Below are 124,096 nucleotides of genomic sequence, written 5' to 3'. Positions count from 1 at the left end.
CAGAGCAAACAGGCAGATATGCCGCGCTGTGCTTATTTTGGCCAGCAGAGGGGGCTGCTGCTGCTCTCTACTGAACACTTCTACCGCTCGCTCACCTAGTTTTAGAGAGCACCAGAGAACTTGTAGAGAGGAGAATTCCCACTCTGTAATGTCTTCTGGGTTTCTCAAACACTAGAGGGCGCTCCCGGATGAGTCCAAAATTAATGAGTTAATATGGAGCATTTGAGCAAAATGAATGTAGCACCATGAGATCAACAAACAGTGCATGATAAACTGCGTCACCTTTTCAGCCTCCATATGTGACGTATGGCTTATGCTGATAGCAGCATCTCTGTCTGTCCAGAGCTGGAGCTGCCCAGGGGTGAGTTAAGGGTCTGGATATTGGGCTATAGCCACGGGTCTCTTTTTACTGCCAAAATATTTAATATGAATATGAATTATGGGCTCATACAGCCACTGAATCTTTTATGGTAAACATATCTCTGCCTCATCTCTCCCTGACTTAGGCCGTGTTCAGACTGCTGGCCCAAATCTGATTTTTTCATATTCCAGATCGTATCCAGATTGATTTCTGATAGTCTGGACAGCAAAAAACACATGAAATCTGATTTTTGCAAATATGATCCAAACCACATTTGGAGGTAGTTTGAAATGCGACTCCACTCAAATTTTTACAGATGTGTCTCAGTCTGGACGCTCAACAACGATGTCAAATCCAGAGTGATGAAGGGCTGGGACTCAAGAAGAGCTCCAAAGATTCATGATTATGAAGAGAATTCTGAAGAGTTTCGAGGGCGAGATGATGCTCCTCCATCTCTCCTGCATCCGCGTTTGAAATCCGCGTCACCAGCGTAGCTTCGTAGTTACTGACGCCTACGTCGTTACCATGGTAACCCATGCACATAGACCGGTGATGTCTGGACACACAAATCTGATCTGATTATCAAAAGAACTGATTCGAGAAACAAACACAATCAGCCTGCAGTCTGAAGACAGCCTTAATGACTTTCGAGACTCTTTTTATTGAGCAACTTTATTTCTAAAAAGCAACGAGGGACAAATCTCACAAAAATATGAACCTTTAATAGGACTGTTGTAATTTATTCTTATACATGCTGATCATTTTCTGTATTGAGTGTTCCACAGTTTACCAGCTTCACTCTTCATGGAAGCTACTGTTAGTTAGTTAGTAGTTAATATCCAATTTTATCATTTGGCCAAAATACAGAAAAAAGGAAATCTCTTTTTCATTATTATAGATACAAATATTAGATATGTTAGCTAATGATATATTGACCACCGAACTGAATTTTCAATTAAGACATTTGGTCACTTTAGTCTAAAATAATGAAATTTACTGCCCTGCTGAAAATTCCCTTAGGAACCATTAAGTGTGTTTGTTGGTTCGTGGTGGTTTCGTAAAGTTTTTTGTCTTTTTTAATGGGTTGATATCACAGTGTAAACAGTGCACAGTTTTTTTTCACCTTTTTAATGATTGCTTAGAAGTTTTCTGGAATGAACGTCAGAGTTCAGAGTTCAGAGTTTTCCTCTCAGTAATGGACGAATCAGAATAGATTTTTTTCTGGTTGAACGACGTTTTTAAACGAGTCAAGTGAATCGATTCATAAGCACGAGAGAACCAAAGCTCAGCTCAGGGCTGCTTCTGCTCCACTTTCTCTTCCAGTTGTATAACTGCTGATGGGTCAGAGAGGAAAAGCTCAGGCCTGCACTGACCGGGACTAAAATCTTTATTCCCTCATATAGAAACTGACCAGGCCGGTCTCTGCTGCTGGCCGGGTCCCAAAAATAACAGTCAGATATACTGTACGAGTTAATGTAAAATAACCTATTCTGAAATATATACATTTTAAAATAACTGATATTTGATTGTAGTGATTATCTTCAGTCATTTCAAAGCAACCAATCAATTATAGCTCCAAAAAAAAAAAACATTCATTCACAAAAACTACAGACAATGATGTGATACAGTGGTACTGTAATATTAGAAGTATACTCTTAAAAAGATGCTTCTTGAAGTGTTCTTTAGTAAAGAGAATGGTTCGGTTTAGAACCATGAGTTCAATACAGAACCATTTTCATGCTTAAATGGTTCTCTACATGGTGAAATGGTTCTTCAGATTGGTGGAGAATGTGTTGTATATGGTTCTATATAGCATCATAAAGGGTTCTGCTTTTATTATGATGTCAAGCTTGTTATAAGAGAAGCACCTTTACCAATATCTAGAGCCTTTTTGATGCTACACTGAATCATGTATAATAAATTCTTCATCAATCTAAAGAACCATTTCACCATGCAGAGAACCACTGAAGCATGCAAATGGTACTAAATATAGCCATTCCCTTTACTAAAGAACGCTTCAAGAACCATCTTTTTTAAGAGTGTAGAAGCTCATCAATAATATAAAGTGCAGAGTGGGGTGACTGTGTAATAATAGTAATAATAATAATAATAATAATAGAACATGTTTCCTGTGAGCATGCACAAATGAAAAAGTAAAAAAAGTACACCCTGCTAGAAAACAGCATAGACCAGCATATGTCTTGTGTTTTGATGCTGGTATGCTGGTCAACCATCATGACCATGCTGGGGTGACTGGATAAATCAGCACCAGACCAACATAAACCAGCTTAGACCAACAAGTTGGTTTGCTAGTTTGTGCTTTTTCAGCAGAGTATATAGATACAAAGATAGATATACAAAGATATAAGACGATCAGACTTAACGGGTGCTTGCACACCTTCACTAAATCCAGAAATAAGTCAAATAAATACATAAAAACGAGGCCACAAGCCACAAATGTGAACACTGGAACAGGCTGTGTTTGGCGAATCGAACGAATCGACACGCGGTCAGGTTCACTGTTCCAGAAAGTTCAAAAGAACCGAGTCAGAGAATCACTCGCAGATTCGTTCTTTAACGCGTTTGTGTTAACTGCGGTTCAGACTGAAGCTTCAACGCACTTTAACGGTCATACATGGCATCGGGGACACCGTGAGTGTCTTAAAGTTTCGAACTTTACTTATTTTGCTTTTGTTTCCGACAGTTAGGGCGAGTTATAAGGCAAAGCTTGCGGGATAGGCTGATTATTTGCAGCATTAGCAGACGAGGCTATTCGAATTGTCCGTTCCACCTTAAATGGTGCAGCAGTTAATGTAGCTGCTGCACCATTTAAGGTGGAACGGCTATATTTGAATACACAGTTATCCAGCATTGTTCGTTCGGTTTTTCAGCTTTTTAAAAATACAACAGACAATATAGGTTAAAAATAAATCTATTAAGGTTTATTCATCGCTTTTAAAGCTGATGCACGGATATATTAATAATATAGGTTAGGTATCATTTGAACTGTTAGCTATAGTTGAAGTTAGCGCGCAGGCGCTAACCGTTAGCTAGCTCTGTTAGCTGTAGCATTTTAGCATTTTGGATTTCATTTTGTGTATTTAAATGTTGCATTTTTGCTAGTATTGTTATAATATAAACCCCAGGCCGATGGAGGGTGTGAAAGCGGCCTCTCCGAGCACCGAGCCCCGCCGATACTGCCCTCCTACAGTAAAGCGTTGCGGAGGCTGAACAGGCCGCCGCCTCCCAGCCCGAGCCGCGGCCTACTGCCCTGCACACAAACACGGCTTGCGCTCTACACCAGTCCGTGGCTTTTCGGCCTACACTGCGGCTCCAAAAGACATACGTTTATTGAATGTGTTTGCTCAGTATTATTACGATAATAATACGTTTATTTATTTATTTATTTTAAATAAGAGTTATGAGCGTTTGAGATGAGTTGTAGAATAACAATGTAATCTTTACATAATTATTAATCTATATTTCAAGTTGTATCAGTGAAGTAACTTACACTTATGAAAACAAGGATTTGGGCTTTGTCTGATGGAATAGAATAATTGCTGTCATTCTTACAGACACAACATAGAAACTTTTAAATGCGATTTAATTATGTACTTATTAACTACAAAGACTTTATAGAAATTTCTGTTTTTATCTGCTCTTGATGGAAGCCTTCAGGTTCCTCTTTTCTATGAACAGCTTAAGTCATCTCACTTTAGGAGTCAGATATTAGACCATTTTCTAGAAATTCCCCCATAATTCAGTGTGTGAGATGTAAGCAGAGTTATTCAGAGTGGTTTGGTGTGAAATGGTTCAGATTTCTTTGCAGTGGCGCTGATAGGAACCAGAGGTCGCCATGATTACAGCACAAATATAGACATTTTATTTACTATCCAAAACCACTGGTGAACCTGCACGTGTCTTCTGGGTTTTATATGGAATGTTGATGATGGGGGGAAAATAGTGGAAAATCTGAAATTATAAGTTTTCTTTGGAGACTCTTTTGCCTCACAGCGCCCTGCATGTATCCCTCCACCATGAATGGAAATTTGGATGTTCTCAAAACTATCATAAAACATTGGGTGTGTCTCAAAACCTAGTAAGCTCTCTACATAGACAGCATTTTACGTCACAATATGCGCGCTCCCGACAAGAAGGCTGTCCCAATTCTTAGATATCTCAAATATGCTGCCTACTGAGGTCTCTCATTTTGGCCAAATATCAAGAGAGCATCGGATGTTTCCTCAGCCGCTGAGGCAATCCCGCAATGCAGCGCGGCGCAACTTTTGTTTGAAGATGGCGGGCAGAAGCGCTTCGCCGAGCAGCAACGTCATCTTCAAATTTAAGTTATTCTGATTTTCTGGGGTATTTATCTGTTTTCTAGTCATATACGTGCTCAAATAGCCTATACTTTCCGCGTTTGACCACAACTATTGTCTATTTTGCTGTTTCATTCAGAGCAAATACAATTAAAATCGCTATATCAACTGCCAGAGCAGGATCCATGTTGGCTAAATGTGATTCTGACGGCTGAGGTAAGTAAACGCCGGTCTCGTGCAGTGGGCGGGAACAAGCGGCGACGTCACTGCTGTCTAACTAGAGCGTCTCATTTATCTATCTTATAAGGATAGATGACGGTTGAAACGCTGCCTACTTAGACAGCTGCCTATGTAGACAGCGGCTACTTAGAGAGCTCACTAGGTTTTGAGACACACCCATTGTCTCAGTCATCAGGCAATGTATTCATAACCATTTCATGTAATAACTGTCTGTGAGGGAGCTTTTAGAGGTGGACTTCTGGTTCCTGTCACCACCGTGAACAATTCTGACTCGGTAGGTTTTTCAAGAGCGGAGCTTTTCGCACCAAACCACTCTGAACGACTCTGTCTACATCTAAATCAGCTAATTAAACAATTTCTGAAAAATCAGTGGAGTTCCCTTTTAAAGGAGTATTGTAGCATTCTTCAGCTTAAGCTCCATCTGTTGCATCTGTAGCGTTTGTTTAATAACCACTGACCGTTATTGTGATGCAATTTTTTTTTTTGTTTGTGGGTTCAAACAGAAAATCCAGTAATGCTAAACTGATGCTCATTTTGAACGAAAGTCAATGGGCAGATGTTTTTTTTTTTTTTTAGGTGCCTGAACAGTCGATGGGACCAGCCCAAGACAAAAACAGACATGCTGCAGGGCATTCTAGGAAATGTGTCCCATGCACTGTCATCCCATGTGGCTTCGGCTCCTGTAGACACGGTGTCTGCAGGTCCTGCGGCAGGACCTCCAGGCTCAGCGGTGCCCGGGCACAACCCGCCGCATGGAGGGGTGGAGATGGCAGCAGCGATGGCGGCCAAAATCAACGCCATGCTGATGGCCAAAGGAAAACTCAAACCTCTGCAGCCCTTACCCAGTAAGGTACAGATCACACTTCTACTGAGGGCTAATTCAGTCATCTGAACATTATAAAGCGCTTTTTAAATATTGCCATATTGCCCACTACACTTTCAATAGTATTACAGCTTGTCAGAGTGACTGTGTGCATCATATAAATGTTGACTTTGTGGGCTAATCGTTGCAGCTCTAATGTGTGTTTGTTCTTGTTTGCGGTGTGTACGTATGTCCAGGCACCCCCCTGTGTTCCACAGCCTGTCAGCACTGAGGAGGTAGTGGTGACTGAAGTAGACATTAATGATGTTCCTGTTAACTGCAGGAATCTGCTCACTAAAGGCAAAACCCAGGAGGAGGTCAGTCTCTCTGAGTCTGTCTCTCATAAAGTTGATTATGTGGTTTCTGACTTTTTTAAATAGTCGTGGACTGAAATGAGTGTCAGTTGAGTTACCCTTTTAGCATTGCTGATGTACTTTAGTCCATGTTTATGGATAAGTGAAGAAGTTTTTGGTTGTTTTTTGTGTGTGTGCAGTTACTTAAATGTGTCGTCTGATCTGCTGTAGATTCGGCAGTACAGTGGTGCAGTGGTGTCCACGAAAGGCGTCTACATGAGTGATGCTGAAAAATCTGCTAACACAGGAATGTATGTATCTGGTTATTATGGGCTGTTATACAGTTTTTAAGTTATTTATGTCTCTAACTGTCTTTGTCTGACTCTATTTAGAGAGCGACCCCTGTATCTGCATGTGCAGGGACACACACAGGAGGAGGTCAACAGTATGTACACTTCTTAGTATTCAGATTTTTTATTAGTCATTATTTTTAATAGAAATAATAGTATTACAAAATTTGCTCATTAGCACACTCAGCAGTCAGTACTGATAGCCATTTGTAAAATGGTGGTTTGAAACATGTCAAAGCTTTTGCCGAGTCTCCATTTCGAAGTGGCCGTGTCACATGATTTACACAAACAAAGCTCAGTTGAACTCTTGTCACATCTGTGCCAACTACTGATCTCTGATCAGCTGTCATAAACATATTAACATCACACACAGGCTGTAGACAAATTCAGTATGCTAATGAAAATGATAATATTGTGTATATATGCTAATGAATTGGGGTTTTGTGACTGTACACCAGTTTGACCACCAGGTAGTGCCAGCGTGCAGAGTTTGAAGTACTTTGTAACTGAATCATTTTTCGAAACGAGGGGTTCCCATGGTTCAAGTGATTGGCTGAAGTTTGTGACCTGATTGGCTGTCGTGTTAGCTGGTTGTTGATTGGCCGTTGTTTTCTCCTCAGAGGCCGTGATGCGGATTAAAGAGATCATCTCGGAGGACGTGTTGCGGGCATCTGGTGGGCAGCAGCCTGCAGTGATGCCCCCCATACCGGTTTACCCGCAGCCCACCCGACCTGCTGCACCCGCGCAACCGCTGCGGCCTCATCTGCACCCTAATGCCAACACACGTCTACCAAACGCCCCTGTAATGCCCGCCCACAGACCCCCGCCTCCACACTCGGGGGTAGGTACCACACACTTAACCTTACCCCACTCTCTCTCTCTATCTTTCTCTCTCTGTGGAGGTTAATGAAGGTGGGGCCAGTTAAGATCATGTGGCTCTCGCTGATACTCACCTCCAACAGCAGATCAGCAGCAGAGAGAAACTGGCCGGAGATCAGAACATCCTGTCTTCACTCTTTCTGCTCACACAGTTACACATTGCTCACTCTTACTGTTTCAGGATTTGTTCGGAATCATAGTCGACTGGAATAAAGAAAATAAACGAGTGTCAGAGTCATCTGTATAAATTAATTTATTATTATTGTGCCTTTAGCAGCTAGGTGTAGAGATATTAAGTTGTAATTTACAATAGGTATATAGACCATTCTCACATGTCCACTTTCATTAATGAGGAGGCTTAAATAGTAGCGTTACGCACTGTAAACACTGACTGATACTCTCTGGAATCATTACTGTGTTCCTAAATCCATCAGTAATTCAACTAAACAGCCTCACCTGAGGTTCCACTCAATCATGTTCAGTCATGTTCAAAAAATCATGTTCAACCTCAGCTGAAAAGCTCCGCATGTCATGCGTCACATGTGTTAATGAAATAACCGATTAAAAAAAGGGTAGAACTTGACTGGAAAGCCAACGCAGGGCTGAGCAGTAGGACAGATTTACTCACGTTAGTGATTAAAAATTATTGAAGATAAATATGAATTCACTGGCATGTTTACAGTCCAAGAGATGGTCACCAGAGGTTTGATTTAAAACTTCACTGTAGCTCGGTGATTAGTTAACTGTAATGTAGAAATATGATGTCAGTTTACTAGTTATGCTGTTAAGGGCTCTTGCTTACGGTGCAAATGTTTACATTACTGAATGGGAAGAATTAAAGACTTTTTTAGACTTTTTCTCCCAAGAATGAAGAAAGTTTGTATTTTATTTATATATATATAAAATACATATGGTCTATATATATATATATATATATATATAGATATATATATATATATATATATACATACACACACATATATATGTGTGTGTGTGTATGTATATATGTGTGTATATATATATACGTGTATATATATATATATATATATATATATATATATATATATATATATATATATATAATATGTATGTATGTATGTGTGTATGTATGTGTGTGTGTATATATATATATATATATATGTGTGTGTGTGTGTGTGTGTGTGTGTGAGATATATACAGTGGTGTGAAAAAGTGTTTGCCCCCTTCCTGTTTTCTTGTTCTTTTGCATGTTTGTCACACTTGAATGTTTCAGATCACCAAGCAAAATTAAATATTAGGCACAACACAAGTAAACACAAAATGCAGTTTATAAATGAAGACCTTTATTATTAAGGGAAAAAGAAATCCAAACCTACAGGGCCCTGTGTGAAAAAGTGGTTGCCCCCTAAACTTTTCCATTCAGAGGTGGACTTGCTGGTGTGTTTTGGATCATTGTCCTGCTGCAGAACCCAAGTGCGCATCAGCTTGAGGTCACGAACAGATGGCCGGACATTCTCCTTCAGGATTTTTTGGTAGACAGCAGAATTCATGGTTCCATTTACCACAGCAATCATTTTTTCACACAGGGCCCTGTAGGTGGATTTCTTTTTCCCTTAATAATAAAGACCTTCATTTATAAACTGCATGTTGTGTTTACTTGTGTTATCTTTGTCTAATATTTAAATTTGTTTGGTGATCTGAAACGTTTAAGTGTGACAAACATGCAAAAGAATAAGAAATCAGGAAGGGGGCAAACACTTTTTCACACCACTGTATACACACACACACACACACACACACACACACGCGCTGTAGGCGGAAATTCTATAGCGCTACTATTTATAGCCGGATGTGACGGCGCAGTGACAGTGAGAAAGGTCTATTAAACAGGCTTCTGTTTAACAACAAGAAGCTTAGTGAGTTGATTTTTAGTATGTCACTGTTGGTGAATAGCAGCAGAAGCAAGTCCTCATCTGTGATGTTTAAAGGAAAAATCTAACATTCTTTACTTACTTTGTTAGTGTTTAGCAGCAGTTGCTAGCCTTTACTTACTACACTTGAGTAAAACGAGTTCTGTACATTGATAATGGTTTCATTAGTAATTTGCTGTTAATTTATAGCAGCAGATGCTAATTATTATTTTTCCTTTATCGCAATTGATAGTCAGTTAATAGGACCTATTAGTAGCTTGCAGCAGATGCTAGTCGTCATTTGTGACTAAATGAAAAATAAACTAGCGTTCTCCCTTAACCCCTTGAGGAACCACCTTTAAGTGTGCAGGTAGTAGTTCTCTCTCTCTCTCTCTCTCTCTATATATATATATATATATATATATATATATATATATATATATATATATATATATATATATATATATATATAAATATATATTTTTTTTTGTATTTAGTTAATATAAGTTGTCATTTATTGTAATAAAATTTTAACAGCTGCTTTTACTGCTGCTGTGTTTTATTAAAATCAGAGGCTAGTTTGTAGCGTCTCACACTGTCACTGCTCGCTTTCCCTCGTTATCGCCCCACCCCTCAGATTATTCTGAGTGTTCAGTAACTGTTCAGCTGGCGAGACTGTGCGCTGGTTCTGACCGTTATAGCCATCTGAGCCATCTCTCTGCGCTCAGCTCAGTGTGGAGGTTTGGTGGGGGGTGTGGTTTAGTGCTACTGTAGAGTGTAATTGATGTGCCTCTGGTGCTGGTTGCAGAGTTTTGTGCACACTAAGATATTTGTAGGCTTGGACCAGTCGCTGCCGTCCTTCAACGTGAATGAGAAGGTGGAGGGGCCGAACGGTTCGTACCTGCAGCACATCCAGACGGAGACGGGGGCACGCGTGTTCCTCCGGGGGAAGGGATCCGGATACATCGAGCAGGCCTCGCGCAGAGAGTCCTTCGAACCGCTGTATCTCTACATCAGGTACTGACCGCTGCAAAGGCTGAACGATACGCTAAACATTTAACAGCACGATACTTGATGCTACTCTGGCTACATGTTCTGTATCACGATTTTTTTTTTTTTTTGAGATTTGTGAACAGACAAAATGCATCAATAAAACGGCAGGACGTCGTTTAAACAGTTCAGATAAACTATGCAGTAACAAGTAGCTTATTGGTTGGCTGGATATGCTGTTAAATCAGTTTGTTGATTATTGGTTGCTTTTTATTTATTTCTTTATTTTCCTTCCTAAATAGTTTTAAGTTGAAGTGATTCATTACATGTTTTTTTTATAGTTCTTTTTAGAAATTTTGCCTGTTGAATTTCAGTTTCAACTTGTTTACGAACTCCTGAAATATTACTAATCATATGCAAATATCGTCAGATATTGATATTTTTTGGTGTAGCCCGTTAACATCACACACATTTACTCTAAGACTAAAACACTGCATACTGGCAGTGAGTTGTTCTTTGGGTTTTTCCAGTCCTCCACTACTGCAGCCACATTTTTTTTCTTCTGTATAAACAATGAAAAGAGTTTAATTGTTCTGCTTATAGTTAATGATTAACTTGTTCTTTTATTTACAGTCATCCAAACTCTGCTGGACTGGAAGCAGCTAAGAAGCTCTGTGAGAGTCTTTTGGAGACAGTGAGTGTTTATTCGTTAATATTTAATATTAACCATCAAAACCGTCACGTTCCTGCTCATATTCAGCACCACTGAAGCATGGAGAAGCATGGTTAGTGTGTTTGATGGGGTTTGAGTGGTAATGAAATTGTGTTGCAGGTGAGGGCAGAGCATGCGCGTATGCTGTCTGTGTACACGGCGACGGGTTCCACACAAGGTGAGTCTTTCACACCTGCACGCTGCTCCGGATCAATCATCCCTACCTCGATAACCTGTCTGATTTAAACTGTTTTCATTTCAAAATGTAGTCAAGGCAGCCAAGAGAGTGCTGGAGCTACGAGGCCTTTCATCTGAGACATGTGAAGCTCCACCACATCTTTTCAGACTTTTGCTAACATAGTCATCGAAGTTCTGCATGTTTGAAGGAGAGCGCTAACTGCTAATTCTGTTACATCAGCTAGAATAATGTAGCTCATTTTAAAGCTACGTTCACATCAGCAGTGACTTTGTCACCCAAATCGCTGCTCGTTCGTCGCCTGTGGGCATTTTTGGTTATCTAGGAATTAAATAAAGGAGTGTGAAGATAAAGAGCGTACCACCCTGCTCAATGCTCTGTTCCTATTAGTAATCATCACATTGCTTCGGTTGAACTTCGCTCATCTTTGTCATGTCACCGACTCCACCCAGTTCATGTCACCAGCATTTGTGCTACTTCCTGTCGTTGTACCAGCGCTCATTAAAAATGAACAACCTCCGGCCTCTTTGTTGCGACGTATCGCTGCCGGTGTGAACACTGGGTTATGTTGTTTCACTGGGCTGATGTTTTGTGTGTGTGTGTGTGTGTGTGTGTGTGTGTGTGTGTGTGTGTGTGTTGTAGTGTACCCTACCCATGGTTACTCCTCCAGCAGCAGCTACAGTGGTCAGTCCTGGTACGGCTACCCGTCTAACGGCTACGCCAGTGCTTACCCATCATACCCAGCGGCAGGAGGATACTGGAACAGACCCAGCGGACCCTCGGGCCAGACCACCACCAACACGCCCCCACCCGCACCCACACAGGGCATGGTCCAGTACCCCGTCTGCCCTCGCCAGTCATCTTCCTTCATCCTGCAGGTCCATCTCTAATTCTTAGTAATGAATGCTGTCGGTATTGATCAGTGATCACACAGTAATAAGGTACTGAATTGTTGAACGTAATTGGAGATGCTGACCGTAGTAATAATTGTTTAATAATCATTTTCACAGTGTAGAATGAACTTGATATGGCAGAAAAGCAAATATCATAAATTAACAAGCTAATATTCTATAATGTGGATTCTATTGTCTTTATGTTAATACAGCATTTGTTTATTGTGGAATTTGTTAATCGATAATATTTTTTTTACCTGCATTGTAAACAGTGATTCCAAACTCAGCTGTCTTAAAACATCAGGTTCTGTTTGGGAGTTGATGTAGATTTATGAAGCTGCAGATTTCTGAAGTAACTCACTGCAGTTCACAGACCAAATGTTTTGGGTGTCTAGCACCGTTCACATGTTTAGCAGGCTGAAACTTCTCCACAAGAGGGCGCAGTTGGCAATCGCACAACTTTTGATGCTCCGTAAGAGCTTCACGTCAGTGATGCTGTGACTTATTCTTTTGTGTGTGTGTGTGTGTGTGTGTGTGTGTGTGTGTGTGTGTGTGTGTGTCAGAATGAGAGTGGTGTGTCAGACTTGGTGATAAATTCCTCGTCGAGTCCTCCAGACTGCAGGAGCCCAAAGAGACACTTTATAGAAGAGAGTAAAGATGAGAAGGAGGAGACAGAGGTACAGTCTGGGGTGGGGGGTGTTGGACTGTGTTGCTGGCTTCCTCCAGTTTAATTTAATACTTTAGGCTGCGTTTACACAGCAGGTAAAAGTGGCCCAAATCCGATCTTTTTCTTCATATGTGACACAGATGTGTTATCTGTGTGGCAGTGTGAACAGCAAAAAACGCACTGAATCTGACATTTTCAATTCCGATATGAGACGCTTTCATATGTGGTACTGAAATCCTATACGTATCCAATCTGCGGCATTGCGACTCTGTCTGAACAGCCAGAATTCATGCGACTTTTACGTCATAATTTCGCGCTGCTGAGACTCATAAACATTTAGGCTGATGTTTCTGTACCAAAAAATTAGAAGAGACTCATCGCAACCGCTCTGTGTTCGAAGAGGTTTCGAACGAAACAGCTGCAGCATCAGAGAAGAGTTTAAAGAATCCGAGGACATGAACCAAAGAAGTGGCCGTGGCCAAATAACGAGCCCTTTTTACAGCGAACTCGAACACATTGTGGGTGATGAACCCAGCTGTCAACCATTGGAACTTTATACTCGCTCATGTGATGCTGGCGAAGACGAAACTGAAAGCTGCGGAAGCGACTGGTGTTCGCCGGCTGTCATGACTGTTTACCTCTGGACGAGCCGCCACGTGAAGCACTGTTCTTTTGCGCATGCGGGCCGGTGTAGAAGCGTGATTTGTTCAGACTAATGTCGCATACAGGTCACATTTAAAAGATAATGTGAACAGCCAAACCAAAAAATCAGATTTGGTGATAAAATCAGATTTGGGCCACTTTTACCTGCTGTGTAAACATAGCCTTAGTTATGTTTGTGTGTGATTTAAGATCAAACTTGAAAAAACTGAATTTAAACATGGCCAACATTCGTTTGAGGCCTAATTCTCTCTGAGACAAAGTCTGAGATGTAGATCATTCAGAACGACATGCATTTATTCCAGGATTGTAAGTCAGTCTTTGGAGGACAGTTTTACAACAGCACAATAATAATAATAAGTAATGGAGCCGCCATGATGGGAGACACATCTGACAGTAAAGAGTGTATTGTAATCTCAGTAAGACAGCAGGATGTTCAGAGTTATAAACTCTGTTTGTGTTCACACAGCTGAGTAATCCTGATCCAGTGGAGGCCGAATGCAGTCCCGAAGACTGCAGTAAAACAGACAAGTAAGAGCGCCCCCTGCAGCACAGCAGGGTTACAGTCATAGTGAATCAAACCTGTTTTCCTTCTGTTACTGTGAACGTGGAATCAAACCTGTTCTGTTACTGTGAAAGTTTAATTAGTTTCCCTGATTTCAACCCAAACTGAAGCCTGTCTAAAGCAATATGTTTGTGTTTTTTTCTTTCCCCTTTAGTCAGTCAGATTCCTTGCAGTTCAGATTTTTTATGTAGTATGCTCTGCCATCTGAAGGTAGATTAATAGAAGCTACAGTAAATTGACTGATTTATTAGGCTAATCCTTTGGTTTGTGTTGTGTGTAGGGTGTTGATGCCCCCCCCTCCTGCTCCGGTGCTCCCAACAGCACGAAAGAGGCCGAGAGAGACTGAACAACCTGTACTCACACACTTGGGTATTTTTTATTTTTTTCCCTTTTTCTTTTTCCACCATACACACACACGTGCTCGTGTGTGTGTGTGTGTGTATATGTATATGTGTGTATATGTGTGTGTGTGTGTGTGTGTGTGTGTATGTATGTGTGTGTGTGTGTGTATGTATGTATGTATGTGTGTGTATATATATATATATATATATATATATATATATATATATATATATATATATATATATATATATATAGATATATATAGATAGCAAAATACTCTACCAAGGTAACTTTACAGCAAAAATTACTTACTTAATGTAAATAGTTTTTTTTATTCAGCAGTTTTGAAGTTTTGTTGTAAGAGTAGTATTGACCTACTTAGAAGGAAAACGGTGAGCTAGATTATCTGGAGTTTTAAGGAGCCTGGTGCTGAATTGTCAGTCATTTCTACATTCAGCCTAGATGTGAAGCAGCTGCTACTGCAGCACTCAGTCTGGCTTGAACTCTGCTGAAACATGTTGGACAGCAGCAGTTATTGTCTAAATGAATCTCTCCTCTCTCTCTCCTCTCTCTCTCTCTCTCTCTCAGTGGAGGAGGATGAAGATGAGGTAAAGAAGCTGAAGGTTTTAGATTCCTCAGGTCTTGTCCCGTACGGTGGAGACTCCTCAGATGAGGAAGAGGAGAGGACTCGCAGTGTGAGGAAGAACAACGCATAGAAAACACACATATATATATACACACACACACACATACACGCACTCAGACACACAGTTCAGGATGAAGCGGCTTTGATTTACGACTGAATTTTCCCTCAGAGCTGCTCAAGCGGAACTTTTCAAGTTTTGGAAAACGGTGAAGCTGTTCCTATGGAATACAGAAATAATAAAATAATAAACTACAACACTGCTGTGCTCTGAATTTTTTTATTAGGTTCACACTTTTAGTTTAGTTCACTGATACATTAACATATTAGCTTAGACTTTGAAATAATTTTATTTAATATTTAATCATGTCAGAATCTTAATGTTGTTATTAGTGGTGTGTGAAGTATGCTGGAGTGAAAGTGGAGAGACTGTTGGTGAATGTCACTCCAGTGAAAGTTTTTCATATTTTTGCTGAAGTACAAAAGTAAAATTGAGTAACAATCTACCGTTTCTGTGCTTGTGTCTTCAGTAAATGTGTAAACTTTCAATCCCTAACCAAACTGCTGTTTTTCTTCATTATTGAAGGTGTATCAGGTTCCTTCCTAGCTTAAATGGCTTTAAATGATTAGAGGTGAAAAATCATGTTGATGTACTGATTTAATACAATAAATTTATGTTGAACATATTTCCAACCTGATGTACAAACTCAAAATTAGTTGTGTGTGTTTTATAAATGAAACTCCTGCTTTTTAGTTTAGTGTCTTGTAGAATATAGTGGAGTGACTAGGACAGACTGGGGAGCTGAGGGTTGTAACTGTCACTGAAATTCTTGGAGATTTATGCAAAACAATGAATTCAGTACAACTTGTTTGAACTAGGTGGGCTTTCCAACCTGAATGCACAAAAAATATCTGTTAGAATAATTGACCAGTGATGAGGCTGGAACACTTGAATAATTTATTTCAGCAAAGTAGAACCACAAATATCAGAACAATAAAACTGAAAGATATTTTATTTACATATCTAATATATTTCTGATAAATCTGTAAATAAAAACTGCCAATGAAATCCAGTGTAGAATGTATATGGGTGGTGATGGAGTTCATTCACGGTTTGTTATGAATGAGTTTATGTATGTGTGATGCATGTATGTGTTTGTGAGTGTAATGTGTTGTCTGATGTGTGTATGTATGGAAGTTTGTGATGTGTAATTTTATGTATGTACTGTGTGATGTGTTTTTTGTGTGTACGTGTGTGATGTATGTGTGTATATATATATATGTGTATGTGTGTCATTTATGTGGGTGTGTGTGTGTTTTACGTGTGTGTGATGTATTTGGGAGCGGTCAGTCCAGTGTGCAGAGTTAGGGCTCCCGGTTTGTCAAGGGCGAAGCAGGGCAGGACGTAGTGGTGGAAGCAGCAGCTGAAGGTGTGCAGGTGCTGTCGGAGGAGCGCGTTGTAGAAGGACAGTGTTCCTCGTTCATAATCCAGAAACACTCCGATCCGGAACGGCTGCACGGTGATCCGCACGTCCGCACTCCAGCCGTTATGGAGGAACTCATACTTGTGCCTGAGGAAAAACTTTCTGAGTAAAGAGTTCGAATCCCACACTAATCCCTGAAATTCAACTCATCATCTGTGAGGATTTATGGACCAAAAACAGCCATAATTCATTTGTTCATGATGGTTTTCCGGGCCTCTTTATCCCTCACAGTTAAACAGACTACCGCACCTGACATATGTAAATGAGCAGTCTGGGCTGAAGAACACCTTAAAGGGGACCTATTATGTTTTTCCAGTTTTTCTCTTACCTTTAGTGTGATATGCAGCTTTTTGTGCATGTAAATGTTCCGCAAAGTCCAAAAGCTCAGCGTTCCCGCCAGAGAGAGAAACTCACTCACGTAATCCACTTTTCTCAGCTGTCTGAAATGCCTCGTCGGAGTTCCAGCCCTTTTCCTTTGTTACAAAAAGACATCATCTCGTAGCACAGTCCTTACCGGCCGCCTACTGGCGAGCTCGGTCCCTTCACACACTGCACAGCAGCTACTGGAAGAGGAAGAGTGTGTTCAGTGTTTTCAGGATCGACTCTGGATCAAACTAACACAGCAGAACCGATGCCGCCGGAGAAATAGCCACAGCCAAGGTGTGAAACACAGGAGGTCCAGGACCCCTAATTAACCTCTTAGACCCCCTGAATGCCTCAAAATCAAAATTCTGGGTGTCCCTGAAAATAAACTTATCTTGACGTTATGCTGTCCAGTAGGCTAAAATGGATGCTCTAATACGGGTTCAGGGTGCCTGTGCTGCAATGTGAATGTGCACCTTCCGAATTTTTTAACTGGTGCTCGCCGTGCTCGTCTGCGGCACTGCATTCAAAATTAATGAATTTGAAGGGAAATTTGCTGAGCAGGCTAGCCTCTACAGGCACCTGTATATGAGCTTCATCATATAGCGAATACTACAACAATGGCTAAAGACCAGGTTCAATTTTATTTTTACACTCTGCTCATATACACTAAATAAAATAAAACATTTGACATCACTTATCACACGGTATCAGTTTAGTACCTTTTCACAGATTGATATTGTTTTTGAGCTGATAGATACAAGCTAAAAAAGGCTAGGCTAGTATCGTTGGCTGAGGTACCTTGTTTATGTAAAAGACTGCCTGCCTTTCTCTTTCATTTAAGCTACATGACACGCTGAGAAAATGAACAGTGCTTGGAATGATGGAGTGCTGGCCTGTGCTGGTGTGTGTACCTCCATTGAAAAAAATGGTTTCAAATTTTTGGACACTGCACGTCATGATGCAGCATGTCCAGTGTGTGGTTACGTTTAGAGCAGCCAGCCAACATGGGACCCCCAACTACCAGGGGATGCACGCTGGCTGCTCAGGAGAGAAGCGCCTGTCTGCAGACTGCAGGACAGGGGCGGAATGGGGAGGAGTGGAATCGCTCTGGAGATGGACCTATCAGAGCACACTGGGCTTAGGCGGGGCTTAAAGACACAGGAGCTCTAACAGAGGGTGAATAGAGATGAACAGTATGAGGAAAATAATGTGTATTTGGAACATTTGAGCTGCAAATCTATTATAGTAAAAAATAAAATATGAACACTGAAAATTAGCATAATAGGTCCCCTTGAACTTCAGTGTGATGGGTGCGGCCAAACTGCTGCAGGCTGTGTTGGTGTCTGTGACAACACAAAAACAGCAAATTCAAAACTCAAAAATCTAAAATTTAGTAGTAAAGTTTACATACTACATCAAATTCATATTTAAACCGATCAGTTTTCTGTGATTAAGCTCTTTAAGAGTGTTCCTGTTCCTGCTGCGCTGATCTCTGCTGTGCGGCGTGTCCTTGGCCGAGTGCTGTAATCAGACACCCACACTGACTAATCCTGCGGTGCAGTGCTAAAGAGTTCCCATGGCAACCGCTAAACAGCAGTGAAAGGTCTTTAGTGAAAGTGACTATGTGAGAGAGAGGCTAACAAACTGTTCCCCCAAACCACTCAGGAGCTGCACGAGTGGATCAGACACAGCAGTGCTGCTGGAGTTTTAAACACTGTGTCCACCCACTGTCCACCCTATTAGACACTCCTACCTTGTTGGTCCACCTTGTAGATGAGACGATAGCTCATCTGCTGCTGCACAGTTTGTGTTGGTCATCCTTTAGTCCTTCATCAGTGGTCATAGGATGCTGCCCACAGGCCACTGCTAGCTGGATGTTTTTGGTTCTCCGTCCAGCAGGGATACTGAGCACTGTTGTGTCTGGTCCACTCGCACCAGCGCAACACACACTAACACACCACCACCACATCAGTGTCACTGCAGTGCTGAGAATGACCTGCCAACCAAATAATACCTGCTCTGTGGGGGACCTGAACATTAGAGAACAGGGTAACAAAGTATGCAGAGAAACAGATGGACTACAGTCTGTAACTGTAGAACTACAAACTGAAACTATATGGTCAGTGGAGCTAATAAAGTGGACACTGAGTGTAGAAACAAGGAGGTGAACAATATCAGTGAATATTGTATTGTTCTATGTTACGTTGTTGTTTATTGTTGTAGAGGGATGTAGAGTTGGGATAGAGTCGGTGTAGAGTTGGTGTAAAGTTGGTGTAAAGTAGGTGTAGTCATTGTAAAGTCTGTGTAAAGTTGGTGTAGAGTCTAAAGTCAGTTTAGAGTCGTAAAGTTGGTGTAAAGTCTCACCTGGACGGTGTGAGGACGTGTCTCATACACCAAGAGGTGGCGTTAGCTCCCAGGTAGGAGGTGCGCTGTGTGTCCTCATAGGCCACGCCCACCCGATACTCTGCCCATTCATCTACCTCCACCTCCCAGTAGTGCTGACCTCTGACTGGAATCAGATCCCCCAGCACGGCCACACAGCTACACACCCAGCACAGATACATGATAAATACATTACAGTCATAGATATACACATTACAGATCTAGACTTCCAGAGGGTGCTCTTCTGAAGCTAGATACATGACCGAATTTAAGGTACTTAAATTTTGGGATAAATGTAAACTGAGAGTGAAATTGCTAAATCAATCAAGCGCCTTGTGAAGGCAGAGCTCACAGTATGGCTGAAAAGATGCCCAAAAATTCCAGTTAAGCCTGTAGATGTGATTCGCGTAAGTGGAAAACACATTACATACAGTAAAAATAAACATTAATAAACAGAAAAAGTTTAATTAAACTAGACTGTTCTTTAGCTTCATGACGATCTCCCTGACCTAGTGAGGCCTCTGCAGCTTACAGTTCACACTCTGACAAAACTAACCTGAGTGACACTGAAACATTAATTTAGTAAAATGAACATAAGCCAATAATAGCATTTCACCAGCTAGCTTGTTTAGATTGTTATCGATTGTACTTATGGAGCACAGATGAGGGAAAATTTGTGGGCAGGGTTTAGAGGGGGCATATCTTTGTTAGTGGTGGAGCAATGTTTAATGAGAATCATTTTAATTTGCTTTTATTGCCTTTGTTAATATAGTGATGATGATTTCCACTAGAGCCCCTATGGGATTTGTAATTATTTTATCGAGCAAGTGACGCTAAGGCAGCCCAACACCAATCAGTACTGAACACACACAGACCTGGAGAAGGCGGTGTCGCTGAACACCATCTCGCTGATCAGAAGGTCCTCATCCAGGTAGAACATGGTGAACCCATCAGGTGACACAGAGAGAGAGGGGTGAGCCGTCTCCTTTAGCAGGTGGAAGAACGTGCCTGCACACACAAACACAACCTGAAATGGGGAGCTATATCACTAAATCAACCGAAAACACACAACTATTTGCTAATTGCTAATTCATTCTGAAATGCAAAGTTAAATCTAAAACTTGAAGCTTAATTGCAAAATCAGTGTGTAATGTAAAGCTACATTACTATATCAACATAAAACACAAAACTTAATCAATAAATCAATCTAAAACACTGAATACTAAACATTCTGTGTTTTGATATTTAATTTGTAAGAATATAAAGTATTTTCTCGCTGAGATATTGTAGTACTGTTCATTTATAGATATGAATAACTGATCAATAAAGGCAAAGTGTCGTGCTGTGTTGCTGTGCTTTGTTGTTATGCTCTGTTGTTATGTGGTGTTGCTGGGCTGTGCTGCTGGACTCTGTTGTTATACGGTGTTGCAGGGCTGTGTTGGCGTGTTGTGTTGCTATGCTGTGCTGTGTTGCTATGCTGTGGTACTGTGCTGTGTTGCTGTGCTTTGTTGCTATGCTGTGTTGGCGTGTTATGTTGCTATGCTGTGTTATGCTGTATTGGCGTGTTGTGTTGCTATGCTGTTTTGCTATGCTGTGTTGCTATGCTGTGTTGGCGTGCTGTGTTGCTATGCTGTGTTGGCATGTTGTGTTGCTATGCTGTGTTGGTGTGCTGTGTTGGCACGCTGTGTTGCTATGCTATGTAGCTATGCTATGTAGCTTTGCTGTGTTGGCATGGTCTGTTGCTATGCTTCGTTGGGGTGCTGTGTTGCTATGCTGTGTTGCTACACTGTGTACCCGTGGTGGAGATGGTGATTGGCTGGCTCCTTTCACTAGCGCCCCCTATATTAACTGCCCGGATGTTGATGATGTAGCGTTTCCATGGCTGCAGCTGAACCAAACACTCACAGGTGGGAATTGCCACAATGGACCTTTAAAACACACACAAACAGCAGGTGTGAGACCTGCGCCTAATGGTCATGCCAATTTGACATTCTTCATGTGAAATAATTACAGTTTTATTTGTAATGTTTAAAATTAAACTTTAATGACTCTATTCAGACGTGTAAAACTGCCTGCATCACTAACAAATTAGTGATGTATTAATGTTATATTATGCTGTGGAAATGGAATGACTCCGTTATGTGGGCGGAGCTTAAACAGAATGGTTGGGATACAGTTGTGTGCAAAAGTTTGTGCACCCCTGTCAAATTCCATGTTGTCCTTCATTTTCTGAGTGTAAATAAGTTGCACATCAACTACAGAGATTCACTACTGCTCATGTTAATGCACAGTTACTGTTTATTTACTGAATTTAATATATTGGGGGAAAAAAACTAAATTTGGCATGTGCAAAAGTTATGGCACTCAATGGCACAAAAATGTGAACTTACATACAAAAGTATATTGTTGCATGAATGTGTGTATGTAGTACGTATGTGTTGTATGTGTGTACAGTGTTGGGGGGTTGGGTTGGGGTGAGGGTGTCTCACTCAGTCACACTGCTGTGGTTATCAGCCTTGCTGAGCTCCAGTGTGTACGACTCCACCGGGTTGGTGTTTCCCGAGTCCCACCGGATCAGCGCTGCCTCTAAACAGCTCACACACTCCTGAAGTTTAATCACAGGGGGGGAGGGGACTGCACATACACATACACACACAGCAGGAGTTACAGGTGTCCACTATGTGGTTTGTGACATGATATGACATACTGCTGTGTACTGTAGTCTGTGTTTATAGATTAAAGTGTCATACAGTGTCACAAACCACACACTCACATCACACTTTTTTCCGCACCAGTCAGTATTTTAGTCAAATGAATCAGAGATTTCAGTAAATGATTTAAAATGTCAGATACTCTTTCTTCATTTGAGAAAGAAAAATTTTAATAAGGCCTTTGTTTTTTTATGACATTTTATGTTTCTGTACCACAGAAGATTCATTATCAAAATAAAATTATATTGATATATTTAAAATTAAATTTAACATAGAAAACAACCATTTTTACAATTTACATAAAGAAAAAAACATCAAAACTGTTTCACATAATAGTAATGATATTTAAGTGTTGGTGAAGTCAGACTGCTGTTTTTCACTACGTGACTAAAAAGCACAAAAATAAAAATGCAAAAAGACGAATTATGCCAGTTTTTGGTGGTTGATTTACGATTAATACGACAAATTCACAGAACCTTCTGCACTTAATTCTTGTTTTGATCTTGTTTCCCAGATTAAGACCTGCAGGACGCTGCAGTGGCAGTCTGACCCGTGCATTTAATGCATGGTTTTTTGTGTACCGGTCATGTAGACGGCCCTCTCACTGGCTGGGCTAATGCCGGTGGTGTTGGTGGCCGTGACCCAGAACTCGTACTGAGCGTTCGGGAGCAGATCCGTCACCACACAGTGGGTCTCCTTCACTCTGCGCACTGACACTATAGGAACACACACAGGTACACTGAATCTGACTGAAACACCCATAAAGTCATGATTAAAAAGTGATCTGTGAGTAATTGTTTGTTTTTATATTTTATTGTTACACTCAAGAACCTACACATCCCTAAACCGCAACACTCATTAAACATGCAAATAGCTATGAATATGCAGTTATGTAAATTGTAAACGCCCCCTTGCTGATCCGTTTCTAACCGCCCCCTCATCACTGCGCACCGTGTCTGTCCGTCTCAGTCTGAGTCAGTAATTGTTATCGGTCTAAGGTTTGAGTGAGTAACCGCGGTTACCGTCCTGCTCCGTTTCCGTGGTGATGTCCTCGGAGATCTGGCGGCAGTAGAGCTGGTAAAAGTCCACCGTGTCGTCAGAGAATAAACTCCAACACACGCGCAGAGAGGTCGTCGTGGCGGAGTTCACAACCTGAGGATTCATCACGGGAGCCGAAGGAGCTACGCAAAAACAGGGCATTGTTACTGTCGTTTTACCAGCAACACAACACAACAGAAATCAACACAACACAACGCAACACAACAAAAATCAACACAACAAACACAACGCAGCATAACAGAAATCAACACAACAAACACAACGCAACATAACAGAAGTCAACAAAACACAACAGAAATCAACACAACAGAACAGAAATCAGCACAAAACAGAATACAACAAACACAACGCAACACAACAGAAACACAACAGAAATCAACAAAACACAACACATCTCAACTCAACAAAACAACATAACACAACTCAAAGCAATGCAACTCAATACAACACAAATCAACAAAACACAACATAACACAAAGCAACACATCTCAACTCTAAACAACACAACGCAGCACAACACTGGTCAGACTTAATTTGCATTTGCTAAAGGAAATATTAGACTTTCGAACTTTTGCAGAATGAAAAAAATAAGAAAGAAATGAAGAAAAGAAAAAGAAATGAAGAATGAAAGACAAAAGAAAAAAAAAATAAAGAAAGAAAAGACAGAAAGGAAAAATAAAAGTAAAGACGGAGGAAAGAAAAAGAAACACTGTTGTAGTTCTGTCCGCTCTCTGCAGCCTCACCTGGAACCACATTGATGGATTCCATCATCTGTTTAACAGCTGACAGGTCAGCAGTGGGCGTGGTAAAGTCCATAGACACGCCCACCTTCAGCTCCACCTCCTCCTTTGCAAAATCCTCAATCCTGATTGGACAGAACAGTTTGCTCAGTGAACTCAGTGGATTTGGAATTCACATCAAACACCAGCATGCTGCACATGCACGTGTTTGGGGTGGGTGGGGGCCTAGCGGCCTAGCGGAAAGATTCATAATTAAAGTCTTCACTTTTTACATAATAATAATAATACATAGTTTAGATTTTTTTTTTGTCTATAACCCTCACATGTCCATTTTCATCATGTTTTATTTTTTATATATATCACTTAAACATGTTTACCTGCTGCTTCCTTACTGTGTCAGCGCAAACAGCAGAGAAAACAGCAGTAGCAGCTCCATGTTTGTTTATTTGCGTCTCCCAGTAACGTGAGAACGCGAGAGTTTGCATGAGTTCAGTGAGTTCAGTTCGGTTCAGCAGCAGCTTAAAAGTCAAGTAGTGTCTGATACCTAATCGTTGTGTGCATCCCCAATATTTCAGTCCCCCCAAAAATCAGAAACCAGTGTGATAGAGTGAGACGTCCAGTCTGTTTATAATCTGTTAAGACTTTAAAAGTTGTGTAGTGAACCCAAGCCTTTACTCCAAAGGAGTTTTTGCGAGAACGCCTGCTGTTAAAAAAGCACTGTATAAATAAATTTGACTCTGACTTTGATTCTTGCACACTTAAGTGTAAAATTTTAACTTGAAGGTGAAGGTAAAACTGATCTGCTACATCTGATAAACGAGTTTGAGACTTCAGTAAGCTGTGAATGATGGATCTGTTTTGTGTCAGCTGGTTATTCAGTTCAGGTCTCCACAGCCAAGATGCAGATGTTGGAATGAGAGTTACAGCCCATGCTGTTAATTTCCCAGCATGCACCACTGCATAAGATTACCTTTTAATTACTGGCATAACGGCCTGTCAATCAGAAATTATGGAAAGAGAGTTAGGAAAAATGACACAGTTGGGTACTGTATAGTAACCTAAAGCCATAATTCAACAAAAAAACTAATGAAAACATTCTTCTGTAGTTTCTGACACTTAACAATGCAGGTAGCACTATGCTGATTGGTGGGGCATTAACTTCCATTACTTGTTAGCTACATTAGCCCCATAGCGCCAATTCTAAAACAAAAGAACTGAAAGTTCAGACCCATGTCTCAGCTGATCGACTAATTAGTATTTTTCCTGAACTGTCACTTTAATATCATATCCATCTTCACACTGAGAGTGAATCTTTTCTCTGACCTGCAGGAAAGCGCGTTTGTTCTGGCAGCGGTGGAGCTCCTGAGCGCTCTCGATCAGCTCCTTGCTGGTGTCCAGCAGGTGCCCACAGGCCAGCAGCTGACCGTACAGAGCCTCCAGCTTCTGCTTCTTCTGGTCCTGCAGGGTGGTGCTGTTTTCACTGTTCCTCTGAGACAGAGTCTGAAGGACGTCGCTGTAGTGCTGCTCCAGGTTTTGCTCCTGCCGGCCAAAATTCTCCTGAAACACAGACGCTGCTCAGTAATGTGAATAATGAAGCGTTCAGTCTGCTTCAAACAATAAAAACACAACAACAAAATTACAGAAAAATTAGCGAAAACAAGATCTGGTACTTCAAAATGGCTTCTTTTGAGTGCCTGTGAGTTTAGGCATTAAAGAGACATCAATAATATGTCATTGGCTAACATTAGCTAACCCGCTACAGCACCAGTTTTGTTCTTCAAGCTAATGATTGTAGCTAGCAAGCTATATTTCTACCATGCTATCAGTATCCTAGTTAATGTTAGTAGTATCCTACCAGTAGCGGTAGCCTAGCTAGAGTTAGCACTTGCCTATACCTAATGTTTGCACTAACCTAATGTTAGCAGTAGCCTATAGCTAATACTGGCATGAGCCCAGCTAATGTTTGCACTATTCTAGCTAGTGGTAGCACTAGTCTAGCTAATATAGAGATAGCTTCACTAATTGTAGGGCTAGCCTAGGTACTGTTTGCGTTATGCTAGCTAATGTTAGTGCTAGTCCGGGTAATGTTTGTGCTATCCTAGATAATGTAGTGCTAGCCTCACCATTGTTAGCACTAGCCTAGCTAATGTGTGTGCTATCCTAGCTAATGTTGGGTCTAGCCATAGATATACATACCTAGATGCCGCGTTGCCTGTTATTCTCTATGTGAGGCGATATGTTGGAGCAGTCAAGATCCGCTTGTGAACAAATTTACTTGTATTGAGAGATGATGAGTCTCAGGATTAAATCGGCCACAACTTCCTCATTACTTCCTTATTAAATTTGTTTTGTCCTTATCATCAGACATAGATGATCGGGGCAGTCGTGGGATGGAGCCGTGTGACTGGAAGGTCGGCGGTTTGATCCCCTGAGCTGACAGTACAAGACTGAAGTGCCCTTGAGCAAGGCACCTAACCCCCAACTGCTTCCCGGGTGCTGCGGATAGGGCTGCCCACTGCTCCAGGCAAGTGTGCTTACTGCCCCCTAGTTTGTGTGTGCTCACTTATGTGTATGTGGTGTTTCAATGCACGGATGGGTTAAATGCGGAGGTGGAATTTCCTTATTATGGGACTAATAAGGGTCACTTAACTCTAGGTTGCACAGACTGCTCTTGGTAGCTTTTATTTCTTTAATCACTGATCGTGCTAATTGGGTCCGGACCAGCAGGAAAGTATTCAGGCTCCGGTAGAAGTTGGCTTCCTATTCACCAGCTTCTTGTTCGAGTTTTCCCATTCCACCTTAATTGGTGCAGCAGTCACTTTTTGATGCCTGAAGCTGCACCATTTAAGGTCGAACAGGAAAATTCAAACAAGAAGCTGGTTGATGCAGTATTTAAGGTGAAACAGGAAAATTCGAACAAGATGCTGGCTGATGCACCATTTAAGGTGGAACGGGAAAATTCGAACAAAAAGCTGGCAAATAAGAAGTTAACTTCAGGTTCGCTTAAGGAGTTGCTAATGTTAATCTATTATGAATATCTACGCGGATTAAGGAATGCTATAACTACAAGCATTAACCACCATTAACTACTACATAAAGTTAAGATCCTCCGAATAGACTATTAAATGAAATAAGCTTAATAGAAAACCAGAGGAAAAACACAGCAACAGGTTCTCTGTCACCAACCACATGGCCATATCTAAACATCACACAAACAATACACATCACACAAACATGAATGTGGATCGCGGCGTTCCCTCCATTATATATATCTTTCTATTCTTTCTGAGTGCAATATTCTTGAAATCGTGTAATTTTGGACAGCATCTTTCTTAAACTGCTGCTCTGTAATGGTACTGAATGCAGTCCTGCAGCGATGTTGACCTCCCTAAAATGGCGGTGCCGTTGACGTGCCTGGTTGGACCCAGCATCTAGGTATGTATATCTATGGGTCTAGCCTAGCTAATGTTAGTGCTACCGGGAGAACAAGTACAGAACTGCGCCACCTGCTGGCTGTGTTGAAAACTCCAATTATTTGTTTTTTTGTTGTTTTTCCACAGAAAAAAAATAATAGCAGATTAAAATCATTAAAAGCTGAAGTTTTAGTCATACAGACCTACAGCTACAATTACAGCATAATAGCAGAAGATTTTTACTCATAGCATAACAGTGAAGATTAAAATCTAACTCAACTACGGTGCTGTTTTATTGCGTCACCGCCTAAAACTAAATGGTGCTTCACAGTTACATCCAGCTCCTCTGACAGAAACAAATGAAAATTTTATACTTTTCTGATAAACAAAATAAGAGACTGTGATGAGTCTGATTGATCAGGTGAGTTAAAGCTGTCACTGCAGTGTGAGTGTATGAAATGCGCAGTGCTGCCTCACTGCCAGCCAGTTGCCACTTTGTGGGATGTGTGACATCATCTGTGGAGTCTGTTTTGGGGAAACACTCATAAAAACTGTATTTCTGTCTTTTGCTGTCAGTTATTGTCCAATATAACTGAATATGGGGCAACACGGCACACTGTACTGCTCCAGTTCCAACACACTACTGATCTCAGATCCTCTGCAAATGCCTTCTGTAAAATATAGAAAACGTGAAGAGACTCTTTCTGTTTTTCTGCTTCTAAACTGTGGAGCTCAGTTCACCTTTTGTTAGACAGTCAAGCTCAGAGCTCACTTTTAATAAATATCTGAAAACACAGCTCTTTAACTCAGCACTTCAGTAAAACCCTACAGCTCTTTGGTGTTTATCTCTTTAATCTGATCATATGATTTTAAATGAATACTCATAGTTTCTTCTATTACTGTTAAGCTTTATCAGCTGTCTGTAAAGCACTCTGAGCTGCCAGTGCTGTGAAGTGATTAATAAATAAAGATGACATTATTATTATTATTATTATTATTATTATTATCATTATTATTATTATTATTATTATTATTATTATTATTATTATTATACTGTACAACCTGTAACGTTCATCACTTCCAATTCATTATAAACCTATGATCAGAACACAAGCAGCAGGGGGCGCTCTGAACACTATCAATTCTGATGGTAACATTTCTTAATATGTTTTTCTACTATTATAATTATTTACATGCATGTTCTTATTTATTAGCATGTCACATTTTTATACAGTATTAATCTTTTAATTTGTTGTCAGAAGTTCTGTAATCTAATCTAATATAATCTAATCTAATTTAATCTAATCTAATCTAATCTAATCTATGTCTGAATTCTAACATTTTTACTCCAGAGTCTGATCTTCTTCATTTCTCCAAGTTACCGAACTTTATGAAGTTTGTTCTTGAGAGTTTTACCTCCACAGTGATGAAGATCTCCTCCAGATTGCTGGCGAAGTTCTCCATCTGACTGATCTTCTCTGTCAATCTGCTGCAGCTCTGACTGAGCTCAGTCTGCACACACACACACACACACACACACACACACACACACACACACACACACACGCACACACAGAGTTATCAGACATTAATGAACTGCAGTGCAGTCGGTCAGTACAGAGTCTCAGTGTGACGACCTCCTGACCTTCATGTCCTGCGCGGCTTCCTGCAGGGAGAGCACTCTGTGGTTGGGAGGGTGTCCTGACTGAGCGGGGGTGATACAGTCCCTGCAGAAAGGGGCGGCTGGACCAGAGGAGTCGGAGGTCGCTTGCCGCTTACTGACCATCACAAACGATTCTTCGTCTCCCTCACCCTCCTCATCCTCACTCACCGCCATCTCCTCCGCGATGACCTGCAGCCGACCCCTCATCTCGTACATGTCCATTCTGCAGATACAGCAGCTCAGTTCAGTTCAATTCAGTATAATTCAGTTCAGTATAAGTCAGTCAGTTGAATTCAGTTCAGGTTAATTCAGAACAATTTAGTTCAGTTCAATTCAGTTCAGCTCAGTTCAGTTCAACACAGCCCGGGAATAATTCAGTTCAGTTAAGTATAATTGTTGGTTCATTCAGTTCAGTTCAGAATAATTCAGTTTAATTAAATTCAGTTCAGTATATTTGAATTCACTTCAATACAGTTCAGTATAATTTCTTGAACTATTTATAATAGTTTATTTCACATCAGTTCAGTTCAGGTCAGACCAGGTCAGGTCGATATAGTCCAGTTCAGTGCCATTCAGTCAAATTCAGATTCAATTCAGTTTGATTTAGTTCAGTTATACTCCATGCGAATAAATTCAATTCAGTCCAATTCAGTTCAATTTCGTTCCATTTAGTTCTGTCCCATTCAGTTAAAATCTGGTCAGCTGAATCAGTTTAATTCAGTTGTTCATAATTCGTAATAAATACTGAATAATTAATAATAGATCAGTTACAGAGATATGGAATTGTGTATTGATGTATGCATGTGCTGATGCAAACACTTAAGCATTTAAAAAATATAGCAGTTGAAACAAAATCTACCCGGATTATCATTACAGAGAAATATAACTTATTTCTGTAGAGCAGCAAATCCAGTAAACATAAATACATAAAAACCAACCTTTCAGTGTAGTTGCCTAAACATTCTGAAAGAAAATGCACGATTAAACATGAGTATAACAAAATCAATTAAATCTAACCATGTAATGCTAAAACGATTGAACAATTATCAGCTGATTCTGATATAAGATTCCGATGATGTGAATGCATGCTGAATTTAATGATAAATATTAAGCGACAAAACGCTTGAGCCGCACCATTTGATGAATTCGAAAAATGCCTTCAGATTTCTCCTCAGAGAAAATGTAACGTTTCACACATGGACATTAATGGGTTAAGAGTTTTAAAATGTAAATGAACTCTTCCTCACCCTCCTGGAGCTTCAGTCTCCCAAACTCAGAGTGGAAAGTCCCTGCTGATCGCTCGCACGGACACAAACGGCCATTACAGGCTGTCAGGAGCTTCTACTAAATATAGAATGAACTGCATGTCTGAGTGGGCACTGCATTCTCATTGTCTATATTTGGTGAAGCTCCTGCTGTTCCTGTCCAGAGCAGAGATGGCAATCACCTCTACAGCCTGTTTACTCGCACAGAATTACATAGATTCTCCAACTAAACCACCTACAGCCCACTTACACGCTTTACCACTGATCTTGATATGATTTTAGTGTAAAACAAACTGTTTGAACTGTAGTTAAGTATTCCTCTCTGTGACGAGGTTGTGCTCTATTTCACTACTTTGACAGTCGCTCACTTCTCCTCAGCACTTGGAAAAGCAGTTAGCAAGAATTACTTACCAGTTAAAACAATTTCCTTGCTGATTTTTAAACGCTCAGTTTGCTAATAAACTAATTAGAAACATTAGCTTAGCAAACATTTTGCTAGTTAGCTAGCAGAGTAGTGATGTCAGCTGTTAGCCCTTAGTAGTTTCACAATATCTTGATATTGCGAAATATTTGGCCTTAAAAATATGTGGTTAAAGTGTTATAGTGTAATAGTGTAATATTCACATATTGTAGATTACTTAGTAAATGAATTACCTGTATAACAGAGTTGCTCTAGATTTAGCTATGCTATTTCCCATTTTGAAGGTGACAGCTAAGCTAGCAGCTAAAGCTAGAAGCCATATGACTAGTAGCAATCTGGATGTTTTGTGCTATTATTTAAAAACAAATATTCAAAATTTAACAGTGGTATAAAAATACAGCATACCAGTTCTATATTCAGTAAATCATCATTGACAATCTATTATTTCTATGTTTTTTTAAATTTTATCCCTTGCTAAATGGAGGTTTAAAGAGTACAGCCTCTACTAACCCATTTCTATACACTTATATTTATTAGTATTGTTGAAATCTGAGCACAGAAAATGCAGCCAGATGATAAACTGACAGTAACATTATATTTTCCTTATAACTGGATTCTGCCTTTACTATCAGGCTGGGCAGGTCAGCAGAAAACTAGCTAACAGGCTAACAGGCTAACAGGCTAACGCTACAATGACAAAAAAAGAGACTTTAAATTTAAGCCCTTAAATTAAGCAATACTTAAAAACGGAGACTTACAAAGTGAGGAATGTTGCTTACATGCCTGATGTCTATATTTAAACAAGAGCTGAGATTAAAATCCCAAATAGTGCTGAGTCCCACTAGCTTGATGCTAACATAGCTAGCTATCATGATGAACATACAAGGAGCATTACTGAAGCGTTGGTTTAAAAACAGATTTCTATGCAGCCTCACATGCTTTAACTCAATTAGTCTTATTTTTATATTTTTGTTTATATCATCTATTTTAGTTGTTGTTAGTTGATTTTTTTTGTCATTTGAAATAATGATAAAAATAATAAAATAAATTGTCATTTATTGTTCTTATTTCATTATTTTGACATTACTATTGTTTTATTATTGTGTTCTTCTTCATCCTTCTGTTCTTACCCGGTAGTTTTGTTTGTTTACTTTTATTACTACTTTTTATTACTAACATGTTTAATAGTTTTAATTGGTTGTCTTATTTGTCTTAACATTTCCTAAATGTTACTTTTATGTACTACTCATATTTTATTTTCTTTGCTTTATTCTTACTATCACAAATATATTTTTACTCTTTTTTTCTTTTCACTGTAAACAAGGGTCAATTCCAACACACACACACACACACACACACACACACACACACACACACACACACACTGGTGTCATTATTAGAGTCATGTATAATAGCTCTGTTAAATAAAGTACTTTAACTGACTCCAAGTTACTTATATTATAATTATCATTATTATTTTTATTGCTATTATATACAGTGATGTGCTGCTGAAGTCAAGCTAGCTAACACTACATTGGCTAATTCTAAAAATAGAATATTATGTTGATAAAACTAGTTTAAGGAACGCACACTGGGAGCAGGAATCAAATGGTTTGTTCACTGTGTATTAAACTTTACTCATTATGAACTGTATTAATAGATAACTGGATGTCTATTGTGTGAGAGTCACTTATAATCATATATTATTTGTAACAGGTGGGTTTAGATAATTCAGTAATTTGCAAAATTGGTGTTTAATGTGCAATATTAATACTAATAATGCAATTATCAGCGAGTAAAGCTGAATGCACCGTGAGTAAAGTATGTAGAAGAGCCTAAAGGGGAACCTTAATAAACCTCCAGTGTGTGTATCATGAAGTGGTTCTCCCTCAGGGTGAGGGAGTGAGAGCTGTTTGAGATCATTAATGAGACCAACCCTGCAGGAAAACCCCGGCACGTGACTCGCATGGCGAAGGAATGAGGTTTCTTTTTTCGAATTCTCCGTTCCACCTTAAATGGTGCAGCCACTATTTGGTGGAACGGAGGATTCGAAAATGAAACTAACTTTAGTCTCGTTTCCTTATTATTATTATTATTATTATTATTATTATACAATTTTTTCTTCTTTACTTTAAAGTTCTTCCGCTGAATTCCTCTCTAGTGATGACGTCACTCCAGCATGGCGGCGGTCACAGTGCAAAGTGACAACAACAACAAAAACAGGTAAAAGAGAAGCTCGTGCTTTCAGGACTTTTAAACACAAATCCGGAGCTCGCGTGGCTCGTTAAGGCTGGTCTCGCGCTCCGCGCTGTGATGAAGCGCGCGTGAGCAGTGAGGATGATGAGCAGCGCGGACTCGGAGCGGATGGACAGTCTGGAGGGCTGGGTGGCGGTCAGGAGCGACCTGTTCTCCGGTACGGAGTCTCTCCGGCTGGACTTCCTGGTACAGTGGAGCGATGTAGAGGGTCAGTTCGCGGTGACCTGCCGAAGCCGGAGCCCCAGAGGAGCCGCAGTGGCCGGTCAGCGGGGCTGGGCTGCCCTCCTGTCCGCCACAGACATCACACAGGCCCACAACACCCTGACCAGCACCGCACAGGAGCTCCAGCACTGCCTGCCCGACCTCAGCGCCTTCAGCCCGGCCAGGAACCTGCTGTGGGACCTGCTGTTCTCCAGCACCAGCAGCAGCAGCAGCAGGCCGGAGAACCAGCAGCAGGTAGAACTGTTCTCCTGTATCACAGTAATCTCCGCTCATCTGCTCTGCAACTGTATTATATCAGCTTACAGGAGCTTATATGATAATAATAACAATAATAATGATAAATAGAGGAACCTGTGGGAACTGTTGTTCAGCAGCAGGTAGAACTTACCACTGAAATAAACCCCATATCACAGTAATCTCCACTCATCTGTCCAATAACAGTATTATTTTAGCATATACCACACAATATAATACTACTACTACTACTACTACTAATAATAATGATTATAATAATAGTCGTTATAGAACCAGCTGCAGGTGGAACTGTTCTTCTGTATCACTGTACTCTCCACTCATTTGTTCAGTTACTGTATTATATCAGCCTCTATAATAATAATATGAATGCTACTAATAATAATAGGGTGAGGAACCTGTGGAACCTGCTGTTCACAAGGCTGGAGAACATACAACAGGTAGAACATACAGCAGGTAGTTATTTCAGTAGAATTATTATTATTATAATTATTATTATTATTAGGAGAGGAACCTGTGGAGTCAGCTTTTTACAAGGCTGGAGAACCAGCAGTAGTAGACCATACTGGACCATACATCATATCACAATACTTTACACTGTAAAATATTAATAATCATGATAATGTAATATCAGCACAACAGAATTCTGTACAATAACACATACTTTAATAGATAATCAGATATGCACTGATATGGAAATTATGGACTGATGGGACTGAATATAGCTATATTATCATCACAGAGTAATACAAGCTTTATTACTGCAGTAAAATACAATACTAAATAATGAAATTCAGATATTTCAGTGCAGTAAATCAGCCAGATATAAGCATCTATACAATAATGATATGATTTTTGTCATAATGATGTTTTTGTCATACATACTATACAATACAGTATTGTTAAACTATTAGCATTTATTGTAGTATCACTACAGGTGAGTATTATTATTGTTTTTATTATTGTTGCATCAAATTAACCATTCAGTGTTCATAAATGGTGCAAGTCTTCATGACCTTGTAAATCTTATTAATCTTATCCAAATGAAACACAGTTTTCAGCTGATAAGTTTCTTTCTTTATTGTAAAAAGGTTCGCTGTTGTTCAGCTTTTGGGATTATTATGGTCTGTACAGTGCAATAAGCTCAATATTGATCTGTAGTCTTGTGCATCTCTGACCGTTGCCAGCTGGATGTGGACAGGGTCTGCAGGCAGCTGGAGAAGTATTTCAGTGCAGCAGTGGAGCTCTGCGGCAGCAGGATCGTCCTGGACACTCTGTTCAGCCTGCAGGAGGAGGAAGAGGAGCAGTTCTATGAAGATCTGCAGGAGTTTAAGAGGAAGGCCATGGAGGAGCAGGTGCAGAGAGCCAACGGGAGAGTGAGGAGGGTGAGTGGTGGGTTAAAGGGGGTTGAGGGGTAAAGGGTGTGACCAGCAGGTTTGGGTTAAAAGTGAGAAACACAGTCAGGTTTAGTTAAAGAGCAAAAACAGGACCAATCAGGGTCAGCTTTCTGACCAATCAGAGACAGACTTCTTACCAATGAGGGTCAGCCTTCTGAGCAATCAGGGACAGCCTTCTGACCAGTTTGACCAAACTGCGCTGGATTAAATCTGCTAGACTAAACGCAATCTGTGTTGGACTAAAGCTGGTTTAGGCTGGAACTCAGGACTGTGTGCGCACGTGTGTGTTTGTGTGTTAGATTGTGCAGGGTCATCGCTCTGCCTCTGGACTCCAGCAGCTGATGAAGATCTATGAGGAAGAAGATGAAGCATATGATGATTTAGTTGCTGTGGCGACGCAGTTCTACCAGCACCTGCTGCAGCCGTTCAGACAGATGAGAGAGATCAGCACGCTGTACAGGATGGAGATCCAGGTGATCAGACACACTGATCAGATCATTTTACTGAGATCAAAGATTAGAACAAATACAGATGAATTGATAAACAGTTCGTTATGATTTAATGTGTGTTCATTTCTGTATCTCTCCTGGAAAGTAGTCCAGTGTTTATAGTTATCACCAATACCTCAATATCTATCTATCTATCTATCTATCTCCATATATATGTATGTATATATATATATGTATATATATACATATACACATACACACACACACACATACGTATATATATATATATATATATATATATATATATACACGTATGTATGTATGTATGTGTGTGTGTGTGTCTGTCTATATATATATGGTCGGCATGGTGGCGCAGTGGGTAGCGCTGTCGCCTCACAGCAAGAATGGCCTGGGTTCAATTCCCGGCTGGGCGACCAGGGTCGTTTCTGTGTGGAGTTTGCATGTTCTCCCCCGTGTCTGTGTGGGTTTCCTCCGGGTACTCTGGTTTCCTCCCACAGTCCAAAAACATGCAGTCAGGCTGATTGGACACGCTAAAATTGCCCCTAGGTGTGAGTGTGTGTGTGACTGTGTATGTCTGTCTGTCTGCCCTGGGATGGACTGGCAACCTGTCTAGGGTGTATCCTTCCGCCCAATGACAGCTGGGATAGGCTCCAGCACCCCACCGCGACCCAGAAGGATAAGTGGTTTGGATGATGTATGTATGTATGTATATATATATATATTCTGAACGTCTCCAGCCATCAAACAAATGTATTAAATTCCGTCAGCAGCACCTGATTTAATTTAATGATATTTTGACTATATAAAGAGCAGAAAATGGTTGAATGAGCATATTGAAAATAATAAATAAAATCAAATATAATAAATAATATCAAATTTTATGTTTGATAAAATATATAAATATAATGTGTGTGTGTGTGTGTAGAAGTGTGTACAGACGGAGGAGCTGGGTCCGAAGCGTGTGGCTGAGCTGGAGAAGGAGGCTGAAGAGTGGAGTAAACGCGGTCAGGAGGCTGAGCGCTCCATCCAGGACATCACAGTCTGCTACTTCAACGATACAGCGTCCAGTCTAGCAGGTTACAATAATATATAAAAATGATTAAAATTAGAACACAAATTACATATGATATATATCAATATATAGTGTATAGAATATAGTCATATGAGTATTGTTAATGGGAGTGACCCTGGTGTGTGTGTGTGTGTGTAGTGATGCTGAAGCAGATGGAGAGTGACCGTAAGCGGTTTGGGTCGGCTGCGTGGGCCGTTGTGACTCCCAGACTGGAGAAACTCAAACTGCTGTCGGCTAAAGAGTCTCTGCAGCACATGAGAGCCAGAGAGCTGTGTGTGACCCGCAGCAAACAGGACATCAGAGACAAGGTTGGGGGGGTAGGGGGTTGACCACTTGTATCTGAGATATACAGGCTTTACAGAGTGCCCACTTAAAAACAGAAACTCCACTTAATTGAGTGTGTGGGATGTAAACAGAGTGGTTTGGTATGAAATGGTTCAGATTTTTTTACAGTGGTGGTGACAAGAACCATGACTACAACACAGATAAAGACATTTTATTTACTATCCAAAACCACCAGTGAACCTACACGTGTCTTCTGAGTTTTATATGGAATGTTGGTGATGGGAAAATAGTGGAAATTCTGAAATAATAGGTTTTCTTTGGGGACTATTTTGCCTCACAGGCTGTGATGGCTGTTTTACTTTTATGTTGAAGAGCCTGAATGTGGGGTGAGTGGGTTTTCTGGAGTAGAGGGCTGTGTTTTTAGCTGTTAGCGCTGGAAAGGATGCGTCTTCTCGGCGTGTTTCATGCTGTTTTCAGCAGATTAAAGATAAAGCTGTGTTATGGAGCGAAACCTCGAGTTGTCTATGGCCTCTTTTCCAATGCAGGGCCTCACGGCTCTGAGCACGGAGAGGAACCGTTCCAGTGGCATTTCCACACGGACACAGTTTGACACGGAATGCTAAAAAACTGGGCTCAGTCCCTTTTTCCCGGCACGGTTAGCTAACCATACTCGGGGTCACGGAACCATTCAGTGAGATGTTGTAATGCAGTAGATATTTGCTGATTGGTTCTCCGTTTATGTCGCTATTGTGCCACCACATCCTGCTGTGTTATTTCACATCCTGAAAACAATTCAGTTTGTCCACATGAACGCCAAATAAATGAAAGCAGTGCACGATTTTAAATTCACCACTCAGTAAATGTCAATGTAACACCAATTTCTAAATGTTAAATGGCACTGCTAACCAGAAGAGAGTAACTGGTTAGCATTAGCGTAACTGACATGCTGCCAGCTCTGCTCACCACAGAACAGATTAAATTCTGACTATCAGAAGCTTTACTGACACAAATTTAGACCATAATGACCCACATCTGAGGAAACAAAGTCGAGCAGCTAATGTTAGAGGGACAGAAAGCCAAAATTAAACCTGTTCTCTGGTGTCTGGAGCTGCAGCCTCCTAGATAACTTAGCTTAGCTGAAGATTCACACCCCAGTGCAGGTTCGATTTGACTAGCTGCTCTGCTATCATATATATAGATAATAAAACTTATAACAGTGAGAGCAAAGTCACCTGTTTGGTGTTGGAGTGACAGAAAGCCGAATCTGGCCTGTTCTGCTTTAAGGTGCAGCCTGCTAGGCTAAGCTAACATGAGTGCACAGTGCCTCCCACTGCAGTACAGGCACGGTTCTAGCAACTGATGATTAAAACACCTGTTTAAAGACTAAAGATTCATATCTGAGAGCATAGATTTGAATGCCTGATACTGAAGTGATAGAAAGAAAAAAAAATAGAGTTGTTCTGTGATGCTTTGAGCTGGACCCTGCTTGGCAATTCTAAATGCTAGTGTAATTATCCAGCTACAGGTGAAGCCCACCACAATACAGGCTGTTTCAGTGACTGATGCTCAAATAACACCCGTTTAGAAGATAAAAAAAACTTGAGAGCAGCCGAGAGATACACTGGAGCTGGAGTGACAAACGGAATCAAACGTGTGCATGGCTATTAGCTTGTTAGTTTAGTTTTCTACAGTATTTCCTGGTTCTGATTTAGCGGTACAGCAGATTGAAAAAGAAACCGTTCGGCTTGACAGTGGAATAGAGGCCTAAGTTTCTTTTAAATCCCTGAACAGTACAGTATTCTGCAGTGTGCCTCTATTAATAGTAAAAACTATAAAAAAAACAGAATACCTGCCCAACGAACGAATGTATGAGTAGTAAAATATTCAGGTCCAGCCCTATATGAGTGTTTGGTTATTTCTGATTGGTCTGACTCATCTACAGGCAGTTCACAAGATTTGCGTTATTGGGTGAAATTTCCTCACTTTTAACAACTACAAGTGGTGTTATTGATAATATAGCCTGTAACTGAAATTATGGCTTAATTTGTAATTTGAAAGTCCTTCAAATGACAAGAGTTCCCTCAAATGGCAATGTCTGTATAAAATAATACATTTTTAGCCCTATTAATTTGTGTGTGTGTGTGTGTGCGCAGCTGGAAGGTGTGTGTGGGGGTGTGAGTGAGGTGCAGGTGTTGGAGCTGCAGTATTATGACGCTCAGCTGGAACTTTACGACTGCAAGTTAGAAATCCTGAAGAATGAAGAGCTGCTGCTGCTCGCACAGATACACACCATCCAGAGACAGATCAAAGGTTTATACACACACACACACACACACACACACACTAATACTGTACTACACACACACACACACACACACACACACACACACTAATACTGTACTACACACACTGATACTGTACTACACATACACACACAGACACACACACACTGATACTGTAGTACACGCAGACTGATATCATACTATGCACACACACTCACACTGTACTGACACACACACACACACACTTCTGGTTTAAATCACTAATTTAAAGTGTTTTCACTCCTCCATGTGGAGTGGAAGTGTAGAACTGCACCCTCTGCTGGTTGGACTCAAAACGTTGCTCTCCATTTAATTTTTTTTGTGAATGACATTTTATTGGATTTTACGTAGATTAGATTAGATTAGATGAAACTTTGTCACTGTGCAGAGTTCAGGTACAGAGCCAATGACGTGCAGTTTACAGATACAGTATTATACACATACAGATTTATTTACATATAAAGTGTTGTAATAAAGAGTCTGTCAGTCAGGAAGTCTAGAATCCAGTTGCAGAGAGATGTGCTGATACCAAGCTGGCTAAGCTTTAAGATCAGCTTGGAGGGGATCACTGTGTTAAATGCTGAACTGGTCAGTGAACAGCGTTCTGACAGTCCAGGTAGGTCAGTACATTGTGGAGCGCCGTAGAAATGGCGTCCTCCAACTGAACTGTTGCGGTGGTAGGCAAACTGGTGTGGGTCCAGTGTAACAGGCAGACAGGACTTCAAATGAGAAAGAACTAGTCTATCAAAGCACTTAGAGATGATGGAGGTGAGTGCTGAAGCAGTTGGATGCTTTGGCACTGGTACAATGGTGGCAGTCTTGAAGCTGGTTGGGACGACTGCCTGGGCCAGCGACAGATTACAAATGTCCATGAAGACCCTGGCTAGCTGCTTAGCACAGGCTCTAATCACATGGCCAGGTACTCCCATCAGGGATAGCTGCCTTTGTGCATTCACCTTGCTCAGAGTGTGAGAGACATCCGCGGTGGAGACTGAAAGTGGCTGCTCAGCAGGTGGTAAATCTGTTTTGGAGAAGACCACCTTATTTCCCCTGTAGAAGCAAGCATAGAAGTGGTCAAGCTCGTCAGGGAGTGAGGCACAGTTGGTAGGGGGCACAGTGCTGGGTGGTTTGAGATCAGTAATTGACTGTATGCCACATACGCCAGGGGTCAGAGGAGTTGAAGTGCTCTTCAATCCTCTGTGTGTAATATTGTGCTGATATTCAGGGTTAAAGGGTGAATTAGCAGTTCTACATTAACTCCAGCATTTAAGACCATTTATTGTTAAAACTTTGTTGTAATGATCAGCAGAGCTTCATTTTACTGCAAAGGAGGATTCATTTATTTTTACCTAAAAACTAATTCTGCTGTGAAGCCGCAACAGGGCAGTAAAAGAGCCACATGTTGCCGACCCCTGCTCCAGATGAACTGACGTCCAATATCTGACTCTGTCTATTCACAAACACATTATTCTCTGTTGAAATACCACGGCAGTTGTGGTAATCAGGCTCACTGTGAAGTAACTTCACCAAACGCCATTTATTCCCAGTGAACATAAAGCAGGAAGTAAACCACAGAGTGGTTATTTGTGGTGTTTTGCTGGGCAGCTGTGGCCGTTGGACTGAAGGCTCCACCATTCTGTAGTATATGATTTAGTGCTTGTTCTACTTTATTTAGGCTGTTCATTAATTTGTGGGATTTCTCTTCATGTATGCTTTGTCCTGCTCCCACCTGCAGGGGTTTGGTTATCCACCCTCTCAGCACACAGTACTGAAAATTAGTCCTGCACTGCAAGATATCTTGGGGGGGGGCGTCCAGTGGGAGGTCAGAGCTCTACTGTGCTGTATAGCCTGTGCAGCTGCTGCAGTTCACTGTTAACTTACATTTGAGCACAAACAGCAGGGGGCGCTCTGATCACTATATTATTGGAAAATAGTTCTTTGGTGCAAATACACAAATGTGTTCATATCTATATGTGTGTGTGTGTGGTAGAACTCAGTGAGGAGGTGGTGTATTACGATGCATGCGAGGATCCTGCAGAGCTGCAGTGCATTCAGACAGGCTCCGCCCACTCTGGCAGTAACCCCGCCCACTCTCACCTGCACCAGCAGCTCCAGCAGCTAGAGAGAAAAAGAGCTGCAATGTCAACACACAGAGCAAAAATAAGGAACAGAAAGGTACATACACACACACTACACACACACACACATCACACACACTACACGCACACACTACACACACACACAAACACATCGCACACACTACACACTCACACACACTACACACACAGTTGACTTAGCATGTGCTTGACACAGAGTGAACATAAACTACAATTCTTTTTTTGTAATTTGTGTCGACACCTGCCCTGAGAACTTCCTGATACATTTTTTTTGGTAAAAAAAATTTTAACCTTATGATTGTGATTGTGTTTCTGATTGTGATTGTGATTGTGTTTCTGATTGTGATTGTGATTGTGTAGGAGAGCTGTGTGAAGGCGTGGGAGCTCCAGCAGGGGGCGCTGCAGCAGAAAACCACTCAGCATCAACACCACCATGCAGTACACCTGGTGAGTCACCACAGCAACCTCAACCTGCCCGGCGCCCGCCGGCAACCAGCAGCTCTAACCGTGCGTGCGTGTGTGTGTGTATGCATGTGTAGAAGCGGGAGAAGAGGAGGGAGGAGGAGGAGAAAAAGAAGGAGTGGGTGGAGTTTGAGAGGGAGAAAACACTCAGCAGACTGCGCTCCTTCAGAGAGGTAATTACCCACAATCCACTCTGCTCTCACCTCCCCCCCTACACTTCAGCACCCACCGCGAATGTGTTATTTTTATCAAAGTCGCTCTCAGACTTACCGAAACCAGTTTCAGCCCTCAGCCTCACAGTGTACTTTATTCCTGTGTGTTTATATGCAGCTGTGTGTAAATAAATTCTTCACAGATTGTTTCTGTTTCTGCGATTTTCTTCTTTTATGCACAGCATGTTGTTAAATTGTCAGGTTTTCAGGAAACTCTGAGGATCATTGTCAGAATGCTGATGTGTGTTTTGGATTGTTGTGCTGTTGTTAGAACATCTTTTCAGCTGCAGCTTCTTGACCGACTGTCACATCTGCTTCCAGAATTTGTTGATATTTAGTGGAATCCATTTTGATTGGCTGCCACACAATCTCAAAGCATAACAGATCTGCCCCCCTGCTTGACAGTTAGCACGGTGTTCCTTTCATCAGATGCTGCTCTTTTTCTCCAATCATTCCTTTGTTGATTGTGGAGTTTCATTTTTATTTCATTAATTTCCAAAATGCTGGATCTAGATCTGGCTGATCTAGATAATGTTTTGCATTCTTCAGACATTGAGTTTGTTATGGAGTCGCAGATCAGTTCTCCAGCTAAACCTTCCTGCAGGTTTTTTTCCGTCATGTGGAGGTTTTGCTTAGCCTTTCTGTCGTAATGAGCAGTTCTGTCTGTGAGTTCCAGATCTTTCCTTGACTTCCACGGTTCCGTTTAACTGCCATTTCAGACAGTGTGAATTACAAGCTGGAAGCGCTTTGGTATCTTTATATCCTTTTCTTGCTCTGTAGGCATCCTCAAAAGCTGCTCTTTGGAGCTCATGGTTGAATGTTAAAAGGTTTGAAGAGTCAGAGAATTTATTACACTCTGGAATTCTCATCAGCTAATGACAGATCTTGACCTGCCTATCCAGTCCTAACGAGTCAGTTTAGGCCTTAATTTTGAGACTTTACAGCTGGACAGGTGTAACTTTTTAACAAACTTGTGAATGTTTTATTATTTTTTTATTTCAATGTATCATAAAGCAGCTGTGCATTAATATTTGTAGAACTTTATTTTTGCAGTAGTTTGCTGCAGAGGTTGTGTTTATTTCTTTTCACTTAAAAAAATCAACAACATATGTAATTTGGCCGGGGGTGCACAAACTTTTCCACAAACACTGTGGAAGAATCTTCAGCCCCTGAGCAAATATCTGGGAAGTCAGCGTGTTTTTGCCAGTAAAATACTATATAGTGCCCCAACCATTCAGCCTGCAGCACTTTAGCCCTGCTCATTCAGCCTACGGCAGTTGGGCCCCACCCATTCAACCTACAGCAGTTAGGCCCCGCCCATTCAGCCTACAGCAGTTTAGCCCCATCCATTCACTCTGAAGTCATGAGTGTTTCAGCCCAGACTCCTTTATGAATGAGGCACGATACAGGGCAGCCACTCAGAACAGAGCTCATTTACATATGTCAGTCTTAAAGGCACAATGGGGATAAAAGTAATAAATATTCATGTAGAATAATCATGTAGAAATTATGACTGTTTTTGGCACATAAAACCAGACAGATGTTAGAGGTTGACCTCAAGGAACAAAATAGAGAAAAATGTGAGATATGAGCCCTTTGAATATAAATATTGAATTATACACACGTGTATGTGTCTGTGTGTGTGTGTGTGTGTGTGTGTGTGTGTGTAGAAGAAGCTTGGGCAGTACGTGATGAAGACCCCTCGCTGCAAACCGAAGCCTCCTGACTCCGCTACAGATGATTCATTACAGCCAATGTCAATCATCTCTCTGGACCCTCCCACTGGTGATGTCTCTCAGAGCCCCGCCTCCAGGCCTAGAGGAAGGGGGCGGGGTCGGAAGCAGAGAGAAATCCCTGTACAAATTCTGTTACCCCCAGGACCAGGACCAGCTATGCCGGAACAGACACTTACCCCCCCGCTTCTGCCCCCACCCCCACCTCCTCCTCCTCCCCCTCCACCTCCTCCTCCCCTTCCCCTGCAGGCTCTGCCCCTGCTGCTGAGTGACAGAGAGGCTGCTTCATCTCCCAAAAACAAAAACACACTGCAGGAAAGCACAGGTGAGGCTCAACCCCCCCTCAACCGTTCAAGACAGAACGGTGGTAAAAATCAGTTTACATCACAGTAGTAAAAATCAGTTTATATCACAGTACAAACCAGTTATTCATTCAACTAAGTAACAACTGTAGAACAGACTCAGTTTTTATCACAATACCTACATTTAGAGTCAGTTATTCATTCAACCTAATGAGAAACTGTAGAACAGACTCAGTTTATATCACAATACCTACATTTAGAGTCAGTTATTCATTCGACCTAATGAGAAACTGTAGAACAGACTCAGTTTATATCACAATACCTACATTTAGAGCCAGTTATTCATTCGACCTAATGAGAAACTTTAGAACAGACTCACAATCACAATATTTATAGTTTATATCACAGTATGTACAGTGAGATCTTCTACACACACAATAAATGTAATCAGAAGTGAATAACTGACTGTAAATGTAGGGATTGTGATATAAACTGAGTTTAATGAGATTTTTATCAGCGTTTATTTAGGCAAAAACTCACACTGATTATTCATGACTGATTATTCTACACTCAGCGTTATATAAACAGCTTTTTTACACTTTCAGCTTTTCAAAGCAGCTTTGCATCATTTAAAACACTAATCAGTGTAACATTAAAAAACTACATTATAAGGAGGCAGGATACTGTATATACAAAAATAATAATAGAGTACGAAAGATTGAAATTAAGATGTAATAAAAGGGAATAACAGATTAATTGAACAAAATAAGTAAAGAAAAAACTAACGTACAAGTTCGTGAAACTAATTAAAAGCCAGACTAAAAATATAAAGATTGTTCTATAATTTGCTTATTGATTATTGATAACTAATTACAGGCTCGATGGACGCTGTCCTGGCCTCTCTGCAGAGGGGGCAGCTACGCCTGCGTAAGGTGACCCCCAACGCCCCCACCGTTTCCACAGAGACCAACTTCAGAGACAACCTGCTGTCAGCCATCCGTCAGGGTGTGACCTTAAAGAAAGCCCCGCCCCCTGTAGGCCCCACCCCCTGCAGAGACTCTGAACTGGAGCAGAGCATCAAAGCAGCAATGATGAGGATGAAGAGGGTCTCCAAGGAGACAGATGATGAAGATGATGATGATGAACATCGGGACGCTCAGTCGGGAGACTGGGACAGTTAAGAGAGTGTGTATAAACTCAGATACAGTTTTAATGCTGAATGTTAAAAACAATACTGGAGATCTGAATGTTGAAGATGCCTTAAACTGTGATTTGCATATTATAAAATATACTGTACTGTAATAACAATACAGACACGTTCACATACACTTGATTATCCGCAGTCTTGAACTGTATGTGAGCGGGATTAGTTAATCTAGAGGAGGTAGGGTAATATGATTTGATTGGCTGATTTACACTAGAAAAATGTGTCTGTGTAATTTACTCAGATTTACTGAAGATCAAAACATCAGCCTTCCGGTTAAAGGTGCAGTATACGATTATGGAGAAAGATTGTTTATATTTGAACTCAACAGCAAAACAAACACACCCCTCCCTTCAGCACTCCTTCAGAAGCTCCGCCTCCCTGAATTTGCTGCCAAGATAAACGAATCTGGGCTAGAAAACTTGTTTAGGTCTTCATGGCCATAAAGTTCTTTACTGTACAGACAGATACCGTGACATAACATTAGAGCAGACAGACAGACAGACAGATAGATCGATCAATTGATCGATTACTTTAGTCATCTATTACAGCAGCACAAATTCAGTAAAGAGCAAAACAAGTGCCATACACTATTGTACAGATACGTAAATAGAAGAAGTAAAGATAGATAATAAAATATACTAAAACAACCATAAAATATAATATGCAGTACAAAAATGAGTAAAATTGTATAAATATTATGCAGTGGTGCAGGTCACATCTGATGAATGAACCGAGTGACTAAACACTGTAATCAGTATCATATCATTGCTGTTGGGACATACCTTGTATCTCCATTATTGTTGTTTTTCAATTTTTTACATAATTTGAAAATACCAGTTGCCTTCTATGATGTATCAAAGTTTCATAATGAACAGACCAACAGAAACGTCCATAATTACTTGGGAAAAATTATTTATTCATTTACTTTTAAAATTAAGAGCATTAAAATTAAGAGCATTTTTCCTTTGTTTGTAAACCTCTTTGGAGAGATGAAGTTTTGTTCTGACAGCAGTGATGTGTTAGTCAATATGCATGGTATATAAACAAATGGCAGTGCATTATGCAATATGTAAAGATGTCTAAACAAAATGGCCATGCATAGTAATGAGTAGAGAGATATATTTTCCAGTGTTCAGTGCAGCTAACGTTATTTAGGTGGGTTAGCAAACTGTCGCTACAATTGCTCCTGCAAACAGGACAAAACAATACTGACCTGTTGCTTCAGTGAAACAGCAAAAATAAGTTAATGTTGCCCAGAATCAGAGCAGCCTCCTCATCCATTTTCATGTCTTTCAGTTCTCAATGAATCTAAAGTCACTTTCTTATTCTCCAGCTTCTTGTTCAAATTTTCCTGTTCCACCTTAAATGATACAGCAGTTACATTCCCTCGTCTGATCTAAGAACTTCTTTCTCAGTCTTGGTTCTTCAGATCTTCTCCTCTTTGGCTGTTTCTCTCCTTCTTGATGATGCATGGAGCTCAGCACGTATCCTCTCCCCTTCCCCCTGTCCTGAGTAGGAGCGCCCCCTGCTTCTGATTGGCTGGAATAGTGTTGGTCCAAGACACTTTGTGTTTCCTATTTACAGATCCAGGGCTGTGGACCAACACCGCATTCATTCCAGCAAATGCAGATTGGAGAGCTAGCAGACTGTGAGGAGACGTTCACTAATTTTGATAAAGTATACTGGACTGAAACCGTTTACTGCACCTTTAACGTCAGATAGAGCAGCATGAGGCTAGTAAAGTGAGCTCAGCTCAACAAACAGCCCGGCAGGACAGGATTGATGTTTTAAACGTTTTTTTTTTTTTTTCCTTCTAATTAATCCATCAGTGGAAACGTTGTAGATTACAGCAGTGCTGTTTGAACTGGAGGATAAATGAACTGTGCCAAACGTCACCGTAGCCGTTAGCCACATCTCCCCCTCACCGAAAGACCACTGCAGGCTTTAAAAGTTTGTGGATAAAACACAAAAGTACAAAGTCCACTCTAAAACGAGCAAGGTCTTTACTGCGTTCAGATTAGCTTAAAGCTAAGATCTTTTATTATTTTTAGCAGTTGCGGTGACCAACTGTCAACACCCCCCAACTTCCTGCTTCCTGATTAAAACTAAACATTCATAATGGATTAATTGACAGGTCTCTTCAGTGAGCAGTGAGATCACAGCACCTCTGCAGATCAGACTAACAGTCAGAGCTGTATGGAATAAACACAGTCAGTTTTTGGGTAAATCTATCTCTGAATCTAAATCTGCTCTAACACTGATATTATTTTCTGTTTTGGGTTTAATATATTGCAGATGGCTGTTTACTGTTATTGTTTTCCTCAGTAGCGCTTAATAAAGTGCCTGCACTTTGTATTTGTGTGTGTGTGTGTGTCTTTTACATCTCTATAACACACACACACACACATCAAGCCTGTTGCTGTATTTTATTAAAAGAATTCAGGAAGTCTTCCGTTCAGAGAGCTCAGCGGCAGCTCAGTGAGACTAAATCATCAGCGTTCGTCACTCAGCTCAGAGTTTCAGGACTTAAAACAACACAGTTACAGTGTTGTGAGTGAAGAGTGTTTTAAAATTGTAACAGGACTGATATGCTTTAGCTCAGAGTAACTCAGTAAACACAGCGCTGTCACTGTCATCCTGCTTGTCTCTGATTTTCACTCTTTCTGTTACTTTATTCTGTTTATTGGAGAATCAGAATCATTAAAGATGCTGAACATGTGAGTGTGTTTGATACATGTTCTTGCACACAAACGCACACACACACACAAATAGTTTGGTTACAAACATCAGAAATTTTAAAGAATATTATTCATAGACGACTACAAAGTAAAGACGTAGCTGAACTAATCTGATCCGTCTGAAGTTTATTAATCACAGCAAGTTTTAATTCAGAATTTCAGTTCAAATTTAACACACTAAACACAAACCCTCTAATAAAACAAACACACTAATACACACACACCCCTGTATCAGCACACTGTAGTGTGTGTGTGTGTTCTGCAGAAAGTCTCTGTGCTTCACAGGATTCTGACAAGTGTGTTACTATGGAAACAGGCTGGTAGCCCACAGTGAAATCTCCACAATCCACCTAACCACACTACACACACACACACTGAAGAGTGTGTGTAAAAGCCTGATACCAGTTCAAACTCTTTTAATGTTAAAAACATTAATATAATTTCATATTTATTCAGAGTTCCTTACAGTCTTTATAGTCTTTACAGTCTTTATAGTGTTTATAGTGTTACTATTTCTCTTTTATGTCATTTTATCCTGTGTTTTATAATCTGTTAAGCTGTAACCCTGATTTAAAAAGTGCTGTACAAACAGTTATTATTGTCATTGTTATTATTATTATTATTATTATTATTATTATAGCAGGGCTGACAAGTTTGGGACTTTCTCTCTCTCTCTCTCTCACACACACACACATACACACACCAACTGCTCAATCAATACTGTGTGTGTGGTTGTGTGTGTGTGTGTGTGTGTGGGATGAAGTTGCCAAGGCAACATGTCCTCTTACCATCCACAGCAGCAGCAGCGCAGCAGCCATCAGCACAGGGGGGGGTTTTAACACCCACACACACACACACACACACACAGCTCACACTTCACCTTACACACACACTTTGTATGAGGATGAAGTCACTATAGCACAAAACTCCACATTATAACCTCATTAACAACTAATAACAAAATAATAAGAACCACTTACCATTATTATAATTTTATTAGAATTACTATCTCAGAACTTGTGCATTAGTTTTATAGCAGATGTTAAATAATTCATATCAGATGTTGAGTAATGATTTTAGGGTCAGTAACTGGAGCTCCGGTTCAGGCTGTGTGTTACTGTGTGTTAGTGTGTGTGAGGAGTCTCTGATCACGCTGTGGGAATAAAACCTGCTCACCGTATTCAAACACACTCACGCTGCTGTGGGCGGCGGCTTTGTGAGAAATCTCACTGCAGTCTAAAAACCATGCAAAATCACACTTCATGGTGAAGGAGCTGAGGAGCTTCAACGTTCAGGAGCTCAGAGCTACAGCCTAATTTATCTCCCTCTGAGCTGCAATGACAACATCTGAGAGGTTTATTCACCACAACAGTCAGAACTCACCTCTACATCATCATTTACAGCCTCTTTATCTCTTACAGTTAAACATAGTTTCTGTTACTGTGACTTTATAACTGGTATATGTAAATGAGCTTCTGTTCTGATAGGCTGTCCTGAATTGCGTCTTGTTAAAAAAGCAGCCCAGCCTAAAACGTGGAACAAACTTAATTTGGGACTGAAATCTTCAGGGCTGTTAATGGCAGGGCCATACTGCTGCAGGCCGAACGGGCGGGGCTAAACTGCTGCAGGCTGAATGGGCGGGGCTAAACTGCTGTAGAATAAAAAGGTGGTCATGTGGGTGTTGTTGGTTAGACATCACAACCATGCTAAATTTTAAATGGTTTGTTTTTCTAGGTTGGGTTTCATGAAATGAGTAAATGGTATGTTTTGTAAAAGTTAACACAAAAAACTGGGTCCATTAAAGGAAACGTATAAGGTAAATACTGCCACTGGCTCTGATTGGACACGTGTGTTCTTGCACTTCTAGAAGTAATGGGAACATCTGGGGAGGAAGTCTGAACTAAATGTGGGAGGAATGTAAACTTATTTGCATGGAAACAAATGGAGTGAAATTTCAAAAACGATCCAAAACAGTTCTCACAGCAGGGGGCGCTAGGCGGCAAGCCTGTTAGCAGATGGATGTAGTATAAGTTAGCACAGCATTAAAGTCCCCCAAAAAACTCTTAAATGCTCCTCTTGGCTGAAAAGAAAAGCAACAGACACATGAAAGGTTTCGTACTTAAACTATATTTATGACAATCAATAATCATACAGCATTGATCAGAAAAAACAGACGTGGAAATCCGTCACTTCGGGAAGAGAAAGTTCTAAACCCTGGAGCTCTGCATGACGGAAAGCAGGTGCAGTGTAGATCATTTGGAGAGGCGGAGCCTCTACACTGCACCTGCTGTCCATCATGCAGACTTCTCCCTCACCAGCTAGCAGCAATAACCAACACACCCACCCACCCAAAGCCCAGCCGTACAAAAACATGAGGGGAAAAAAAACATCACCCACAACAGCCACAACGTTAAAAATAACATTGACAAATGTTTATCAAACATGCACAATTCTTTGATCACAGCAATCATAAATATATTATCTAGCATAGATTCGGGTCATTTCGTACATTGTTATGGCCGAGAAGATGCGCTTTATCCGCACAAAACACACGGAAAAACTGTAAATCGAAGACCATCCGCCCCCTGCAGGCCAGGACCGATATTGCACTTTAATCTGACTGTGAGAGTGTTGGTGTGTGTATGTGTAGGTGTGCCTCCTGCCCACCAGGGGGAGCAGCTTCATGCGGACGCGGAGGTTAGTGAGGGACTCTAGTAGAGAGCGCCACCTCAGGCACTTAGTGACACTGCAGTTCGTGTGTGTGCATAACGAACCCAAACACACCCTGAGATTCCAGCCATCAGTCACACCCCGTTATTACACACAGAGAGTGTGTGTGTGTGTGTGATGCTAACCCTGTCGCTATACATCACCCCCACCCTGTTACCTGTCAGTGTCACTGAACTAAACACAGAGCCACACCCAGCTCAAAGGTCATGGGACACTCCCACCATCATCATCATCATCATCATATGTTTATTATCTGATGTGTTAATGTTTTATGGAAATTCTTTTTCAGCATATTCAAAATCATTTCAGCTCTATTATAACTAACCAAAACTCTTGGCCTGACTGCACAACAGCAAACTAATAAATCTTTCACTTCAGCCCACAAAACAAACATCATCTCACAAAAATCTCTTTATATGTAAAACGTATGGCATTCACTTCCCAGCAGGTAGGAAATAAAGTTTTTTTCATCCCTCTCTGGCGGCAGTAAGAAACACCAATGTTAAAACTGAAAGGAAAACAAAAGTGATTTTTTTCGTCCTCTATCTGGCAGGAATGTGCTTCCATACGTCTATGAGGAAAACTGCAGATACACTAAAATTTCCAAAATTGTGTGAAGAATGTAGTGTCGTATTGGAACAAGACTGAAAGCGTCCAAAAGAGAAAATCTAACAAACCTGAATGACCCTCAGCCCTCCAAACGACAAGACTTTAATCTGTCATCCAAAAGACGAGATAAACAAAACACTGACCCTCATAAATGAAAGACACCGTTTTACATTTTCAGTTAATTAGCAGCTTGTTTAGCAGCTCGTTATTGCTGATTGTTTTAACTTCTCTGATAAACGATAATGATTACTATCTTGGAAACAAAAAAAAACAAAAAACCAAACAAAAAAACCCAAAAAAACAAAAAACAAATATTGAGAGAGCGTCCCACGACTGCTTTAGAGCATTGCACACATGCGCGCACACACACACACACACGTTTGTCTTCTTGTACTTGTGAGGACTTCCATAGGCTTCTATTGATTTTGTATTACTGTAGCCGCTACACTTACACCTAAACCTAACCTTGAAATCCAAATGAATTTTTTGCTCTTTTAGCTTTCCAAATAAATGTAGTTTGTGGTGAAACATCATGTGCTGAAGTGATGACCAGCAAAATGTGGCGAAGTGTCATGTAGTCCTTACAGGTATAGCAAGACAAGAACACAAGAACACACACACACACACACACACACACACACACTCAAAATCACATTCTAACACTCTCTGACGCTCTGCTGTGTGCGCACACGCGTGTGTTTGTTAGAGGTCTGCTACCCGACCTGACGCAGTCCGACAGTTTCAGGCTTTGGGGCAGTGTTCTGGACGGTTCTTCAGCTGTAGTCACCAACTCTTCTCTTGGAGATCCACCTTCCTGCAGACTTCAGCCCCAACCCTAATCAGCCCCTTCTGATGAGTCTGGCTGCTGCCTTCAGACATCCCTGATTAGCTCAAGGAGGTGTTTGGTTTGGGAGGGTGACACCTGCAGATCTCCAGGAGGAGGGCTGGAGACCACTGCCATAGAAGAGCCACATATTTCTTCTCGCTCGTGAGGTTCTCCTGAAGTAATCAGGATCAGAACAAGTGAGAGGAGCTTTAGCGCTAACAGCAGAGCTGTATCCAGCTGCACCAGCAGAGCTGTATCCAGCTGCACCAGCTGTGCGTAAGTTTAGGCGTAGACTAGCTGTTACGTGTTTACTAAGTTCAGGTATATCATCACTAAATCAGAATGAGCTGCACCACAAACTAGTTTTAAGGCTGAGCTCACCAGTTACACTCCCTCAGCAGGTGTGAGTTTTGGGGAAACCATCAGAACCACACAGAGAGCACAAAAAGACCAAAAATATGACTTGGTTACTAAGCTAAAAACATGAAATGATTTTCCTCACAGCTCTAATTGTCGCCCTGGTTTAAACTCTGAGCATGAAGCTGAACACCCACAGCTCCAGCTCGGTGAGACTCAGCAGCTGCACAAACGGCTAAACTGAGGCTGCTGTTGTGTTGGTCAGCCAGAAATCAGCATTTAAAAAGCTGAGTATTTGATTTCTCAGTGAAATACTAAAGAATACAGAGTACATATTGCTCTCTTCTAGGCTGGATATTCAGTCAGAGCAGCTCCATCGTGTTTCCATGGCAGCAGGTTTACTGATCGGTTCTGATCGTGTTATTGTCATGTTAAAGTGACGTGCGCATTAGTTAGTTGTTACTAGTTAAGACACAATTTGTGGTGCAACTAAATTGAGTAAAAGCCAGTTTGAAATGAATTAGTGTAACTGAAGACTTTACACACAAACCAAATATAAACTTACTATTAAATAATCATATTTTGATTGTGTAAATATATCTAGCCTGCTATTGACAAGCTTAAAGAGGAACAGTATAAAGGGTTTAGACCTGACAGCAGTGAAACTGAAGCAGAGTGAAAACTGAGCATTACATACACTTCACACCCCCCCTTTATTTTTGTAACTCCATGTTTTTGGTCTGTCTTTTTGTTAAGTGGTAAAACTGTCTTTATAATTATATTAACTCCCTATATGATCATCTTTGAAAAGCTAATAAAGACCTTACTTAAAAAAAAAAAATTAGATAAACTTACGCAGAGCTGCTGTAACCAGGCTCAGAGGAGGGGGGCACTGTTCAGTCCTGTTCAATCAGCAGTTCTACAACAATTACACTGATAATCAATACTATCAGTGTATCACAGCATCACATTCCATCACTCCAGCTCTCAGTTATACAGTAAAGCTCTGTAAACCCTCAGTGATGATATGGCTCGTGATGCGAGCCAGTTCAGGTTTCAAATTTAGATGTACCACTGGGGTCGGATCAGGTTTCAGACCTCGCTATGAGTACCGATTCACTCTGTGGCCAACCAGTCAACTCTGTACATCCGCGCCACTGAACTAAACACCACATAGCCCTTGTTCACTCACTCACTCACACACTCACACACACAGTAACACACACACACACAGTAACACACTCAGCCCAGTGTTAGTGTGTGCAGCACAAACAGTTATGGCTGTCACTTCCTAATATTGGAGCTGTTCAGCTCTGTGGTTTTGGGGGTGGGAGGGTCTGGAGGGGGGTCTGGAGGGGAGTCTGTCAGGGGGGCGGTTGGGCAGGGGCAGGTTGGGGGTCTGCCGTGGGGGGTTATATCACTTGGTTGGCTCCGGTGCAGTCCGTTGGGAGCCCAGCGTGGTTGTGCGGTGTGTATTCAGTTGTCAATGCCAAGTTTGGAGAGCCCCTGACGCACTTCGTGCAGCTCGTCGATTTTTCCCTCCAGAACGTCCATGAACTTCTTCAGCTCTGTCTTCATGTGTGTGTGTTTCTGCTGACTGTCCTCCACCTCGCTCTGCAGCGCCGTCACCTTCCCACGGGCCTCCGTACTAGACTGCTCCGCCGCCTACCACACACACACACACACACACACACACACACACACACACACACACACACATATATTTTACATATATTATATACCCACACACACACACACACACACACACACACACACACACACACATTATATACACACGCACACACACACAGTATGCCACACTGAATTTGTATACAGTTAAAAAGTGTGAGTGAGTGAGTGAGTGAGTGTGTGTGTATAAGAGTGTTTATGTGAGTTTTGCTGTTTGGGTAGTTTTTGTCTACTTTGTGCAGTTTGTGTAGTTCATCTGTAGTGTGTGTTTGGGTGGTTTACATGTGCTTTGGGTAGCTGTGTCTGTAGTCTACTCGTGTTTGTGTAGTTTGGTTAGTTTGTATAGCTGAGCTGTTTGTGTATGTACTTTACCTGTAGTTTTTGTTGTGTGTGTAGTTGACCTGTTATTAGTGTCGCGTGTGTGGTTCACCTGTAGTCAGTGTCGCGTGTGTGGTTGACCTGCAGTCAGTGTCGCGTGTGTGGTTGACCTGTAGTCAGTGTTGTGTGTGTGGTTGACCTGTAGTTAGTGTCATGTGTGTAGTTGACCTGTCGTTAATGTTTGTAGTTGAGCTGTAGTTTGTCGTGTGTGTAGTTTACCTGTAGTTTGGCGGTGATGCTCTCACACTCAGCCATGAGCTGGGGGATGATCTCAGCTTGTTTCCTCAGATTCTCCAGCTCCTGAACACACAGTCACATACATGATCACATGCTCAGAGCTGAAAGAGCTGCTCTGATTGGCTGGTTCTGAGGCATCACTGCGGGGGTGGGATGACTCACATCTGTGTGTGTGTGTTTGTGTGTGGGATGAGAATCAGAGTCTCTCCTCTGATTCCACACTGAGTGTTTCAGCATTTTTTAAACACACAGATTCCACCATCATACGCACCACAGATGCCATATTCACCACACACTCCATTATACACACATGGACACTCCACACACCCCATATACATATACACCACACATACACTGCACTCATGTCCACACACCCCATGTACACACACCACACACCCCATATACACCACACACATACACACTACACACACACACAGACACCACATCCCATTTACCCAACATACCACATGACACATCCACACACAACCCATACATACCAAACCCCACACATGCGCACACACACACACACACACACACACACACACACACTCACACACACACACACTCACACACACTCACACACACACCCCCCCACAGAACCAAACACAACAGATTTTCCATCAGAGAGAAAAATGATTCAACCATGGAAAATACCTCATACAAATTCATGCATTCAAAGCGTTCTTTGAGTGTCACAGAACTCCTGAAGAACCATCTTTTAGGGTGTAGTTTGGAAGCAGAGGAACCTAAACATCAGTTTCAGAAGGAGCACTGTGGGCTGTGATGGTGTTACCTGTTCTTTATCCTGCAGCTCTGTCTCCAGCTGCTGCACTCTCAGAGTGAGCTGAGCGTTTCTCTCCTTCTCCTGATTCACCTCCTTACACTGCAGCTCCAGCTCCACAATCTGACACACACACACACACACACACACACACACACACGTTACACACTAAGGCCTGTACGTGCCTCCTTACACAGTCCTAATAAATCTAAAGCATGACACCCTGCTGAAAAAAAGACCATTAAAAACCACTAGGATTAAAACTTAAAGGTTTTACTTTCGAATGGGAATTAACTCTAAATGTAGGTATTGTGATATAAACTGAGTCTGTTCTACAGTTTCTCATTAGGTTGAATGAATAACTGGCTCTAAATGTAGGTATTGTGATATAAACTGAGTCTGTTCTACAGTTTCTCATTAGGTTTAACTGGATTTTTGCCAGTGTTCTGTAAAGCTTGTACAACCTCACAACAGCAGCTACGAAAGAACACTGAGCCTGGAGAGAGGAGATAATCACTAGTGATATCAACAGTTATCACAAAGCTGTGTGTGTGTGTGAGACCTTGTTCTTCAGTGCATTGTTCTCCTCCTGACAGGCCGCTGCCTTTGTTTTCCAGTTCTCCACACTGCTGTTAGCCTCCTGCAGAGCGTCCAGCAGCCGAGCGTTACTCTCCCTCAGAGCCTGCAGCTCCGTCTCACACTTCTTAGCATTTGAGTTACTGAAACACACACACACACACACACGCACACACACACGCACACACACACGCACACACAAATTTTTAATTTTAGTTGATCTGAAAGGAGTCAGTGTTGTTCCTGCTCCAGTGTTTTGCGTTCAGTCTCCAGCTGATCACTAGTTAGTTTTGCAATTCCAGACGTAATCTCGTACAGAACATCTGGGGACAACCATGAGTACTTCAGGGTAAATGCGGGGAACATAGACTTATTAGGGTGGGAACAAATTGAGAGCGAAATTTCTAAAACAATCCAACAACACATGACGGTGGAGCTCACAGTAGGGGGCGCTGGTGTGCTCGTCAATATCGTCCAACTGGCAACAAGCCTATCAGCACATGGATGTAGCTTGAGTCGCATGTGTGAAGAACACATTACATGCAGTACAAATAAACAAAATCTCTCACAGTTCTGTCAGCTAATGATGGCATTTCACTAGCTAGCTTATTGTTCGTGTTAATAATTACACAGGGGATGTTAAAAGGACTAGAGGAATTTAGGGTCAGGTTTAGAAGGGGTGTGCGCCATTGTTAGCGGTAGTTCAGGACCAAAAGTTTATCAATCTGTCCTCAGACGTACATTATCGTTACGAAAACACGTCTGAGCCCACAAGGCCAGGAAACAGTTCCCTAGCTAGCAGGGAACGTTCCCACAACTTTGGCTAAACTTTTGGCTTTTTTAAGGTGTGTGTGTCATTTCAAATGATATAAGGTCAAATGTTAACTAAGACGTAACATTTTAACTGCAACATTCAGAGGATGTTTTGAGGACGTTGTTTAGGACACAGAGCATGTTACATGATGGGCCTTTTGAACTTTATCCTACCTTTAAGAAAAACATTTTGGGATTAAAAAAAACTTAAAAAAAAACATTAATAGAACATGTTTGTAATGTTTTGAGAACATTTTTAAAAGTTTCTAGCTGGAGTGAAATGAACAGTAACAACACAGCCACCACAAATAAATGTGGGTGAGCGGAAGAGTCACCACCTCAGTCCGTTAAAAATCCTGGACACCCAATCTGTGACTCTGAAATCTTGAAGATGTGGTTATGGGGAATATTCGGTGTATACTGTGAATGTACCTCTGCTCTATAGCGGTTTTGAGTCGGTCGTTCTCGCTCTTCAACGCCATGGTGTCGGGCGTGTGCGAGATTTTCTCATCGTCCGTCCCGTTCATGCTGGACACCTGATTGGACGATGGAGTCTCCCTCCCCGACTCCTGTTAGACACAAAAACACAGTGCAGTTAAACAATCACAGCACACGAACACCTATTTTGAAAGATAACACTGCTAGACTACCTCTGTTTGATCCCTATTAAATTGAAAAACAGTAATGTGAAATATATGTTTATTCCAAATTTGATACCTGTAACCCCTTCCAAAAATGTTTGGGGACTGAAGACACCAATAGGACCAGTTTTTCTATTGTACAAATATTCAGTTGGACTATGTTAAGTCATTTCATACTGCAACACGTTTTTAGTGTGAGACAGTGCAGACATGCAGAATGTTTCTTGGTGTTGTCACGGTGAAATAATTATGGATGTCCTGAAAAAGACAGGGTCTAAAAGGCAGCATATGTTGTTCCAGAATGTGTTCAGTGTTCATGCTGCCTTCACAGATGTGCAGGTTACCCACTAATAACACCCCACACCATGACAGATGCTGGATTTAGAACTTTATGTAGATAACAATATGGATGGTCCTTTTCTTCTTTGGCCCGGAGAACGCAACATCCATTATTTCCATAAAATCTAAAAGGTTGACTCGTCAGATCACAAAACACGTTTCCACTGAGCATCAGTCCGTTTCTGATGAGCTCGAGCCCAGAGACGTCAGCGGCGTTTCTGGACGTTGTTGATATGTGACTTGCGCTGTTCACAGTTCAGTCTTAACCTGCATTTGTGGATGCACCAATGGACGGTGTTTATTGACAAAGGTTTGTCAAACCAAAACATGCTGGTTTTAAATGCAGTGTCATCTGAGGGGCCAAATGTCACGGTCACTTAGTTGTTTTCAGCCTTTTCCTTTATGCACATGATATTATGCACTGTAGAGGGACCATTCTGAGGAACATTATTTTTTTCAGATGTTTTGCTGTTGTGTTTAGTGGTGAAATGGCGAGCATTGACCCATCTTCACTCATAAAGGAATGTTTTTTGTTTTCATAATGATCCTAGTCCTAAATTTCTCCTGTCTCAACTTTTTTGGAAGGTGTTGCAGGCATCAATTTCAGAATAAGCATGTATTTACAAAAAACACAAACTAATAAGAAAAAGCATTAAATATTTTCTCTCTGCACCATTTTAATTTAAATAAAGGTCAACGTGGATTTATAAACCACTGCTTTCTGTTTTTATTTGCATTTCATACAGTCCTAACTTGTTCAAAATCGAGGTTTGTATTTATTCAATTCCTGTGGACAGATTCTGCAGATGTAGATATCTATTCCTGATCTGAGCAGAAAGTCTGTAGTGACTGAGGTAACGATGTGTGTGAAGAGTGTGACCCTGAGCTCAGCAGAATTTCCGCTCCATCCTCACTTTCAGCTCATTACTGCAGATACAGCCGAATTATGAAGCTGTATGTGGGGCGCTGATCTCTTCATGAGGCTCAAATTCAACTATTAAAAAGCCCATAAACTACTTTTTTCCTCTAATTCTTCCCAGATGCCCACTTATAATGCCTGTCTGGTTTTATGTATCAAAAGTAGTCACAATTCTAATTCTAATATAATATAAATATAATATACAATTATAATTATTATTATTATAATTTCTATATGATCATTTTTCAGCCTTTCTTTATCCATGACAATTGAACAGGCTGTTTTTGTTACTGTGCCTCTAATGTATGTAAATGAGCTCTGATTGGCTGTCCTGTATTGTGTACTATTTAAAAAGTCTGAACTGAAACACTTCTTATAACTTCAGCATGAATGGGTGGGGCTAAACCGCTGTAGGCTGAATAGGCGGGGCTAAACTGCTACAGGCCGAATGGGTAAGACTAAACTGCTGAATGTATAAATGCGTGTGGTGTGTTTACCTGTGAGTGGTTGCTGGAAGTCTCCATTTTCTCCTGAGATTTGTCTCGGGCGAGTTTGGCTGCCTCCTTCACTTCCTGAAACTTATCTGCAAACTGTTCCAGCAGAAACCAAACATCAGAAACCACAACTTCATGCCAGACACTGAGTGTGTGATTTATATTTTTGGGACATATATCTGTAAACACGTGCAGGCATGATTTTGGAGGTGAGCAACTTCATGACCTCTCAGTCTAAATGTAAACTTTTGAAGTTTACATCAAAGCCACCTTTACCCCGTTTAACAGTGAAAAACATTTACCAGCAGCTTTCTGTTTTCCTACAATAAACAGCAAAACGCTAACATTACTGCTACTGAGTGCTGATTAGCTAGCATTACTGCTACGGAGCGCTCATTGGTTAGCATTACAGCTACTGAGCGCTGATTGGATAGCATTACTGCTACTAAATGCTCATTGGTTAGCATTACAGCTACTGAGCACTGACTGGTTAGCATTACTGCTGCTGGGCGCTGACTGGTTGGCGTCACTGCTACTGAGCACTGATTGGTTAGTATTACTGCTACGGAGCGCTGACTGGTTAGCATTAGTGCTACTGAGCACTGATTGGTTGGTTGGAATACAAACTAAGACAAAAGCTTCCCAAAGACACTGAGCGCCAGTTTTTCTCGCTACAAATTCTCAATTTATGTGCATCTTTGCAGAAATAAAATTTCAGCTTTTAGCATGCGAGTGTGTGCGTGTGTACCTTTGTTAGCTGTTGCTCTGAAGCAAAGCCCAGGCCAAACACTGTGTTTGCCCGGCTGTCGGCCCACTGTCCGAACTTCTGTGAGGTTTTAGTGAACGTCATGTTGGGAGTGATGGTGCTGTTAATGATGACCTAAACACACACAATATAATAAATAAGAAATTAGATGAATTCTCAAATTACAGATAAATGTAGCTATAACACAATCTGGTACATTGCAGTAGCGAATTAAACATACACCATGATGTCTTCCAAAATGGAAATGTTATTTTCATTGCAGAACATTAGCTAACTTTTTTTCAGAATGCTAACTGTTAATTCTGTCACTCCAGCTAAAATACGCCTGCATCAGCTAGCATCATGCTGAGTGATAGGGGAGATGGAGGACCACCTACCCACCCAGGGAAAGAGAGAAGACAGTTATGGTCTCTTGGGCGCCTAGACATGGATGGCTGTGACATCACAGGGGATCAAGTTCAGGATCTCTCAACAATGCTTAGACCAGGGGTGCACAGCTCTGGTCCTGAAGGGCATAATTGTCCTGCTCAAATGCACCTGATTTAGCTCACATGTTGATTGCCAGGTTTAGTGGGTGTGTTTAAGTAGAGAAACTAGGAAACAGTGCTGGACACCGGCCCTCCAGAACTGGGGTTGTGCCCTGGGCTTAGACCATTCTGTCACTTGGGGCCATAGCTAGTATTACAACCATGCTATTGATAGCTTAGCTATGTTAGTGCTAGCCTAGCTGATGTTGCAATTCTTCGGACAATTATATTTCCATGGTTGACCCACAAAATGTTACATCACAATGACCAGCAGCCATTAACCCAGAAAACTGAAGGAGAGCGGAGAGTGGAAACGGGGCTGAAGGTGTTCAGTGTCAGCATCTCTAACAGTATTAGAGTCACTTTTCAGGAACTTTCATGAGACTGATTACATAGAAATATGCCTTCAGCAAAGCAACACACACACACACACACACACACCAGGAGAGCCTTGAAATAGCAGAATCAGTCAGCGATGAGACAGTATAATTAGGATACTTATCTCATAGCAACGTCTAGTAGGACAAGAGCACAAATTAGCATCAAAGACTAAAACCACCTCCATCAATCTCTAAACACACTCACGTCTCTTTAGCCAAACTATTTAACATGACACCACACACACACATACACACACAGGAATCCTCTCTCTCTGCTGGTTAATCGGATAATCGGCTGAAAGTTTAATCCACTTTATCCACATTACACCAGTCAAACGCTTACACACCGTGGCTCCACTTCACTGATGTCCACACACACACACACACACACACACACACACACACACACACACACACACACACACACTGGTTAATCTGCTGAGAGCTGGAAGTGTGTGTGTGTGTGAGAGAGACAGGCCGTTTCTCAGTGGGACCTTCAGTGAGAGCACTGAGGGTTTGTGACGGCCAACCATCTGAGCAACACACTCACAGGAACACAGCACTCGCATGGAGCCGCGAGAAAGTACCAAATGAACTGAGATCAACAGGGACCCCGATGACCCTGATCCAAACAGGGACCCCGATAACAGGGATCTCAATGACCCCAACACCAACTGAGACCCCAGCTGCAACCCCTGTTCTTTTACAAACCTAACCCAACCCCTCTACCCTTAACCCGACCTTTAACCCGACTCTTACTAACCTAAATCTAGCTGCAACATCCCTGTGATCCTAACGATGACTCCAGTGACCTGACCCTGACCCCAACAGGGACCGCAACTAAACAAGGACCGCAAGGACAATGATGCGCTGGGGACCGCAAGGATGCTGACGCGCTGGGGGCCGCAAGGACCCTGATGCAACGGGGACTGTAAGGACCCTGACGCAACAGGGACCCCAATAATAATGATGTCAACGGCCCCAACACCAACTGAGACCCCAGTTGCAACCCCTGCTCCATCACAAACCTAACCCCATACCCTTAACCCGACCTTTAACCTGACCCTTAACCAACCTAAATCTGACCACAAAATCCCTGTAATACTAACAATGACTCCAATGACCCAAGCCCTCACCCCAATGGGGACTGCAACCCAATGAGGCCAGCAAAGACCCTGACAAAACGGGGGCCACAAGGACCCTGATGCAACGGGGACTGCAAGGCCCTGACGCAACGGGGACCGCAAGGACCCTGACCCCAAAGGCAACCCCAAAGACTATGACCCAACCTTAAGCCTGATAGCAACCCCAAAAGCCCAATCCAATTATGACTCAAAAGACCCCAATACAACCTTAACCTCAATAGTGCCCCTAATGACCTGGAACCAACTATGACTCTATTCACCCTGCCCTCAATAGCAACCCTACTGTATCTGACCCAACAGCTACTCCAATGACTCTGACTCAACCCCATAAACAAGCTACATGGACGACTATATCAGGCCCATCAGCTGACCTCTTGCTGAGGAGCAATGTCTGTGGCAGAGATGCCGGTTTGGTTGAATAGAGTATTTATTAGCATGGCTGTGTGTGTGTGTGTGTGTGTGTCGGGGGAGAGTGAGAGCAGCAGGTGCTGTTAGGAGATGTGTGTGTGTGTGTGTTTGGGGGGGGGGTGTACAGTGACTGCTGTAGAGCTGAGTGTGTGAGTTTGCTCCTGAATACGGACCTCTCACCGCATTACACACACACACACAAAAACATGTGCAGTTTGGTAAACGTGTGTGTGTGTGTGTGTGTGTGTGTGTGTGTGTGTGACATCAGCAGGCCTGTGCCCACACAGAGGGACATTTCTCCATGGCAACCCAGAACGTAAACGCAGCACAGAGGGAGGGCACATCCGCTCAAAATCCTCAGAGAACACAACCTTAAACACACACACATACACACACACCTTATACACACATACAGCGAGTGTTTAGAAGCTTTACATGGGTGCTGGAAAAGGAAGTGGCTCGATGTCCAAACATCATCATCATGGCTTTCACACAGTATTAGTTAGAGACCACACATTTAAAACACAGTGGTTAATAATCTCTGTGAACTTCACCCACAGTGTTCCTTAAAGCCTAATGCTATTTACTGCCGGATCAAAAACAAAGAACATGTCAGTACAGAACTCCACTCAAGACTGTACATCAGTGGCAAAGCCAGAATGTCATTCCAGTGGGGGCTGGTTATAGCTTGAGAGGGCTCATGTAGAACACAAACTCAATACTACATGTCACTACACAGAGCTACAGAACACACACTTGCTACGTCGGATCACTACACACACACAACGATAGAACCCACACTCACTACTACAGATCACTACAGCTATAAAACCCAGTTGCTACTACATATCACTACAGATATAGAACCTACTCACTACTACAGATCACTACACACAGGTATAGAACAAATACTTGCTACTACAGATTACTACAGCTTTAGAACACACTCACTACTACAGATCACTACACAGAGCTATAGAACCCACTCACTACTACAGATCACTACACACAGCTATAGAACACACTCAATACTGCAGATCACTACACAGCTATAGAACACACTCACTGCTACAGATCACTACACAGCTATACAACCCACTCGCTGCTACAGAACACTACACAGAGCTATAGAACCCACTCGCTACTGCAGGTCACTACAAAGAGCTAAAGAGCCCACTCGCTACTGCAGATCAGCACACAACACTATAGAACCCCCTCGCTGCTACAGATCACTACACAGAGCTATAGAACAGACTTGCTACTGCAGATCACTACACAGCTACAGAACACATTTGCTACTGCAGATCACTACACAGAGCTATAGGACACATTCGTTACTACACAACATTACACAGAGCTATAGAACACACTCAATACTACAGATCACTATACAACTATAGAACCTCCTCAATTTTACAGATCTCTACACACAGCTTTACAGCCGACTATGACTACAGATCACTGCACAGAGCTATAGAACCCACTCGCTACTGCAGATCAGCACACTGCACTATAGAACCCCCTCACGACTACAGATCAGTGATCACTAAACAGAGCTATAGAACACATTTGCTACTGCAGATCACTACATACAGCTATACAACCCACTCGCTGCCACAGATCACTACAGCTATAGAACCCATGTGCTACTACAGCTCACTACACACAGCTACAGAACACACACTTGCAACTACAAATTACTACACACAGCTACAGAACACACACTCGCTACTACAGATCACCACACACAGCTACATAACACTCACTACTACAGATCATCACACACAGCTTTAGAACACTCACTATTACAGATCACTACACAAAGCTATAAAACCCACTCACTACTACAGGTCACTACACAAAGCTAGAGAACACACACTACTACAGAACACTACAGAGCTATAGAACCCACACTCACTACTACAGACCACTACACACAGCTACAGAACATACACTCGCTACTACAAATTACTACACAAAGCTAGAGAACACACTTGCTATTACAGATCACCACACACGGCTTTAGAACACTCACTACTATAGATCAGTACACAGAGCTATAGAACCCACACTCACTACTACAGATCACTACACACAGCTAGAGAACCCACTCGCTACTGCAGATCACTACACATAGCTAGAGAACCCACTCGCTACAACAGATCACTACACACAGCTACAGAACAAACACTCACTACTACAAATTACTACACACAGCTACAGAACACACACTTGCCGCTACAGATCACTATACACAGCTACAGAAAACTCGCCGCTACAGATCACTACATACAGCTATAGAACTCACTCGCTACTATAGATCACTACATTGAGCTAAAAAACCCACTCGCTAGTATAGATCACTACACAGAGCTATAAAACCCACTTGCTACTAGAGATCACTACACAGAGCTATACATCCTGGTCACTGCTATAGCTATGGAACTCACTTGCTACTACAGCTCACTACAGCTTTAGAACCCACTCACTACTACAGATCACCACAGCTTACTACTTGGAGTTATAGAACCCACTCGCTACTACAGCTCACGACAGCTAGAGAACCCACTCACTACTAGAGCTTACTAAAGCTATGGAACCTACTTACTACTACAGATCACTTCAGCTATAGAACAAACTCGCTACTACAGATCACTACACACTGCTATAGAACACATTCACTACTGCAGCTCACTACAGCTATAGAACCCACTCGCTGCTACAGCTCACTACAGCTATAGAACCCACTCACTACTAGAGCTTACTAAAGCTATAGAACCTACTTACTACTAGAGATCACTTCAGCTATAGAACAAACTCGCTACTACAGATCACTACACAAAGCTATATGACACTACTACAGATCACTACACACTGCTATAGAACACATTCACTACTGCAGCTCACTACAGCTACAGAACCCACTCGCCACTACAGCTATAGAACCCACTCACTACTAGAGCTTACTAAAGCTATAGAACCTACTTACTACTACAGATCACTTCAGCTATAGAACTCGCTACTGCAGATCACTACACAGTTACATAAGACACTACTACAGATAATTACACACAGCTATAGAACACAGCTGGTGGTACAGATCACTACACAGAGCTATAGAACACATCAATACTAATACTATAATTTATACTACATACAATATTATATACATTAAATTATAATGCTTGTGCGTTCCATTGTGTATGTGTTAATTCTTCTTTGCTGCGGTGATTTAAGAGTGAAGTGGTCTTTATTTAGCCAAGCTGTGAGTGTGTGTGACAGTCTTTAAGGTGTCAATGATTATTCCACACAGGTCCTGCTGTGTGTGTGTGTGTGTGTGTGTGTGTGTGTGTGTGTGTGAGTGTGTGTGTGTGTGTGTGTGCGCGCATGCACTGTAAAAACTGCTGCAGCTCAGATTTACATTAGACCAGTGCTGATATTAGGCCTAAGATCAGGAGATCAGGATTTATATAATGGTTTACCTAAATGTGAAAACTGTTAACTGTACTATGGTGTAATAACATAATATAAATAAATAATAACAATATAAAAACAAAACTGTGTTTAACAGACATCAACACTTAGCATTAAAAATGTTCTGTGTTCTTGTGATAACTCGATCATTCAACCTTGATAACTATTAGTCCACTGAGCTCTTGCTAGGTAACTGTTTTACGCAGCTAATCATTACTAAAGCTGCGTTTGGAAAGATTCCCTAATTAACTTGTTCACTATTTACTCTATAGCAGTCACTAGATAGGGGGTTTCCATTCAAACGTATCGCAAATGTTATGTGCATTTCCAAAATTGTGCGTTTCCATCCACTTCAGTTCTGTGAAGAAACTTTCAATGGCGCAGCTACCGTGATTAGGGGCATCAAAATGAGCAAGACTGAGAGATTTAACTCAGTCTCTGTTTTACGTAGACTCATCTTTACAGCCGCCTGCTGTCTTTTTATGGTTATTTGCAGCTCAGAGACGCTGGACAGGACAAGCAGTAGCCACCTAATGAGAGTTGAAATCTCTGGGCCCCCCCCGATGATGTCCACCTCACATCTGGGAACATAAATGCACTTGACAGTTCTGGAGCACATTAGGCTTCATTTTCCAACCGTTCTTAAGAAGAAATTTCCTTTTTAAACCCACTTACGCAGTTTTGATGAAGATTCTGACATTCACCCATGTTTTCTTATTTGGGATTTGCTCTTAGGTAAGAAGAGAATCTACACAGACTCACAAGGACAAAGGTGAGAACAGTTCTGCGCTTTAAGAACATGTCATGAATGACGCAGACTTTATGACCCTTCTCAAGAACACATTTAAGAACAAACTTTAGAAACAGCTTATACATCACTGTTTATTTGAAAATCCCTTTTCCCATCACCCCTTTTTCACATTTCGATTTTAGCAATATTCCACTTTTTGTGATGTTTGGATGTTTTTTCAAATTTCTTGCTTTTTCCTTTCAGGTTTTTTGTTTTGCGCATATTCAAACTTCGCAAAAAACTGGATGGGAAAACTTGCTATAGTGAACTAACTAGGAAGCAACCAAAAGACTTTTTGGAAACACCGTTCCATAAAAAAATTGTCACAAAGGAATCAAACACACAGCCCTGAAAACTGTTAACTTGTATTAGTGATTTTGGAAAATACAAGCTGTGATTAAGATGTTTACACACCAAGTTGAAAATAAACAATTAAAACAGAATCATGTAGAAGAAGGTTTAAAGACTTAATAGTTGCTGTTTTAAAATAATTAAAAAAAAATGTTCCCTGTGTCTGTTTTGCTACTCATTGTTTGAATAATACATAAATAAGAAAAACGCATAAAGCTCTCATCTCACTTCAGAAATCTTTCAGCATCTCTCAGAGCAGAAGATTAAAAACTCAGCTTAAGCTTCTGTTATCTTTTAATGAGTGTTTAATTAATAACAATTCAGAAATTGGAGATGCTTAATTCTTTCTGTTTATATTCAGCTTGGTTTTTAAGAGGCGTTTATTATGAGCAGCTAAAATTATTGAGGGCAAAACACCACAGAGACATTCAGGATTGTGAATAACACTAGCTGCTGCTTCACAGCTGTAGCTATTTTGACCATCGGGGGGCGTGGATGTAAAACTAGGGTGAGCAATATGCAAACTAGCTCACCAGCTGTGATAAATTCAGTCAGTCTGTGCCTCTAAAAGTTTAAACAGCTTTACAGACAGATTTAATGTATTGCCTACTCACTGATGTAAGCATCATTATTTTTGTTAGTTGAAATAATATCGACTTGCATTTGTATGTAAATTGGTGTTTAGTGCCCTCCACTGTCCATGTGTCACTTCAAACTCTCACAGCTTCTGCTTCTACTGCCTTATTAAGCCACCATTGCATTCTGGTATGGTACAACGCATGCACACTAAAATTGGCGATGCAGTATGGGTATAAAAGGGATGAAATTTACAGTTGAGATTTCGACCAACTCTACAAAATGGCTGCCACACTATATAGTGCATCATTTCTGTAATAGGGAGTGATTCTGAACACATCGTTAGTTTCTACTTCAGCACAAACAGAAACAGAAAACAGACACACTAAAAAAATTTTAACAGTAACGCTTTACAGACTGATGGGAACTGAATAACATTCAGCTGGAAAACACTGAAAATGCTCAACCTGATATTCACTCAGTTTAACAGCTCTATAACATTAAAGGGGACTACTTTATGAGCAGGAAGGAGCTGTCAGTATTAAAGCTCACTGATACAGTGTTCAGGATTTCCTGAGTCCTGTTAAAGTCTGTCTTTCTGTTGTGTCCTGCCATCAGCAGCTCTTCTGCTCTGTTTCATTGTTTTTCAATTGATTTTTTTTATATGCAGGATATTTATTTGAAAGTGTTGTGCAGTTTTGACCAGTCTTTTAAATGTGCTACAGAAATAAAGGTGACTTTGCTTCACTTTTGCCTTTTTTTTTGCAGAACTGTTGTGTTCAAGCGACAGGACGCTGAAGTTATTCACCATAACACACGTCTGTCAGGATGTTTAACTGTTTAATTAATAATATTATGTAAAAATAATTGCATTAATATGTAATGCAAATTGAATATACAGTAACTGTGGGCTGCGAGGGTTAAAGCTGGCGCTGATGAAAATCTGACAGAAACGGTAGACGAGTACAGAGTGAACCGATAAAGAAAACGCATATCACAGTGACTTTTTCAGGAAGATACTCTTCATATTTACACCATAAACTCACTGAAACAGCTGCATGTGCAGTTTTACAATAAACACAGATGTAAAATCTTACAATGATGTTTTATAAACATGTTCAGAGACGTCTTAAATGTGTCATGTTTAGACTGTCGGAGCTGAGACACACTGTGACGGTGTATACGACCGTGTGTAAAGGTAATATTTTGTACTTTCTTGTTGTCTTTAAGCTTTTTCAGAGTATTTTCTATTTTTTAAATTTTATGGAGTCAAATGCAAAGACAGAGTCTTTGTATTGCTGCAAAATCTCAGATCGATAAAAACCTACGTGTGTAATTTATACTTTAGATGCTGCAGTGTGAAGCCAGATGAAACGGAAAAAAATCTCACAAAAACTCAAACTCTGGTGTGGACTGCGTGTGCAAGCCAGACATGAAAATAACGATTCATGGTCTCTGGCTGGTTTTGCTTGCCCATCAAACAGCCCCTTTCTGTTAAAGTAGGCCGCTGGGGGCCAAGTTGAGTAAAACACATCAGGCTGTCAGAAAGTGGCAGAAATCAGGCTTATGAGAGTAAACAGCACCCAAAAAACAAACGTCCTCTCAGGGACAATCAAGTACATTCAATTCAACACATTCCAACTGAACTGACCTTAGATCCATCCACGCTGATAATGCGGTAGCTGTTGCGTGTGCTGTCGTAGAAGTACGAGACGGTGACGGCCTGTTTACTGGCAGGAACCCAGTTCTTTTTGGTGGTGGGATCAATCTGGAACACATGGGCCCTGGTGGTAAAGATCGGCTGCTCCCTGAGAGAGAGAGAAAGAGAGAAAGAGGGAGAGAATGGTTGGTGGTTGTAATGGGTGCTGGACATTTCTGACCTTTTAGCAGATCACATCATACAAGTGAGATAGTTTAGTATTTCTGTGGAAATCATGGTTGTATTGATGAGCACTTGATGTTTTGAGTCCTCATACTCTGTCTTAAAGAAAGCCTTGTTTGGACGTTGCAATAATCGTTCAGTTAACCTGTAGTTTTTATTCGCTGCTGTTTATTTAACTGTTAGAAAACCCCACATTATAAACCAGTTCAGTTCTGTTTTTCAGAATACATGTTCCTAATTCCAGACTGCTCTGCACAGTGGTGTTAGCGGGATGCTGACAGTGGGATGCTAACAGCTGGGACTGAACCAGAGTCAAGTTCTCAAAACTATCGTAAAACAGTGTCTCAGACATCAGGCAGTGTATTAATAACCATTTCATGTAATAACTTTGTGTGGGAGCTTTTAGAGGTGGATGTCTGGTTCATATTACCACCACTGTGAACAATTATGACACTAAGTTTATGTAGAACAGAGCATTTCACTTATTGACTGTATATATAATATATACACTCATTGACTGTACATAAAACAATGCGTGTCTTTATAAATGGACCAAATCTTTATTTATAGGTCAAATTAGAGCAAATAGGAAAATTCAGCAACAAAAGCTAATGTGATTGTGATTAACTGTTTTATTTGTATGATAGGCCCAATATTGACCATTTAATTGTGGAGAAATTTACAACAATTGGTTCAATTCCCCTTTTCAATGGTTGTACACTTCACACCTCCTTTAGTGTTTTTCCTACTACTACTACTACTACTACTACTAATAATAATAATAATAATTAGTAATAATAATAATAACAATAATAAGAACAACAACAACTTTGTTGTGGTTTGGGTATTATTACTAATGTTACTATTTTAGAAATTTGAGTATAAAATTAATCTGGCTTAATGAAGTTGTATTGTTTTTACATCTCACAAAAAAAAGTCACCTATCAGTTCAGTATTAAAGTGATACACACACACACACAGTTCTGAAGGCAGTTCTGAGTCCAGCAGCTTTGAGCTGAGAAGTCATGAAATAATTTAATTAATCTTTACAATCCAGCATTAAGATTAATGTATATACACTGATCTGACCCCAAAAGCAGAAAGGATCTCTGGGATATGACTGTCCAAACTGTCCCTCTCAGTGTGTGTTTGCAGTGACCCTGACTGACCTTTAGCTGTGTGTGTGTGTGTGTGTGTGTGTGTGTGTGTGTGTGTGTGAGAGAGAGACTGCAGTCAGTCTGAGCTAATAAAAGATTAATAAAAGATTAATAAGAGATTACACACCTCAGAGAAATCAAACCCACTCTGTCCTCATTAATCCTAATCTCAACCCCAACTCTAATCTGATTTACCCAGAGTGCCGTTTGCGCAGCCGGCAGGCCGCTTAGTCCGCCTGGACGCTGCCCTCCTGACAGCCGGAGCTGACCCTTGTTCTGGACCTGCAACCAAGTGGGCGGGGCTTGGATGGTTGAGCATGGTCGGCTTGCTCTAGTGGTCAAATGATATAAATCCAGTCTGATAAAAAGCCTGTTTCTCCATAGACTTCCATTCCACTGGAGATCATTCAATTTAGGCCTGTACATGATTGAGAGTTCTTTACAGTCAGCTTCATCTAATGACGATATTCAATTTTTTAAAAGTTCACATTATCTGTGCCAAACGAACACATGATCCTCACTAGAACATTTCCTGAATTTTCCATCAGCCAAAATCACAATATAAATAACATTATTTACTCTTAATGGGCTGAACTGGCATTTCAAACTCCTCAATGTAAAATCAGCTTCCTGCTTTAATAACAAATCAAATAAAGTAATCCACTCAAAGTTAGAGGTGACTGTTCATGCACGAGCAAGGAGCAACATTGCTTGGCTGTTATCATGGCTACCGATTTTAAGACTGTAGTGCATTACAGTCTGTCAGAATGACTGTGTGGATCATATGAAAGTGGTGACCCATTGACTTTTTTCCATGTTGTGTGTCATGCATGACAAATTAACTTTGTTGATTAATTATTGCAGCTGTGGACTGACCAGACTCAGCAGGTGGAGGAAAACTGATTCCACATCTGTGTGACCTTTGCCTAAATGTAAAAAAAGAGTTCTTTTTAAATCAGATTTGATCCACTTTCATACAGGCTTCTTGATCAGATACAGATCTGATACATGGCTCAGAAAGATCAGAGCAGAGCAGAAAACTACAACTGAGCAATAAAACTGGTAATGTGAAAACAGCCAGAACCAAATGCTGAACACAACAGTCACCACAAACACTGAAGTGGTCACCTAACTCTCATCTCCCACAGAAAGAAGGAGCTACACGGTGTAGAAACACATTACCCACGTCCAACTCCTTCACCCATCAACTCCAGAGGAGTACGAGTTACCCTCAGAGCTTGAGTTCCTCCTCAGGCTCCTTCCTCATGCCATCTTGAGGAGTTCCCCTCCACCTGCCCAGCCTGGCTCTAGCTCTCTGTGAAACATCCTTCATAAACAAAAAACAGAGGCCCATCCTCACTGTGTCACAACAAAACCATCCAGAACACGTCTGGAATTCCTTGAGAGAGTGATAAAACAATGCAGTCGTACCTGCTGTTCCAAAACCACGGGACATCATTACGGCCTGAAGGCTAGTTTTGGAACAACAGGTACGGCCGCATTGTTTGGCCTGTTTGTCCGCCCACCTGGTCAGGTCCCGAGTGGAGACTGACCAGCTAGTAAGGGTGTCTGACCAACATCAGCTATCATCACAACATCAGGACATCACCGCAGGTTTACGAGATACATTATTAGCTCTGATCTACATACACTTTTAAAGTCATTAATAACTTCAGACGTTACATATGCTATTTGTTTATGTTTTGATGTTCATTTATTCTCTAGGTCTAAGGTCAGTGTTAGCATTAGGTACTCATTGCAACCTTGCCATCTTGGTACCAAAAATACATTTCCATCCTGAAGCTTTTGCACAAAAACAGCTGATGTAAAACTACAGGGACACATAACAACGCAGCACTTTTTACAGCACTTACGCACTCAGAGCGTCCAGCACATCACAGGTGTCCATTTAAACATCTAAAACACCAACACACTCAGGAGTCTTTATCCAGGACTGGCATGTTTATCAGGACTACACTGTATACAGACAGCTTTATTCACAGGACAGTGCTGCATGTGTCAATAGCCAAAAGTAACTGTAAGGAAGAACAGCTGAAAGGAGTGTGGACAAACATCCACCACACATTACAAATGTCCAGAAACAATCACTCTAAACTCGTTCAGATGCAGCAAAACAGATGCTTTCAAATAACAGCACTAAATATGAAAATATTTACTGATGCACTCGCTCAACTCTTTAAATAAACAGACAGCATCAGCTCCTCATACACAGTTACACACAGAACATTAACTTTCTCACATCACAAACTTTAAGACTCCAGTCAGTAGACTCTGTGGGTGTATAATCAGATGAATGGTGGTCTATAGACTCAGTGGGTGTATAATTAGATGAATGGAGATCTATAGATGCTGCGGGTGCATAATCAAATGAGTGATGGTCTGTGAGGCTATAATCACATGATCAGTGGTCTGAGGATATTCTAAGACGAATGGTGGCCTAGAGACACTGTGGATGTATAATCAGATAAATGGTGGCCTACAGGTTCTGTTTCTGTATACACAAATGAATGGCAGTCTGTAGATTCAGTGGGTGTATAATCAGATGGTCTGTAGGTTCTGAGCGTATTATGAGTGGTCTGTACGACTTGTGAGTGTATAGTTAGATGAATAGTGGTCTATATGTTCTGAGCATAATATGATAAATAGCGATCTGCACGACTTGTGTGTGTATAGTCAGATGAAAGGTGGTCTATAGGTTCTAGCATAATATGATAAATAGTGGTCTGTACGACTTGTGTGTGTATAGTCAGGTGAATGGTGGTCTACAGCTGCACCGTGAGGGTATAATCCCATTAACAGTGGTCTGAGTGAATAATCACATGAATGGTGGTCTATAGGCTCTGTGGTTGCATAATCAGCTCAGGCTCTGCAGGACAGCAGCAGATGGTCAGCAGCTCCATCTGTAACACAGCTCTGCCCTATCATTTACCAGCCTTTAACTACCCAACATCCCAACATGCACACTCTCTCTCTGTCACACACACATACACTCTCCTATGTGGGTGCTCTGCTGAGTTCAGGCGTGCTCTGATGCTCTCAGCACCAATAAGCCGTTTAGTGCCGCAGACTTTAAGGCGAGACTGGGAGGAGCTTCAAAACACCTTTAAATAACCACGCACACACACACACACCATGAAAACTTCTGCACATTTAGGCTGAAACTCTTGTTGTGAGATAAAACCTACATTTTCATACATTTCTAAAATATGTTTAAAGATCAACACCCAAACGTTCACAGTGTTACGCCATCGTTAGGCCCCTGTGTGTGCGTGTGTGTGTGTGAAGTTAATCTATAAGCTTGTCTCACTGAAGCAGCCTGAGGCCTGACACACTGCAGGAAAAACAATCACTGATCAATACTGACCAATCAGCTTCACAGCTTCATCAGCACAGCAGGAAATGAGTGTTCAGCGTGATAAATAAATAAATAAATACATACATACATACATACATAAATGCAGTGCTGTGTTACACAATAACAGGAAATACTGCTGTTTCTACACGTTTGGTTTTATGTATGAAAAACATCATATAATTAATTTCTTCATGATTTTTTTTGCCTCTCTTTACCCCTTACAATTAAACTGCACCTTTAAAACTGATATATGTAAATGAGCTTTGTTCTTATAGCCTGTCCTGTATTGTGCCTCATAAAAAATGCAGGACTTCAGTGTAAAGGGGCAGGGCTAAACTGTGTTAGGCTGAATGGTATATGCATATATATATATATACACAAGCTTTTTTGTGGTGAATGGACTCTCTGCAGTTCAGTTTCTATATGTGGTCTGTACGGAAATGTTAATGTTTAAATACTGAACCCTGATTTAAATACTCTGATTTTCTTTAAACAGCGCAAGGATTTGGACTTTTCTGAATTCCCTGCGCCCGATTTCCACCTGTTGAGCAGAGGAATCTGAGCAGACCCAGCTGCAGGATGCTTTAAATACCTTCGGTGTATTATTAACTTCCACAGCACCTCGTGACCAGGACAAAACTACACCAACACACCATTAAAGCGATAGTTTGTACAATAAAATCTGAATAACCCAGTCTCAGCCTATACGTACCACTGTATATTTTAGTCAATTTTAAATACAGCATAAGTACATTATGTGTATTGTGCCTTTACTTTTATATGTATATTTTTAGGAAGACTTGCGTTTCTCTTTGGCTGCTATTTCAATTTTTTTTTTTTTTTATAACTTTGCATTCATACTGCATTCTGTGAGCAGAGACCATACGTCCTTTGTCAAAGGTTTTATATATATCAGCATTGAAATGTACATACATACATATACATTATAACAGTAAATCTTATATTTGTCACCTCATGGTCACTTTAAATGTCTTAAATAACATCAGACTCCTAAAATTGTGTTTCATGAATGCTCTGTGTGTGTGACATAGTGAACTGTAGTGTAGATTGTGACAGAAAGGTGTGTGTGCGTGTTGCGTAAGCTGAGACTCCTCAGACTGGTCTGACAGGCTGCAGAACGTCGGACAGGCTCCACACACAACCACACACGCACACACAGTGGTCTTACACAAGAGGTCTGTCAATAGGAGAGGCCCTGTCAGAATATGGGTGTTGTTTATCCTGAAAACAGGTGTGGTTTGACAAACTCTGGCGTGGTCAGTAAGATTCTGGGTTGGTCAGCGCTCCGTCTCACAAAGCAGGATCTCTTGCTTATCCAGCTAACTTTAAGCTTAGTTTAATCTAATCCTGGATTTTCTGTCTTATGACAGGATCACATTTTACCAGCTGTATCACCATGGCAACGTATGCTGCACGACTAACACGCTCCAGGGCCGGCTGAGTTTCCGGCTGAGGTTACAGATTATACACAGCTCTTTAAACAATGACCAATCAGGGGTGGCATTCTGACCAATCAGGGGTAGCCTTCTGACCAATCGGGGTGGCCCTCTGACCAACCAGGCTGAGCTTCTGGCCCACCAGGGACAGTGAACTGATCACACTACATAGAAATGAAGATTATAAACCAGTTATTACTGTAATAAACACTAACAGTGTCTGACAGAACTGCTTTATACAGTTTATAAAAACTTTATACATGTTCACGTATGACTTCTTTTCTTTGAGAAACACACTGCTCAGCTCCTCGTGTTTAACCTGACTGACTGTTCATCATAAACGTCACACTTTCATGTTCACAGTTTCAATCCACAATGTGAGAATCTAAATCAGACCATCAGAGAAAGTTATCGAGTGAACCGGCTGTGTTTGCAAGTTTAGTGAAGCTGGAACTCCAACAGGAACCTGATTAAGATCAACAGAACTCAGACCGGTTTTACACGGCTGAGCGTCAGAGGCTGCTGTGCTAGACCACTGTGTGTATCTTTTTGTTCTGGCTGTGGCAGCGCGGCATTCCTGAGGCCTCTGGGTCAACTACAGTGTCTCACACACACACACACACACACACACACACACACACACACACACACACACAGAGCCCAGATCATTCTAAAGTCTTTAGTGCCTCTGATATTAAGAAACATATACACATATAAACATACAACACGCACACAAAATCTGCATCTGCGGCTACATTACAGTTGTAACAGCACCTAACTGCGTTTGGTCTACTGCTTCCACCTGCCTCACCACAGTCACACAATCTTACATAATCCCAAAATGAGCCAAAACCCAATAATAACACCACAGACCCAGCACAGCCAGCTGAAATCATATATATACACACACACACACACAACTCATAAAATCCAACAAAACTCTAAATAAAACCCAGCAGCGAACACATTAACACAACTTCACCACCACCAAACCACCAACACCACATCAACCTTACCAAAACATTCCAAAGTCCAACAACACCAAACTCCATCAACCCCACAATAACACTCGCACACCCACCAACAACCCTGCCAATAACCCACAAGAACTGCCACCAATAACACATCCAATCTCGCAATAATGGCAAGAATCCAATAAGAACCCAGCGATAAACCTGCACAAGCCAATTAAGAACCCACAACAGTTCCACATGCTACAAACCCACCAATAACTCACATTCTTTACACAAACCTACTATGAACCTACCACGTTTCAACAACAACAAAAAAAAAAACCTCACAAACCCATCAATGACCTGCCAATAACACACAAAAACCCATCAAGAATGCACAAATAACCCACAAAAACCATATAAACACATCAAGGACCAACCAACGGCCCACAAAAACCTCATAAACCCATAGGGAACCAACCAACGGCCCACAAAAACCTCACAAACCCATAGGGAACCAACCAACGGCCCACAAAAACCTCACAAACCCATCGAGAACCAACCAATGGCCCACAAAAAACCCACAAACCCAAGAACCCACAAGAATCCAACAAAAATGTAAAATCCACCAATAATCCACATTTTCTACAGAAACCTTCTGTCAATCCACCTCAGTTCCACAAAAACCTCAGAAGCCCATAGAGAACCCACAAATAACCCACAAAACCTCACAAACCATAGAGAACCCACCAATGGCTACAAAAACCTCACAACCCCATAGAGAACCCACAAGAATCCCACAAAAATTTCACAATCTCACCAATAACCCACACTTTTTACAGAAATCTACTATCAATTCATCATATTACCACAAAAACCTCAGAAACCATGGAGAGCCCACCAATAAACCACAAAAACCTCTCAAACCCATCCAGAACCCACCAATACTGCCTATAGTGACCCCCTATAACCTCCTCTCCAGTCTGATCCACTCAGAGTTGTATTTGTCACCTGTGCAGAGCTACATTAAGATGACTGTGGAGATGCTAATTTAACACAATAAGCCCAGCGGGAATAAGATCCTGTAGACCATCATCTCCTCTGCTCAGCTCTGATTCAGCAGCTCTGTTCCTCCTACACACTCACTCCTGCAGCTCTGCTGTTCTTAAACATGGCGAGGCGACAGAGCGCGAGCGGACTGACAGCTCACAGCCAAAGTCCACACCATAAACTAACTTTCCCCTCGTTCTGGCTCCGGTCCGCAGGTCCACCTTAAACGGCGCAGCAGGTACACGCTGGCGGCTCACCGGCCTGAAAGTGACCGTTTAAGGTGGAACTGAAAAGGAGAATAAGCAGCAGGATAATCAGAGTAAGTTGAGGCCGTCACTCACCCCATGGCCGCGGACTCCGATCAGCAGCTCCGTGTCTGAGAGAATCTGTTGGGCATCAAGAAGCTCCTCACCAAAAAACCTCAAACACTCCTCAACTCACACACTCCGCGCGCTCTCGATGTTTCACTCCACACACACACACCTTTTCAGAGTTTATCTTTGGTTTCCGCGCGTGACAATTCTCCTGAACATTGAGCTCGTCAAATTGCAGCTCGCGCTCCGTTTCCCTGTTTGGCTTTAAATTAGAAGGAGAGGAAAAACCGCGGTGGGTATTTTGTTTTCGCACCTGTATTCTGGCAAGACCACGCCTCTTGCGCTGGGATTGGTTGATGTGTCTCAGCTTGTGCGTGTGAAGTTGTTGCTTCTTGCGTTGGGATTTGATAGGAGTGTCACAACTCCTGTGCTCTGATTGGCTAGAAGGCCTGCAGTCCACCAATAGTAGGGCAATTACCAATACGCGTGTGTTTAGCCGGGATACGGGTGCTAAACCCGAATACGGGTTGTTTATCCGGAATATGGGTGCGTTTTGACAGAATATGGGTGCAGTTAAACACTGTCAGCTCAAACGCCCAATTAGCCCAATTATGTGTGCGTTCTGTCCGAATACAGGTGTAATTTAGAACATTTGTGCCTTGTGGAGACCGAATACAGGAAGGAACAAAAACAACGTCCACGCAAACACCACCAAATTTACCAGCAAATTAAAAACTCTGAAAATATCATCCATTTTCATTTAAAGACACCCAGCGCGCAGCAACTCCTGTTTATCATCATGTTCAGGTTCAGGTTCAGATTCAGGTTCTACTTACATGACTCTGAGTGTCGAGGCCTGCTGTTCCAAAGCAATTTAGGAGAACTCTACACTGGAAGTGGAACGAGGTCGATGTTTATAAACAATTTCAGAGACATTTAAGAGGGCAGTAATGAGAAAACAGGCAGAAAAACATAAATAAACAAATAAAGGGAGGATGAACACAGAAAGCCAGTGCGCGAGCCCCAGTGCTGTAGACCATCTGCACACCTGAGAGCCATCATTACTAATGAAACAGCCTGGAACTCAGTCAGGTGACCGCGATCAGGAGAGCGCACACCTGTGCGGGTGAGCTGGAGTTGCTGGGAAAATCTTCTTTCACACATATTAAAATAGCAATAAAATAGTACAAACAAAGAATAAAAAGAAAAATGAGAGTTCTGCATTAAGAACGTCCTTCACCTCCTGTCCTGCTGGACAGGTTTGAACTTGGACTTAAAGAGCCCGAATCATCGAAAAAGACCTCAGTTTGATATCGTATGTAAACACTGTTAAAGTTTCAAAGCCTATTGTTTAGTCTGCAGTACATACAGTCAGGCACAGTCTAGCCCCGCCCATTCTACCTACAGCAGTTTAGCCCCACCCATTTAGCCTACAGCCATTTAGCCCCGCCCATTCCGCCTACAGCAGTTTAGCCCCACGCATTCAGCCTGCAACAGTTAAGCCCCACCCATTTAGCCTACATCCGTTTAGCTCGACCTATTCAGCCTACTGCAGTTTGGCCCCACCCACTTAGCAACAGCAGTTTGGCCCCGCCCATCCAGCCTACAGCAGTTTAGCCCCGCCCATCCAGCCTACAGCGTAATTCCGATCACTCTGTGTTTATGACAGAAAAACATCAACAAAGGTCTATTTAAAAAAAAAAAAAAACTAATGGAACACTGAAAATCAATTGGTTAAAATCTTTTGTTACAGACTGCGACAGCTTTTGGTTTCATATTCCCAGAGAAATTTTCAAGAAGCTTGGTGGAATTGATTTTATGTTGAAATGTGATTTTAATTGGAAAAAAATTACCTATTGAATTGTCCTTATTCCACCAACAGGTTCTGTTATATTGGAAAATGATCTACAGTCACAATTTCACACATCATAATACTCTAATCTGGAACAATAGATGTATTACTTAAAGATTCAAATCACTGTTCATTTCCGAATGTTTTGAAAAGGGAATATGGTCAACATTACATTTTTTAGATTCAAATGGTAATGTTAGGTCTTATGAAGATTTTTGCAAGGACTTTAACTTGATTTATAATCGCAAACAATATGATACTGTCATTAAGGCAGTTCCACAAGCTATGTTTGTAATGTGTAGAAGCCCTTAGTGGGCTAAGGAAGTTATTTTCAAAATAATGAATGGAATATATCCATCTAAAGAATTTCTGAGACAAAGGTTTAATTTGGATTAAAATGTTTGTGCTTTCTGTAAACAAGATATTGAAACAACTGAGCATTTATTTGTTTCTTGTAAGTACTTGAACACATTTTGGGATGATTTACATTATTGGTTATACCCAAAGATTGTGGGTTTAAGTGAGTTTACAAAGGCAGATAATATATATGGAATGCTTTTCCGAGACACAGATTCTGAAATGATTGAAAATGTTATTTTATTGTTAGGAAAATGTTTCATGCATAAAGAAAGGTATATGAAAACAACATCATCTTTTTACTTTTTTTTACTTTTTACGCTCATGTACTATTTTGGTACCTTAGAGTGCATGAAAAAGAAAAATGCCAAAAAGTTAGTAAAACTAATTTATGAAAATGGTTTGAAAGATACTAGGGAGTGATTGTGTCTCCCCTAACACCCCCTTTCTGTATTATTATTATTATTATTATTATTATTGTTATTATTTTTGATATGGTTACTCGAATTTACCGACTGCTTCGGTTTGTGTTAAGTAAACAAGCCTACACTGCATTGCCATTACTGTTTGTACATTGATTGCATAAAAAAAGTGCTGACCAAAACCGAAAAGAAAACTTTAAAACAACATGCGATTACTTCCTGTTCGGAGGGCGCCGCCATGTTGAACACAGTACGGAGCAGCACCTGTTGGAGAAGCTGAAGTCACTGAGAAACTCCGACTTTTCCCAGCAGGAATTGCAAGTTGGAGGGACGTTTTCATTCTGATTCAGTTCGGAATCTGATTCAAGTCCTAATTCTGATTTTGTTCTGTTTCAGTTTTCATTCTGATTCAGTTCTGTTCCAGTATTAATTCTGATTCAGTTCTGATTAATCCGGTGTGGCTCTGAGAGGAACGGAAGTGATGCCGGAACCCTTGCTTTGAAGGAAGAACGAAAGGGGGAACATTATATAGGCTGCGCAGTGAGAATTCCCCTCGCGTTTTGTGCTCGTGCAGTAACGTTAAAGCTTTAAACGACTTTATTTTAAAATCTCTTATTTTCGGATTTTATTCCGGAAGAGAGTTTTCTGATCTGATCAGTGCACGTGTTTTTGGAACCGCGCCGGTGGGTTCTGTTTGCGACAGCTGGAAGCGCACGAGCTTGTTTTGTTTTGTTCGCCTCGCCTTCTAATGGCTGAGTACGAGGCGCAGTTCGCGAGCCGTTTTACCGAGCAGGATGAAGAGTTTCAGCAGCGCGTGCGGAGCGGAGCTCAAGAGCCTCCGGTGCTGGAGGGCTGGAGGAGCGCGCGAGGAGGAGGCGGAGGCGGAGGCGGAGGCGGAGGCGGAGGCGGCGGCGGCGCGCGCTACAGAGACACGCGGTAAAACACTGGCTGCGCGGGGAGTTTCTTAGAGTTAATAAGCAACGCTTAAACAGACCGAGCAGAGTTTATTAGTTTATTTACACTCCGATATAAAATCTCACTCACAGACAAACAATCGGCATCTAAACTAGCTGTGAATTGATTACAACACGTAATACACACACGCACACTGTTTATTAATTTTGCTTCATCTTTAAAGGAAATATTTTGTTCAGTAATAACTTGTTCATTTTTCTTCGAGTTTTGAGCCACAGATGGGTTCATACCTTGTTTTTATATGGGGGAGATGAATAAGTAAAAATAGGGAAATAAAACTGTGTTTTTATTAAATCACCACCAATTACATTAAAGGTAGATTAACTGAGCTTCACAGACCTACTGATAACATAAATAACACTTCTCTTAAGACCAGTTTATAGTCCTATTAAGATGGAGTTAGTTCTCTTTGGGGAGGAGGGGAGGCCAGTTTAACCTTAGGATGTCTGTGATGTTTGTGATTCACACTGGATAAGAAATCTCAGTATAAATGACAGAGATGGAGCAGCTACTCGATTTACTCACTGCCTTCAGTCCAGAAAAGAGCAGAAAAGATGTTAAGACATTTAATTTAGTCATTATTCTGTTTACTCCAACATGTCACCTTTCTGTCTTAAGTGAATGCAGTGCCTCGTTATCATCATTAACCTGAATCCACAACAACCAACTTTACTACATAAGATCAAACCTCATCTGTAATGTTTACATGTTTTGAGTTGTGTAATGTTACTGTCTCACCTGTACATCAGCCTAATTTTAGACACAGAGAACAACGAGACTGAAGTGGCTTCATATTCACCAGCTTGAGAGAATTTTCTTGTTCCACCTTAAAAATTCCAGCAGTTACCTTTTGGTGCCTCAGGTGTAATAATACCAACTGCCGCACTATTGAAGGTGGAACGGGAAAATTCAAATGAGAAGCCGACTTAAGCTTCGTCTGAGAACGCAACAAATAGAATAAACCAAATTAAACCACAGATGGATCGACCAGAAACAAATGAAAAATACTGATTAAAAATAACTGAAAAATACTGATAAAAGTAACTGAAAATTGAGACCATAATAATAGTAGTAATAATAAAAATTAATAATAATAATTATTATTTTTATTTTTATTATTGTTATTGATGTTAAAATGTTGTTCTTATTATTAATATTAATAATATCTGTAGAAAAAAAGGGGTTTTAAAGTATGTTGTTTGTTTAGGTTTCAGGACAGTGGTTATCGCGGGAGCCGAGACTGGGCGGGACCACCTGGCTGGAGATCAGGACATGGAGGAAACCAGCATAACTCAGCCAATCAGAGACATCACCACCGCTACTGACCAGCCAATCAGAGACATTAACGCTACTGACTGGCCAGTCAGATATCATCACCACCGCTACTGACTGGCCAATCAGAGACAGCATCACCACCGCTACAGACCGGCCAATCAGAGACAGCATCACCACTGCTGCTGACCGGGCAATCAGAGACAGCATCACCACCACTACTGACTGGCCAATCAGAGACAGCATCACCACCACTTCTGAGTGGCCAATCAGACATCAGCACAGCTACTGAGTGGCCAGTCAGTGACAGCATCACCACCGCTACTGACCAGCCAGTCAGATTATTATCTAGAACGTAGAACAGAACAGAGAACTCTGAACTCTGTTTTGATGGAAGTAAAGTTGCGTCCTGTTCTCTCCGTTGTCTCTCTGATGAACCGTGAGGAGATGGAATAATAACAGCCTCATTAAAATACATTAATTACTCTGCAGAACAGCTGTTTACACTTAATGAAGCTGTGTGTGTGTGTCGTTCTGCACGTTATCTTTCAGAATTTTCTTTTCAGTAACTCTGAGTTTAGTTATTTTTGTTGTTGATACAGTTTTAGGCTTTTATAAAGAGACACAAACCCTACCCCCTCGCTACTGCAAAGTGTGCTTTAACTGGTGATCTGATCAGTAATAATCACACCAAATGTCACATTTTGTTTTATTGTGATAACATTGTTGAATAAACAGAAATCAAAGCATTTTCTCTCTTTCAGATTGTAACCATATAACAAATAACAATAACAAAACCCAGAAATTCAAGTCTTCTTCATATCCAAGCCTTAATCTTCACTTCCTCTGATACATATTACTGGAAAAATACAAAAGAAGAATTTTCTTTGTACAAAATAACTATCAAATTCATCTTTTTAACCCAATTGGTCCAGCTGGTGTCATGGTAGCAGTAGAGAAAGGAGAGAATCCCAGCGGTCCCCCCCAACTTCCTCCAGCTCTTTCTGGACGATCCTGAGCCGCTCCCAGGCCAACTTGGTGATATATTCCCTTCAGCGGCACCTGGGACGACCCTGGGGTCTCGTCCCAGTCGGCCGTACCTGGTAAACCCTCAACAGCAGGTGGTCAGGGGGACATCCTGATCAGACACCCAAAGAACCTCAACTGGCTCATCTCAGTGCAGAGAAGTAAATGTGGTGTGGATTTAAAGTTTCTGAGTGGATCAGACACTGCAGTGACACTGATGTAGTGGTGGTGTGTTGGTGTGTGTTGCGCTGGTGCATGTGGATCAGACACAGCAGTGCTGCTGAAGTTTTTAAACACCTTAGTGTCGCTGCTGGGCAACCAAAAACATCCAGCCAACAGCGTCCTGTGGGCAGCGTCTTGTGACCACTGATGAAGGACTAGAGGATGACCAACACAATCTGTACAGCAGCAGATGAGCTATCATCTCTGACTTTGCATCTACAAGGTGGACCAACAAGTTAGGAGTGTCCAATGGAGTGGCCAGTGAGTGGAGACAGTGTTAAAAACTCCAGCAGCACTGCTGTGTCTGATCCACTTGCACCAATGCAACACGCACTAACATGCCACCACCATGTCAGTGCCACTGCTGTGCTGAGAATGACCTACCACCCAAATAATACCTGCTCTATGGGGGTTCTGACCATTGAAGAACAGGGCAACAAAGTATGCAGAGAAACAGATGGACTACACCACGTGAAACTCTATGGTCAGTGGAGCTGATAAAGTGCACAGTGAGTCCTAATAAAGTGGTCAGTTTGTGTGTGTGTGTGTGTGTGTATCACCTGGGCTGAGCTACTTTGTCCAGTTTGTCTGACTGCGCTGTGATCTGTGTTGGTTGGCGAGTGGACAGTCAGTTTTATCTCTGTGAGAGACGATGAGCAGAGGAGCGTAGAGGAGTGTGTTTAGTAGCTCTGAGTGTGTGTGTGTGTGATATGATGTGACAGTTGTGCAGACTTGCACTGAACTGCCTGTCTCCCCCACTCACACACACACACATTCTCCTCCCCCGCAGCACACTGCGACCTACATCTGCTTTATGTGTGTGAGTGAGTGTCTGTGTGTCGCTGGTCATTGGGCTCCGGCGGAGCGTGAATATTCAGTTTCTCTTTCAGTGAGGTCATGTGACCTGTACATCAGCCTGGAGCTCTGTCTGATCTAATTTCATCTGAACACAACTCCACCAAAACCCTAATCTGACCTTAATCTCGCCTAATCTGTCAAACTTTAATCTTAATTAGTCTAATCTAACCTATCCCTAACTATCCCTAATTTAATCTAATGTATCTAACTTTAATCTGATCTAATCTGAACCTAATTTAATCTAATGTAACCCTAATCTAATCTTGCTCTAATTATTAAATAATCCTAATCTAACCTTCATCTAACCCTAATGTAATGTATCTAACCTTATTCTAATCTATCTAACCCTAATCTCATCTATCACTATTCTAATCTATCTAACCCTAATCTCATCTAATCTATCACTATTCTAATCTATTTAACCCTAATCTCATCTAATCTATTACAGATATATTTAACCATAATCTGATCTAATATAACCCTAATTTAATCTAATTTAACCCTAATCTACCTTTACTGTAAATCTAATCTTAAATTAAACCCTGTCTAATCTAACCATAATTTGTGTGTATATGCAAATATGTGTATCTATATGTGTGTGTATGTGTGTATTTATGTGTACAAGTGTGTATTGTTGTGTGTGTGTGTGCATGATTGATCTGTGCTGGATCAGGATTAGTGTAAATTTAGGTCTAAACTCTAAACCTATTTCTCTGCTCTCTCTGAGTGAGTGAGTGTAGGAATGCTGTCTGTGTGTATGTGTGTGTGTGTTTGTTGGGGGGAGGGCTCAATGGTCTTCAGTTTAATCTATTTTTACTCCCAGGCAGCGTTTGAGCTGCAAGCGACCTGACAGCACAGCACACACACACACACACACTCACATCCTTATATACAGTATCCCAGTCTCACACATAGAGAATGTGGAGTACTGTGTGTATATGTAACTGTGTGTGAGTATGCATTTGTGTGTGTGTGTATGTGTTTGTTTATATATTACTGTGTGTATTTACATGTGTATGTTAGTGCTTGTGTGTGTGTGTGTGTGTGTTAGTGTGTGTTTGTGTATTTATATGCATGTGTATTTATGTGTATATGTTAGTGTGTGTGTATTTATACATGTGTGCGTATGTTAGTGTGTGCGTGTTTGTTAGTGTGTGTGCGTGTATGTTAGTGTTTGTGTATTTATATGCGCGTGTATGTATTTATATGTGTGTGTATATGTTAGTGTGTGCGTGTGTGTGTGTGTGTGTGTGTGTGTGTGTTATTGAGGTTATTTTAATGCTAATCCTGAATTTAACCTCACTGACAGTGTGAGTTGCTGAGAACAGCTGTAGGCTTTAGCATTAGCATTAGCTGTGCTAATTTCAGTGGGATCGACGCCGCCATCTTTCTTTCAGCACCACCACTGGAGAGAATGATGTGAATCGTTAATGTCATGTGACCAATGAAATGTAGATTTAAAAATAAATGATTTCTCCAGAAAAAGAAGGTCATTCTGAATGGACGTCTATGAAAAAACTGGCCTCTGTCAGGATTCATACTGTTTGGCCACCTGAGTGCGCAAAGCCAGCTCACCTGAATGAAGAGGCTTCGCCCCCTACAGGTCTGGAGGACTCACTGCACAATTAGAAGTCGACTAACGTGATTTAAAATATTAAATGAAATTAAAATAATTTAAAAGAATCTACTAAAACAGATTTTAGTCTAAACCTAAATCACTGTATATATTTATTAAAGGTTGTACTGCAAGAAAAGAGTGAAACTAAATGAAAGATTCTCATTTGCTGTTATTTAGTTTTGTCTGCATTTGCAGCTCCGGCTGAAAACAGTGTTATAGTACTGGCATCTGGTGGCGAAGAGAGAACTACAAGCAGGCCTGCATGCACTGCTGTACAGTTAGAAATCCTCCCTGAAATCCTCTCTCACTAACTGCCGGTGGAGCTCCATCAGGTCTGTTTTTTGGTGGGTGTGTGGTGTTGGTTATACCTGTGCAGGTGCGTGTGTTTAGGTGCTCAGGTTCATCTAGATTAAAGATAAAAACGACTGTATTAGCGCTGTTCCCTCACTAATCAGTCGCAGCGTTTTAGTTCTGTCAGTTAATCGTTTGTCTGTATTAATTGTTTTCTTATGAGTGAATTACGTTTAAAACTGTAGACATTTCAACTAATGTTGTAGGTTTGTAGTTATAAGTTTAAATATCGTTCTATGAAAACATTTAGCTTTTAATCCACACTTTCTTGATATTAAACAAGTTAAAATAAATTTGATTTTATATAGACTTCTCACTAAAAATAGTTTGTGGCTTTTCCCACTTTTATTTTAATGCTAAGAACATTTTTAAGCATCATTAATTAAATTTTAATATCTGCTTATTTACCACTTTTAAACTTTGACATGTTGAAATTTTAATTATTACACATTCCAGTTGATTTTTCTGCTGGTGGAAATTTAATTGTCAAATAAACTGTTCTTAGGTGTAAAAGTAAAAAAAGTAAGTTTAAATCTATGCACTGAATTTTCACATTTTACAGTTCACTTTTCACTAATAAGGAATAAATTTAATAATTTAAATTTGAATTTTGAGATTTTTAAGAATATTTACAGTTTTACTGTTTTGCTTGCATTAGTAACATTTTCCCTGATCTAAGTGAATTTCTAATACCATAAATCTGGATTAAAAGCTTTTCTATAACAAATTTTTATAACTTTTTTGAAACATTTTATAACACAGTCCTACTTTACAGAATGTTTTGATCATGTTAATAACATGTAAACAGCAAAAAACGTAGAAAAAATCAGACTGTGTAGAGATAAAGATGAAGGTGAGATGGTGGAATATAAACTCTGCAGTGTTTTACAGACAAAGCTTCATACATGACACAGCACTTAAACATGTAAATATGTGAGCTGTTGTCATTGTAACTTATGTGGTTGAAAAGTTTGAGAAAAATGTTCTCCGTCTGCTTTATTCCTGTGGCCGATGATGCTTTGAGTGATTTGTAGACAGAGGCATAAACAGACAACAAGCTGAATGTTTATAGAATGATAGAAATGTGGGCATAAATAAAATATTAATATAAATAAACTTTATTATTGATGTGAGAATGTTTGTGTGCTGATGTTTTTATCTGATGTGTGAACAGTAACTGAACTTGTGAGAGAAACACTTCAGTCAGAAGATCCTGTTTATACACTTATAATATAGACCCTCAACATCCTTCCCCCCACTGAGAAACGCCCTGACGGAGCTGCACTTATCGGGTGAGAGCCCTGATAATGTTTAACCATATCAGCTGCTGGAGACACCAAAACTGCATGAACAGTCCACACATTCCTCAATCTCTACCACCTCTTCACCCCATCTGAACCGCCCACCTATTATGGAGAAGCTGGTTTCAGCTGGGATGAAGCTGTCATTCTCTCTGTCAGACAGCCCTCAGGTTCAGCCAAAAATCAGCCCAGCTTCTCCTCCACCCTCAACTACTGCCTCAGGGACCCAACAATGCTCCTCCCCCATCACACTCACCAATCAAGAAGTTAAAGCTGCCTCGCTGAAGCTCAGCCAGCACCTGTAACACCTCAAAAAAAAGAGACAAGCTCCTTAACTAGTAGAAAGGCAGCTTCGCTCTCTTCCTCATCGTCAACAGGAGCTCCACCCACCCTCCTCCGCTGAAAAGAAAGAGGTCACACCATCTTCAAGTAATCCGAGAAAATGATATCTTTCAGGTCCTTGCTGGTACAGTGATGATGTCAGCAGGACATATTTTCAAAACAAGCTCAGACCTTGTGTTCCAGAAATCTCTTCTATTCCAGTACTTATCAGAAACAGAAAGAACAGGGAGTACAGGTCTGACATTGTGAATTTATCCAATCTGCAGTATGCAAAATGAGTGAGTCACAGCTTCTGGAGCAAAGTGAACAGGTTATTAAGTTAGCTCTTCTTAATATAAGATCTCTCACAAACAAGTCTTATTTGATTAATGATTTTATTTTAACAGAAACATGGTTACCTGAATGTAATGATGAAACTGTATCTATAAAACTGTTTATTGACTCGGCTCAACCAAACTTTAGTTTTATAAATGTCTCACATGCTGTCAGGAAAGATGGAGTGTAGCTGCTCTTTTTAAGGATTCTTTTTAATACAAGCAGTTATCATGGGGTGATTTCACATCCTTTGAGTATTTCTGTGTGGTTCCGAAGAATAGCATGAAGAATATTGCTAGTAATTGTCTATAGGTCTCTGAAGTACAATATTATCATTTTGTTTATGCTGGGGGCATCAGACATACTTCAGATAGTAAACACCTCACTCATGTTGGGTGTTTATCCTAACAAATTAAAAATTGCTGTTGTGGAGCCTCTTAAAAAAGAAAAATCTAGAAGAAACTCTGATAAGTAATTACAGACCGATTTCAAATCCACCTTTCATTGGAAAAATGATTGAGAAAATTGTCCTCAAGCAACTTACTGGCTAAATTTCTAAAGAAATTTCAGGGTTTCGGCCTAATCATAGTACAGAAACAGCACTTATTAAAGTTATTAATGACATTTGTTTAAATACAGTCTCAAAAAACAAGAAACTCAAGAAACTCATCCACACCTTTATTTCTAGCAGGATTGATCAATGTAATAGTCTCCTAACTGGACTCTCACAAAAGACAATCAGACAGCTTCAGTTGATTCAGAATGCAGCTGCCACTAGGAGTAAAAGAAAGAACACATCCCCCATTCTTAAATCCTTACACTGGCTACCAGTCTGTTCCAGAATAGACTTTAAGGTGCTGTTACTGCTCTATAAAAGGCTTAATGGTGCAGGAGCAGCGTATTTATCTGATCTGCTGCAGTGATATGAGCCGAGCAGAACTCTCAGATCATTAGGAACTAGTCAGTTAGTCCTGCTGAAGGTGAAGACTTAACATAGAGAAGCAGCGTTTAGCTACTATGCTGCTCTTAAATGGACCCAGTTGACAGAGAGCATTAGAAGAGCCGTGACACCGGACACTTTTAAATCCGGCCTGAAAACGTTCCTATGTGAGCAGCTTTCAGCTCAGTTTAAACACTGTTAGCTCTACTGCACTTCCCTCCTCTAACACCACTCTATTATCCTCATTTCATCTTTAATCTGATTTTTAATTTTAATCACTCTTCTCCTTTAAAATCTGTTGTTTTAATTTTGTTCTAATCATGTTTTTAATTTCTATTCTCCTCTAATTAGTTACTTTTCGGTCATTTGTAAAGCACTTTGAATGACCGCAGTGTTTTAAAGGTCCTGCCCTGCCTGAAGGGCGGGGTATATTTGTTTTGCTGTTGAATTCAAACATCAACAATCGTTCTCCAGAATCATTTACTGCATCTTTAAAGCTAAATGCCCTCAACTGATCAGAGCGCTAACAGGCTGTAAATAGCACGCGGTGTCTGAGCTCCGACTCTCATTGTGCTCTGGGCTGTAGAGACAAAAAGAGCACAGATGAGACGATTGGAATAACAGACATAACAGCTGAGTTACAGCACAGTTATTTATGAGCACAGAGACGTGCAAGTGTGTGAGTGAGTGTGAGTGAGTGTGAGTGTAAGCTGTACACTGTAAGTGAGTGTAAGAACCGAAATCTGCTCAAACTGAAGCTCTGCTGTTCTACGTGTTCTCTGTTTCTTTCTGAGATGGTTTAATGTGTATGTGTGTGTTTGTGTGTGCGAGATGTCTGCTCTGAACGCGTGTGCGGGGACGGGTGTGTTTATTATGTCTTTGCTCTCCGTTCCTGCCTCTTATTTCTTCAATCATCTCATCATCTCCAGCAGGTAAGTGGAAACAGAAGATTCAGTCCAAACAGAGAAATCACTCTAATACACACACAGATAATTCTAATATTGTAAACAGAGTGGTTCAGGGTGGTTTGGTGTGAAACGCATTCTAGAGAAACTTACTAAGTCAGAACAATTCACAGTGCTGGTGATAGGAACCAGACGCCCACCTCTAAAAGCTCCGTCACAGAAGGTTATTACATTAAATGGTTATGAATACACTGCCTGATGTCTGAGACACTGTTCTATGATAGTTTTTTTAAACTCCATTCATGGTGGAGGGATACATACAGGGTGCTGTGAGGCAAAATAGTCCCCAAAGAAAACTATTATTTCAGATTTTCCACTTTTTTTCCATCATCAACATTCCATATAAAACTCAGAAGATACGTGTAGGTTCACTGGTAGTTTTGGATAGTAAATAAATTGTCTATATTTGTGATGTAGTCATGGCGACCCCTGGTTCTTATCAGCACCACTGTAAAGACATCTGAACTATTTTACACCAAGCCACTCTAAATCACTCTGTTTAAATTTCACACACTGAATTATGGGGGAATTTGGAAAATGGATGGAATTCCCCTTAAAAGTGCAGAAAATGTGTTATTTTGGCCAAATGCTGTTCCATCACACTCTCTCCTCAGCAGTCATCTCTCTCTCTCTCTCTCTCTCTCTCTCTCTCTCTCTCTCTCTATGTAGTGTAGAGTTTGTTCTCCTGGCTGGTGTCACAGTTGCTGTGATAGTGACCGTGTTGGTGAGATGTCTGCTGAAGAGGAGAGCTCCCTCAGACCCGCTCTTCTACGGTAAAATCACACTCGCACTTATACAACTCTCTCCCTCCCACCCTCCCTCCCTCCATCTCTCTCTCTCTCTCTCTCTCTCTCTCTCTCTCTCTCTCCCTCTCTCTCCCTCTCTCTCTCTCCCTCTCTCTCTCTCTCTCTCTCTCTCTCTCTCTTTCTTTCTTCTTTCTTATTTCATTCATCCATTTTCCTTGTTCCAGTCTACTTGTTCTGTGTGTGTTTCCTGCAGTCTATGCTGTGTATGCATTACTGAGTGTATTCAGCCTCATAATCGGTCTGGAGCAGGACGGCATCATCGATGGGTTCATGACCTTTTACCTCAAACAGGCAAGTGTCTGTTTTAAGATATAGAAATGTACACTGGCCACTTTATTAGAAACGCCCACCTTGTGCTTCCACTCACTGGCCACTTTATTAGAAACACCCACCTTGTGCTTCAACTAACTGGCCACTTTATTAGAAACACCAGCAGCACACACTACCCTATCAGTGTCACTGCTGTGCTGAGAACAGACCGAGTAATATTTGGAAAGCAGAGGCCTGGTGGTCAGAAACTGACCAGTGATTAATGTAGAAGAGCTGATAGACTGTACAGCAACAGACGGACTGCAGTCTGTAACTGAACGCCCACACAGAGGAGCTACTGGAGTGGTGTTCCTAATAAAGTGGCCAGTTATTCGACTGTGTGTGTGACTACAGGCTGACCCCAACATCAACACAGCTCATGGTCACATGACCTCCTACTGGAACGGCTGCGCTCATTACCTGATGTACCTGCTGATGGTAGCGGCCATAACGTGGGGGTGAGTGCACACACACATATACAGTCACACACACACATGTAAAAAATATTTTTTCAAACTGTTTTAAACATTTTATTCTGTTCACTGAGAGTGTTTTGATCATTTTTAGAGAGAGCTACAGGGCGATTGGGCTGTACTGGGTGGGATCCTTCCTGATGCAGATAATCGTTTACATTCCGGCCTGCGTGGTGGGTGAGTGTGTGTGTGTGTGTGTGTGTGTGTAACTCTACTCTCGCTGGATTATTTCACTCTGAGGAGTTTGTATGTAATGTAATCTGAGGAATCTGATTGGTTGGTTGGTTGATAAAGTATCTCTTAAATTTCAAAAAATTTTCACAGATGGTCCAGATTGAATGATCATAAGTTCATGTCAGTGTTACAGCACAGAATACACTCAATAACAATAACGACATACCTCACAGCTGTGACTATTAGCAGCCTTAATAATTTAATCAGCGTGAGATTCATATCGGATTAAAATCGCTCCACAATTATTACAGTTAGACTGTAAATTGTACACAATATAAAAACAAAAAATTAAAACATGTATAGTATTTTTTATAGTACATATTGTCACAGTGTCTTTTTATAGTAACTGCTGCTGATTATTTAATTACAGAATCTCTGCCGGTGAACCTAGTCTGGCTCCAGTGCGGCAGAAGAGTTTAGGTTTAAATCAGTTAAAGCTGATCTGCTTTACTGTGCTGTATTTTCTCCCTTTTTTATATTAGTAATATGATGTTGATCCAGCAGCTCCTGGTCCTGCAGGCGGAGTGTGATGACAGTGATGAACACAGGTCTGAATGTGTCATTAAGTCACTTTACTGTCAGCTCTGTCTGAAGGAAACATATCTCTCTCTGAGTGCTTCAGGGAAATATGGCTCTGAGCTGAACTGGCTGTTTCTGCTCCACATGCTGTACGTGTTTGTGTCGGTCTGGGCCTGTTTTAGAGTCTTCAACCAACCGGCTACATGGAGCACACTGCTAACGGTGAGACACACACACACAGACACAGACACACACATGCTATTGCTGAGGCCAATCCCACTAACCAGGTCCTGCAGACCTGATCTCACTGACTAAATTCCACAGACCAGATCCCACTAACCAGATCCCATAGACCAGATCCAACAGCCCAAACCCCATAGACCAGATCCAACAGCCCAAACCCCATAGACCAGATCCCAGGGACTAGACACCATAGACCAGACCCTGCTGACTAGATCCCAGAGACCAGATCCAACAGCCCAGACTCCATAGACCAGATCACACTAACCAGATCCCACACACCACATCTAACAGCCAAGATTCCAAAGACCAGATCCCATAGACCAGATCCTACAGACCTGGAGCTGTATTCATAAAGCCTCTCAGGTTAGGAGTGCTAATCTGTTTCAGTCAGTAAAGTCAGAGTAAATAAAAAAAGGAATCTGAGCCCAAATCAGTACTCTGAGAACCTTTGTCAAAACTGAACCAGATCCCACAGACTAGATATTACAGACCAGATCAGTCCATGCTAGATCCCACTGAGAAGATCAGATAGGATTTTACTGACTGGAATAGCTGGAACATCCTATATCTGCGTTCCTATTTTGAGGAGCTTCATGAATATGACCTGGATCTGACAGATAAAAAAAAACAAAAAAAAAACCATTTGTTTTGTCCTGATGATAGTTTCTGATCTTTTTTTTGCTGATGTGTGTGTAACAGGATGTTGAGAGTGAGCAGAAGAAGAGTGTTCTGCAGAGACCTGCTGATGTGATCTTTATCTTTGGCATCATCACAGCTGCAGCGTTCAGTGTCTTCAGAGGCCTGGTGAGCAAAAAACGCAAAAAGCCTCAAAATGATTCTGCTGTAGCACACACATCCCGCATGAGCAGCGCACTCACACGTATCTGTATGACGATATAACAATGTGATTTCAGGGATTTACAGCTGCTCCTCAAAAACAGAGGAGTTCGGTCTTTTATGAAATATACGATTGCTGACTGCGTGTGTCTGTTGCCTGTAGGTGGCGCTGGACTGTCCTTCTGGTGTTTGTAAGGATTATGTGGTGAACTTTGAGCCGTACATCAAAGACCCCTCAGCCTTCCCTACAGTGCAGGTATTAAAGGTTTAAATACTGATTAATATTCTGATAGTTTTAAAATATGTAAATAAATGATTATTATTCACATCTGAAAAATTATTTAATTTTTTCCTTAAGGGCCTAACAGACTCTGAAACAACACAAATCTATTAGTATATGTAAAATCATTAAAACAATTTAGCATAAAATAAAGAAAGAAGTGATACGCGATAGTTGCCACTAAACAGGAAGTGAAACAGTGTTGTCCTTTTTTAAGGTGCATAGGCCTAATGTTGCTGCTTCAAAAATATGTATTTTTAATTTGGCCACATGGTGGCACTGAACAATTTCCTGCGGTACCATCGCTCTTCAAGACTTCTGACATCACAGCCATAAAATCATTAAATCCTCCGGTGCTGAAGCTGAAGCTGCGTTGTGTGTGTTGTAGATGCTGGTTAATATGCTGTATTCCACTCCGTGTTTTGTGCTGATGCTGTATGGACTGCTGGTGCCGGGCTGTGATTGGCTGCCTGATCTGAGCCTGGTGCATGCTGGGGCTGTGGCACAGGTAAGACAATTACCCTTTTACACCTTGACCCAAATTATCCTAATGACCTAATGACCTTGACCTTAACTGCCCTGGTCCTACATAGAGCAACTCTAAAATAACAGCCTGTTGATAATTTTATAATTGTTAATTTTATATGATTGTTTCTTTATATGAAGATTGTTAGGTGGGTCCTTAGTGGCCCTAATCTTGTGTTCTGTTTGCGGTCAGTGTGTTTTGTAGTCATCTCATGTGGATTGTGGCACTGACTGTCACATCTACTGACTGAAAAATATGTAATCAACCCCCCATAAATTCTAAAATCTAACAGCAGTAAAGACTGTAACACTCCTGAGATTCACACCATGTAAAACTGCAGGCTGTTTAAGAGTCCTGTATTAGACACAGAAATAACAGATCTGGACATTGAGGACTTTAACAGAAACTATCTGTGTGTGTTTCTATTATTTAACAAACACAAACACACACCTGCCTCCTGTGCTCTGTGTGAGCATTCACACTTCAGAACTTAAGTGTCGGTCAGTCAGCGGGCGGTCTCTGAGGGGCAGGGGGTGTGTGTGATATTCCCTCTCAGCATTTATTCAGAAGTCAGCAATGTAGGATGGTCAGTGATGGTTGCCAGGCAACAGACTCGGCTGTCTCCACAGAGTGAGTACAGAACAGATTGAACGAGTATAGACTGGATACAGAACAGGTACGGAGAGGGTACAGCAAGATATCAGAGAGGGTACAGAGCGGGTAAGCAGGAGTATAAAGAGAGTAAAAAGAAGTACAGAGAGGGTAAGGCAGATGGTACAGAGAAACATATACTATACTGTATACAGCAGGTAAGGGGAGGGTACAGAACAGGTGACGTGAGGGTAGGGAGAGAGTACAGAGCATGTAATGAGGATGACAGAGAGGGTACACAGCAGGTAAGGCAGAAGGTACAGAGTGAACACAAAGAGGGTATGGAAAGGGTACAGAGTGGATTCGGAAAGGGTATGGAAAGGGTAGAGAGAGGATATGGAGAGGGTACAGAGAGAGTGTGTAGCAGGTACAGAGGGGTATGGAGAGGTCACAGAGGGTATGAAATGGGTATGGTGGGGGTACAGAGAGGGTATGGAGTGGGTACACTGTTAAAAATAAAGGTTCTGTGCAGGTACATTTTTCCTTCACCAAAGAACAAACAATGTAAATGTTCCCTCAAACGTACAACAGTGGTTTTAAGGTCCAATTGTGAACCTTAAATAAGTTTTTTTCCCAGTGGAAAAGTACATATTTGTACCTTTTTTATAACCTAATGTTTTAAAGCAGAACAATAAAATAAAAAGCCAGGAGACAAGACGTGTGGAGTCAATACAACTTAATAACAACAATAATTTCAAGTCAAGTCAAGTCAGGCTTTATTGTCATTCCAGCTATATACAAGAACACAATGAAACGAAACAACATTCCTCCAGGACCATGGTGCAACACACATGGTGCGAGACAATACAATATACACAGTGCAGACAATACAGTACAATAAATAAATACAAAACAGAACACAGACAGTACACGGTACTGAGAATATAATCAATGGATTATGGTACAGTTATGTTCCCTGACTAAAGGTACTGAGATGTACCATTGAGGGTACCACCCCAGTGACAGGTATGGAAAAGGTACTGAGAGGGTACAGAGAGTGTACGGTGCAGGTATGAAGAGGGTACAGAGAGGGTACAGAGTGGGAACAGAAAGGGTACCCGTGCAGGTCTGAAATGGTTGCAGAGTCTGGTGCAGGTCTGGAGAGGGTACACAGTGGGTACAGAGAAGGTATAGAAGAGGGTACATAGTGGGTACAATGTAGGTACGAAGAGGGTACAGAGTGTGTACGAGGAGGGTACGGAGAATGTCTAGAGAGGGTACAGAGTGGGTACGGTGCAGGTATGAAAAGGGTACAGAGAAGGTACAGAGAGGGAACAGAGAGGGTACGGTGTAGGTATGAAGAGGGTACAGAGCGCGTATGGAGGAGGTACAGAAAGGGTACAGAGAGGGTAGGTATGGTGCAGGTATGACGAGGGTACAGAGCGCGTATGGAGGAGGTACAGAAAGGGTACAGAGAGGGTACAGAGTGGGTACAGAGAGGATTCAGAGTGGGTACGGTGCAGGTGTGAAGAGGATGTGGAGAGGGTACAGAGATGGTACGGATTGGGTACAGTGCAGATATAAAGAGGGTACAGAGTGGGTACGGAGAGGGTATGGTGCAGGTATGGTGAGGGTACATACATTGAAGGAAAGTATATTTGAAGGCACGTTTGAAGGACTGTGTTTAATGCAGTGTTTCTGGTTTTTAGGCTCAGTTCTGTCACACCGGCGCGTCCCTTCACACCAGAACACCGTTTGCCCACCGCGTTCCGGCTGGACAGCTGCTCTTCTTCATGACCTTTAACCTCCTCTATGCTTTACTGCCCCAGGCTCTGAGCTACCGCTGCATTAGCCGGCCTGCATTCTTCACCAAAAACACTCACACACACACCGAATAAACACACTCACATGTTGTGACTGGCACAGTGCAGCCTTCAGGGTCAGAGGTCACCGTAGCTCATACACTGCTTCATACAGAGAAACGCACATATACACTGTTCAACAGCTTGAAGTCAGTGTTTTCAGTAATACAAAACTTCTTTGGTTGCGGATAAATGTGTTTTATGACTCTAATCTGCTCATCAGATCATCACTGTGAAGCTGTAAATAAAAACCAGAGATGACAGATGAGTCCGGAATGATGAACACAGCTGCAGAGGATTCTAAAGCAGGTGTGTCAAACTCATGCACTAAAAGGGCCATATTAAAAAATGTCAACAAATCCGTGCGCCAGCTGTGTTTCTATTTTATTTTTACTTAACCTTTTGCCATGACCCCAACTGGCCATTGTTTATTCAAAATTTGTCAAAACTACAATGGCAAAAAGGCACTAAATACTTATATAACAACAAATTGTTTTATATAAACAATAGACTACATTAACTGCAGAAAACTGTTATTTTGTTGTTAAACTGTTAAACTGTTTTTTTGTTATTTTGGAGGTGTTGTCCCATAGATCGTTGTTGGGGAGGAGGTGGGAGCACACATTACGTTGCAGTGCATGCTGGGAACTGCAGTGCAGCTTGGGGTGAAATGGGCTAATATAATATAATAGGAAATGAAAATAGTTTTGAATAGGATTGTGCCACGGGCCTGACTTGGCCTGCAGGCCTTGTGTTTGACACATGGGTTCTAAAGTGACAGAAAACGCTGTAGAACATCAAGAATGAAGCTTTAATACAGTTAACATCCAAGATTTAAAATCTGTAATGAAGTTCTAACTAAAGTAACATCTACAATGCTTCAAAATGATCAAATGCAATGCTTCAATGATCAAATCTTAAAACAAATTGACATGAAATTACTATAAATAGCTAAATACAGTAAAACTATTTACCAATTAATGACTTGTTTTTTGACCAGATACTTGCGATACCGAATAAAAAATAAAAAATGTACCTTTCAGCGTCTACTTATATATTTTATTTGTGCTGTATAACATTATTTATAAGAAAAATTATTAACATGAATGCTGATCCTAAAAGTTGGAACTGTTTCTGTCATTAAGTCACATCAGCCCCCTGACCACCATCGCTGTACTCATCAGGTCACCGCTGATAACCAGCAAAGGATTGTTTTCACATTCTAGACAATTTTACTGTAACATTAATTTCTGTAAAACATACTAATTCAAGAAAGCTCTGGAATATTCCACCGACTGAAAGACAACTTGATTTCTTTGAAAAATAAAACACACTCTCAGATCTGTGTAACTAAAATGGAGGACGCTGTTTTTCTTTGTTGCACTTCTTATTATTTCTGTTTTGTGTACACAGCGATAAAACACAATATTAATATATTCCTAAAGTGACTGAAGTGGCATTTATTACTCCAGTGTGCTTGTGTGTGGTCTGTGTTTGTAAGAATGTTTTTAAAGTTCTCAATTTAACTGCAGTGTAAATGCACATCATTAAACTAATAAAATGACATGAACATTAATGAACGCCGAGTCGTCTTCATTTAATGAAGGTAAATTAAATTAATGAAGTGTCGTTATTCAGCTTTCGTTACAGACACTCAGCAGACGCGAAACAGCATTCCAACGAGTTTATTCTGTAAAAGTCTTGTGAATAAACAGGAAAAACAGTTTACATTGAACTACAAACGTTGAAAATGTAAGATAGATCTGTAACATGTCCCGATTACAAGCATAACAAAGAGTCAAGAAGGAACAGAAGCTACGTGATGAGTTTTTACACTTACCACAGATGGGTCATCTACTATCATCAAAAATAAATAGAATATATTCTTTATATAAACACAGATAAGAAAGAAAAATGCAGCTCCTTCACGAGCGTGTTGGGTAAGGTTTGTTGGTAATCGCAGTAATAGTTATGAAGAGCTAAACGTAATGAGCAGGAGAGTTGGTGAACTTTGGGAGGATTACGGGTCTAAAAAAATGAGAAATAAGAGCGTAACTGAGAGGAAATGTGGAATGATCTCTATTTCACATGGAGAATACGACAGATGCGCATGCCACTAAAAAGCCTAAAACATCCAAACCCACTGACACAGAAACCGGGATTATTCACTTCTCTTAGAAAATGAACATTAATCTGGGCGAGAGCTCCAGACCTACAGCGAAACAAGACGACTTCACGCACTTACACTCTCCGCACGGCAGACGTTTCTACTTTGTCCGTTCTTTTTTCCATCACAGAAAAGGGGAACACGCTGATGATGTTCTATAGACGAACGTTCTGGAAGGTCTGACAGCTTCACCGAAAGAAAGAAACCTCGAGCTACGACAGACAGCGCTGAGCAGCACAGTGGAGGCGGGGTCAAAGGTCAGGGTGAAGGTCAGGGGAAAGGTCAAGGTCAAAAGTAGTGGTGAATGGTCAAGGTAAATAGAGAGGGTTAAAGGTCAGGGTTAAGGGTTATGGTAAATGGACAGGGTTACAGGTCAGGGTTAATGGACAGGGTTAGAGATTAGGGTTAACCAGCACGGTTAATGGACATGATTCGAGGTTTGGGTTAATGGTCAGGGTTAACGGTCAGTGTAAAGGTCAGGGTAAATGGACAGGATTAAAGGTCAAGGTTAACACACAGGATTAAAGGACAGGGTTAAGAATCAGGGTAAAAGTCAGGCTTAAGAGATCAAGGTCAATGAACAGGGTTAAAGCTTAAGGTAAATGGACAGAGTAGAGGTCAGGGTTAAAGGTCAGGGCGTTGGGGCAGTGAGAGATTCTGAGCTTGTTTTACACAAACACTGGCGGTCCAGCTATGCAGCTACAGCTAAAAAATGATGCTAAATTTGATGACTATATTACATTTAATCGTTAGTTAGAGTGTGTAAATAACACTATGCGTTAAAGAAGCAGTAAGTAGCATCTCGGCCAAATCACACTGGACTCACTTTTGGCCTTTCTGAACTCTGGAATGAGAAAACCAGCTTTAACCAGACCACCTTAAAAACCCACGTATTATTAATATTTTTTTTTTGTTGTTGTTTTCTACTTATTGCTCCTTTAAATCTATTTGTTTAAGTTTATCTTTGCTCCAGTGGTGAGCGGTAGATGAACTCTCAGTGGTTGCAGTAGTTTCTCTGATTTGTGAATTTACAACAATGCTTTCTCTTGTGATTTTGATCTTGATTATGTCAACGTTATACATTTCCAATATCACATAAACAACCACAAAATGATCCGGCATCCTTCAGGATCTAATGTTCCTCTCGGAGCAACTGGTTCTGCTGAGAAAGATGAAAAACATGTAAATAAATAAAAGACAGGGCTCATCAGTAGAACTGGTGTCTATACAGGAACAGAGTGCCACCTGGTGGTCATTCTAAAAATTCACTGTTAATACTTATCTGCATACACTGTATATTTTAACCTGCTGACTGAACGTGTTTGATATGATAAACAATGCTTAATATGAGAACATTGTGAAAACATGTAAATGTGTCTAATTTTGCGCACCCCTTGACAGCATGTTTTCTTGTCTGCGGAGTTCTGCATGTCGTTGTCCTCGTCTCTCTTCTCCTCCTCGTCTTTCCCGTCCTTTTCCTCGTCCTCGTCACCCGAGCACTTCCTGGACAGCTTGGACGACTTCTAGAAGAAACAAACAGTGAAATACCATGCTGAAACACACACGCACACTCACACATCCACACCTATCTAAATGCTTTCTAAAAGAAGGAAGTGATTTGTAAATTTAACCCTTTAAAAAACTAAGCCTAGAATTGGCTGATAGGATACATCGTGCTATGTTAACTGTGAAGTAGTGATTCAGTTCATGATCTACTAACTTGTGTTTCAGATCATCCGAATCAGCACAACTTTTCTGATAAACTTTTCAGTAATATCAGTTATTGAGCACTATCACTAAACATTAAAGATAAAAATAGAATTTTTTTTTTTTCATTTTTACTTAAAAAATGCTACAATCATACAGAATGAAACAATCTGAATGTATCTGAAGAGTCAACCACTTTATGAACGTATAAAAGTCACTTGAAATCTGTACTGTGTGTGTACGTTTCTCAGTTCAGCTAGTCGATGTTTTTAGTTTCTGCTCTTACTGGTGATGTATTTTTGTGTAGAGCTACATCACACCGCTGAAGAGTTCCAGCCTCTAAATCACTGCTCTTCAAATGCATCTGTACTTTTTCATGAAGAGAATCTTGTTTTAAAGTCTTTCAGATGTTGTGCTGGACTTGCTAACGGTGCGCGTCCTCCAGCAATTTTTCTCGCCTCATTCTGTCGCGCTGGGTCTCTGCTCACCGCTGCAGGGTGTTTCTGAGTCATTTTTGTTACAGAAATCAAGAGGACCATACTGAAGACATCCGGGGCTGTTTTTTATTTAATTTAATGTAACATAGAATCTTCTGGGCTCACACAAGCTAGAAATCTCAGCCTCACTAGCAAGCTAGTTGCCTTAGCAAGTACTCTACAAACTCTGTTTGTTTATATTTTGCCTTCACTCCCGAACCACGTAAACAAACATCTTATTATCAGATCTTCACTGTCTGCAGTTCTGTGTTAAACCAGATATTGTCATTATTACATAAAGCTGGTAAAGATTCAGTGGAGGCAAAGAAAGCTGCTGTTGCTCTGTTTTCAGAGAAAGTTAAGTTTAATGTTTGCTGCTCGTTTACTCCGAAACGATTGGCTACAAGCCGCACAAATGCTGTACTCATTTGCATAAAGTAGAAATCTGCTCAATTTTTCACAGCACAACGAGGTGGATTTGACCTCCAGAGCGCTCTGCTCAAATGTATAGGATGCAGCAACATGAGTTGGGTATTGAACTTGAATATTTGACTATTGGGTATTTGTTTGTTGGGTAGATATTTGGTTTTTGATTTTGGGATTTGGATTTTTTTTTTTTGCTGTAGTCTCCGTACTGTCCGGGGGTTTTAGGAGACACCTGGTCGACTTGAAGTTTCGCTCCATAATGCAGCTTTATTTTTAATTTGTTGAAAACAGCATCGAACATGGCAAGAAGAAGCACAGCCTCTCCAGCGCTAACAGCTTAAAACGCAGCCCTCTGCTTTACTCCAGAAAACCCACCACTGCACCTACACTCAGACTCTTCAACATTAAAGTAATTTTACAAATGAACCTAAACAGCCCAACAGAAACATTTCTTCTCTTTATAAACCGAACTGCTTACGCCACAGTACACTTTATCAGCACATCGTAGCCCACTGCTAAGAGAGGCTAGCGGGCTGGTAGACGGAGCGACACTGCACTGTGATGAAAGCAGCTAGGCTGGAGATTTAAAGTTTACAGCAGATGAAGCTGCAAATGTGCTTTCAACATGGCCATGGGATGTAGACCATCTTAGTCCCCCCCCCCCAAAAAAAAAATGGCACTGGGGACAGCCCTATGTGTGATGTTGTAAGTGGACACGTAACTGTATGCCACAGGTCTGGTTTTGAATTGTGCAGTGAGAGGGTCTAATGGTAAAACCCTGCTCTGGGCCTGCTGGACAGTGTATTTTATTCTCTGTTTGGCTGTACACGATTATCTAACGAACTGGCAGCACAGGCGACCCTGCAGATGTAGTATAGATCCATCTTGGAATTTCACAGTGGAAATACGACACACAGTACACACGGGTGATAGTTTTAGGTGGAGTTTGAAGTTTGTTGATATCTCAGACGGCTGTAAAGTTTTTTAAGTTTAAACAGAATGAGTCCTGAATGTATCACCAGGACATTAAGGGCTTAGATAAATTCCAATTTTAGTGGCTCTTCAGATCCAGGTAGTGTTCCTCTGTGTGTGTATGTGTGTGTGTTAGTGTGTGAGTTCAGAGCTGTGCTGCACAGCTTAAGCACAGGAGGTGAAACCGCACTGGAGGTATTCCCCCATATGCTGTTATTCACTATTTTTTTCAGGTGGACCGAGTTCTGCAGCAGAAACATCAGCTTTAGGCTCCGCCCCCCACTTTAGCCCTAGCCACGCCCCCCACAGGATACATGAACGTTAGTCCCTGTTGCTAGGTAACAGCCGTTGCTAAGCAAAGGCTGAGCAGAGTGTGTGTGTGTGGGTTTCCTCACTGCACACTCCTTACAAAACACACTTGTATTCATACTAAAACACACCCGTATTCTGATGAAGCCCCTCCTATTGGCACACAGATCGCTGCTGATATCTGCGCTGTCAAATCTCATATTTTATAACGACTGGGAGAAACTTCACATTTAAAAAAAGAGTGCTTTCTTCGGGTAGAACGTTCGTGTAGTTTTCTTGATATTTACGCCCTCTTGTGGATGCAGGAGATAAAGCTAGATCAGCAAAAATCTGTGTGATGTTTCCCAGCAGCCAGTTTGGGTTGATGTTTACTGTTTGTCTAGAGCCGCCATTCATCACTCACTCATCAACAGGGGGAATAAATAAAAATAAAATCTCAAATTGCTCCATACTCCCTACTTTCTGCTTCCTAAGTAGTGCACTATGTTAGTAATGAAATAACGTCTTCTGCATGCAGACAGTGCACGGTGCGTCACTGTATGTCACCATATGTCTTGTTTACATTCAGCCAAAGCTGAAAAGCTTCCACTCTCACACCCAGTGCACTAGTTCAGGGTCTGTGTGGTTCACTATAAAGAGAGCAGAGAGCCATTTGAGGCGCAGCCTCTGATCAGAGTGGGGTTTAAAGGTGGTACCTTTGAGGATGCGGTCTTTTTCCGTTTGGATCCAACCTTCTCCCCCTTCATCTTCCCCTCCTCTTCCTCTCCGATGGAGTCGCCCTCCTCCGCCCCGCTGCTGCCGTCTGCCGGGTCAGCGCCGCCCCCCTCGCCCTCCGACCAGCCCTGCTGCATGCTCTACACACACACACACACACACAAACAGCCATTAGCGAGTGAGTGTGTAAAGAGTAAATATCTCATAATAACCCTTTAAGACCTCTATGATAATGCTAACTTCTGCTAGCACCCCCATGGGATTCTAGTAGTTTGTTAGCACTACGCTAAAGACAATTTGAATTAACATTTTTTGTCCGTTCTAGCTTAAACACAGATATTTGAGCTTGTAAAGTCATTCCAAGCCATTTCGTTGTTATCATATATTATCATATATCTGAGCTTGTATCTATCAGTGTTACAGTGACTCTTTCAATAAAGAGTCCTGCACAGAGCTGCTGCCACTGTTTAACATTTCTAACAACTAACTAGAACCTGCCTAGACTACAGTTCATATTCACAAGCAGTGACGTATCTAGAACTTTCAGAGGGACTAGAGTGATGTTCTTTAGTGTTTTTTCCACTAGAGTGATGTTGTGGTGTGATTGGTTAATTCCTCTGTCACTTCCTAATTATGTTGGTAGTTAATCTAATGTGTAAGTCTGTCTGTCCAGCTCCTGAAGTCCTGACCAAGGGGAGAGCATCTCAGCTGTATGTACCTAGATACCACAGAGAGAACAATCCTGACTGGATGGTTTTCGGTTGGGCGTTTTAAGATTTTACCTTTTTTGTTTCCATCTAAAACTGAACAATGAAATACGACTAGTACTACAATACTTACAGAGTTTAAATACAACACACAATTCTGTTGAATAAAAAAAAAACATAACTATAAATATCTCTGAGCATCCAGAAGGGCCTGAGGGTTCCTGATTATTATTATTATTATTGTACTATCATATTAACATATTATTATTTAATATTTGTATCATTACAATATTAATGTTATTAGCATGATATCAACATTATTTTATATTATTTCTATATTATTGTTATTATTACCAGTGTCCATGTGTTTTGGTTTCAGTAATTACACAGACTCTGACCTTCAGAGTGACCTTTCAGTAACAACCTGCTGAAAACTCACAGTCACATTAATGCTTTATTACACTGGAAGTTTCAACTGTAGAGATGGACAGTATGACCATATTTATCGTTATTGTGATAAATTTAATCACAATATGCTCATCTGAGTGTTAGGGTGAATGTCAGTCCTTAATGAACACTGACCAACTGCATGTTTCAGTCACAGTGTAATTAGCCTTGTTTGACTGGATTTAGTGCAAACACTGAATAAAAATCTATATAATCAGAGAGTATTTTTAAATGTAATTGTTTAAATTATTTTTTTAATGTTTTTAGTTTACACATATTATAACAATTTTTTGAATTTATATTAAATTCCAACATTATTGAGTGCCTTCCTGTATTTCTCTCACACATATGCAGAAGCAGAAACACACCTGGTAGCCGGTAAATTTGACGCCGGGGTTGTTTTCAATCTCCCACAGACCCTCATTGAAGCCTTTTCTCTTGTTTGATTTTCCAAACTTGTCTTTGTACTCCTTATATGGCAGCAGGTCTTTAGGGCCGAGGAACGCACTAAGAGAGAAAACACCTTAGAACTCTAATAAATGCTGAAATTACAGCAAATATACAGAACACATACACACACAGAGGGAACTTACGTCTCGTGGGTGCCGAAGAAGAATATGGGGTATTTATTGGCTGGTGGCTTCACTGCTCCTTCTGGCAGCTCATCAATCTGGGGCCAATCAGAAAAGAGTAGACATTAGCACTGTCCAATCAGAACAGAGCATAGATCAGCACTGTCCAATCAGAACAAAAAAATCAGTCCAGACTGAACTGCTGTAGGCTGAATGTGCAGGGCTAAACGGCTGTTGGCCGAATGGGCGGGGCTAACGTGTTGTAGGCTGAATGAGTGGGGCTAAACTGATGTAGGTTGAATAGGCGGGGCTAAACTGCTGTAGGCTGAATGGGTGGGGCTAAACTGCTGTAGGCTGAATGGGTGGGGCTAAACTGCTGTAGGCTGAATGGGTGGGGCTAAACTGCTGTAGGCTGAATGAGCAGGGCTAAACTGCTGTAGGCTGAATGGGTGGGGCTAAACTGCTGTAGGCTGAATGGGTGGGGCTAAACTGCTGTAGGCTGAATGAGCGGGGCCAGAGCCATGTAGAGAGAGAGTAGCGTCAACGGAAGTTCAAAATGCTTGATAGTCACGTGATTCACGTACACTTCAGATAGTTCCAGGAAGTTCTTTGCGGGCAATTTAAATCCATAAACACTTAGCGACAGAACTGCGTCTTTTGGTACTTAGCAGTCAATAAATGCATTGATTTACAATATTTATATAGAAAATCAACATGTGTATATATAGTTACAACAATATGATATATTTTAAAGTAAAATTTGCTACTATTTGAGCTATCGTTACTTGCCTTGTTGACATGTTGGGTTAACGTCAACATGGTTTCAAAGTGTGTTGTCGTTGTTCATTGCTTTGAGTTTTCAGTATTACAGATATTATGTTCTTAAACTTGAATGGTAGTTAAGATCAGTCATGTCCTAATGTTTATTGATATACTTAGAGGGAGGGGAAGGGAAGGAATGTTTCAAAACTGAGATCAGATTAATTTTATAACATTAACACATCTTTAATTAATGGTAGTTTCAGTAATCCCAAGGCCTAGATAATTTTAATGACTTAATGACTACTGTAAACTTTATGACTTTCTGAAAGGACAGAAGGAGAAGGAGCCAAAGAAATTTGTTTGGCATGTATATGCAAAAATCTACTATTAAGAAGGATACATTAAAACACATCACATCCAGACAGGACATAATAAAACGCATCTATTTATATTTGTTTGTACACATATAAACATTTTATATAACTTGTCTTTTTACTATGCACATATTTACTGCAATTTATTCATTAAATAAAGCTATAACGAACTCAAACATGAATAGCCTGGCAGGCCTGTCTGTGCCCTTTTCTCCATGTTGTCCTTGCATATAGTCCCCACCATGGTTTGCTGTGCTGCATGGAGATGCTTCAGTCGCTCAGAGAAAGGAGTAAAAATGTTTGGTTTCTCTACTGACACAGAGAGAAGAAAACATTGCTGGCTCAAGTCAGCAGGAGCAATTACTAAATTACTTACCATCACTAAAGATTACAACAACAACATGACATTGCATATGTTTCACAAACAAAAGCCACACCACTGGGAAGCTTAATGTTTTGTTTATTAAAAATAAGGAGTAGAGTAGAGACTCAGGGTGCAGGGTGAGGGTGCTGTCTTATTGTAGGGAGTCTTTAGGCTGAGTTGAATCCCCCCGTGGGTCTTGCCATTGGTCCAAAATCAACTAAACTGCAACATAATGTACAGTTAATAGTCTACAGCATCACAAAGCCTGCAAACACTCAATCCATAAGTCATATATTTGTTTACTCTTTAAAGTCTCCAGTATGCACTCTAAATTCATATTAGTAGTGACGTATCACGAAAATAGCTTTCTTTTTATTGTGTTAGGTCGTACTCCAAAATGGATAACGATGTCACAATTTTACCTCCTCCACCACCACTCTACAAGCTCACGCCCCAATATTATATTTAACTAATATTTAACTCCCACCCATCCCGTGGAAAATCACGTTTAGAAGCCTTCTATAATTGAACAACGGTGGATGAAATGACATTGAGAGCAGGGAATCTACAATTACTAGGCTGTTTATCGTTAATGTTATGTGTTGCTAACTTTATTCAGTATCCTAGCCTATGTTATCTGTTAATGTTCCCTAAATCTACTAATTTAGTCAGGGATAATCCACTGACATACTTTAATATACATGTTAATTTGATTCAGATGCGCTTATTATGTACAAACTGATTCTTTAATTGTTTTACCCTTTTAAAGTGCATCAAAACCGGTCTATTCTGCTTCAACTCGGCTGCGCTGCTAGTATTTGCTGCTAACTTCCGGGAACTACTGAGAGGCTCCATGATCCATAATAGCTGGAAAAAAATGGTCCTTTGGAGTGAACGGAGGTGATGCAACTCTCTCTCTATATGGCTCTGAGCGGGGCTAAACTGCTGTCGGCTGAGAGGGCGGGGCTAAACTGCTGTAGGCTGAATGGGCGGGCTACACTGCTGTAGGCTGAGTGTACATAAAGGTGTTGGTTTTTATAACAGCAGAAAAACAATAAATTTAAAACAGGCTGATTATGCAGTTTAGCGTATACAGACTGTGTGTTCTGAACGGGACTTTTTGAAACTAATCATGTTTACATTCTACACCAAAGTCTTTTATTTCAAACAAGTTAGGAAAATTTGCTTCTCCATGGTATGGGCCCTTTAAAGAGCCTGGTTGATGGCCGTGATGAAGTACTAGTGTTAATGTTTACAAATCTTCCATTAGGGAAAGGTCACTTGTATGTAAATGTATCGTGTATTGTGATTGGTGCAGATGGTCAGGTAGGCCTAAATCCCACATCCCTCAGAGGAACCTAGGTTTCAAACTGCTATCAATTAGAACTACATTAGAACTACGCAAGTGTTAGGGCTGCAGTATTAGAACTACATGTTTTTTTTTCGCGCACACAGATTAATTAACACTCGAGTATCAAAGTCTGAGCCAACAGACAGAGCTGGTAACCAAATCATAAATCAGGTTAAAGGGGAACTTAAAAACTTGATATTTCAACTTACAGTGTCATAATTGTTCACAGTGGTGGTGATAGGAACCAGACATCCACCTCTAAAAGCTCCCTTACAGAAAGTTATTACATGAAATGGTTGTGAATACACTGCCTGATGTCTGAGACACTGTTTTATGATAGTTTTGAGAACTTAAAATCCATTCATGGTGGAGGGATACATAATATGCAGGGCGCTGTGAGGCAAAATAGTCCCCATAAAAAACATTATTTCAGATTCTCCACTATTTTCCCATCATCAACATTCCATATAAAACTCAGAAGTCACAAGTAGGATCACTGGTGGTTTTGGATAGTAAATAAAATGTCTATATTTGTGATGTAGTCATGGCGACCCCTGGTTCCTCTCACCACCACTGTAAAGAAATCTGAACCATTTCACACCAAACCACTCTGAATCACTCTGTTTACATATCACTCACTCAATTGTGGGGGGAATTCTGAAACATTGGTGGAATTCCCCTTTACCAATCAGCAAAAAGCAAGTCATTAATCCTCAGTGAGATGAATGTAGCATGTGAAAGTCTCTGTCCTGCACACTTTAGTGTTTTTCAGCTCTCACACCTGCATTTTAGGTGTCTGTAATTAACTGTATTGATTGTAACTGAACTCAGTCAGATGTGTGGAGCAGAATCAGGCGTATTAAGATTATAACCGATCACTTTAATAGATAACTCTGTGGAAAAAATGTTGTCCTACGTAAAAAGCTGCATTAGATGCAATGTGTTCGTAAACAGGAATCAGACAATTATGAAACAACTAATGTTTAATGCAGCAACACTGACTCCACATGTGCTAAGGCGTTCTTTTTGTTTCAAACCCGTATTCCGTCATGTCCCGCCTCCCTGCGCTGGGATTGGCCAGTCGTTCAACCGCACAGACACCGTCCCTATTGGCGGAACTCTGGCGAGTGTGACAGACTGGCCAATTGTAGCAGAGGTGTTGGCGCGGAATTAACCAATCCAAGACGGAGGAGGCGGGACCTGCCGGAAAACAGGCGTGAAAAAACAATGTCTTCTATATGATCTATACAAACACACTACTTCCTGTACCATATCTGATTTTAGAAAGCAAAATATGAGCATACCGATATAAAATATGCCAGATTAAACAAACAAACGCTTTAAAATCGCCAATAAAGCCGATATTGAAGCTACTGAAACCACCAACAGCAGTGTGTCCTAACAGTGATGCTAACCACCAACGCAGACTGACACGATATATATTGATTTATAATATATTTACACATTTTAATGTAGAAAATGTGAGATAAGTGAGGATATATGAATAACGGTGTCGTCTGTGAAGCATCTGGAGTGTCTGTGGCGACATTCTTTATCAAAATGAAGGCAGGATGAGGGGCGTCTCTGCTTTTAGCAAACGAGCTAATCAATTAGCCTGTGTGGTGGTGGTGAGGGTTAAACGGAACAAATAACGAAATCTGTGGAGATGCGGTCCGACTTTATTGACTAATAAGGTCATAATTGGTCACATAAGGCGTAGAAATTCATTCCGAGCTGATTATGAGACTCAAACAGGCGATAATCACCGCTGAAAGGTCGGAAAACATGGTTCTATCAGCACACCTGAGCGGGAGAACGCCATATTCGCCAGCTTCTTGTTCGATTTTCCCCGTTCCACCTTAAATGGTGCAGCAGTTACATTCTGGCGCCTCCGCGCCAGAATGTAACTGCTGCACTATTTAAGGTGGAACGGGGAAAATCGAACAAGAAGCTGGCGAATAAGAGAACCGAGTGTGAAATGGAGGAGCAGCGAGCGGACACTTCACCATCGCTCTGCCCACGTTAGAGTGGAGGTGAGCGGTGGAGCGAGGTTGAGGGGAGCTGGGTGAGAGCTCCGGCTCCGGCTCGTTCAGCAGCGGCGCGCTGTTTTGGGCCGACCCCGCCTCCCTGCGCCTCAGTCCCGGCTGCAGCCTGTACTCACCCTCGCTGGCCAGTGCGGGTAGCCCTTCATTTTGGCGAAGACCAGATCTCCTGCCTTGTACTCCCGGGGCCGAGGACGAGCCATAGCGCTGCTCACGGTTTGGTTTTAACGTCAGATTTCACACAATCGCACACACCGCCGGGAAAGCTCGACCATCAATGTTTTGATTAGCAACACCGCAGTTAATAAGGACATAAATAATTAAATAAAAAACAAACAGAGAGCGCGCAGAGACACACACACACACACACAGAGAGAAAAGGCCCGGAAAACACTTCTTCTTCCCTCCTCTCTCTCTCACACATCTGACTGCAGGTCAACAGACTCCTCACACAGCCCAGCTTTAAGACACAAACACCCACAATCTGCCCATTTTCCTCTATTTTATGTCATTTTGATGTATTTTGGTGCTGCTTTTGGGAGCAATTTATCTTCAATCAGAGCTACCTGCTGAAAAACCTTAGAAAGCATTAGGTGTGTCTGTTGATTCCTGATGGTTTTATAATGTGTTTTCTCTTTTTAATGGGTTGATATCACAGTGTAAAGGATTCTAATGGTTTAACAGGTGACCAGTGGCTGATTCTAAATGCATCCAATGATTTCCTAATGGGATCTAAAGGAAACTAGTGGTCTGGTCGGAAACCATGAAGCCAATTCCCATTAGAAAGTAAAACCATCAGGTTGTAATCCAATGTAATGGTCCTTTATCAGCAGGGTACAGACTGAAAGTTTAATACAATAAACTAACAAGCCAAATGGTCATTATACTAGTCTAGTTTTTACAGACAGACAGACAGACAGTGTGGAGTTTGCCTGTTCTCCCTGTGTCTGTGTGGGTATCCTCCGGTTTCCTCCCACAGTCGAAAAACATGCAGTCAGGCCAATTGGATATGCTAAATTGCCCCTAAGTGTGAATGTGTATGTCTGTCTGTTTGCCCTGCGATGGACTGGCGACCTGTCCAGGGTGTATCCTGCCTTCCGCCCAGTGAGTTTTTTTTTATTCTCCTGTAAAGTTACTATTTTGGAGATATGAGGTTTTGTTCCGACAGCAGAAATAATTTTATTTATATAATAAATTATATAGCAGAGATAATTTTATTTATATAATAAATTATATAATTGTGACTTGGTAAATTTCTAGAGAAATTTACAGAGTCACAATTGTTCACCATTATAGTACTAGGAACCAGACTGCTATCCACAATGACCAGTCAGCTTACATATGTCTTGTAAGTTTTTAAATGTCACGCTAATAATGGTAAAGTAGTGCTAAATTGAAAAAGTGTGTTTTTTGGTTCTTTTTTTTCCTAACTGCATGTACAACCCTATTTCCAAAAAAGTTGGGACGCTGTGCAAAATGTAAATAAAAGCAGAATGCAATGATGTCATTTAAACCCTATATTGCATTGAAAATAGTACAAAGACAACATATCAAATGTTGAAACTGAGAAATTTGAATGTTTTTGAAAAATACATGCCTATTTTAAATTTGATGCCAACAACATGTTCCAAAAAAGTTGGGACAGGGGCAGCAAAAGGCTGTTAAATTTGTGTAATACTAAAAAAACACCTGGCCAGTAACATGATTGGGTAGAAAAAGCATCCCAGAGAGACAGAGTCTTTTAGAAGCAAAGATGGGGAGGGTGTCAACACTCTATGTAAGACTGAGTGGGCAAATAGTGCAACAGTTCAAGAATAATATTTCTCAATGTAAAATAGCAAAAAACATGGGGATTTCATCATCTATGGAACACAATATCATTAAAAGATTCAGAGAACTTGGAGAAATCTCTGTATGTAAGGGACAAGGACAAAAAAACGTATTTTCTGGCCGTGAATTTTGGGTCCTCAGACAGCACTGCATTAAAAACAGACATGATTCTATATTGGAAATCACTGCATGGGTTCAGAAACACTTCTGCGAACCACTGTCTGTGAACAATTCGTCACCTTCTCTGGACAGGAGCTCATTTAAAATGGACTGAGAGGAATTGGAAAAGTGTCCTGTTCTCCGACGAATCAAAATTTGAAATTCTTTTTGGAAATCATGGACACTGTGTCCTCCACTCAGCTTGTCATCAATGCACAGTTCAAAAGCCAATATTCATGATGGCATAGGGGTGCATGGAATGGGTGACATGCACATCTGTGAAGGCACCATTAATGCTGAATGATATATACATGTTTTGGCAACATATGCTGCCATCCAGATGACGTCTTTTTCAGGGAAGGCCTTGCTTATTTCAGCAAGACAATGTCAAACCACATTCTGCATGATACGACAAAGGAGAACTGAATTGTTGAGCAGCTGAAAACCTATATCAAGTAAGGATGGGAAAACATTTCACTTTCAAAACTATAGCAGTCGGTCTCCTCAGTTCCCAAACGGTTACAGAGTGTTGTTAAAAGAAGAGGTGATGAAACACAGTGGTAAACAGGCCCCTGTCCCAACTTTTTTGGAACATGTTGTTGGCATCAAATTCAAAATGGGCATATATTTTTCAAAAAACAATAAAATTTCTCAGTTTCAACATTTGAAATGTTCTCTTTGTAGTATTTTCCTTTAAAAATATGGTTTACATGATTTGCATATCATTGCATCCTAGTTTTTCTGAGCCAGTGCAATGATCTCCACTACAGCCAGCAAATACTGTTTTTTGGCCTTGTCCCTTGCATACAGAGATTTCTCCAGATTCTCTGAATCCTTTAATGTTATTATGTACTGTAGATGATGAAAAGCAAAAGTTCTTTGCTATTTTACATTGAGGACCGTTATTCTTGAATTGTTGCACTATTTGATCTTGCGGTCTTGCACAGAGTGGTGAACCCCACCTCATCTTTATTTCTGAAAAACTCAGCCTCTCTGGGATACTCTTTTTATATTATATATGTTACTGACCTGTTGTCAGTCAACCTCCAGGTTCTTTTTTTGGAACGTGTTGTTGGCATCAAATTCAAAATGGGCATTTTCAATTAAATATAGGGTTTAAATGATCTGCACATCATTGCATTTTGTTTTTATTTAGATTCTGCACAGTGTCCCACCTTTTTTCGGAAGCTATATATATAGCTGTTGGAACCAAACGTATTTCTGTTTTGTCGATTTTCACTTTTTGACATAATGAAAATACGTATTATTCTTTACATTGTGTGTTCATGTTATGATGAATAAACGGACAGAAACTGCCTAGAATTACTTAAAAAAAGTCTGGTTCTACTGACTTACATTAAAAGTACTGTGTGTTTTTTCCTTCTCCTGTAAAGTTCTCATTTTGCAGGTAATTTGCTGCACACTTAAAATTGTTCTTCGCAGGTCTTTTGAACATTCAAAGAACAATTTGCATGATTAAATGCTTCTCTGCATGGTGAAATGGTTCCTAAGATTGATGGGGAATGTACTGTATATGGTTCTATATGGAAGTTCTATTGTAATGATATATTGTAACCATGTAAGTATGTGACTGGATCACTCAGCTGTGGTCCTGGATCCCCCCACATTCACTAAGCACACCTGATCCAGCACAGAGGAGCTTTTTAATGAGTTATTGATCTGATTCGGGTTTGTTAGATGACAGAAACCTCAGAGTGGGTTCTCAAGAAAACCAGAAATAAACCATTATTAGCGCTGATGGAGAATCTGTTTGATACCATACACACATACACACACAAACACACACACCATACACATACCATTCTCACACACCCTCCGTACACACACCATACACACACCATACATGCACACCATATCCACACCATGTGTACACACAGACACACCATAAACACTCCATAGAGACACACATCATATACACACAGACACACCATACATACCACAATAATGATAATAATAATAATAAGAAGAAGAAGGAAAAGAAGAAGAATCCAACCTATGCTGGTTTACTCTGCACCTGCTGAATGATAATAAATAAGTGTGCATTAAATAATTGTTAATTAGACATTAATTATGATTATTTCTCTGCTGAATTGAGTTATATAGTATACTTGTTTGATTTGATTGGAACTGGTTTTATTTATTATTTACTGTTTTTCTATTGTACTTGTTTCTTGTGTTTTTCATTTCTTTTGCTCTTTGTTTTTGTCTGTGAGTGTGCTGTAAGAGTTTAAACTCTGGGTGTTTGAATCCCGTCTGGACTCTTGTGGTCACTGCAGTGGACTCATCTATGCTTCCCGAGGAGCGTCTCTCATTTCTCCCACACTTCACCACAACAGGCTGTGTTCAAAAAACAAGGCGGGATTTAAAATCACGCATGCAGGGACTGTCAGGCCCATAACTATCAGCACCTTCAGTCATACTGAACACCAGAGAAATCTGACCTTTAATTAAAGTAAATTCAGTCTGAAAAACTAAAATACTTCCTAAAATACAGATGTACTGTAGTGACCTGCTACTGGCCATGGACACGTGGGAGGTGTGGCCATGCAGAGCAGCCACGTGCGGAACCTGGTGGGGCTCCGGACCTGCAGTCAGAGAGGCTGTTCTATGTGAATAAGTGGTTGTTGTGGACGTTACTGATGCGGCGGTGTGGTCAGTGATGTTGCAGAACTGCAGGTCAGACAGACTGGTCTGTGTATCCACTATGAAGGTGGAGTGTGTGGTTAGAAGTGACCCTGCAGTGGTTCTCCACAGTCTCCACAGTGTTCAGTAAAACAGCGTTTGCTTAAAGTCTGTGTTTCCGGTGTCTTCTTCTTCTTCTTCTTCTTCTTCACTGATTCTGCATTAAATTTGCTCTAATAAAGCCACAGTTATTGGTACCCTTAAATTTTTGCAGCATGTTATTATGTGTAATTGACCTTTTAGAGCCCACCTCAATGGTCACTGACGATTTCCTGTTTTACTGGGTTTTAATTTTAAGGAGACACAGAGGCCGAACTCCATTCATCACTGTGCTGATGAAATTAAACAAACACCTTCATAAATTGGCCTTTAAAAAACATACACTCCTGAAAATGTTCACCATCAGTAATTAAAAATGTTCACCATCAGTAATTAAAAAAATAAAACTCTCATTATTTGTATTTACAACATGTTTTGGATATTTTTATACTGAAAACTTTTCTTGTAGATTTTATAATTTTATTTGAAACTTTGGGCACAAAATTAACTCCATGCAATAACTTCAGATTTGAATAGAGCGTATCTGACTGGGTGAAATTTTAACTTCAGAATTGAATGGAGTGTATCAGACTGAGTGAAATTTAAAATTTTTACCATCTTGGCTGTAAATATGCCTTGGTAAGTGCTGATGTGCTGGTACAAGCTAAAAAATAATACAAACGAAAATGCAGACTTACTTTGCTCTGCTTTAAACTTTGACTCACCTATAGTCACTTATCTTGCATCTCAGGAAACTTCTCCATGAGTTTCTTATATCTATATAAGAAAAATATATCTCAGTGTTCGACTTTTTACGAGGCTGAAGTCGCTTCTCATTCTCCAGCTTCTCCTTCGAATTGTCCCGTTCCACCTTATATGGTGCCTGAGGTGCCAAATTGTACCGCTGCGCCATTTAAGGTGGAACGGGACAATTCAAATGAGAAGCTGGTGAATGAGAAGCTGACTACAGCTTCGCGAGTTGTTGCAGATTAAACGTATGAGGAAACAAGCTGAGTGCTTATAAATGCAAATAAGTCCATTCATCTCCAGATTATCTATGTTCGTCTTAAATCTTTCTCTTTGCCTTTTCGTTTTCTGCGTTGCTCTGTGACCAGCAGTCTGCGCATCAGTCTTCAGCATTAAAGGTTGGTGAATTAGCAGTTATGCGTTAACTCTAGCGTTTAAGACCATTTATTGTGAAAACTGTGTTAGAACTGTGTGTTATAACGATTTTACAGCAAAGGAGGATTTTGTTATTTTACCTAAAAATCTAGTTCTGCTGTGAGCCGCAACAGCTCTGCAGCAGTGGAGAGATTAATCAGGCCTGATTCTAACCCCAAACAGAGCCAGAGTCACTGATGAAATTTTGAGGCTAAAGTGTTGCTGAATTTTAAAGCACTCTGAATGTCATGTCTGTACATATCTTGCTGAAATGTTTAAATTGGACCAGTTTTATTTCGAAAGTTGACAATGCTTTGCACAAATTGTTTGGTTTGTATCCAGTTATTTTTGTTTATTTTTGTTAAGAAAAACCTGGAATGATTGACTTTACCTTTACTTGGTCTAATTTTTTGTTGGATATCACACCTTTGGTTGTGTAAGTTTGAATGCTGTTACACTTAAACTTACTTTTTGTTGATCTTTTTGTATATTTGCAGCTTTTCAGTTGTATGTTTCTTTCTGCCACGTGATTAAATGCAGTGTCTTGTTCACACTTTCAGTTGGCCTTGTTTGGTGTGTCAGGTGGAGATACACAAACATTCTGACAGTCACGGTTTGAAAGTAGCTAAAAAGTAGTGCACTACTTTTCAGAAAGTAGCTAAAAAGTAGCCACTACTTTTTCTGGAAAAGTAGCTAAATTGTAGCTAGCTACAAATTTTGGGAAAGTAGCAACAAAGTAGCTAACTACTAATCTTTCAGTAGCTATCCCAACCCTGCTAGGAGAGCCATGCTGGTAACGGAACTAAACTGCTTCAATATCTAAAGTTCACTGCATTATTGTAAAGACAGTGTGTTGGAGCAGCAGCATTCTGTAAACAGGAGTGTTGAGATACAAAGCCTGTTTCAGTGACTGAGACTAAGGCACTCTGTGGGTAGAAACATCTGCGAAAGCATCTGCTGGGTCATCAACGGTCCGCATCTGTCCAGCGCCACGGCAGCTCGAGTCCTGCTTCTGTTCAGATCTCCGGATGTGGGCGTGGTGGTCGTCCTGGTCGGCCTCGTCCCGAGGCCATCTCGGACACTTTGGGGGGTACTGTCACAACTCCCGTAGGCTCTGAACTTTCCTTGGACTCCATCTCCCAGAATCCCCTGGGAGATCACATGATGCTAGCCTCACTCTCGCGCTCCAACCAGTGCTCCAGTTCCCCAGAGTACTGATTGTTTTTACCTGTCTCTCTCTGATTAGTTTAGCTTATAGCCCGGGCTTGTAGTTAGTCTCATTGTATGCTTCTTCTCACAGAGCTACTGAGCGTTTATTTTCTGATTGTCTGTTCATATTCTGACCTTTTTGCTGTGTGTTTTGACCTGCCTTTTGCTTGACCCCTTTTGGATACTTTTGCCTGGTTATGTTTGTATTTTTGTGTATTTTGTCTTTTCTGGATCTGACCATTGCCCGTGACCTGACTACGATTGTGGATTCTGTTTTCACCAGTAAAGCCTCTCATTCCATTTTTATCTACAAGCGTTTGCGTCATTCTGTCGCGTTACAAAAATGTTAAATTTAGAATTGAATAGAGTAAATCTGACTGGTGAAATTCTAACTTTAGAATTAAATAGAGTGTATCTGACTGATTGCAATTTTAACTTTAGAACTAAATTGAGCATCTGACTGGGTGAAACTTTAGAATTGTATTAATTCTGTGAAGTAATATTTCTGTTAACATGTTTCATGAAAACTTTGTTTATGGTTTGAATGACTTTCTGAAATCTAATTGTTCACCTCTGCTCCCACAATTCTCTGAGCATGACTGCTGCCTCCAAATCTGTCTGTGCAGTTTAAGGGCATTTATGTGAATACAGTGTCATTTACTGCAGGATTTCTCAACCTGTGGGCCGCGGACCACTAGATGGTGCTTCACGGCCCACCTGACCTGCACTCAGAGGGAGGCGGTAATTCGTTGTGAGCCGGTAACATCACTGTAAGTCATAACAAAAAAGTTTAAAAAAATGGCTTATAAATGAAGTCAAAATTTAATGAAGTGTTACTGGAAGTAAATACTGATTTCTTGTATGTTGTAATTACAGTCACTGATTTAAGCTTGTAGTGAATGGAGACTTTGTGAAAGACTAATAATAATAATAATAATAATAATAATAATATAATATTAATATTAAAGACAGTAACAAACAATCTAAAAGTAAGCCTATTACCGCCACCAGATGGTAGCAGAGTTTCTACACTGGAGTCTTATAGAGGCAGTGATTTAAACTGTCTCTACACATTCACACCTGCTCTGTGTGTCTGACTCGCTTACAGCAATAACTCACAATAATTTGCTGAAAGATTCACTTTCAATCATCAGGAAACTGTTACTGTGTTTTACTTATTAATTTATAGTAAGTAATTCACTTCTATCTGTAATGTTAATGAACTGATTGAACTGTGGGGCTGAATGTTAACAGTATGTGTTCAGTGTGACCGAGCAGTCAGCTGTGAGCTGGACTGTAACAGAACACTGAAACGTGAAAATATACAGATTAGAGCTGTCTGTGTAAGAGTGTGTGTGTGTGTGTGTGTGTGTTTCTCTCCTGCCGCTGATTCTCCTTCTTGTTCTGTTAGTGTTAATCTGCTGATTCTCCTCACTGACACTCTGAATAAATGATCTAAATGCTGTTCTGGGATTGTTTTGCCAGTGCAGACCCCCAGCACACCCCAGAGGGGGAACCCCCCCACCGACCCACATGCCTCAGCCACACTGCATCGTGGGTAATGAGGCGCACGGGTAGCAAATAACGGCTGCCATTCGCCCCCTCAGCATCGAAACTGCCGGGCAGTTCACGATACGCCAAACTGGACACAACACACACACACACACATACACATTGCTGTCACACCTCCACAATCTGGACACTTAACGCTCCGGTCAGTGCATGGCAGGATTTCAGTTTTCTAACTAATTCAGAGTGTTTCTACAGGCCTTCATCATCATCATCATCATCATCATCATCATCATCTCTATGTTTCATACTAACATTCTACAGAGGTGAACATTCAACTCTCTCTGTTGCAGCTGAGGGCTTTCACACACACACACACACACACACACATACACCATATACACCACACACACACATACACACACACACCATAAACAACACACATACACACACACCATTTACACCACACTCACATACACACACACACACACACACCATATACATCACACATACACATATATACACACACACACACACACACACCATATACATCACACATACACATATACACAAATACACACACACACAGCATATACATCACACATACACACACACCATATACACCACAAACACGGTGAGAAATAAACTCACATTTACCAAAAATGTCAGTTTAACTAACAGCTTATTAATTACACCAATAGAAGAATGAAAATCAGAGCGTCAGCTGACTATCAATAAAACAGCAGCAGTCACTGTTTAGAGTTTACAAACAGAACATTTATTTTAACAATGAATGAGCAATCAGCTACTTCAGTAACAGAAAACTTCACTTCTAGAAGCACTACAGCATTCATTCACTCACTCACTCACTCACTCACTCGCTCACTCACTCACTCACTCACTCGCTCACTCACTCATTCATCCATTCATTCACTCATTCATTTACTCACTCACTCACTCATTCATTCATTCATTCATTCACTCACTCACTCACTCACTCATTGATTCACTGATTCATTCATTCGTTCACTCATTCATTTGTTCATTCATTCATTCATTCACTCATTCACTCACTTATTCATTCGTCATTCATTCATTCATGTATTCATCCATTCACTCACTTATTCACTCATTCAATCATACATTCATTCATTCATTCATTCACTCACACATTTATGCATTTCTTCATTAATTCATTTACTCATTCACTCATTTATTCATTCAGTTATTTGTTTATCTATGTATTTTCTTATTCACCCGCAACCTAGAAGGATAAGCAGTTTAGATGATGTGTGTGTGTGTGTGTGTGTGTGTGTGTGAGGGTGTGTGTGTATTTTCTTATTCATTCATTCACTGACACATTTATTGATTGATTGGTTGATTTATGTACTCATTCAGTAATTCCTTTTTTCTTTCTGATGATTTCTTTGTGTCATTATTCTATAGTGAGCATGAAGCTGCTGTGCTGTTGTGGTAAATGTAAATATTGTGTAACAGATTTAATAAAGACAGTTAATAAATAAAACACACACAGTAATAAGTGACATTTAAAAGAAATTATAATTTCTTATTATAATGCTTAAATATAAATGTAAATTGCTGTCATGCAAAAACCGTGTATTTCCATTGTTATTGATAATTTTGTATGAAGACTGACTTTCCACAAAAAATAAAAACAATAAAAGAATAAAATTCTGAGAGCTGAGCAGCTGCTTCATGTAGCTGCTTAAATTTTAACTTAAATTTTCTAAAAGTAGAATGTTGTTTATTTTTTGTAAGTATCTGCCTCATTAATCGTGTAATCAAGGAAATGAAGCCCAGCTATTTGTCTGTAATTAAATTAGTGCTGCATTTTATACTTTGTGCTTTACTTTTTTTTAAAGATTTTTATCTTTTATTTTTTATTTTTAAACAATTTATCTTTATTTTTCATTTTGATGTTTCTTTCACTTTTATTTGTGTAAAGCACACTGAATTGCCTTTGTGTATGAATGTGCTGTGTAGATGTGTTTGATTGTGTCGTGTTTGATTTCTGTGTTTTTGATTGCTCGTTTTTTCTGTTGAAGTTCTCGACGACAAACTGAGAAAGTTCCTGTCACCAGTTTACTGTCTCATTACAACAAATAATGAAGTCACTTTATGGGTTTATCTCAGAGTGTTTGAAGGCGTTTGGCCTTGAGACAAACTGCCGTGTCCTGAAGCGATAAATAATTAATTATTTTATTTTAAGAAGTCCTCGCGTCTCCGAGTCAAAGTCACGCTCTCGGCCCTCATTAGCATTTCCCTCCGCTGCGCTCCGAGATTCTCAGCCGTGAATGGGATTACGCTCTTTTTGTCCTTGTCAATCACCGGCAGTGTGTGTGTGTCTGAGGGGACTGTGGGGAGTATGTGTGTCAGACGACATTACACTCGCACACGCAGCGCTAAAAGCTAGCTTTTTAACATAACAAAAACCCGGCGATGCATTATTAAAGTCGATCAGCACCGATTTGAGTGAAGATGTTGAGAGTGGAGCTCAGCATGAATAAAGCATTAAAATAATAAAATAATAAAGTAAAAAATAATAAAATAATACATCGTTCTCCATCACACACACACACACACACACACGCACACACACACACGTGTGGTCCAGGTGGTCCCTGCGCTCGGCCCACTCTCAGCTGATTGTCAGTAATTGGCAGGAGTGGAATATGAGCTAAGTGTGAGTGAGTGAGTGTGTGTGTGTGCGTGTGTGTGTGTGTGTGTGTGTGTGTGTGACCTTGGTCAGTTTTTACCTGAACTGACCTTCACTAACACACTAAAAAAATCACACTCTCTCTGTGCAATTCACTTTCCTCCATTCTTGTGTGTGTGTGTGTGTGCATGTGTGTGTGTGTGTGTGTGCATGTGTGTGTGTGTGTGTGTGTGTGGGTGTGTGTGTGTGTGACTCAGTGATTTTACAAAAATGAAAACTTACAAAGAACTGAACTGTACTGACCTGAACTGTACTGAACTGAACTGAACTGTACCAAATTGTACTAACCTTAACTGAACTGTAGTGAACTCTACTATATTGAACTGGACTGTACTGTAATGTACTGAACAAACTGTACTAAACTGTACTGAACTGAGCTGTACTGTACTAAACTGTTTAACTGTACTGATGTGTACTGAACTGTACTATATTTTATTGAACTTTACTGAAGTGAACTGAACTAAACCTAACTGTGCTAAACTGAACTGTGCTGAACTAAACTGTACTGAATAGAGCTGTACTGATCTGTACTGTACTGAACTGAACTTTACTGAACATTACTGAACTAAACTGTACTAAACTAAACTTTACTATACTGAACTAAACTGAACAGTAATGTACTGTACTGAAGAAAAACTACTAAAATCTCCTGTACTGATCTGTACTGTACTGAACTGTACTGTACTGAACTGTACCAAACAAAACTGTACTAAACTTTACTGTGCAGAATGAAAAAATACTAAACTTTTCTGAATTAAACTCTACTGAACTGTACTTAACTCTGTTGAACTGTAATGTACTAAACTGTTTAACTGTATTGAAGTGTACTGAACTAAACTTTACTGTGCCAAAACTGAACTGTGCTGAACTAAAGTATACTAACTCGAACTTAACTGTACTGAACTGATCTAAATTGAACTGAATAGAGCTGTACTGATCTGTACTGTACTGAACAAAACTACTAAAATCTCCTGTACTGCACTGTACCAAACAGAACTGTACTAAACTATACTGTGCAGAATCAAAATGTACTAAACTCTATTAAATTGTACTTAACTCTACTGAACTCTTCTTTACTCTGTTTAACTGTTCTGTACTAAACTAAACGGTACTTAATTATACTGTACTGAACTGAACTCAACTGTACCAAATTGTACTAACCTTAACTGAACTGTAGTGAACTCTACTATATTGAACTGTACTGTACTGAACTGTACTGAACTGCACTGTACTGTCTTGTATTGAACTGAACTAAACTGCATTGAACTAAACTGCTTAACTGTACTAAACTGTACTGTACTGAACAGAACTGCACTGTATTGAACTGTACAGATTTTTACTGAGCTGTATTGAACTGTACAAAACTGTACTGAACTGTACTGAGCTGTTCTGTACTGAAAGGATCTGTACAGAACTGTACTGAACGGAACTATAGAGAACTGTACTGAACTGAACTTTTGTAAACTGAACTGAAATGAACTAAACTGCACTGTACTATACTGCACTGAAATTACTGTACTGTACTGAACAAAATTTTACTAAACTGAACTGAACTGTACTAAACTGAGCAGAACTGTTATCACTATGGCTAATGTATCTACCGTTCTATGCATCACTGCGTAACTAATGTGTTTAAATAAAAACGTCACCTCTTTTGTAAGGTATAATTAAACTGTTTAACTGAATAAGAAACTTAAATATGTCTTATGTCTAATGAATAGAGTTAAAAGAGTTAACAAGTAAGGGTCGTAGAGTTAATAGACTTGAATATTATGGGATTTTCTTCATATTTATATATATATTTTTTTGTATTTAAATCCTACAAGGGGGCTATGCACATAAGATTTTCACTCACCTTGCACCTTTGTAAATGTGATGTGACAATAAACAAAACGAAAGAGAGAAATTAAAGTAGACATTAATCTCCAGCTCTACAGCAGATCATTCTTTCATTCAGACTGAATATTAGCATATTAATTAATATTTATGTAAATGTAAGTATTTAGAGTTTATCTGTAATGCTGTAATTCAGTCGCTGTGTTCTGCATATTGCTGCACTACAGTTGTTTAAAAAGATACAGCCTCTGCGTGTATGTGTGAGTGTGTGTGTGTGAGTGTGTGTGTGTGTGTGTATGTGAAGAGTCTTTTGGCCACTCAAAGTAAAAAAGAGTGTTAACGTTAGCGGTAGCGTTAAAAGCGGTGCCGAGGCCCAGTCACTGCGTCTCCATGGCGACTGAAACAGTGCTGGAACAGTGCAGTCCAGCTGACCTCTGACCTCTGACCCCCAGCGCTCTGACAGGATCAATACGGTGAGGATGGAGTGTGTGTGTGTGTGTGTGTGTGTGTGTGTGAGCTTTTAAAGCAGTAAACACACACACACACACAGCACGGCCTGAATAGAGGCTCCATTTCACTCGTCTACACAAACGACTCCAGCACCTCTTTTTCACTCCCACG

General features: G+C 40.8%; 7 protein-coding genes across 13 annotated transcripts; 4 read left to right on the top strand and 3 right to left on the bottom strand.

Annotated features, from left to right (window-relative positions):
• The first annotated feature begins 2,903 nt into the window (after nucleotides 1-2,903).
• LOC118803965 (KH homology domain-containing protein 4-like) lies at nucleotides 2,904-15,365 on the top strand. Its single transcript, XM_036564531.1, has 14 exons — nucleotides 2,904-3,013; nucleotides 5,497-5,770; nucleotides 5,980-6,099; nucleotides 6,307-6,386; nucleotides 6,468-6,520; nucleotides 7,046-7,266; nucleotides 10,002-10,210; nucleotides 10,817-10,877; nucleotides 11,016-11,073; nucleotides 11,734-11,969; nucleotides 12,548-12,661; nucleotides 13,781-13,842; nucleotides 14,157-14,245; nucleotides 14,807-15,365. Exons 1-14 carry the CDS (start codon nucleotides 2,997-2,999, stop codon nucleotides 14,932-14,934), a joined length of 1,722 nt encoding a protein of 573 aa, XP_036420424.1. The 5' UTR covers nucleotides 2,904-2,996; the 3' UTR covers nucleotides 14,935-15,365.
• An 804-nt stretch (nucleotides 15,366-16,169) lies between these two features.
• On the bottom strand, nucleotides 16,170-30,192 carry LOC118803963 (fibronectin type III and SPRY domain-containing protein 2). Of its 3 annotated transcripts, none has more exons than XM_036564528.1 (13): nucleotides 29,927-30,192; nucleotides 28,662-28,902; nucleotides 28,433-28,528; nucleotides 24,927-25,160; nucleotides 24,574-24,596; nucleotides 23,607-23,728; nucleotides 22,827-22,985; nucleotides 22,386-22,520; nucleotides 21,583-21,727; nucleotides 20,888-21,021; nucleotides 19,969-20,101; nucleotides 19,076-19,252; nucleotides 16,170-16,432 (listed from the first exon to the last, which is right to left on the bottom strand). In XM_036564528.1, the coding sequence occupies exons 2-13, from the start codon at nucleotides 28,899-28,901 to the stop codon at nucleotides 16,180-16,182; spliced, it is 1,851 nt and encodes a 616-aa protein (XP_036420421.1). In that variant the 5' UTR covers nucleotide 28,902; nucleotides 29,927-30,192; the 3' UTR covers nucleotides 16,170-16,179. The 3 variants fall into 3 exon arrangements, with proteins under 3 accessions (XP_036420421.1, XP_036420422.1, XP_036420423.1); XM_036564529.1 differs by lacking the exon at nucleotides 29,927-30,192 and adding an exon at nucleotides 29,814-29,922; XM_036564530.1 differs by lacking the exon at nucleotides 16,170-16,432 and adding an exon at nucleotides 18,669-18,707 and having other exon boundaries at nucleotides 29,927-30,191.
• Nucleotides 30,193-32,326: 2,134 nt separating this feature from the next.
• Nucleotides 32,327-47,394, top strand: LOC118803995 (WASP homolog-associated protein with actin, membranes and microtubules). 2 transcript variants are annotated; one of them, XM_036564580.1, is made up of 11 exons: nucleotides 32,327-33,077; nucleotides 34,283-34,480; nucleotides 34,792-34,965; nucleotides 35,891-36,038; nucleotides 36,173-36,342; nucleotides 38,473-38,629; nucleotides 40,631-40,815; nucleotides 41,118-41,204; nucleotides 41,297-41,392; nucleotides 43,102-43,489; nucleotides 44,343-47,394. In XM_036564580.1, the coding sequence occupies exons 1-11, from the start codon at nucleotides 32,703-32,705 to the stop codon at nucleotides 44,645-44,647; spliced, it is 2,283 nt and encodes a 760-aa protein (XP_036420473.1). In that variant the 5' UTR covers nucleotides 32,327-32,702; the 3' UTR covers nucleotides 44,648-47,394. The 2 variants fall into 2 exon arrangements, with proteins under 2 accessions (XP_036420473.1, XP_036420472.1); XM_036564579.1 differs by having other exon boundaries at nucleotides 35,888-36,038.
• Nucleotides 47,395-49,517: 2,123 nt separating this feature from the next.
• homer2 (homer scaffold protein 2) lies at nucleotides 49,518-77,709 on the bottom strand. The gene is made up of 9 exons (XM_036564546.1): nucleotides 77,434-77,709; nucleotides 68,869-69,025; nucleotides 59,549-59,680; nucleotides 58,804-58,896; nucleotides 56,840-56,976; nucleotides 55,581-55,737; nucleotides 55,031-55,141; nucleotides 54,220-54,300; nucleotides 49,518-53,598 (listed from the first exon to the last, which is right to left on the bottom strand). Exons 1-9 carry the CDS (start codon nucleotides 77,436-77,438, stop codon nucleotides 53,410-53,412), a joined length of 1,062 nt encoding a protein of 353 aa, XP_036420439.1. The 5' UTR covers nucleotides 77,439-77,709; the 3' UTR covers nucleotides 49,518-53,409.
• Nucleotides 77,710-80,260: 2,551 nt separating this feature from the next.
• LOC118804025 (protein no-on-transient A-like) lies at nucleotides 80,261-83,113 on the top strand. The gene is made up of 2 exons (XM_036564620.1): nucleotides 80,261-80,973; nucleotides 82,220-83,113. The coding sequence occupies exons 1-2, from the start codon at nucleotides 80,786-80,788 to the stop codon at nucleotides 82,335-82,337; spliced, it is 306 nt and encodes a 101-aa protein (XP_036420513.1). The 5' UTR covers nucleotides 80,261-80,785; the 3' UTR covers nucleotides 82,338-83,113.
• Nucleotides 83,114-89,946: 6,833 nt separating this feature from the next.
• Nucleotides 89,947-97,037, top strand: LOC118803985 (transmembrane 6 superfamily member 1-like). The gene is made up of 10 exons (XM_036564563.1): nucleotides 89,947-90,189; nucleotides 90,892-90,995; nucleotides 91,222-91,319; nucleotides 91,692-91,795; nucleotides 91,905-91,987; nucleotides 92,667-92,785; nucleotides 93,506-93,610; nucleotides 93,807-93,899; nucleotides 94,312-94,431; nucleotides 96,750-97,037. Exons 1-10 carry the CDS (start codon nucleotides 90,089-90,091, stop codon nucleotides 96,936-96,938), a joined length of 1,116 nt encoding a protein of 371 aa, XP_036420456.1. The 5' UTR covers nucleotides 89,947-90,088; the 3' UTR covers nucleotides 96,939-97,037.
• A 1,534-nt stretch (nucleotides 97,038-98,571) lies between these two features.
• On the bottom strand, nucleotides 98,572-110,695 carry hdgfl3 (HDGF like 3). 4 transcript variants are annotated; one of them, XM_036564566.1, is made up of 6 exons: nucleotides 110,412-110,695; nucleotides 105,421-105,497; nucleotides 105,196-105,334; nucleotides 103,655-103,813; nucleotides 100,461-100,589; nucleotides 98,572-100,231 (listed from the first exon to the last, which is right to left on the bottom strand). In XM_036564566.1, exons 1-6 carry the CDS (start codon nucleotides 110,493-110,495, stop codon nucleotides 100,202-100,204), a joined length of 618 nt encoding a protein of 205 aa, XP_036420459.1. In that variant the 5' UTR covers nucleotides 110,496-110,695; the 3' UTR covers nucleotides 98,572-100,201. The 4 variants fall into 4 exon arrangements, with proteins under 4 accessions (XP_036420459.1, XP_036420460.1, XP_036420457.1 ...); XM_036564567.1 differs by having other exon boundaries at nucleotides 98,572-100,228; XM_036564564.1 differs by having other exon boundaries at nucleotides 100,461-100,592; nucleotides 110,412-110,694.
• Nucleotides 110,696-124,096: the final 13,401 nt, after the last annotated feature.

This window comes from Colossoma macropomum, unplaced genomic scaffold (assembly GCF_904425465.1).
Source record: "Colossoma macropomum unplaced genomic scaffold, Colossoma_macropomum, whole genome shotgun sequence".
NCBI classification, from domain to species: domain Eukaryota; kingdom Metazoa; phylum Chordata; class Actinopteri; order Characiformes; family Serrasalmidae; genus Colossoma; species Colossoma macropomum.
Note: the sequence above shows the minus strand (reverse complement) of the source record. Positions and strands in the feature narration are given on the sequence as shown.

Bases quoted from the DNA above. Each gene is read 5' to 3' on its own strand.
- hdgfl3 (XM_036564564.1), bottom strand. From the start codon at position 110,495: ATGGCTCGTCCTCGGCCCCGGGAGTACAAGGCAGGAGATCTGGTCTTC. The intron at 100,593-103,654 runs GTACCACCTTTA...TGTTTCTTCTAG, and splicing joins AAAAGACCGCATCCTCAAAG to AAGTCGTCCAAGCTGTCCAG. The intron at 100,232-100,460 runs GTGCGCAAAATT...CATCTTTCTCAG, and splicing joins AGAAAACATGCTGTCAAGGG to CAGAACCAGTTGCTCCGAGA.
- homer2 (XM_036564546.1), bottom strand. The intron at 59,681-68,868 runs GTCAGTTCAGTT...GTGTGTGTTTAG, and splicing joins TCAGCGTGGATGGATCTAAG to GTCATCATTAACAGCACCAT. The intron at 53,599-54,219 runs GTAAACTACACA...TGTGTGTGGTAG, and splicing joins GCATCACCGCCAAACTACAG to GCGGCGGAGCAGTCTAGTAC.
- LOC118803995 (XM_036564579.1), top strand. From the start codon at position 32,703: ATGATGAGCAGCGCGGACTCGGAGCGGATGGACAGTCTGGAGGGCTGG. The intron at 34,966-35,887 runs GTGATCAGACAC...GTGTGTGTGTAG, and splicing joins TGTACAGGATGGAGATCCAG to AAGTGTGTACAGACGGAGGA. The intron at 43,490-44,342 runs GTGAGGCTCAAC...AACTAATTACAG, and splicing joins CACACTGCAGGAAAGCACAG to GCTCGATGGACGCTGTCCTG.
- LOC118804025 (XM_036564620.1), top strand. From the start codon at position 80,786: ATGGCTGAGTACGAGGCGCAGTTCGCGAGCCGTTTTACCGAGCAGGAT. The intron at 80,974-82,219 runs GTAAAACACTGG...TTGTTTGTTTAG, and splicing joins GCGCGCTACAGAGACACGCG to GTTTCAGGACAGTGGTTATC.
- LOC118803965 (XM_036564531.1), top strand. The intron at 5,771-5,979 runs GTACAGATCACA...ACGTATGTCCAG, and splicing joins TGCAGCCCTTACCCAGTAAG to GCACCCCCCTGTGTTCCACA. The intron at 10,878-11,015 runs GTGAGTGTTTAT...ATTGTGTTGCAG, and splicing joins GTGAGAGTCTTTTGGAGACA to GTGAGGGCAGAGCATGCGCG.
- LOC118803963 (XM_036564528.1), bottom strand. From the start codon at position 28,901: ATGGACATGTACGAGATGAGGGGTCGGCTGCAGGTCATCGCGGAGGAG. The intron at 23,729-24,573 runs GTAATCTTATGC...CTGTCCAATCAG, and splicing joins GTTATGCCAGTAATTAAAAG to GATTGAGGATTTTGCAAAGG. The intron at 16,433-19,075 runs GTGAGACTTTAC...GTTTTTCCTCAG, and splicing joins CACGTCCTCACACCGTCCAG to GCACAAGTATGAGTTCCTCC.
- LOC118803985 (XM_036564563.1), top strand. From the start codon at position 90,089: ATGTCTGCTCTGAACGCGTGTGCGGGGACGGGTGTGTTTATTATGTCT. The intron at 92,786-93,505 runs GTGAGACACACA...TGTGTGTAACAG, and splicing joins CATGGAGCACACTGCTAACG to GATGTTGAGAGTGAGCAGAA. The intron at 94,432-96,749 runs GTAAGACAATTA...TCTGGTTTTTAG, and splicing joins ATGCTGGGGCTGTGGCACAG to GCTCAGTTCTGTCACACCGG.